This window comes from Dermacentor andersoni, chromosome 2, assembly GCF_023375885.2.
Source record: "Dermacentor andersoni chromosome 2, qqDerAnde1_hic_scaffold, whole genome shotgun sequence".
NCBI lineage: Eukaryota > Metazoa > Arthropoda > Arachnida > Ixodida > Ixodidae > Dermacentor > Dermacentor andersoni.
The window spans coordinates 79,799,884-79,918,605 of NC_092815.1; the positions used below are offsets into that span (position 1 = coordinate 79,799,884).

At 45.1% G+C, this 118,722-nt stretch overlaps 2 protein-coding genes across 4 annotated transcripts; both read left to right on the forward strand.

Moving 5' to 3' along the window:
• Positions 1–38,891: 38,891 nt before the first annotated feature.
• Positions 38,892–114,278, forward strand: LOC126541780 (oxytocin receptor-like). Its single transcript, XM_050188709.2, has 3 exons — positions 38,892–39,268; positions 111,696–112,583; positions 113,370–114,278. The coding sequence occupies exons 2-3, from the start codon at positions 111,765–111,767 to the stop codon at positions 113,838–113,840; spliced, it is 1,290 nt and encodes a 429-aa protein (XP_050044666.1). The 5' UTR covers positions 38,892–39,268; positions 111,696–111,764; the 3' UTR covers positions 113,841–114,278.
• On the forward strand, positions 80,629–96,606 carry LOC126541991 (uncharacterized). 3 transcript variants are annotated; one of them, XM_055076918.2, is made up of 10 exons: positions 80,629–81,440; positions 83,929–84,039; positions 85,103–85,197; positions 85,304–85,483; positions 88,647–88,740; positions 92,505–92,663; positions 92,829–93,035; positions 93,097–93,232; positions 94,083–94,156; positions 94,687–96,606. In XM_055076918.2, exons 1-10 carry the CDS (start codon positions 81,312–81,314, stop codon positions 94,954–94,956), a joined length of 1,455 nt encoding a protein of 484 aa, XP_054932893.1. In that variant the 5' UTR covers positions 80,629–81,311; the 3' UTR covers positions 94,957–96,606. The 3 variants fall into 3 exon arrangements, with proteins under 3 accessions (XP_054932893.1, XP_054932894.1, XP_054932895.1); XM_055076919.2 differs by having other exon boundaries at positions 85,124–85,197; XM_055076920.2 differs by lacking the exon at positions 92,505–92,663.
• Positions 114,279–118,722: the final 4,444 nt, after the last annotated feature.

Genomic DNA, 118,722 nt, shown 5'->3' on the forward strand with positions numbered 1-118,722 from the left:
CTCGCGTCACCCCTTTACCTGTCTATCTACGATGCGAACCTCTTCGAGTATTCCTGCGACTGCTGTGCGGTCATGGACGCCACCCCTTATCGATACTTCCCGACATACGGTAGGGCTCCACTTCTTCAAGAGCCATTAAATGCCAAGAATCTGCCATACCATCATACTTTGCCCCCTGTTGACCTTCCACGTATGTCCCCATGGGTAATGTCCAAAATACGGGTATGTCGTTCCCCGGAGTTTCTAAAAAAATCGCGAATACCTACCGTCGGCCTCAGACATTTAACACTTGAATATATGTAGAAAGAATATGACTCCTCGGTGAATGTGCATGCAAACGGATCGGTCGCGTCGTATGCGTCTGGTGCGGCCTTAGTCGTGCCTGCGCATCAAGTCATTCGACGGTTTCGTCTGTATAACAAGACGACTACAACATCTACGGAACTAGTGGCAATCAGAGAGGCTGTTCAATATATTTTGCGACAGCCTTCTCAAGTATGGACAATCTTCAGTGACGCAAAATCGGCTCTGCAACTACTTAGAGTCATGTTGAAAGCGCTTACAGAGTGTTCGCTGTTGAAACTTCCGAGCTCTACACTTTAGCGCATATAAAACGGCCACCACATCACCTTTCAGTGGATTCCCAGTCACTGGGGTATAACACGGCAACGAACTGGCCTATGCCGAAGCGAATAAGGCACTCGAAGAGCCGGAGTCACTGCTTGCAATTCCTTTATCAAGAGCGGACGCCAACTGCCTCCTCTCCATGACATCCGAAAATCGACAGGAAAACACTCGGACAATCCGGATAATCGCCACAGATGACTCCAGAGATTGGACCCTACCATAAAATTTAGGCTACTACCGAAATTTCAACGCAGCTGTGCCAGTTTCCTGCACAGACGAAGACTCGGGGTAGCGTTTACGCGCGGATACGTGCACCTCATGCGACGCACTGAATCTCCAGACTGTGAGTTCTGAAATGTGAATGAGACTATAGGTCATGTGCTTTGTGACTGCCCTAAGTACGTGGAAGAGCGTCAAAAGTTGAACAATGACCTTACGCATCTCGACAGCCCACCGTTGCCGGAGGACGTTATTTTAGGCCCTTGGCCAGACGCTCAATCGAGTTTCAAGGCCATCCAGGCGTTACTGAACTTTTTAAAAAGTACAGGCCTGGACTGTAGGCTTTGAGCATGCCAAATTGCTTGCCATTGTTTTACATCATCCTTCTCTCGTCATCGTCACCCATCATGCGCCTCTTTCTTTCCCTTTTCCACTTCCCCTAACGCAGAGTAGCTGGCTAGAGAGATATACCTCAGGCCGACCTCTCTGCATTTCGTACCATTAAACCTCTCTCTCTCTCTCTCTCTCTCTCTCACGTAACCATATTCAGGAATTTCATAGAATATTTGCATATTTTATTTGGCGTTCATCATGGGAAGCCATGAGAAGGGGCAACCTTTTCCTTCCGCTTGAGAAGGGAGGCCTGAGCCTTGAGCATTTGTTTGTGCGACAATTGCTCATGCGATTATTTTACCTTAAGAACGTCTGTCATCCATTCCTTCTCGCAGTTAATCGAACACGTCTTGCTTCACGCTTCCCTTTTCTTTTTGTCAGGACAAACTTTGCTCAAGAACTGCCGTTATGGTGCTTCCTAAAGGAACTTGTCGACACTATCTTGTTTTTAAAAGCCAGATTCACTCTAGAATACTGGTTTACGGTTGATCAAAAGTCCCTAAATGTAGCACTTATAGATAACCTTTTCCCTGAACCTTTGTACCGAAAGCCGCATCTATCTCTATTTGGTCAAGATGTTGTTTGCCGTGTCCGTAGAATGTGCATTACGCCAGCAGCGAAAACATTTTTCTTTAAGCTGCACACCTCCACCCTGCCAGTTAAAAAGTGGCTTCGGGAAAAAGGACTTTGTGTACCTGGAATACGAATTGTAGATTTTGTAATCAACCCGGAACAATAGAACATTGCTTTATACTTTGTCATGACACATTTCATTTTGGGACATTTTACAAAGAACTATCAAAAAAGACCTTGCTCTCACATGTTATGGTATCCGGTTCCTTCCTTTCAAAAAGTTGGCCAGTAATACACCAAATGATTTGCTTATGTTATTAGGACCCCATTCATTATGGAGAAGCCGAAGGATCAACAGACAAGCCGATCCACCTCGCTCGACAAGGTCTACCTTTCGAGAAGAAACTGCTCAAGTGCGTAGTGTGGTTCCTACCTGTCATCCCGTACTTGAATTGATTTCGCGTCTGGACGCTTGTACTTGTTTGTCTGAATTTTGAACTTTCATTGCACTGCGTACAATGTGTGCATTTGTTTCTCATCTATGTTCAAATGTAATGTAACAATATTGGTTTGACACTAGTCATAATTCCATGCAATGAAGAAAAGAAAACCGACAGTGGCTGAATCGTAAGAACGTCATGTACGATGCAGACATGCAGACGTACGATGCAGACATGCCGAAATTAGAGGAAGTCGTTCAAAAGCGTCCGGAGTGGCCTCTGAGCATCACCGAAGTGGAAGGAGCCATAGATGATTTAGTTGTAGGCAAGTCCGCTGTACCTGATGGACTCGAATCGGCCTTTTATAAAGCCTTCAAAAGTGATGTCAGCGAGATCCTGTTACGGTTGTTTAAGGAGACCTACGCGTAAAAGCAGGTTCCTCCATCTTTTCGGACATCGCACGTAGTGTTGGTACCGAAATCAGAGAACCCAGAAAAATTGTTAGCTGTCGACGCTTACCGCCCGATATCACTAATGAATGAAGACTATAAGGTGTTTACAAGAGTGCTCGGAAAGCGATTACAGGGAGTGGTGAGCAGCATAGTAGGGTCGCATCAAACATTCGGCATTAAAGGAAGGTCTATCTACACAAACATTCATATTGCCCGAAGCATTTTAGAATACTGTAACTTACTAGGTGAACACTGTGCCATGTTACAGTTACATATGCAGAAAGCTTTCGACCGTGTGGCCCATAAAATTCTTTTCAGTATTCTAGAACATAAAAATGTAGGGGATTTGATCTTAGATGGGGTAAAGATGTGCTATCAAGACTGTACCGCCAGCCTCATTATAAACACGGAGGTTACCAAAAGCTTCAGCGTCTGGTCATCTGTGCGCCAGGGATGTGGTTTGCCCCCTCTTTTATTCGCAATATACCTAGAGCCGCTTTGTAGGAAAATCAAGAATGACAATAGAATGTCCGGTTTCAGAGTGCAGTCCGCGGAAGTGAAAGTGCTCTCATACGCGGACGACATCGCGTTGTTTTGTCGGGATAAAGAAAGCATCGATTTCGCGGACGCAGAAGCGTTATCATACTGCAGAATGACAGGCAGTGCCATCAACTTTGATAAATCCCTAGGGGTATGGATCGGCAACTGGGAAGACCACCCGAGTACGTTTGCAAATATCCGCTGGACAGTCAGGCCGGCAAAGTACCTAGGGGTGCCGCTTGAGCACTACCGTGACGCGGTTGATTACTGGAATGCCGAAGCTGAAAGGGTTCGAGAGTGTACACTTAAATGGGGAGGCCGCAATTTCTCAATGTTTGCTCGTGCGACGGTGTGCAACCTGTTTGCGTTGCCGAAATGTCTTACGTGCTTCAAGCATTGTGTATGTCAAGGGCTAACATACAACGTCTACACAGAGTACCCGCAGTGTTTGTATGGGGTTCAAGCTGGGAGCGCACCAGTCGCACTAATCTCTTTCGTTCCGTTAAAAGTGTAGGATTAGGTCTGGCACATTAGTTCATTAGGCAGATTGTGTCGAGGTTTGTTTACTTATGTGATCAAAATGACCCATTTTTGTTAACTATGTTTGCAACAAGTCTGAGCGAAACTATACCTGAATTCATTGTATCGTCACGTCGGTGCAGTCAAGGTAGAGTGCCTGGTTACCTAAAAGAAGTAGTCTGGGCTTTTCAGCTATTAGAGGTTCGGTTTGCCATGGAAGACTTAAGTAGGGTACCAAGAAAGCGCTTATATAAGGACCTGATACACAATGTTGCCGGTGCCATTGTATCGCTCGATGTTCTGCATTGGACCTGAAAAAGCACGTTCTAAAAAAGAGTAAAACGAATGCCAGTACGCCCATCGGTAAAGTCCTTTTGTTTTCCAGCTCCACACCAATAACTTACCTGTGAATCTGTGGCTAGAGTAAAAAAGAACTTTCTGTGCCTTGGAGCGTCAACTGTTTACTATGCCGGAAACTCGAAACAGCTGAACACATATTTCTTGACTGCTGGGATGCTGTGTTCCATTGGGACATCTTACAGAGAACGCTAAAGAAGGACTTGCCGATTACACCATATGGGATTCGTTTCTTGCCTACATTAAATGAAGACAATGTACCGTATGACATGTTCATGCTGGTGTCCTTACATAGTTTATGGAAAACTGGAATGGCCGTGAGACATGCCAAAGTAAGCGCGCGGCCTATTATAGAATACTTCATTGAAAGCATTTGTTATATTAAGGAAATGTATAATTTGCAGAAAAGAAAAACCAACATGGCTCAGTGTGATGACTGAGCTTGCGAATTTCAAGCGTTTTTAGCCCCGTGACTGCCACGCAATGGCAGAGATTCTTGGCGTGACTGTTGTGTATTGTTAACATGTCTTGTTTCGTGAGTTGCCATGCCGGTAATAAAGAAAAAAGAAGGCAGTGGCTGAATCGGTTAGCGTGGTGGTCTCGCAACCCGGAGTTCGGTGGTTCGAATCCGCAGATCGACGAGCAATTTTTATTTTTCGCGCGGCTTCAGGTTTTCCGTACGGCAGCACCGACGCCGACACGAGTGAGGCCATGCAAGCTTCGCTTGAGAAATATGTTGACGTCCATTGCCTATAATTCTTCCTCAAATGACAATGTGAATTTGTTTATATGTCTAGGTTTTCCATCATGTATAACTGTTCCCTCAAACGGTTCTGGTGAGACATTTTTGGAACCCCGATTTCAAACAGGAATATATTGCTCTCCTTGTCCTGCGGAAAACATTGTGTTTTATAGTACCCTACTGCAATACAAGATTTGGTAAAGCTAGTAGGTATGCTTATGTCCCAAGAATATTCAACGACCTACCTGATAATATTTTTTACGACAACCATGAAACAAAGCTTGAAAAAATTACTGAAGGCACTATAAGCCATGCATAGTACTAAATACTGTTCTCTTTTTCTCGTTTCTTGTATTTATGTTGTCGCTGATTTCAGCTGAGTTTCTGTTTCATTTTGTTATTGTGGTGAGCTTCACCAGCTCTTCATTACTATGCATGTTGCCATTTTGTTTTTGTTTGCCTACGTAACGGGCCAAGTCACGCAAACCGCTTTCTTGGCTTTGACGCGCCTGCCTTGTGACGCACGAAGATTGTAAGATGGAAACAACAACGACAACGACGACGACGACAACAACAATAAAAATAATAAGATTGTTGTTGTTGTTGTTGTTGTAACGTGGGCTATACAAAGGGCACTGCTCAACTTTATAATAGGACTAGGATTATAAAATATTAGCATACTTACAGCGCGTGCAACGAAACGTTGTTGCTGTCTATGCGGTTCTTTGATATTATGTAGCCGCCGCCAAGGACGGCACCATGACAGCTAAGGGACCAGTAACTCGCTATCCTTGCAACCCTGGAAGGTCAGCACGTGGCGCTGCCACAAATACCAACGAACTGCGCTCGCTGTGGCCTCTGGGCGGCCCTCGCAAACACATCGACCAGAGAGCAAAGGTAAATAAGCCTGATAATGTCCTTACGGACGCCTCTGTGGGTCCACAGGATGGCGCGTCGTGGATTGTTTAACGTGAAGCATTCGGAAAGCAATTAATGAAAGTGCATCCTGGACGTAAACAGGTATGCTGTTCTCCATCAATGACTATACGGTAACTTGGTGGCCAAGCAGTTGTGATACGGAGACAACGCCCGTTCTTGTCATCGTAGACATATCTACCCTTTCTGACACGTTTCAACCAGTTTGCTCATTGCAGGAAATGCACTGGGTGGCGTTCCCTACGATATGCGGGACGTACAAGCACATCAATGTTGTCATTTAGCGTACTTAAAGGGACACTAAAGTGAAAAAAGATTTCTTCTGCATCAGTAAATTACCGTTCTACAACATCAAAAACACCACTCTTATAACGATGAGACGTTTGGTAAGCCAGAAAAAGCGCAAGAACGAGATACGGTGACGACGCCTACTCAAGTTCCCGCACCTGGGGGCTGTCACGTCTTGAATTTTGATGGCACGTTCTAGGGCCTACTAACTATATATAGCGGTACAGATTGACTACATTGTGTTCTAAAGGAACCAGCTATTAAACATGGCAAGTTTCGGGAACCTTTATTCAGCCAACGCGGCCCAAATGCGAAAACCTACTTTGGAATCCCTGACGTCAGGCTGACGTACCAGCGCTGGGGTTTCGGCGCGAAATTCAAATACTGATACTTGGACCTTCATTTTCTAATGTAATACTCAAGCTATTTTTTTCTTTTTTTAGATGACTGCCTGCAGGGTTCTCAAACAATGCTTCATTATTCCAAACTGATTTATTGTTTCGCTTTAGTGTCCCTTTAAGTCCACTACGAGACGAAGGCTTCTCCGAGGCACATGACCCGTTGTCGCGAAGGTTCGCACTCGTCAGTTTGGGCTCTTTGCCATTGGCTCGCGCTTTAATTAATATGTTGAGCATCCGCATTGACCGGGGTTTAACCTGGCGAACAATCAAAACGTCATCAGGTATATAAATGTTTCCAACTTCTTTGACACGTAGTGAATAATGCATTCTTATTGCGTGCTCTTCGCTCACTCGCACAATTCTCTTACTCGCATTTTTAAAGGTCATTTTACTCTGACACAGCTGCACATCATGCAAGTCATAGGGATACCTAGAGACAGTAAGCCTTCCGCAATATTGCGGGCAGAAACTTCAGCGCTGCTGCGAGAAATCGAGATTTAATAAGAAACAAGAGACCAAAATGTGAAAGCTTGAACAAAAATATGTATACCTTAGAAATAGCAAAATAAATGGTTACATGTGTACCACGAAAAAAATTACGAGTTCTCATAAAGCCACAAATGCGCCCACGGTGCGCCAAAAATACTCAGACGCGTAACTTAATCTGACAAGGCGACATATATAACGTATATAGCCTTAGCTTACGGCACTTTTCTTAGCCACAGTCATTGCGACAGAGTACCGAGTGCTATTTTCTCGACGGAAAATTACTTACCGTATGACCCTTCGAACAAGCGCAAGAACGGAAACTATATAAGATGTGAAAAAACAAGTAAATATATCGCACTTTTGACATTTCAAACATCACTCTCTGCCGCTGTAGAGAGCGAACACGATTTTCGTTTGCTGACGTGATAACACCGACGAAGCGGCTGGTCCGTGATAATCATGCCCCGATTTCCGCAGGCGTCGAACTTCTGCGATTTTGTTCTACCTTTTTTTCTGCGAACAGGGAAAGTGCCGCGGGTCACGCCCACAGCGGCCAGGAACAAGTAGTCGCGAAAAGAAAATTGAGATGTCCATCTGCGGATGCCCATCTGCGCAAGAACGCCGAAGGTGCGCCGTTTTCTCGTAGGGTAAAAAAAGCTACATGAAGTGAGGGTCGCAGAATTCGTTTTCGGTTATTCGGTTCTGTAGAAGTTGATGGAGCATGATGCATTTTTGTCGGCGACTGTATTTTATGAGTCAAAGCATGCTGGTTTCTTTTTCTATTGCGAAAGTAACTATATTGGGACGCGCTAGTTACGCTAGAAGCCGAGGAAGAAGAAGTGGGCGTGGTAGCTGCTTCGCGGCGAGCTCGGCGTTCGATCTCCGCTCCGACGTGCCCAAGTTGGAACTTACTTGGTGGTTTGGCTGAGTTTTGGGTGGATTTGACCTAGTTATCTTACTTATCTTATTTTTGTAGGACTTATCTGTGATTGAAACAACGCTGATGTCTCAAAACTCTCCTGGGCAAGGGCCCAGCCCTTGCTCAGCCTCCGTTTCTCCTGATGATTTGCCTTTGCAATCTTTCTTCCGCAGCGGTGTTAGCAGCATCCCTGTCGCGCTGGTGCCCTCGAACGGTGGGTTCATCCGGCTGAACAACCCACAAGCTGTTCAGGCCAAGCCCCAGGCCATGACTCGTCATTTCCAAATGATAAGCGCCGTCCGCCAATTTGGAAGAGGTCGGATAGTCTGTAGGTCATCAGATTCGACCTGTGTCGCAGACCTCCTAAAGTGTAAGACTTTCGCATCTGTCCTGGTGAGTGCGTTTATTCCTCCTCATCTAGCATGCACTAAAGGCATTGTCCGAAGCGTAGACTCTCGATTGAGCCCAACTGAGACTCTGGAGAAACTGTCTGATGCTGGCGTCATAGCTGTATACCGCTGTAACCGACGGGTAAACGGAGAAAAAGTTGCACAGAATCAGTTATTACTACGTTTGCTGGCATGTCCTGCCCTTCTGAACTGAAAGTGTGGCCACTTATTTTTAGAGTAGAACCTCTCGCTTCCCGTCCACTTCAGTGTCGGAACTGTTGGCGTTTTGGCCGTAGTGCAGGAGGCTGCAAATCAAATGGACGCTGTCGCGCCTGTGGTGACGATCATTCTCCCAATGAGTGCACAGCTGAAGCCGAAACTTGCTGCCTATGTGGAGGAAACCATGCGGCTGACTATGGAAACAGCTCGGCTAGAGCTAACGAAATACAGGTACTCGAGGTAATTGACAGGCGACGATGTTCGCGGCGAGAAGCTATTGCAGTCGTCAAGGGAAGAGACATTGGATACGCTGGCGTCACTGCGAGGCAATCTACTTTACAGGACGACAACTTGTCGAAACTCATTGAATCGGCCATAGAAAAAGCAATGACAAAGGCTATGCAACATATTGTCACAAGTGTTACCGACTGTCTTTCCCAAGTGTTTACTGCGCAGATGACACAGCTATTGCAAACAGCTGCAACCCCAATCACCAAATCGATTGCTTGTGCTGCAGAAGAGGTAGCCAGTTCAGTCCGAGCGCCGAGTACCGCATCGTACCCAGCATTTGTTGGATCCGATCCTTCTTCTTCGCATCAGTCAGACTCGCAGGTCGACATTCTGTCATAAGGCGAAAATAGCTTTCAAGTTAATGTCTCTGGAATGTGAAATTTTGGCAGTGCACATTCGCAACCCAGGCTACCATTCATTTTCGATTATAAATGCTCATTTCCCTACGGGCGTACACAGTCCATACCAATTGGATAGTGCGCTTCCCAGCTGCAAAAATGAAGTCATCCTTATTGGTAACTTCAACTCGCATCACGAGTCATGGGGTTACAGAACAGATGCATGTGGGGCACGTCTATGGGAGTGGACCATAGATAAAAATCTTCCATGCCTTAATGTCAGACGACCTACATTTCTCCGTGGGCAATCTCTCTCAGTGTTGGATTTGACGTTTTCTAGCACAAGTGTCGCCGTGACATCTTGGACTACGATTGATTTCGGTACAAACAGTGATCATCAACCATTACACATGAGATACAGACGCTTTTGTTGAGCGTGCCGAAGCAGCACGGCACCTTGCACGGAAACGAATATTATCCCGACATAGTCAAGATGCTCGTCGATACAACATACGCCATCGAGACGTCACATACAACCCGGGAGATCTCGTATGGGTTTGGACCCCTATACGTTAACGAGGCCGCTCAGAAAAATGATTGCGCCGATACTTTGGACCCTACATAGTTTTGCATCGTCTAAGTCCTGTCAACTACGAAGTTATTCCAGACGAAACTTCGTACCACTCCCGTCGACCACGTTTCTCTGACATTGTTCACGTTACCAGGATTAAGTCCTACCACTCGCGCTGACTCCCATCCACAAACTTTGTGGTGCGGTCCCTGTCGTCGCGTCCGTTGTCTTTCTCACTTCTTTTATTTTCTCCTTGCGGCATTTAACATCTCCCCAACTTCTTTTGGAGGGGGCAGTGTGGGGCTAACTTTTGTCTAGCTGCATGGAGTAGTAGTCTTCTTTTTGTTCTTTTTTTGAAGGGAGGCTTAATGGCACGCGCTAGTTAATCTAGAAATTGAGGATGAAGAAGTATGCATGGTAGCTGCTGCACAAACGAACAGTAAACGGCCGTTCGCTTGGAACTGACTGCTTGCCTTTTCCTCTCGCAAAAATATGGAACCTGCAAGCGCATTTCAGGGTCGGCGTCGGCGTGAGGTTCCGCATAATGTTTAAGGGCGATAAAATTGGCGCCGTGTTACCGCATGCTGTATGTGCGAGTACAAGCGTGCGAGTGTGTGCCGGCAATCGCCACCCAATCTCGCGCGCGAAAGGCAGGAAAGCGGGGAGGAAGCTCGCCGTCTTCCGTCGCACGTAAGGCTCTGGAGGAGCGGAGGGAGGGGGGGGGGGGTGTTCTATTTCGGGCGGCGCGGGCGGCCGCTCGCGCCCGGGCCGCTGTGTCTTGAAAGTCATCTGCAACGGGGACACAAGCCGCCGACTTAGTTGCCGTCGATGCGAGACACAGAACGATCGCTGCTGCTGCCGCGCTTCCTCACTTCAACGTTCTGACAGCAAGTTTCCGCGATCATCGAATGAGATATGTTCATGTTAGCTTGTGCGCGCGTAACACCATGCTTGTCAATTTAGTTAGTATGCCAGCGTTTCCAAGTGTATACGGCCGATGAAACTGCTATCCTTAATTCGTATAGCTATCCAGCAATTTACAATCGCAATCGCTGCTTAGCCTTACGGGCAAAACTGCGACATCTACAGCGAAGTTGTATATGGCTAGCCGTCCGTCCATCCGTCCGTCTGTCTGTCACCTGTACATAGAGAACTCCTCCGGTGCAACCCCATGCACATGCGCAAAAAAAGAAGAAAAAGAGAAAGAGAGGCGCGTGATTGGCTGCGTCATTGCTCTTCCTCGCAGCCGAGCATGGCCGCAGCAGTTTCTCTGCGGCTCCGAAAGGGGTAGGCCGCACGTGATACGTGCTCCTTAGGAGCATGCAGCTTTCGATCAGCAACGCTGCGACAAGAAGCGGCAACGAGCTCGTCTATGCCATGCTGATGCTGCAGCCCGGGCACAACAACAGGCTCTTGAAGCCGAATACAAACAGCAACAGAATACGCAGCCTACCAAGCTGTCGTTTAACGAACCATCGGGATTAGCCCAGTGATTAAAACCGGGGCCGCACGTTTCAGCTTCGCTGGTTAACCATCGATACGGAGTGCTTGGGCTGCGATTTTTTATAATTTATTTCGGGACTTTTTCTTCGGCACTAATTTAAATTATAACCTGTACTTCTTCCGCCCACAACTTGTGGAGTATATAAATTAAAGTGATATGCTATAGAGGGAGGAAGCGGGGCGTTTACATTTTTTGTCGTTGTAAAATCGCAGCAATGGTCAAGGACGCAAGTATGGTGCACTTGAAGGGATGAGATACAGTCATGACCCATATCGTCGTGGATACCTTCGTAAGTACCATCCACGCAACTCAATGGATGGTCAAAAGACGTGCCGTCTGGCTTAGCACTACAAGTTTTAGCCAACAAAAAGTTATTTTTTTCGCCAAAATTCTTTTATTTTTTGAGCTAGAGACAAACGTCGGTCTAACACGTAGGCTTCACTTACAATGCAAGACAGGATCTTCCAGCGTCCTTGGTAGAGCCTGATAATATTTACCGTATATATCTCTACGCCGTGGACGCGAAAACAAATATACTTAGCTATGATGAGGCGCGGGTTCGCTTACTCCGTTCAATGAGAAATGCGATGAAGTGTTTGCAACGATCATGCGACCATTTTTACAGTGGTTGTACCAAAGCAACCAGTTAGCACTGGTCACCCGCCAAGTTGACACGCCAGTCACAGAGCTTTCTACTCGAAAAACGAAAGTGTATAGGCGAGTGCTAGGCGTCTCGAGGACAGGCAGCTGCTGCCCCTCTTTCTCAGAGCAGATAATTTTCTTCGGTCAGACCGCTATAGAAGCGGCTAATGGGCAGATAGGGCTTTGTCTCGGCAGCGGTAAGAAAACTAATAAAAAAAACTTGTCGGTAAGGCTGCATTAGCTAGGCTGTATAAGAAGACAGAGAGAGACAGCTGTACAATTTATATCGATCTGTCTCCGCCCTTTTAGCCTTTGTTGCACCACTGTCTTCTTTATTTCTACCTTATTAGTAGGTAGCAACCTCAAAGCACTTCCTTTGAGGATAGCATTGCAAGAGGCATTTCCACTGAACATCGCCATTAAAGTGCTTCGGCACAACTTCGCCTATCAGGAACCGGTACGAAAAAAAAAAGACAATCAAATCTAAGTGCCTTCATGAGGCGGCGCTGAAATCTGACTCTTACATTATTTTGTACTTACTAGCGAATGTTCATACAGTGCAAGACGGGGAAGAAAAGAGCTGACAGTTGCTTTAGTATGCGGTGTGACTTCCTATTACTTGTTTTCTCCCATCAAAGTTCGTGGGTTCGACTCCCACTAACGGTCGTGGGTTCGAGTGTCATAATTAAATATATCTTAATCAACCGTCCCTTAAATAACCACGCCTCCAATAACACCACAGGTCGTGGGTTTGACTCTCGATCTTCACATGTCCATTGCATGGAATCCAGCTTGGAGATATCAGCGGTTCGCCCATATCTCCAAGTTCGACTCCCGCCAAAGGTGGTGGGTTCGTGTGCCCTTATTAACTATATCCTAATTACAGTAACTGAGCCTTAATTAACTTCGTCATAATTAATACAAAATGCTGTGGGTCCGGCTCCCACCAATATAACTAAATGCACGAATAAATCAAGTACATAAGTAAATCATCTTAAAGAGTAAGATATTCTGTAAGGTAATAAGTATTGTTCATAATTCGCATACGACGAACTATACCGATTAGATCTACACGGCTGCGATTACGCGGTTGTTTAACCTCATAGCCTCGTAACATTTTAAAGTCTGATTTTAATAAAATATGCCGGTACTCGAAAACACGAGAATCGTCCTTTCTGGCAACTTTTAACATGTAAACGTTGTCAAGGATAACATCAAGCAACATACAGGAGAGACAGCAGGACAAAACAACAAGAGCGCTCTATGTCCCGTGTATTGTACTACCTTCTTGACAATGCCACACCAACTGGCCTAAGCTTCTAGACTGTCGAAGCGCAAACGTTATGCACAGAAGTAAACACGGATTCGTATAACTACAGGAGTTACAATAACGACACACCAACAAAACGAAGAGCCTTTTGCAAAGAATAGCGACGCCTCTAGACCACCTCAGCGTCGTGGAGATATCTGTTCGGCGGAGATAGAATGACTGTGACCAAGCAAAAAAATTGCCTTGATACCCGGAAATGTGAACAAGTTCGTTTGTCAACAGGAATGTTCAATATTATTTCAAATCCATATACCCTCGGTGAATTGACGCTAAATTCTAATCCTAAAATAGTTATTTCGCTTCTTTGCACATTATGCGAGGAGGTCAATGCAAGTAAATAAAGTATGAAATCATATTAAAAGAACGCACATCGAGTATTTGTAATAAAACTTTTAGGGCCTACGCCCAGCACGGTTATTACGTTTACGAACTTATTTTTCCCAATATTTATTTATGTTTTTACTCGTTGCGCCTTAACACCGCCGCTACTCCTCCATGCGGCCCTCTGAACAAAATGTTTGGAGCAACCAGGGATAAATACTTAGCAATCTTAGAGAGGTAACCATGTGTTGGTAGTCTTCCAAAATATTTAGAACTTGTTTCTGTTATGGTGGTTTCCATGTTTCGGCTTACAGAAGCAGTGAACTGTTTTACTTTTCTGTAAGCGTTATATATTGCACCTAAGTTGGCACTTCAGTGCATCGTGTTTTCTTTAGTGATTATCTGCGTCGTGCTGTGATTTTGCATCTAATGTTTCTCAAGGAGGAAGCCTAGCCCCTGCCACTCCCCCAGCTCACTTATAGTACGGAATGTTGCGATATGTGACCGTTAGCGCAACTCGGCAACGCTGAGTTGAGTGGATGGCTTAGGAGCTGCGAAGTAGAGTTGAAAAAAAAAAATATGGCGGGCACCGAACCGTCAGGTCGTCAGGTCAGGTCCATCTTGTTCCTGCTGGCATGATTGTTTTCCCTATTGAGACGCAACGAAGAAACACTTTCAAGACACCTTGGTATACCGAGCAACAGAACTGTTAAAAGGGTGTAGTGAGGCGAACCCTTTATTTCAGCCGAGTGCAAAAACACTCACCATTTCTTGTGCTATTCCGTTTTCTTTTGTAGATACGTTGCAGTAGACAGATTAGCGTAGAGAGTACCTTGGCCATTACAGCATCAGTACCTTTCTTCTTTCTTCTTTCGCTTAGTAATGCTTATTTAAATTAAGTGTTGTATTTCATTGCTGTACACTTCACATTATCGTGCATGCATTTTATCGCCAAGCTGCACCTGAGCCTCACTTTTAATAGAAACACGCTTTCCTTTCGCGTCACTCTTTGGGTCTTGATAGTGTCGTCCCTTAACAGCCCCTTCATATAATTCGTCAAGTGCAGGTTCGTGTCGTAACCAATACAAAATATATATAAATAGGTATGATGGGCCCGTTTAAATTCTTTTTCTATTCTTACTTTACCGCGCTCTCTGTATTTCTACGTGCATCAAGCGTAGAAGAGATTTCTCTCTGTGTATCTTAATTGAGCTCTTTCTCTACGTGGACACAAATTCGACTGAAAGACTAGGTTTGTGGCCCTTCAATAATATATCTGTCGTCATTTTATTCGACTATATATAGTCTCACAAAATGTGAACGACAGGAAACCGAAAAAAAGAAGGGAACCGAACCACTCTTTCTTATGAATTTTTTTTTTTTTTTACTGTTCCATTTTACCATCATGGAGAAGATCTCTGCTCATATTTCGATCGCATTTAGCCGTATGTTACAGATGTGTTATATTCTGCTAACTTGTTCTTACGAATATGAATACCGTGCATCCGTCATGCCATCCCTCGCGGGACTCTTTCTTCTGCCAGTGTTCAACGAACAAATTAGAAAGAGCGCCGTCTTTTGAGACATCTTTCGCAAGGGCAAGGTTGTTTTGCAACGACGATGAGCAGATTTCGTCATCCGTCCTGGACGTTTCCAGAGATTGCATCAAGCAGTCTCTTCAATTTCCTGCGAGAAAGTCTGTGTCACACGTGCTCCAGCACAATGTTGGCAAATGGTTAAAAGGCGTTTTCCGTCTGGTGGCTGAACTTTGATCGTTTATTCTTTAGTCGGCTCCTATGGCATTTCCTTCTCTCCTCCCCCTCCCCCCTCCCTGCATATAAGAGCACCACCATCACTATCCGGTAACGCGGCTTCCCGTTTCTCATCTCGTATGCACTGGCGAAAAATAACAGTTCTGTTTGTTTTATAGTAAAAAGTTCTTCATTGCGTTTTCTTTTTTTTTTCTTTCCAACTACAATTTATGAATGTGAATGAAAAAAAAATTACCGACGATTACGTTACTTCCTAATGCGAAATTTGAGCGCAGCAAATAAGCTGTTTCACCTTTTCGATAGATTGAGGCAAAGAAATCGAGCAACACATGTATGCGCTATCACAGAATTTTTTTTTTATTTTTCACACGTATTCCTTTAACAAAGACTCCACTAACAGTTCTTGACAGTCATGAAGGAAGCTTTGTGGTCGGAGAAATAGACTGATATATGTTCGACTTGGTACACCAATGCTTGATTCTCAAAGACTAGATCTATACAAGTGCCTCGCGAGGTTGTCACAGCCGTGGGACGCGTTACGAGCGAGAGGAACGGGATGTTCTCCCGCATAAGTGTTAGGAAATTGCTGTTTGTCTTTATGTCAAGCCGCCACCGATCTGGCTCTCTGATTGCCACCGCACAGGGCGAACGGCAGCGGCAATTTCGGCTCGGGCGGTGCACATATACACATCCGCCGCCACCGATCTGGCTCTCTGATTGCCACCGCACAGGGGTTGCATTGGAGGAAAAGCGAAGAAAGGAATTAAGTTCGAGCCGGCGCTTTGACAACCGGAGACTCGCAGGAAGAGGGGGGAGGGGGGCGGCGTGTACACCCAGCGGCAAACGATGGGGGCAGAAGCGCGCGCAGCAAGCGGACAACACGATAAAGGGAGGAGGGAAGAGATAGCAGCGACTGACTGATGCCGCTGACGCCGATAGTGAGTCAACCCCAGCTGCGGAGTTGGTTTCAGGGACAACGCCGCCGATGCCGACACAAACAATATGATACCCTCGCTTCCGCAGCGCTAAGAACCAGGTCTAGCCGTGGGAAGGTGGTCACGTATTCGTCGACGTGCCGGGGCCTACGTGAAATAACCGGCGCGTCGGCAACTGAAAAGCACCCTATCCGCCACACAAGAACAGGGGGGGGGGGGACCCTTTCCTCCTCTTTCTGCATGGCGGCGACGGTGTTCTATGCAGTCACGTTATCTTGACTCTCTAGCGGCGTCAGCGGCATCCAGCGGTATCAGTCGGTCGCTGCTAGCGCTGGGGGGATGAAAGGGGGGCGGAGCTGGTTACGAGGCCGACGACAACGCCGACGACGACGCGAAACCCAGGAACGGACGCCAAAGAGCTGCGCTCTAAAACGTTGAGCGTATGCGAAGCTACCGGAGACAGGATGGTGAAATAATAGTGTGGTCGTATACCACAGAAGTGTGGAATGGCGCGAGTCTTACCGTCCTTGTATTGTCCACTTGATTCTTTTATCGAGAGCAGGAGCACATTGCTTTTTTACTTCAGTATCGCAATCACCGTGGCACAGTTTCTGAACATGATTATAACTTTCAGCCATTCGGCAGGCTCCTGACTATATTCTTCTCGTTTAACTTTCCAAAGGTAGTACATGTTCTTGATATTAGTTACGTTAGTCTGCCTTGAATTAGGTAAACGCGGGAATCAAGATTACTTGTGGTTTATGCTTCTCTAAAAAGAACGACTGCAAATTGAGAGTTATAAGAGCATGCTCTTGTAGGAACGAAATTATCGACTTTTCTATATTAATTCGCCATCATTAGGAGCAGCTACAGGACAGGGACAGGATTTTTTGACAGAAGTAATTTTGGTATCACCCATACCCAGGCCCTCCATGTGGCGCAAGGAAGTCACTGAAATAATTGCATTTCTCAAACTAATATACGTAGAAAAAGCGTAAAGTACAACTTATACACAACCTACAGATCACGATAGCCTCGGATTGTATTTTAACTATACGAGAAAACATCATTCTGTTACGCGAGAACACAAAAAATGCCATTTTCCAACGTTTCTACCATACATAGAACGGCCATGGCGTGCTCCATTTGCGCGCACCGGCACGCGAGTATCTCGGGGGCCTCGGAGCGGCGCGTCCGATTCTTTGCAGATGGCGCTCACCTCCACCGCATCGCGGCCCACGCAAGAGGCCGCGAGTTAATTTCCTTTCCCTTCATCCTCTGGTAGCTTCAACACTAGTTAAGGAGGGAAGGTGTTTAAGGTCCAAAGTCGGCGCCCCTCGATGATTCGATTGCACGGTGGCAGCGCAAAGAAAGAGCCGTCGTCCGATAAAGTGACGCTTTATTCAAACGCCGAGGCGTCTGTCCGAGTCCAAGCCCGAAACTCCGTCACTTTAATGCGCTTTTTTCTCTTTTTTTCTGAGAAGTGACCAACGCAAGGGCTGTCGTGCGCTAACTCCAACACTTCGGCTCGACGCGACTTTGGTACTGCTAACTGGAGACACTGTTTCCCATCTAATTGTTCCCTACGATGAAGCAAAGGACCATCGATTACCATGCCATGCGAGCCCGCTTTCGCCTGGAGCCAAGCATCAGCCTGTGGCTCATCTTCTTTCTGCTTTTCCGCGAAAGAACTTTCTGTGACTGGCCGAAGTTGCTTTCTGTCGCCTATATTATCCGCCCCTACAACATCCCGACTTTCCGATTGCTGCTGCTCCTCAATTGACGTGGATTGGTAGGTCGCGGCTCCAATGCTTGTGTGCCCGCTTCCCTCTCTCCATCTTTTAATGAGGTGTTTGCCTCACTCTCACTGTTAGTCGCCTGGCACTCATTGCTCGATGGTTCCTCAAAGGCGCGCTGCACGGCGTCAGCGTTACGGATAGAGCATACAGTCACCTGTTCTTGCTCTCGCATCGGAGAATACTGTTCCGATCCTAATCCTTTTGCTTTAAAGTCTATACCCCAATCACATTCCTTCAGATAATTCAGTAGCTCTTGCCGGCAGTGACGAAGGCATTCGTAATCCCCCGGAGTGAGTAAAACTGCCGCGATGGTAGTTAACTGATCAGTTACTGCGCAAAGCAATGGCACACGCTGAGTAATGCTCCCCGACGAATACGGAAGGTCGAGTGGCACATACATTAGGTGTGCGGTGACACCCTATCCAAAAGCACCACTTAGCTTTATTTTGCCGCTGCTCTGACCCAAAATCTCAGCCGATACCTCAGTCTCTCGTATCACCGTGATATCTGCACCTGAACAAATGTGCGCGACACAGGGTTTGTCTCCCACTAAAATATCGATTCTCCAGTCACCTGTCAGTGGGTTGTTCCCATAGGCAGTGTGTCGCGGTGGTGTGGCAGCGCTCGCAACTGACCTCTCATTCTGGGAAGTTACGCGCAAGACTTCTGCTTTCTTGACAGTAGTGTTTTGTGAAGAGTCACAATTCCTTTTGATGTGACCCCGTTGTCCACGTCCAAAACACACCCCAGAATGAATGGCATATTCACATTGAAACGCGATGGAAGGTGACAGGGTGAACGAATCGGATCGCACCCGCGAATTGATGCTTGAGATAGAGGCGTTTGAATAAAGCGTCAATTTATCGAACAACGGCTCTTCCTTCGCGCTGCCACCGTGCACTCCAATCATCGAGGGGCGCCGACTTCGGACTTTAAACACCTTCCCTCCTTAACTAGTGTTGAAGCTACCAGAGGATAAAGGGAAGGAAAATTCACTCCGCGTTTCTACCAGAAAGCCCACCTTCGTGCATAGCGTTCACTGCGAACGTTTCCCGGCAAACATTGCAGTTACGTACGCTCCAGTTGCCGGGAAGCGCGAGAAGCAGTCGGGGATCTTTTAATGCTATAGCGTTCCACTCTTAATTACGAAGCTGAAGCGTCTTCCATCTTCCTTTTTCTCATTAGCGCTCCGCCAAAGTTTCGACGTTGGGGGCAGCTTTGGCTACGTACTTCTGGAACGTATCATCACAACAGTATAGCCAGCGGTTGAAGTTTAAAATCTGAACTGTCGGCTTTAACTAAGCCTAGTTGTGAGTGGCGCTCCTTCGTGTCCTCTTGTTTCTTCACATAGCTGCCCGTCTTTTACACCATTACAATGTTGCAGTTCTGGAAGACATCAATGCGCTTTTGATGTTCGGGGCCTCCAAAATCAACTTAAGCAAGGAGATCAGTTATGAGCTAAGACATTCAAACCAGCCCACAGCAGCATACTTGCTGGTTTGAGGTAACAGCCGAGATTCAGTGGTATGAAACCCAAGGTTAATTTCCCCGCTGACCACCGTACGTCGTGCTGACTATTGACGCCTAGCAGTTACTGTGCAATGCATGGTATATCATATGTGCGCAGACAAGAGAACACGTATAGCTCATAACCTGTGTGCGCGCTCCGTATAATGAACGGTAGGTGAATAAATGCTTGTTAAGCGCTAGGGGTAAGTCTAGATTTCACTACTTTTCAGCATTGGGATTCCCCAGCAAGGGTTTTCCAACGATGGGATTCTCTAATGATGGGATTACCCGCTCACATACAGGAACGTGCTCTTTTCTTCTCAAACCGCGGAAAAATGATTTTGCGCTTACCGCTGCTCTGTCGTTAATGACACTTTGCACAAAGATTGAATATTATAGTGTGTATTGTTCAATGGACTCTTGGCACATTAGTTTCCTTGTTTTCTAGAAATAAAACGAAAAGATGGCTTTATTTATGGGGCAGCTAGCTGGCTGCCAAGGCGGCGCTAATGAAGACTACTCTGAACCTGCCTTCGCTATTAACCCGCAGGAAACAATCACGCCTATGCTTATTTCATAAGATTTACTACCAGAACGCTGCGCTTCGGTCGGCATGGATTAACCCAGCACCATTCATCTCCTCACGTAGAGATCATACGCATAAGGTACATGTTCCTCGCTCCAACACACTAACACATTCGCAATCATCTTTATCTAAAACATGCAACGAATGGAACGGTCTGCCAGCATCTATTGTTAATATAAGTAATCCTGTGCAATTTAGAAATGCTTTAGTTAACTACATGTAAATCATTAACCTTGCGTTCGATACATCATGTGACTATGTATGTATGACTATGTATGTATTTACCTATCATTTCCAACCTGTATATTGAAGTGTATGATGAAATTGGTATGGTGAACTGCGACTACTACTTTTGTGTAAATTAGTGAGCTAGTGTAATTTTCTATTTTTACCTATACTGTGCCTTTCCTGTATATCATTTTTTACTTCCTTTATGTAGCCTCTCCCCTCTATAATGTATATTTACTCTGAGGGTACTGTAAATAAATAAATAAATAAATAAATAAATAAATAAATAGCGTGCACTTGTGTCAACGCCTGCTGGAAGCTGCGGAAAGGAGTCGTTCCGGGAGAGCCCGTGCGTTTTCTAGAGGCAGTCCTTGTGGGAAATTTCAGTTAGAACAGAGCAGTGGGAAAAGCGAAGTAAATTTTCTTTCTCCGATTTCAAGAGAAAAACGCACGCCCCTATATAGCCCACGCGGGCATTTTCCCCAACCATGCTTCCAGTCACAGAAAAGAAAAGGAACAAATAAGAGGTAATGTCACATAAAGAGCCATTCTCAGCAATAGAAGTCGGCAGCTGACGGCCTTTAGCGGCTATGGCTCGGATAACATGTCAAAATTGCAGACATGGGCTGCCGCGTCGCACGTCTTAAAAACCATTGCCACCTCCCCCAGAGCAACTTTGTTGCTTCGAAGAGAAACCAGAAAAAAACGTTGCCGCAGTGAATTTTTTATTCAATTACCCGAGTTACTGCGAACGACAGTTGTGTTCCCCCAACTCGAAAATACATCACCTTAAAGCAGAACCCTCAGTGCTCCTTCAAAGCGTTTTGAGCAATCCAATGCTGCCTGGATAACTTCTGGAAATTCTTGGAAAGCACGCTCAGCCCCCACCGGGATCTGACGGAGCGTGCAGCTGGAGCGACAAGCAGCACGCGTAGGACACACCTCGGTTAACGAGCAATCCAACAGGTGGCCTCTGTTGACATCGCTTTCACTTCCAAGTGGAATTTTGTGCATTCGCGACGCTACACGACACGTCTGCGAATATTGTAGAAAGCACGCGCAGCGCAATGGTGGAAGAGCGAAGGAACAGCGCGCCGCTGCGCACGCGCACCAACGTCGCAGACACGTGTGTACACGTGGTGTGACGCACAACATGAGCGCGAAGAAAAACAGTCGCAAAAGAAGAGCAGGAAGCTGCTAGCTGCAGGCGGATCAAGCCTTGCAAAGATATCGCGACAGTTGCTCCACCCGAGCAACTGGGTGGCCCAACGGAGCGCAGGTCAGACGTGTCCACTCCACGAAGAGTACAGACTTACTTCATCGAGCGAATGGCGACTATTAAAAATGTTCTGCTAAGTGTCACCACTCGCTAGACGAATCAATCTTGCTAAGAAACTTCGAGAGGAAAATGTCCTGTCCCTGTGGGATGACAAAGTTATCTGCAGCCATGTACGGACCGCTCAGCGTTTCAACCCTTGAAGGAGAGTATTTGGCTCTTCGACGAACTTAGGGCAATCTAACACAAGTAATGTTTCCAATTCCCATGATTTTGACAAAAAGAGCGCGCTGGTGACACAAAAAGAAGGGCAGGCCTCGTCGGCCCTCAGTGGAAGTACCGGCAAAATGCTCGTGGCGTAGTCGTTAGAATGCTCGGCGTGAAAACGCATGAGCATTCACATGAAATCAGGCCTGATCGATCTTCTTACGTCATATTGCGCAATGCATTACCAAAAGCGGAACGAAGGATTGAAAAAACTTGGTCGTACCATTTCTTAGCTCAGAACTGCTGTTCACGTAAAATCACTGATTTGCCTAGGTAAACGTGAAAGTCAGCGTGAAATCCTAATTTTCCGGTGCTTGATCAACCTGAATGCAATATTCCGCCTTGGCTTTTGCATAATGGTTCCTTCATCGATACGTGTGAAGACGTCAGCGCAGAATTGCGGTTGCGCGGAAAACTGACGAGAGTTAGCTGTGTGCGCACTACATTTGGATGGTCATTACAGGCCGCAGGCTTCGCAACTTATATGCCATCAAAGGACGTCGTTTCTCTATAGTGGAGTCATTATGACGCTAAAAGTATTCGGACGTCTCGTCTGCGAGAACCCGTATCTCGACCGTTGATTTTCCGTTCCCGCCTAGATTATACTTCGTCATTACGCCACTTCAGGCTACTTCGGTTCGATCAGTTTTGTCTTTTTTTTCTCAATATTCTTTATTTCCAGCTGCCATTTGACGAAACTTGGACCTGCTAAAGCACACTATTTGTTTTTTAACCAGAGAACTATGCACACGTTTCAGTTCATCCAGCCGATGCAGCGTATAGCGCCGCCCTACGCGTTGTGAGGATGCGGGTAATCATTCTAAGCTTGGCCGTTTCGCGATGGTAAACCGTATCAGAAACCAGTCGAACAGGCGACCGTGTAATAGAGTAATAATAAGCTATAGGTGATCACGGAACTGATGTTATCAAAAGTGAAGCGAGGTTTCAACCAAAGATGAGGCCTTGCAAGGGTTTTAATTTAGTTTATAACGTAAGCCTAAGCTGCAGGCAGTGCAATCTTGGCAATCCTGTAGTGCTATCGCAATACATTCGTCCAGCCACTTGTATACATCTCTTCATGGCCATTGCACACTGTACGCGGATGCAGCAGCTATTCCGCGAGGAAGACAGGCCTATTCTGTTGCACATCGGAAAGCTGTAGCATCACCGTGTCGCGGTGTATGCTGCGGCTGTCCAATTCGCGTGCTGACGCATGCGCTAGGCCTAAAGCCATTTTCGGCAGCCATTCGCCAATTCCGTTTGATCGCCTTCAACGCGTTGTGGCCTGCGGGTCTCGTCGCATCAGAGGGAGCTATTCAACGCACTGTTCGTTTAGAGAAACCAAAGATATGCCTGAATTCGCTTTCTACGCTCTCTTCAAACGCACTTCGCACCTCCAACCGCTCTGCAACATTGCTACCGACGGCCAACTGTAGGGGCCCGCTGTAAAAAATGAGACTCGCAGCCAGCCTGCCATGCTGTTTTCAATCAGATTCGTAAGCCCTAGTCAACCCAGAATTAAGTATACACGCACACACGCCACCGAAATACCGGATTCTTGTTATTAGAACTACAAGCGATACATCATGTTTTGGAGTGTGTTAGCACGTTACAAAGCGTTACAGAACTCAATACACATGGTCTCTCTACAAGGACTCTTCACAGACTCGCTCGTTGCATTGAGTGAACTAAAAGTGAGAAAGGGATTCCAAATCTACCCAACAAATGGATCAGCTAAACAAGTTGTCTCATTTTATCTGTTACCATGCACTGGATTCAACCACAGAGTGGAAGTTCGTTCAACGAACTGGCCGACCGAATGGCTCACTCACCATCTGTTTCTAACAAACCATCAGCTGGGCTTCCTTCTTACCTTTGAGCTCTCCTCCAGGCCCAGATGCCTGTTCTCGAAGGGGCCACAGGGGCACTTTTACCCCCGGGTGTCTGCTTCTTTCTCGGCGACCATTCCTGGGAGGACGAAGTTTGTCTCCCGAGGCTTCTTCGGGCTGGGGTCGCCCTGACACCTCCTGTCACCTGCGCCTGGGCATCTCCCAGCGATAACCTGGCAGATGCCCAGGTTTCCGTCACATATACATTTAAGTCATCAGTGCCTAAATGTCGCACAGCATGAGGATGCAAACTTGCTTGCGCTTGTATTTAGGCAATAGGTGTAGATAATTAAACAAGTTTTAGATAAAGTAGAATATTGCCCGCATTATGTCGCTGTTCTCCTATAGTAGTTAGTTGAAACGATTAAAAAAAAAGCTTTGAGAAAAGTACATTCCAACAAGTGTGTGCTTTCTGCCGCAATATTAAGAGATAAGCCGAGTTCTCTGTAACATCACGCTTCCTTGTAGCATCATCGCGAACGAAAATAACTCAAGAAAAACATATGCACAGGACTGTTGAAATTGTTGGATATGTTGAAATTTGTGTGAAGCGAAGCTTCAAAGAAGCGCTTCGTTAAACGCTATTGGACTGACGGTAACGCATATAATTTTTAATTTTATCCTATGCAACGTGCAATGTTATGCATGCAATGTTTGTCCGCCATACAGGTCCCAACTTCAATCACGTGCGCCTTCTTATGCAATGCATTGCCCATAAGTTTGTGGGCAATGCATTTGCCCATAAGAATGGACCATTTGTTCAGTTGTTCAAGTGGGGTTACAAATTGCTAGGTCGTGTTACGGAAAAACCTGCAGTGTCGTTGGTTACCGAAGTGTTTAACTTGGGGCTGCTGAATCTGTGTGCTTTTTATTGCTATAGTAATTGCTCTGACGCTCGCGGCGCATTTCCGCCGTTGGCGCCGCTATCGCCTCCGTCGTGCTGTCTCGCTACCGGCGTCCGTCTTAATAGACGCGCAGTGGGCTTGGCTCCAAGAAACTACGAAGCGAAGTGGACACACCGTCAAAGCTCCACTCAATCGGCACGGTGGTGGAGCCAGAACAGCGTTCTGCCTCCCGCTGCACTCATGAGTATTGCACGTAAACACGCAATAAACAGCAGACTAGCGTTCCTACTAAGCTGTTCCGTGCTTGCTCTGGTCTACTACGCACTAAACGTCAAGCTAACGTTATCGAACACTTCACTGGTGGCTGACTAAGGCCGACGGGTAATGGTCAGTCGTTGAAGTGCAGCGCACACGAAAGACGAAAGGCAGAGCTATCAAGCAAGCGCTGAAAGTGCTCCTGCGGCTGGAGAGGAGGGTGGCAGTCACGTTACGCCGGAGCTTGCACAACGCGCACGTTATGACGAATCGGCTGACGTGTCCGTCTTTACTGCAGGCCGCCACATACTGTGCTGGCTAACGGCGCTGTTCTCCACGGTACTACGCAATGAAATAACAAACGCTGCTTAATTATCCTCGCAGCAACAATTATACGCCCTCAAGGGCATCGTTTGTTTAATAAAGCGAATAACTTTCTATAAGCGTTCGGCTATTCGCTTACATTTAATCTTCGTCGGTGGCATTTGCACAATATTTTTCGCTTGCGCTCGGAAGGATAGCGTGCATGCCATGCTATTATCGCTACATAAGCGAAGTTTTGTTAAAGGCTTTGCCATTGCGTTTCTTTTCCTTTTTATTTATCGCAGTCCCGCTTTCAACACTGCGAGTGACAGTGCGAGCGACAACTTTGGCGAGGCCACGTTCGTGCTCGCGCTCTAAAACACGCCATTGTTGTTGACGTATACATGGTGTATGCGGAAGAAGACGTGAGTTTGATCCAGGCGGTTTGATGGAGATAGGTGGCAATATGTTTCCCCTCCCCACATGCAGTGCATGCCGCTCGAATATACTGCGACAGAGGACTCTCCCAACGCAGCTGCGAAGCGGTTTGCTTCATACCTCTTCAGTCTTTCTTCCTCTTGTCGACGTAATTACCAGCTGTCAATATTGCCATTATAGAAGAAAATCACGGAGCAACGCTGCGCCCGTAAGGCGGAATCGCTTCTCGCGCTGTCGGCCGACAATCTTTTCCAGCCATCTCGTCTCAGTTTTGGGGCGACGTCCCAGGGTATTAGAGTTTGGCGGTCGTAGTTGTAGGGAGGACCTTGACTCTTCGTCGGGAATTAGGCGAACAGGGTTTATTTACATTATTTACATTTGAACATGGGATACATTTACACAGTCTAGCGTGACTCCCAAATGGGGCCCGCAAGACGAAGCATACAGCAAACGAGCACACAGCTCACGAGTACATTGACGAGCTCAGAGCACAACGACGAGCACACCCTAGCCGCCGACAACGGCTGGTTTTATCCACTTCGTGTTTCCTAGATCCCTAGGTGAGGCAAAACATTCGACGGCATCGTAAACCAGCCGCCTCTCTGCGGGACGTTTTACCTCTCTGCGGGACGTTTTACAAACGCACATACGCACACACAGGTTTCAGTGCCCCGTCCGCGGGCAGACGACCTTTGCAGCACTCGGAGCTGACCTTGGCAGCGCGGTCGTCGCGGTGTCCATTGTCTTGCGTCCCCATAGCCAGACGGTCACGCCCGACCCCAGCCGGCGCCTCTAAATTCCAGAGCTGCCTTTCTCCTGTTCTCCCAACGAGGCACTTGGTGGATGAACGCCGCCGTAGTCAAGTTCTCCAAAGGAAGTTCACACGGTTGTTTAGCGCTGTCCTCGCTGGTTCTCTGAAGGGCGCCCCCACCGCGTGTGGATCGAAACACGTGCAGCGGGCTGAAATACCTTCCACGTTGCCACCTTCGCAGGCCATTCCTAACAAGGGGTGAATCTCCGCTTGTCTGCCATTGGCTGTTTTAATGCAGACGCTCTTTCACACTAGCGCCAAGGTCCCCTTCAGTTACGGCCCCAGTAGGAGGGCGATACTTTGGAGAAATGGCGGCGCACACGATTGTTTACGTTGTCATGGCAACAGGACCGCACGGCGCCTCCTCACCCTAGCGCAGTTAGTTGTTTTTATTTTTGTTTTTATCATGACGACCCGCTTCGCTATCTTTCCACCCTTTCCTAACCCCGCGCACCTTTACTTTTGCTTTCTTTTTACCTGTCCGCGGCGAGCATTTTTTCTCTTTTTTTTTTCTTATCGCGCGCGCGCGCTACGCCAGGCATTGGCGCGTGGTGCACCGTGGCTTCTTTATGTGTTTGCACGCACGCAGACTTGTCCATACTTTAAATATGGCAGCATATGCCAGAACATATATAAACTCCAGTTCAAACACAACAGATCTTTGGAATCGTTTTACTGACGTCCGATTCCGGAAACAAATATTTTCGTATAACTCAGTATGAGACACGCTCAGAAAATGAACAAAAGTGAAAAATGCATGACATGTACATGACTACTAAACAGCACAAAAGTTCACAGACAATGAAATAACAAAAATATAAAACTCAAGAAAACACGAAGGCCGTTTCATGTATACACACATAAAAAAAGATTTTATATAATGTCCTAAAGACCAAAGTGTAGAAGAGCTTCTGATATACTCACTAAGATATTGCACAAAACTGCACGACGTGTATGAGATAGTCATGGCAACTAAAGGAAGGTAATATTCTTTGGTAATGGCAAAAGCAATTACCCGCAAAATACCTCAAAAATATAATAAAATGCTAAGATTGTTTCATTGAGAGCCATACGAGAAAAAAAAAGAACTTATATACCTGCACAAAAGTATATGAAATGCGGGACATGTTCATTGCTACTAAAAAAATCAAAAAGCAATGGCAGAACAAAAATAACATTGTACTAAAAACGGAGATACACATTATCACATTATTTTGCACTTGGCCCCAACTTGAGTAACGCTGACAAGGGAGAGCAGAAGGTAGTCAGCTTTTGCAGCAGTACATAGAAAACATTCTCAGGAAGGCCTATTCCTAAATCAACGACCAGGTGAAATAAACCAACAACACTACTTTTCTTTCACAACGAATACAATGCTTAGCAGTAACATTACGTTACTTAAGGCACTAATTCATACCTTCTGATCACTCCTTTGTGTCACAAATACGATCTGTAAAAATCCGCATATAGGACACTTGCAATGCCCATGCTTTCTAGAAAAAAAGCGTATCATGTCTACACATGAAGGTTGTTCGCGCCGTTTTCCCATCGGCAATTACTGAGATAATACATAAACACGAACAGTTTATTTTCAGCTGTTACTACATTTGCAGAACGGTGACACCCAGAAAAGGCCCTGAGGGCGGAATGGAAAGCTGGGTGAGTTACTGAAGTTGCAGAATAAGAATTGGCACAGAAAAAGTCATAGACCAGGTGACAACGAGGAGAAACATCTGTCAGCTTTCTTTACTGGTAAGAGGGAAGCGTAGCACAATCAAGGCGCAACGACGTCCGGAGAGTCATGGCGCACACACATGCAAAGGGCCTTGTTTGTGTACATGCACCTTCTGACGTCCTTGGGTCTCACCTGTTGTCGTTAGGTACCCGGAAGAACCTTGCAGGGCTTGTTTTTGAGGTATTCGTGCAGCACTGCACGATGCACGAGCGGTGCGAGTCGTGTAACGGGTGAACCATCGCGAAGCACAGGCGCACAGCTATTGAGGACCACGAAACTGGCGAAACTTCCCACGCTGGTCAACGCACAGCAGGGCAGGCTTCCCGATAACAGAAGATAACGAAACATGAAACTTAATGCAGCGGGCTAAGCTGGCGCCGGGCCGGTCAGCGCGCGCGGAGACAGTCGTAGGTGCGGGAATTGCGAAGGAGAGCAAGCGGAGCGTAATTGGGAGGAGGGGCGAAAGGGCACATCCTCCTGGATCCGCGCGTGCCCGCGCGCGCCGATCTAGGAGGCCGCGCAAGGGAAGCAGATTCGTTTTCCCGCCTTCCTGATGGATGGCGCCAAATAACTCCGCCACCGAAGCGGCGGAGATTCCGAAGCCGGGTGACGTGTCGTACACGAAGCCCCCTGCTGCTCTGACATGTTGCAGGCATCGTTATACAGCGCTATTTCCTCTACGGGTTCTATTTCACGAGTTGTTAATAATGTCGTTTCTTTTTCTTACACTCTTGTACTCTTGGCGTGTGGAATATTTAAACAGAAAAATACCGTCCCACAGCTCCGTCTTCTTAACGATATTGCGTTCCGACTGCAACGATATTACTTTGCTACAATAAAGGATTTTTTTTAGCTGCAGCATTTTTTTAGATTGTCTATGGCAGATAGCGCAACTCTAACCCTTGATCTAAATTACTCGATGAGGCGACCATTAATTCTACGAGAAATCAACAATTTCAATTGAATTATTACCGTAATTACGCTAATTAACCTTCTTATTCATTACTTTGTGGCACGTATTTTAATGTACCAATTATAGCCGCTGAGTTCGCACGGCGTACCCATTTGGAAAGTATTGTCTAGAAGGCACCAGTTCCGATATATTAATTTTCAAAGTGTTAGTCGAGATGCATTGGCGTCCTATTTACTTTTGTGCATCAATGCGCAAAACTGGCTTCTTATCACAGTGTATATATATATCCAACTGTCAGATTTGCACAGGCGGCCTTTAGTAGAACTACCCGATGTTATAACCATTAGGCCACGGGCGCATTCCTCAGTAGGCGAAATGGCATGTCCTTAAACATTTCGTTCGTGGCAAGCCGGCTCATTTTATTGTTATTTCAATGATATGTACACTCTGGGCGAATATTCACCGTCGTCGATGACCGCACATAAAAATACTGATTTGTTTAGTTTTAATACGTTTTCTGAAGAAAACGGTCCCTCACACAAGCTGTACGATTTCCCTTTGTCTCAGAATTTAGACACAGGTAAAGAAGTTTGTCCAGGTGCATTCCAATTACGGCAGACTGGTACAGAGACGGCGCTGTCTTCTAAGACCGCAGGTTAGGTGGCTTTGTTTGCTGAAACTAATTAAAACACAGCCTATGCAGGCCCCCAATTGTGTCATCGCTTTCTCGCGTGTATAGTAGCCATAGTAGTACCTATCGGTGCTGTCTTCCTGCAGCAAAGCAGCGCGTTTCTCACGTGCTGCGTCGCAAATACATGCCCCAGCGTGTCGTCAGAACGCCGGCCGAGGAGCTCCATGCAGCGAAACGCTAACCACGCTGAAGCAAGTCGCGCCCGCATACATGCCACAACGCACGAACATCATCTGTGCAGGTATGCGGGCCGTTCAAGCCTAGACGGGCGTAAGGGTATAATTTATAATCATTTTCACTCTTAAGGATGCTTGAGGGTGTAGATTGGCTTACAGTGCATGAATTCAATTTGATTAGATTCCAGGGTTAGATCTAGTACTCGTACACAAATATATCCCAGTAGGCGGACGGGAGGACAGGCTCCGCTGTAGCTCAATGGCTAAAGGGACACTGAAGAGGAACACTAGACCAGTTTAGTCTAGTAAAGTAATTATTTATTTTATCGTCTTAATTTTTTTTGGTGAGACGCTCATTCTTATAAGAGAAAACGAAAGACAAACGTTTCATTTCTCGAATTTCGCGCCGGAAGCCCAGCGCCGGTATACGTTAGTATGACGCCGCTGATTGCAAATTATCTTCTCGTGTTTAGGTCATTGTGACCGAGTTCAAGTAATTGAAAGTTGCTAAATTCAGTATTTGGCTCTTTTAGAATGCAATGTATTTCAAGTACTCCAAGTCGGCGCCAAGGAGTTTCTTGGAACAGCGGTACATATCCAGTCCCGCGTCTACAGTGACCCATGTCGCCGTCATAGAAGTTTGTTGAAGAGCGGCACGTATGTACGCATTGCCACCTACTCAGTGATCTATGTTGGTCCGATGCTTTGTTTCGAATCCTGTTATCTCGGCACAGCAGGCTGATAGGCTACCCATTCGACTACTGACCGCCCAGGTAGGCGGGAGAACGGTTAGATACTAACAAGCGAACATACAAAATACATACAGCGCTGAGCAGTATCGAAGATACATGTATTTTAGATACTACCTTAACTACTCTTAGGGTATCTCGTATCTGTATCATGATACGTCTGGCAAGATGTGAATCAGTATATATATATATATATATATATATATATATATATATATATATATATATATATATATATATATATAATGGGAGCCAGAAGTGGCGGTAGTGTGAACAGCGGCGGTATTCTGCGACAATTTGCGCCACTACAATACGTATTAAACTATTTTGGGCTGCACAAGTTCTCTCTTGGAAGAAAAATCGTAGAAGGATTGCACGTTAATGAATATGTCGCTAACGAACGCTTTACGCAGGTAAATAAGTGGAATATGAAAGGTCATTGACATTTTATGTACTTTCTGCATACAAGAAGCATCAAAAACAAACAAACAAAAAAGTAGCTACCAGCGTTCTCGCTCCTGTACACCTGTCCGTTGATCCGGTATTGCGTAAAAGGTAATACGTGTACGGACAAGGTAAAACACCGCACCGCTATTTGCGCCATAGTGCCGAGGCTTCATATTGAAGTTCTTGTAGTTAGATGGTGACCTCCTAGCTGTTCTGCATGCACAGTAGCGACTCCCATCAATTACAAACGCGCATGCAACAACCGCTGACAGCCCAGCGAATAAAGAGCTTTCATGTTAAGCAGCTAAACAACCAGAATAAATTGTCTTTCTTGCTCAAAGTATAGTATTTTCATCCGGAAACAAAGATTTTGAGATACTTGCAGGTATTTCATTCAACTAAAACAAGGTTGGTCTGGGTTAAGAAATTTCCAAGGAAACATTTTTGTGCATACGCGTTTGCTGCTACATTATAAGATCTACAATAAGACAATTGTGAATGTATCGAAGGATGTTAAGATACAGATGGAAAGTATCGTATCGGATACAATAATGGCGGTAGTACCTTGTATCTGTATCTCAAACACTTGCTGCCATAGTATCTCGTATCGTATCATGATACAATTGCAAGGTATCTTTGCCCAGTCCCGGATACATAGATTAAAACATAAATAGAACGACAGATAGCACACAGAAAGTGCGTGAAGTGCCCAAGGAATGCGAACGCATTAAAATTACCTCAGCATGTGGCCGAAAGCGTGATATGAACGTTATCCGCTATGTTTCCTATATACAGTGTCCTAAGAGAACTGTTGAAAAATAAATTATTAAATTTTACGTGCCACAACCACGATATGATATGATTATGAGCCGTAGTAGGTGATTCCGGAAATTCCGACCCCCTGGGGATCTTTAAGCAACTGTAAGCAACCGTATCCCGTGCCGCCAGTGCACGGGACACAGTTTATATATATATATGTGTGTGTAATTTCGCCTCCAACGAAATGCGGTCGCCGCGGCCGCGATTGGATCGCGTGGTCTCGTGCTTAGTAGCGTGATGCCACAGCCACTAAGCCACCAAGGTAGGCCTTATATGAGAACTGTACGTACGTGACACCGAGTTCGCATATGTTGGATATGGGAGCATTGTTAAAGGTGATGTGACCGCGAAAGTTTACCACTTCGGGTAGAATCGCGATCGTTCCAAATGCTTACTATACACCCTCCATATATGTTTCTATAGCCCGACTTGGTAAGCCAGTGGCTCTGGCGTTACGCTGCTCAGCTCTAGGTTACGGTTTCGATCCCGGCGTCGGTGGCCGCTATTCAATGGGGACGAAATGTGAAAGGCTCCTGTAATTGGATTAAAGTGCACGTCAAGGTAGCCCAGACGGTCAATATAATTGTAAGTCCTCAACTACGGCGTGCCTCATGATCAGATCATGGTTTTGGCACATGAAACGCCAGTATTTCTTTAGGAAAAATTCCTATATTCACGTCCTTGGTCAACTAAACGACTGATTTTGTTATTTTTAGGTGATACAGAGGGCAGGGTATGGGTGATGTATAAGCGAAGTTCTAAGTGCGGCGTTTAATTACGACGCAGACTGAAATCCCTCTCCAGGAAGCCACCGAGGTTAAATTTGTTCAGATGGGGGACAGTGTATGGCTGTCGTGCATGCGAAGTTATAAGCCTGCGGTTGAAGTACCGTCTTGGTTGACAATTCCTGAAGCAAGTGCTTTCTTGAAAGCGTTATATGCGGGCAACGTTGCTAACGGCTGGGCGAGTCATACGGGAGTAACGTTTTAAAGTGTTGCTTATTTGCAGGCAATGTAACTGCTCGAAAGAAACAGCTTCGCTGGGCATTAGGCTGTGATTCAGCGAGGTCGCTCAAATCAGCTGTCTTTTTCTTGCGCGAGGTCGTTTAAGCCACGCGAGGGAAAAAAAAAATTCGATCCCATGCATTCCTATTAACCCATTTGTCTCGCCTGTATTACTCAACGAACTTCTTGTTTTTTTTTTGTTTGCTTTTTCTTGCTTTCTTTTTTTTTATAAGTTCGACACCTTCGTTGCCCTTGGTCAGAGCAAAAGCACAGACACAACCGAACAGCCAGCGGCTCTACACAAAGTGACAAGCCGAAAAACGCGTTCCTCGAGACGGCACCGACGGCACCAAGGCAGCGTAGTCTTTCCACCGCGTGGCTCCATTGTGAGCGCCCACGCTTATCGGCGCGTCTCTGGCGCGCGCTTGCCGAACACCGCGTGAAAAGTGAAGAGCATAAATCTTCAGCCGTGCCGTCCTCACCTCGATGCTTCACGTCATAGCGAGCGCGAGCTGTCTCTTCATTCCCTGATGCATTCGCTCTTTCTGCGACGCCTCAGAGCTCTTGAATAAAATTTTCTACGTCGATAAGAAAGACGTGTTGTAAACATTGCGGATTCGGTTATTTATTGTTTCTTTCGTTTAAAGGAGAACGATACACTTAAATCGCCCGTTGGAAGCGCGCCGAGTTTGTATTTTAACTTGGGGCAGCGGTGCCATAAGAACGGTTCCTTCGCAAGCGAGAAGTCCGTGCGTCATTTCTCTAACGCTGCTTTCAGAAGTTGCGTATTATCACACGTCTTTTGGACAACCCTCAGACACTGGCGACTAACCTTGCTCGCGTTCTCTTGTGATAATATTTGAGCACTGGTTTGCTTGCTTGTTGTTGTCTTTTTTTTCTTTTTTCGCGGTACTGACGGTGCCATTTTTGTTGATCGAGGGATCCCAACATCCGTAGAGTTCCAACATAGGTCAAGAATAAAGTGTGATCGCTGGCTCATGACTCAAGCTGAAAAGTGTGCACAGCTGATTGTCTTTTATATACGAGACAGCTGCGCTTAAGATACAGAGGCACACCGCGTAGCCTTCGCAGTTTGAAATACTGCATGGCGCCTATGCTGATTCCACTTTTCATTTGATTGGCACTCTTCGGGAACTTTACCCACTTTGCGGCATGTATCTAAGCTATTCCGCCATGGCCAGTGACCCAAGTTGTCTAGAAGCATGTGCCACGATGTATGTGCTATACTGCTGTCTTGAGAAGCAGGCAAAGTGGGCCGCCACGTAGGTGGCAGAATAGACGAATTGCTGCTGGCTGTCCTGTAGCAGAGGACTTCACCGGGCATGTGCCCCAACAGACAGGCCAATCCCTCGGGATGGATTTGTCAAGGTGACACAAGTGGCATGTAGCCTTAAATGTCGTTATACGATAGCACCCTATTAACAACAGACACCTCGGCGTCGAGCGCGGCCTCTTGATGTATATAGTCATTGCAACAAATGTGCGGCCAGTATACTAAAGGGTACTATACGCAAATTCAACTGGGCTACAAAAGGCCACTAAAGCGCTGCTGCGATATTTGAAAGCTACCGGATTGGGTCAGCGTCTGTGATCCGGACTGAGTGACCGAACGATATCCCCAGTGGACTTTCTGTTCTCCTTTTAATGTTTCCGTGCCCCTTTCCCGTTCCCCAGTGTAGGGTAGCCAACCGGGCTCAGTCCTGGTTAACCTCCCTACCTTTCCTTTATCATTTGCTCTCTCTCTCTCTCTTTCAACTGGGCTGCAGTGAATACAACAAAATATACGATGTCATGGTATCATTCGGCATTTTGGCCGGCAGCGAGATTCACACTTTCTGTGTCTGCTAATATGGGCCCATAATGTTTGGCGTTTCATGTATGACATGGGGATACAATGATTATCGTATGACTTATCATAACATGTAATACACATCATCACCAATTACCCTACCTATATAATAAGAAAGATTGCTAGTAGCATTAACCTCGCCAATAATTTCCAAAGGATCGATGCCATTTTATTCTGTAATCAATATTTTGCCTCTGCGCTCATTTATGGAATCCACAGCATTCAAAGGAACGCCTGTCTTCACTGGTGAATACAGAGAAGGGCCTTAGGCACCTGTTTCCTAAAGCTCTCGCGAAAATGAGAAAGTATCGAACAACGTAAACTCTAGCAAATGCTCACTCGTCGTTCCCTTCAATCGGTGCATCATTAGACGCTTTCCTTTCGTATTCTATTTCTGTTGTTCGTAGTTTATTTCTGCTATGAAGAATGTTATACAGGGTGTTTATGCTAACTTTAGCCAGAGTTTAAAAATCTGCCGATGCACTCTAAGACGACGCGACCAAGTGCATGTTGCTAACTTTTGTATGTAGTGCGTCACGCTATATTTTGTATTTTGCTTAACTGGATAATTAGATAAGATTAATTAACCAACTTTTGAAGCAACGAAGCTGGGCTAAAAAATCTAATTAGGAAGTTGTAGAGTGCTTTGTAAAACGTCCGATTAGACAGTTTCGAACTTTCTATCTATTAAGTATTAGTGTTTTCAGTTTACCACGGATGCCAACAAAATAAAAAATAAAAATATCACGTGACATACCCGCTTGCGCGCCGGGATTGCAGCGCTCCCAAACTGTCCGCGTACAAAGGGACATAGCATGTAGCAGGGCGCTCTGCCGCTTAATAGGCGACATGGCAGTGACGAAGACGTTGGCTGTGCGATTTACGCCAGCGATGTGCTTCCCTCGCGTCGGTTCATGATAGCGATAAGAAGACGCAGCGGCAGCACACCCGGCTAAATGCTATGTTATTTTGTGTGCAGAACGCTTGGGAGCAGTGCAATCACGACGCGCAAGCGGGCATGTCACTTGCTATCACTTCTTTTTTTTTTTCGCGGACATCCGCACTAAGCTGAAAAACACTAACACCTAATAGATAGAAAGACAGAAGCTGTTCATCCCGACGTTTTGCAAACCGCTCTGCAACTTGCTTATTGGAATTTTTTGCCTAGCTGCGTTGCTTTAGAAGTTTCTTAATTAATTTCGCCTAATTATCTAATTAAAAAAATAAAGAAAGTAGCGTGACACACTACATACAAAAGTCAGCAACACGCATTTGGTCGCGTCGCCTTAGAATGCATCCGCATATTTTTAAACTATGGCTAAAATTAGCTCAGACATTTTGTATATTTTTAACGCGTCTTGGTCACAAGTAGGTGGAATTAATTAATAATTTAATTAAACCTACTTCTCCTACGTTGTTTATAGCAATCGTTCTTCAATAAAACGTGGTAACGGAGTTAGTTCTATTGCCTCGTTCCTTTATCTGGCGCACACAAATTTTGATTTGCTGCCCAGGTATAAGTGCTTTTTTTTATTATTTTGGAACCCGCCGCGGTGGCTTTGCGGCTATGGTGTTGCGCTGCTGATCACGGGATCAAATCCCGACCACGGCCACCGCATTTCGATGGAGGCGAAATGAAAAAACGCCCATGGGGTCCCGTGCACTGGGGGCATGTTCAAGATCCCGTGGTGGTGAAAATTAAGCCGGAGTACCCCACTACGGCGTGCCTCCACCACGATGAAATCGTGGTTTTGGCACCTGAAACCCCAGAATTCATTCATTGTTTTGGAAACTGCGAATGCTTACAAAATTTTCAGATCCAACACACATGCCGTAGTTTATTGAATTGGGTGTTTGATGTTTAATGGCGCAAGGACCAGGTATGGCCAAAGAGCGCCATGCCCGTGGTAATGAGTTCGCAGTGTAGTTATGAGTTCTGTGAAGTTCATGTGACGTGGCTTTAAAGGGGCTTTAAGAATGGTCGCTCTAAGGTGTGTAAAACTTATGTGTAGTAAGATTATGGTGATGAGAAATGACGTGTACAATGAGCATTAAGATGCACTGCGAAAGAATGATACGATATGCAAAAAAATTTCAGATGCCAAAGTTGACTAGAGCACCACTGCCTCGTTAGAGCCCTTGAGACACAAGGGCATGGAGGCATGTGCTATATAATACTGCTATCACAGCGGCATCCTCTGAAGAGAGGAAGCGCTTCGAATGGATGGGACTAATAACTTATAAGACAACATCATTCAAGAAACTGAGGGCTGCATTGCTGGTAAAAAGCGGTTCTTTACCAAACATTGCCGGATGAAGTGGGACACAATAGCGGTATGCCAGAGGAAAATGTTTGTTTCTCTCAGCTACGGCTTCCCGATACCCCAGTAGGACGTGGAGGACAGTGAGCCTCTTTCCGCGTCTACGACAACTTGGAGGTTCATTTCCAGTGAGTAGAAAACTATGGGTCTTAAATGTGTGTCCTATTCTGAGACGACAGAATAGGACATGTGTTCGCCGTGATTTTGTCGCGGAGGGCCAAAAACCTAACTGTGGCTTTATAACGTGCAGTTTATCATTCATTTATGCGTCCCACATGCGTTACCAGTGGTTTCGCAGTTTATTTCGCAAGAAAGGCTTCAGATATGTGACACTCTAGGCAAATAAAGGCTTTACAACTAAAGACGATGCGTACAATTTTGTTTACTTACAACCTACCTGACTGAAATTATATAAATGCCTATCAGTCGACATAATATGTTCAGGTTTTATGTAGGACATATTTATTCGGCTACGCAGGACGGAGGTGCGCATACTTGGTCAGCATACAGGGGTTATATAAGCCATTGTTGGGCTACTTTCATTTAGTATTTGTGCATATACTCAAAAAGATACTCGCCGAGATAGCGACTGACTCTCTCTTTTCCCGTCTCTTGAGATGTGACTGTGGCGAATAGCTGACCACTGTTGATTTGACATGTTCTGAAAAGTCTGTTAAACTTCTCCTTCCGAACCCGCATCCAGGCAGCCACGCAAAACCCTAGAAAGTGGGCAAAGAAACCTTTCCTTTAAAAACGAGAAACTGAAGTGATATAATATAGAGCGCGGTCAGCAACAGCACATCCATCTAGCTAATCGCAAAGATGTTGAGGTTAATGGTGTCGCTGTTATTCGTGACTGAGAAGGCTAAAGTACACTTAAGGGCTACGAACAACCTTATGATAGGCTTAAATGTTAAAGCACGCAAAAAAATAATATATAATAATTGCAGTAGTAAAGATGAATTTCTTACCCGGTCGCATTTCTACACCCATTACCGAGACCAAATTTCCCGATCATGAGTTCGCAGGAACTGACGCCGTGCTCATTAAAGGCCGAACTTTTCGACACGGCGTGCCGGCCGTCAAAGTCGAACTGGAGACCAAAATACGAGTCACGGATTCCAAGCCAAAGAGCACAGCGTGAAGAAAGTAAGTATACGTAGAGCGCTTGCGCAATTTCACTCAGCGGTCCCATGAAATGAAGCACTAAGTTTAAGCTGACCAGAAGGAAAAAGTCCTAGAAGAATAAGGAAAGTTTGGGGGTACCCGACGACGTGCGTCAAATATTTATATACTCCCTCCAATGGCGAAGGGAAACAAACAGTGAGGAAAGACAACCCACGGCACAGCCACAGTGGGCAGCCCTGCGCAGGGGAAAAAAGAAAGAAAGGAGGAGAGCGAGATGTTTGACACAAACAAAAGAGAAGGGGTGAAAAATTGCGCGCCCGCCACTTTCCTCGAGTCATCCGCGTGACTTCCTTCCTCCCCCGTGCGGTCACTTGACAGGCATCCTTTCTCAGGGCACCCGGGTGCGGAACGTCTGGCAGAACCCGGCGTCTTTGTAAGCGTTTTAAGCTTGCGAACAGTTGGCGCCCAACCGCGAAGTGATTTGGGCGTCACGTGGACAGCCCACGTGGCATTGCCCTCCGCGCGAGGAAAGGAGAGAAAGAAAAATAGCAAGAGGAGGAGGAGGATCGGCGCGCGACAGTGGCGACGTCGTCCGCAGGAGCCGGCGGGCCAACTTCGAGCTCGAGCGCTCGCTCTCGAGGTTACAACCAGCGCTTTCGAAGCGCCGACAGTCGCTTTGCGTCCGCGTCGCTCTCGCCGGGTCGGGTGGCGCGCGCGAGCTCTTTTGTCCCGCAGAAATCTCCCGTGCGCCGGCGAGGCGGAAGCAGAACCGTGCGAACCGCCGTCGGACACAGACGAGTTCCGGTGACCTGGTTCCGCGCTTACCCTTGCACAGCGCTGTCCTCATCCTGGTGGCACTGTGCCGGCGTGTACTACATAATTACTGGGCGCCATAGTTTACCGGACCCTTAGTTGTGCAGTGATTTATGCCGAGTGACCTTCCTTTGTTTGTTTGTTTTTTCTCTCTCGGAGGAACTAACGGGCCGGCCGTCCAGTGAACTCGTGAGTACGTTAAGTATTTGAAATGTGCTATACACGACGGTATTTTTGTTTATTGTTTCTGGTATCATTGGCGTGGCGGTTTTCATTTTAGTAAGCGTGCCGCAGTTACCGTGGTCCCGTGTTATCTATTCCCTTCTGCCTTCTTTCTATCCACTCTTTTCTAAAGGGCAAGTAGGCTGGCCCTCCCTCGTTTCCTATGGGCCAGTTCTTATGCTTCAAATAATAATAATAATAATAATACGAAGAAGAATACGGGGAAACTGAAATTCACACCGAAGTATTTCTTATTCCAATTTCTAAATTATATTCCTTTAACCCACACTCTGCCATTGAAATTTAGATTTTGTTTTAATTCTGGTAAACATACTTGAAACCGCGTGCTTCCTGGCCAATTCTCCGTAGTGGGTTCGAGCCAGTATTTGGAGACGAGACAATGTGCGTACATGTCCGCACGACAGCGCGCTGTATCAATTACTCTTCTACGATGCCGAATTACGCGCTTAAAGCTTCACATAAGAGCTCAGGTGCGGTTTCCTGTCGTCAACCATTTCTGCTCCGTGTGGGAGACATAAAATTCTTGAACCAGAACCATTATCTGCTTTTAAACTGAAGGTGTGCTTCTTCTGTCTTGGAAAAAGCTACGCTTACTTTCTGTGTGCGAGAACCCTTACACGTATTGGCCTTAGCCTGACGGCTATTGTTAATTTACCTTTGGTGCGAGCAGCCTGGATTGTGCCCTGAAGAAAGTCTCCTAGATTGTGCGCAATAACTTTGTTGCATCAGGAATGCTGACGGAATAAACCATTTTTTTTTTCTTTTTCTTCCATATTATAACCACATTTCTTCTTTGCCCCTTTCTCCTACGACTCCATTATAAATCGACCTGTTTATTTTTCAGTGTCTATATAATGTTGTTTAATTGTGTTATTTACTACGAGGTTGGTCGGGAACCACCGTGGTCTCTCAGTGGCTGCTACGACGCTGCATTGCTGAGCTCAAGGTCGCGGGTTCGATCCCGGTCATGGCTGCCGCATTTCGATGATGATGAAATCCAATAACGTCTTTGTACTTAGATTTAAGTGGACCTTACAGAACGCAAGGTGGCCAAAATTAATCCGCAGTCCCATATTGAAGCCTACCTGCAACTTGCAGTTGACTTTTACATAGTTATGTTCATGGACGTATAGGACTGTGCTGTGGATTTCTTGCCGTATGAAGTTATTTCTTTTCATTTTCCTACACATTCTTCATATTGTTGTTTCCGCTAAGAGAAAAGGCGTAGCCGTCACCATAATAGGGTGACTACGTATCTTTCTTTTATTGTCATTTCAATTAAAAAAGAAGCGTGCCTGATAATAATATTACGATATGATTCCGCGAGAGACGAGCCGCCGCGAGAACGACGAAGAAGTTGGTCGGTGCCCTCGGCACGAGCGAGTGTCAGCCTGGCTGCCTGGCTCCAGTGTAAATAGCCTGTAAATAGCATCTCTCGTCTGTGTCTTTCCACACGTAACATTTCTGGTGGAGGTCAGCGATCCCCGTCCTCACCACGGAACTCTGAAGTGGTCGGCACACCGAGCTTGTCACCATGCCTCCCGGTGACGAACCCGCCTCCGCAACGGCTTCGGCTTGTCCGACCGCTCCAGTCGTCACGGTTGCCCCACATCGTGACCCAGGTGTGTTCTCTGGCCTGGAGGGACAGGATGTCGACGATTGGATCAAGCTCTACGAACATGCCAGCGCTAATAACAGGTGGGACCCAACGATTATGCTCGCCAATGTTATCTTTTATCTCGGCGGCACCCCACGCGTGTGGTACCAGACGCATGACGAAGAGATCAGCAGTTGGGACTCCTTCACAGAAAAGCTACGGGAACTGTTCGGCGACCCCATTGGCCGCAAGGCTGCCGCGAGAAAGGCTCTTGCGTCTCGTGTTCAGTCACCTACAGAGCCATACGTTTCCTACATCCTCGACGTCTTGGCTCTATGCCGTAAAGCTGACGATCATATGTCCGAAGGAGATAAAGTGGCACATGTGCTAAAAGGCATCGCCGACGACGCTTTCAATTTGCTTGTTTTCGGCAACGTGTCGACTATCGACGCCATTATAAAAGAGTGCCGTCGCCTTGAACAGGCTAAGAGCCGCCGTATCTCAAACCACATTGCGCGCCTACCCAACACTGCTGCTACGTCGACATGTGAGGGTCGACCTCGTCAGACCACCACCTGTGACGACGTCACCCGCATTGTTCGCCGCGAACTCGAGGCCGCCTCTTTGCCAGCCTTCTCCTCGCCGCATCCCGATCCGCCAGCAACCACCATTGCGATGATTCAGGCTGTCGTCAGACAGGAATTTGAAAACATGGGTCTGAACACCGTGTGTTCCACGTCTCGACCCAACGTTCCCCAGTTATCTAGCGGCCCTCCTCGTCCCCGGCAGTCCTTTTCTGCCACATCTCGCCGCAACCCATCCGAATGGCGTACACCTGATGACAGGCCGATCTGCTTCCACTGCTGTCGCATCGGCCACGTCGCCCGTCACTGCCGCAACCGATGGCCACCACCTCCTCGGACTTACGCCCCCACTTATTCCCGCACCTTTGGACCTTCTGTACCCTATGCCACCCGCCATGAACCTACTACTGCTGATGTCCCTGCTCCGAACCTTCGCTACAGCCGCTCGCCCTCACCTCGACGCCACCAGTCTCGTTCGCCCCAACCCCGCCGCTTTTCTTCGCCGCCTATCGCCTCCCGCACCCAGCCGGAAAACTAGGCACTGCAGCTTCTGGAGGTGAAGCTGCGTTGTCGACCCTGCCCTCAAATCCTCTGCTCACGTTACCTACTAACCGAAACCTTCTTGACGTTGACGTTGACGGCTATCCTGTCACGGCACTCATCGATACAGGAGCGCATCTTTCTATTATGAGTGCTGCCTTCCGACGACGACTGAACAAGCTCCTCACCCCAGCGTCGGCACGCGTCGTCCGCGTTGCGGATGGCGGTACTGTGCCTATCATCGGCATGTGTACGGCACGTGTCAGCATCGCCGGCCGCCACATTCCTGTACTCTTCACCGTAATTGCTCATTGCCCCCACGACCTTATTCTCGGCCTCGATTTTCTCTCCGCCCATTCTGCCCTAATTGACTGCTCTTCCAGTACCCTTCGCCTCGAGTTGCCGATGCTCGCAGAACCTTCTGACTCACCCCCTTGCCGCTTACGCTCCACCGGCTTTCTTCGCCTGCCGCCAAAGTCCATAGCCTACATTGAACTGTTGTCTTTCCCACCAGTTTCTGATGGCGAGTACCTCGTCACTCCTCTGCCCGACATCCCAATCCAGTATGACGTCACCGTGCCTCACAGTATAGTTACTATTACTGCGAACCACACTCGCATGCCTGTCAGTAACTTTGGATTGGCAAAGCAAATTCTACCGCAAGGTATTTGCCTTGCCACCATTGATTGTCTCGGCGACCAATACGTGGCAGCGTTATCGACCGATGGTTCTCGCGACCTTAGCATGCCCATCGCGCCAGCTTCGGGCGTCGATCCCAACATAAAGAAAATGGTTGCGACGGACCTGTCCTCTACGCAGGCTGAAGACCTTTGCGAAGTATTATCGTCCTACCGCGATATTTTCGACTTTGACGATCGCCCTTTAGGCCAGACGCTCGCGGTCAAGCATCGCATTCTTACTGGCGATGCTGTGCCTATTCACCGACGACCGTATCGAGTTTCTGTGTCGGAACGCCGAGTAATTCAAGATGAAGTGAACAAAATGCTCGATAAAAACATCATTGAGCCTTCATCGAGTCCCTGGGCGTCACCTGTGGTGTTGGTTAAGAAGAAGGACGGCACGTGGCGCTTCTGTGTTGATTACCGTCACCTGAACAGAATTACAAAAAAGGACGTCTACCCGCTCCCACGCATAGACGACGCCCTTGATTGCCTGCACGGTTCCAGATATTTCTCGTCTATTGATCTTCGTTCGGGATATTGGCAGATTGCTGTTGACGATATGGACAAAGAAAAAACCGCGTTCATCACACCTGATGGCCTATACCAATTTAAAGTAATGCCGTTTGGATTATGCAACGCCCCTGCCACCTTTGAGCGTATGATGGACTCCTTGCTCCAAGGTTTCAAATGGTCCACATGCCTCTGCTACCTCGACGACGTCATCGTCTTCTCGCCAACGTTCGACACTCACCTTGAGCGTCTCACAACTATACTTGATGTATTTCGAAAGGCGAAGCTGCAACTTAACTCATCCAAATGTCGTTTTGGCCACAGACAAATTACTCTTCTGGGCCATCTAGTTGACGCTTCTGGAGTACAGCCTGACCCCGACAAAACTCGCGCTGTCCGAGAGTTTCCGGTTCCGAAGACAGCCGCAGATGTTCGAAGTTTTGTAGGGCTGTGCTCATACTTTCGTCGTTTTGTTCAAGATTTTGCGACAATTGCTAGGCCCCTAACTAATCTTTTGAAGAAAGGCGTACAATTCTCGTGGGGTACTGCAGAAGCCGCCGCCTTCTCTCGTCTCGTCAATCTTCTAACCTCACCACCCATTCTCGCCCACTTCGACCCTGATGCCCCTGCAGAATTACGTACAGATGCCAGCGGTCATGGCGTAGGTGCCGTCTTAGCCCAGCGTCAGCGTGGCAAGGATCGCGTTATTGCTTATGCGAGCCGCCTGCTAGCACCATCGGAGCGCAACTACTCCATTACGGAACGAGAATGCCTTGCTGTAGTCTGGGCGGTAGCGAAGTTCCGTCCTTACCTTTATGGTCGCCCTTTTTCCGTAGTCACTGACCATCATGCTCTCTGCTGGCTCTCGTCGCTAAGAGATCCTACAGGCCGGCTTGGTCGATGGGCTTTGAGGCTACAAGAATTTTCATATTCTGTGGTGTACAAGTCTGGCCGCCTGCACCAAGACGCTGACAGCTTGTCGCGTTACCCTGTTGACGACCCTGACTCCTCCAATATTACCAGTGCTGCTTGCATATTCTCTGTGTCGCAGCTGCTTCATTTCGCCGACGAGCAACGTCGTGACGCCTACATCAGAGCACTCATCGACCGTTTTGAACACACTCCGGCCGACGCCACACTACGCCTCTTCGTCCTCCGCGATGGTACTCTGTACCGTCGTAACCTTCATCCGGACGGCTGTGAGTTCCTACTTGTCGTGCCTAAACACCTCCGCTCAACCGTTTTAGAAGAGCTTCACGACGCACCAACGGCAGGACACCTCGGCGTATCTCGAACCTATGACCGTGTACGTCGCCGTTTTTTCTGGCCGGGCCTTGCCCGTTCCGTGCGACGTTACGTCGCCGCCTGTGAACTTTGCCAACGACGCAAGAAGCCTTCCCAGCTCCCCGCTGGTTACCTGCAGCCGCTCGACATCCCTGCCGAGCCCTTCCATCGTGTCGGCTTGGACCTTCTAGGCCCATTTCCGGAATCTACATCAGGAAACAAGTGGGTTGCAGTCGCGGTGGACTACGCGACCCGCTACGCCGTAACCCGTGCTCTTCCGACCAGTTGTGCAACTGATGTTGCGGACTTCCTGCTACATGATATCATATTGATGCATGGTGCTCCGCGTCAATTGCTTACAGACCGCGGCCGCACCTTTTTGGCCAAAGTCATTGACGACATCATGCGTGCCTGCTCAATACAGCATAAATTTACCACCTCCTACCACCCCCAAACGAACGGCCTCACTGAGCGTTTGAACCGCACCCTTACAGACATGCTATCCAAATACGTTTCCGACGACCACCGTGACTGGGACCTGGCTCTACCTTACATTACCTTTGCATATAACTCTTCCCGTCTCGAAACTGCTGGCTTTTCCCCGTTTTACCTCTTGTATGGCCGCGAACCGACGCTACCACTGGACACTGTGCTTCCGTCCGCCACAGCTTCAACTAGCGATTATGCCCGTGATGCAATCGCCCATGCTGACCATGCTCGCCAACTTGCACGCGCTCGTCTACAAGTGTCTCAAGACAAGCAGAAACAACGCTACGACCTCCGTCACCGTGATGTCCATTTTGTGCCCGGAGCCCTCGTGTTGCTTTGGTCACCATCGCGTAAAGTCGGCCTTTGTGAAAAACTGCTTTTCTGTTACACAGGCCCATATCGCGTGATACGCAAAGTGACCGATGTCACCTATGAAATCGTGCTAGCCACGCCCACGACGTCCTCCGCTGTGACCACCAGTGACATTGTCCACGTTGCCCGACTCAAGCCCTACAACTCTCCATGCCCCTTGGATATCTAACAGCACCGTGACGGTGCTTTTGCCGCCGGGGGGTAATATTACGATATGATTCCGCGAGAGACGAGCCGCCGCGAGAACGACGAAGAAGTTGGTCGGTGCCCTCGGCACGAGCGAGTGTCAGCCTGGCTGCCTGGCTCCAGTGTAAATAGCCTGTAAATAGCATCTCTCGTCTGTGTCTTTCCACACGTAACAATAAGATCGTGGTTATTGCACGTTAGACCCTGGAATTTAATTTTTAAAGTAGTTTGAAAATAAATTTTATTCCGTGTTGCTGTCACAGCCAACGTGCCAATTTAACCGGCAACAAGAGCAGCAACAGAAAGAACGACGGCCACAACAACAGTTCCATAATGTATTAGTTAATTCTAACTTGAAAATTTCCAGCTATCTATTTTCTTTTAAAGTTTCCTCAAAATTATATTTTTCTTGAACCATTATACTACCTAATTTATTGCCGATTCCATGGGGTTGGTTGCGGGACATCATTAAGGAACAAACAACAGACCTTGCGAATTGCATGTAATGTGTTGTTGAAACAAATTTTATTTCCTTGTTCCTTAGGCTCGCAATTTCTTATATATATATATATATATATATATATAGTTCAATGAAAGGTTCTGTAGGTCCGGTGCATAGGTAGTTGAAGGAAAGAAGCTGCACACGACACTTATGACAATTGCATCTACCTTCGTTTCTTGAACTATATATATATAATCTTCTTCAGAGAATAATTGTTCGTTCTTTGTGATTGTTTTACAGTGCGCGGAGGCATGTTTACACGCGTCGGTGCCTCGATTACATCGTGAGAGACTCGAAGCTGTGACATTTAACCAAAATGACATTCCATTTATGAGAGCAGCCTGCAGTGTGCAAGCAAAGAAAAAAAACATAGGACCTTGCCCACGTAAAAGCAGGGAAGTCTAATATCCGCATAACGTAATGATTTCTTCTCGCTATTCGTCAGTGGTTCGAGCAATGCTCCTCCTAAGTTATCACTAGCATCGCCCGGTCATGAGTGCTGGATGGTAAGGAAGGAACACATTTGAGCCAGAACAATGGTTCCACTACACCGGCCTAGGTTTGCGCAGGGCTAAATTAAATTGTGAGATTTAACGTCCCAAAAATGCCCGATGGTTCATGAGGGGCGCCATAGTGGAGAGCTTCGGATTAACTTTAGTGACGTTAGATATGCGGCTGGCGTGGCCTGGTATCGAACACAAGACGACGCACTCGGCAGCGCAAGGCCATAACGACTCCGCTACCCGAGCGGTTTGCGAAGGCTTAGCTTCTTTATATGGAGCGAGGGCACTATGGTATGCGGATTCAAGCTGGTATATTCCGATGCAGCAAATATTGCGTGTCGACTTATAATAGCCATGAAGTATACTTCCTTAAAACTAATGAATTACCCGAGGGTTCACAGACCGTATGCACAAAAGCGTTCCTACGTCCGAACTGTTCGTAGGAGCAGAGTGCAGCCGATTGTGATGCTGACATATTATTGAAAGCGGCAGACCAGTAACATACAGCACTTACGAAGGACAGCCGTTGTTAATATGGCCCCGTAAGAATGTTAAATGACGTTAGGCACTGAAATGAAAAAAGTGAACCGCAGTTAGCTCGATTAAAACTCTGCCAAGAAGAGCGAATCGATTACAGTATTCCCAATAATTATGCGTTGACCATATTTGTATTCCACTTTTATGTTTTTATTTCATTTAGAGCAGTTCGTTGCCTTACTGGCACGAGTTTCGAAAAGAAATGTGCCTTTCTCGAAAATTTTCCTCAGTATTTTTTTTCTTGTTTTTGTTTGTTTGTTTGTGTATATTGCTTTATTTCAATGCAGTAATGCCTGCCTTCTTTATTTAATGCAGGAACATGAATAAAATAAAGAGAGCGTTGCTTACGAGATTCATTTACGCTGCCGGAGGACGCTTGACGAATCTCTCTATACCACGCGAATTCACTGAGCATGTTTGGCTCGGATGCAGGACTATTTTTCACGTCGTTGGGTGGGACATCTGAGAACAGCATCTGCATTTCACAGAAACTCGTCGTCGATGCGACCGTAAGATATATTCAGCTCGTTTGTCCCTCTCCATTGAACGGTTCAAGCGACGTGGCTCATCTGTGCTGGCGAAATCCTCCTGCTTACCAAATAGTCGCACACACATGGGCGCACAACGCAAGCTCGTTGCTACGCAACTGACTCTTCAGATGACGAAGTCAAATATCTTGCAACGGCTGCTCTTTCGATTCGCAGCTACTTCGTGAAACCGTAGCTTGCTTGCTCAGTGAGCGATCATAATTACATCATGTGCCAGATCTGATCAACAGGCGCTTACAACGAAGCTCAAAAGCATTTCATGGAATTGGGCTTTGTTAGTTTCGCGCATGTAAGAACTACAGCCCCCAGCTCACTTGCATGAAACGCGGGAGTTGCGCAGTGTGACATGCGTCTATGCTATGTTTCCAAAGCGCAACGCATTGGGCCAGACAGCTTTGGTTACTACCATGCGCTATCATATTAAGGCTCCTTTGTAGTTGACTGGCCTCCCTTGCATAGTAAGTGTCAAGAGAAAAACACCTGCGCAACGCAATGAAGGACTCGCGATTTCTGAAGTCCCCGCTTGGAGACGCCTACGCTGGGAGACAAACAAATATCAAACTTGCGACGCCTCGCGAACATCTAGTGCGCTGTGCGGAGCGAGAGTGAGTGGGTGCACCATGAATGCACTATGCTCGAGCTCAAGACGAGACAGTTATGCAGAATTAGACTTGAATGAGGCTTGTCCTGGATGCGAGGCCATTTTTTCAAATCAAAATGTGACTTCTAAATGTACTTCAGAATGTCGCTACTGTCACGGCTCGTCCGTCGTGTAATAGGATACATTCACATTACGAGGCTCCTTACCCAGCTGTATGTTTTTATCGCTTTCTCCGCTGGAACGATAGTAGCGTATGATCGTCTGTTCTAAAGTTGACGTTTGTTGTACAAATGAAGATTGGCTCTAATGTATGTTACAGCGACTGCGCTAATGTCTGTGGCGATGGTAACCACGTAAAATATAATCTTGAAACGATGATTAAGGAAAACCACTACGAATGTTTGTTCACGCATGTTGACTGCCTGATCTGTTCAGAATCGTTTTTTGTTTGTTTTTGTTTGTTTGTTTGTTTGTTTGTTTGTTTGTTTGTTTGTTTGTTTGTTTGTTTGTTTGTTTGTTTGTTTGTTTGTTTGTTTGTTTGTTTGTTTGTTTGTTTGTTTGTTTGTTTGTTCAGAGTGAAAGGTTTACACTGTATCCTCCCAACCACCGTTCTGCTTGCATTTCTTGTGAACTCCTGGTGATTAAGAATAGTGCGAGCGTGACGTTTACGGAAAGAGTCATCAGTTTCACTTTATTACGATTCCCAAAGCTCATTTGTACTACCAGCCTTCATCAATACACGAAAGAAGATAATGAACTGAACAGCTCGAGCTTTTCTAACGAATCGGTGCGTACACCTCCCGAAAAAAAATCAATCACAAAGAGTCTGTATGCTTCCAAGGAACCTCAATGACAGCAACACTTTCATGTCACATAGCATTGAGCGAGATCGTTCTGTTCCGTACGGGTATCCTTAAAGGTTTGACAATATAATATGTGACAGAACTCACACAAAAAGATAATTAGATAATTATAAGAACACAATCTGGATAGTGAAATCAGTAAACGGGCCCAAACATTTAACGCAAGCCACGGGCTATATTCACCAAAGTTCTTGTTCATAAGAATTCTCTTTTATTGGTCGGCTTGCCTTCCTAATAATATATTCGCTGTCTGTCTTCGACTGTGTTTGTTCTCGCAAACTTTATTAGCGTAAGAAAATATTTTGTAAAAACGCACCTAGTTGCCAGAATTTCTATCCTACATATGAGAGAGAATGTGCACATATCTGACAATGTATCAATAAATCAAGCAAGAGCACCGAAGCTGGGCTAATTTTTGTTTCCGATACGGTTTCCCGTCTTTTCACGAGGGAACTCGCAAAACAGAAATATATATTGTACCTCTCAAACGTATGTGTTGCAACGCCAGATTTAGCGATAATTTCTGCTGATTGAGCCCACATATGCACGCAGTGCGAAGAATCGCCATATAATCCGTGATGTTGTGCCCATTTACGTCTAGGGACAAAGAGTTCGAACCGGTGCACACAACAGCCTCACGCGTAAACGGTGCTCGTATAACACCGGCGTCGACAGGGCCGGGCCACTCTGCTACGCCATCTTTCTCTCCGTGATCACCGCTCTCTCGTGTCCGAGCGCCCGCTTAGCCAGCGTGAGATGCTCAGTGCTCTGTTGTGTGCGAGAACCTAATATCCTCGCGAGTCCTCGGGACTCCACTTTTCCCGCATAAATTGAACGTTCTTTCACCTAGAGCATTCTGGTGAGAGATAAGCACGTCAAGCCTCCCTTTCTGTGCTTTTCTCGTAAGGTTTGAGTGATACCGTCCTTGAAGAGCACGCTGTCGGGAGGCTTCTCTATTGCGGCAAGCTCTCAAACTAGAAACCCAAGCGAAAAAAAAAAATTGAGAGATGTGCTTTTTCTGCACTTTATGTAATGTTTGCCCTTTCTTTTCACGCGCTTTGCTTATACCGCAGTTAAAAAACTTTAGCTGCCCTAAAAGCGGTTGTCTGGCACTACAAAAAAGTGGAGGAATGTAAAGCATAGCGCTAACTCGAAAAGTAGGAGGAGGAGGAGGAGGAGGAAATGAGGAGAGAAGGCAGGGATGTTAACCAGAAATGCGTCTGGTTGGCTACCCTACTCTGGGGGACGGGAAAGATGGAATAGAAACATAAGAGAGAGAGAGAGAGAGAGGGTGGGGGGGAGGAAATCCGCTGTGAGCTCGCGCACGCACGCAGTGGGCCTGAGCGAGTCAAAGACGTTCACATAGGCCGGTCGCTCTGAAGAAAAGCACATCGGTTATACGCCAAAGCCACCGTTTGCATATTAGGCAGACCGTATAGTGAACGGCCCTCGAAAAAAGTTTGGCTACCTCGGCTACTTTTTGCCTTGCACTTCCATCAGAAAACGGCTGCCACCTGCAGCTGCGGAATGAGCCCGCGACCTCGTTCTCCATAGCAGGACAACACAACAAGATGTCGGAGACTGATTCGGACGGAGGAAAGAAGTACGTCTTCGCAGCTCGAGTACACAGTGTAGACTGCTTTTATTGTTAAGAGAAAGGTATGGCGGCAGCAGAGAAAAGAGATACTTGTCTTCGGAGAACCAGCGAAAAGCAAGGTGATGAGATAAAAAGACCCTGAAAGCGAAGGGGGCGGTAAACAAAGATCGGGGCCGACAGAAGAGCGAGGGGGGCTTGCACGACCACTGAATAACGAAAATAATAACGAATTTAAGAACGCTTTCTTGTGCGGACTAAGCGTTGTCTATGGAACATTTAAGAACGCGTTCCTAAATTCGTTATTATTTTTGTTATTAAATGTTTGTGCAAGCCACCTCGGGTCTCTGCCTAGCGCAACGGATGGCCGCCGGGATGATGGGACCTTACAAAGACGGGCGCAGATGGATGGTCGTTACAAAAAAAATATGTCCTTTATGATACGGGACCCGAGTTAACAAAGCTTTTACAGCGAAGCTGTCTATGGTTAGGATCTGGCGGATCTCGAAGATAGGGCAATGCCGGGCCGACCTGTGGCGGGGGTGCAGTTCGCCTTTAAGAGGCCCAGATACACAGCTTCGCTGGTCATCCTTGTTCACAGATTGGAAGGGCACTGAGTTTTTTGCTCGCAAGGGCTCTTTGCCATTGACCGGCCGCCTTCCCTAATAATATGTCTGACGTCATGATTGGCTCGCATCTGCTTTTACGAAATCTTCTAGCGTAAAAACGCATTTGTGAATACAGGCCCAGAACTGTGGTCAGCATTAAGAAAACCATTCTTATGCTAAAATTGTTCCTATAAGAACAGATTCCAGACAATCCCGAAGCTGTACACATTATTACCAAAAATGGCCAGCCATTGGCAATCAGCACTTACGAACGAAATTGTTTTGTCATTCAAAAAGCTCCTCGTTCTGAAGGGATATTTGCAATTGGCTCGCTGCCATCGCATGACAATATGCCCAGCTACGCGCTAGTGCATCCGTTCCACCGTGACCGTGGTTGAATTAAACACTATGAGTTATTAGATCGACTTATTAGTTGCGACAGAATGTCAAGTTTTCTCGACAAAGATATCAAACATTGATGCTCAGTGGAGTGTTACAATCACAACACCGGTGTCTTAATAGAAAGTTCAGCTTCCCCTTAAAATTTGTGTGTTACCGGCTGCGGAAAATTTATTCAGCGCAGCTATTAAAATTTCAACACAGCAGATTTTCAACGCAGCTATTATAGCACGGTGGGAAATATGAGACAGAAATTGGCAAATTGATGCTGATTTTTCGTTTTATCGATAATTGTGAAATAATCCGATTAAAATTTTCCTTGTGTCCTTGCCTTCTTTGTCACCAAGCATTATCGTGCTGCGATTAGCATAAGTATTCTATAAACATAATTTTTTAATATTTGGCGATGTCTCATTTTGCCCCTACCCCGGGGCGAAATGAGACAACCACAAAAATAAAACAAATAATTGCACGCAAATGAGGCACTTGTAGCGGTCCGGTGGGGCTCACACGCAGGTTTCACGGGGACACTCGAAGCAGCTTGTGCACTGAGTTTGTACAGAGCCTCCAGAACTTGCATACCACTGCCCTCTTCGCGAGTCGTGTGGCTGGCAGAACACTTTTAATGCGAAAGCGACAAATGGCCCCCTGAGCGAAAAAGCCGTCGTCTGTAGCAGCGAAGCGGCCCACAAATTCGTTCATAATGGTAACAGCGCGAACAAAACGACGACTGAGTGAAAAGGCACGGGACGAGCGCTGACTCACAAGTAAGTTTACTGAAACACGCATTAGACATGACTCGTCAGCGCTCGTCCTGTGTCCTTTGACTCCATCGTCATTTTGTTCGCGCTGTTGCCATTATGAATGTATACCAACTCGCCCAACTTTCCACTTTGTTTCCGTAAATTCACACTGGCTTCGACGCCACTTCCCGAGCGGGCTTTGACGGAGCAGAGCGAGCGAATCGTAACACCTGCTACCACCACATCACGATAGGTGTCGCGTGAGGTGAGAGGGCATCGCCGCGACGCCACGTCCCCAGTGCGCCTCGACGGAGTAGATACGGCGACGCGATGCGGCGGCTCGAGATGGGTTGTCGTCGGCGAGGCAGTCGCGTGACGTAAGCGTGCGCGTGCCGCGGTCCTCTCACGAGAGACAGTTACTGCGCTGCATTTCACCCCAATTTTTCCTCCTTTCAAAACAAGAATCTCTATCTCTCCCGCCCTCGAAAACCGACGTGCGGTCCATATGTCTCTCTCCCTCTCTCTCTCTCTCTCTCTCTCTGTCTCTCTCACTGCGCTTAGTTGCAGCCCGCGCCTGCCGGCCTTGGTCGCCGGTTCGGCTTCCTCGGTCTCTTGTTGCGCATGTCGTCGGTAGCATGCGGCGTGCGTTGTTTGTCAGCGATATCATCCAACGAGTCCTGTCTACAGCCAACATTCTCAGGCAGAAACTGTACAAGAAAATAGCCCGCGCCAACTTAATCGCAAAACTCGATAACATACCCCGCATCAAAACTCGAAAACATTACTTGGAGCGAAAAACTCGAAGGAGCGCTCAGCAGCGTTCGATTAGACATTAATCTCTCCGTATTCACGACTCATAAGAAGCGCTTAGGTTTCCTCGGATTTTCTCTTTACATGTTTGTATACTGAGTTGGTGCGTTTGCCCCCGTTTTTGTTAGCCTTCTTCAATTTCCGCTTTTCTGGGTGAGCGAAAGTCGAAAGCTCGGGACAGCTTTAGCCAACACAGTGCCCTTGTAGGGAGTGGAAGTGAGTGTCGTGCTCACCTCTGCATTCTTTGCTTTAGCTTACGCTATTTTTGGCACTACCGAAGTTTCGTGAAAACCTTTATCGCTTTCAGCGGGTTCAACGAGTTTTCCTGAACGTATCTGCGGCATACGAAGGAATTTTGTTGGTGCTTGAATAAAGTGTCTCCATTGATGAACGACTTCGCGTGCTCGTTACATGCTATTTTCAGTGAAAGGAGCACTGGATGTCTTTCTCGCGTACGTCCATACCATCCTAGACAAGAAGACAGAAATTGTACTCAACGGACCGTTGTGCGAGTTGGCAAATGTTGATTTTCTCAAAACGGCGGCACAGGAAGATACGAACACGAATAACACTAAGAACACAAGCGCCGGCGCTTGTGTTCTTAGTGTTATTTCTTGCTTCGTGTCCTTTCGTGTAGCCGTTTCGACGAAACAGGATAGATCAGTCCGAAGCACTGAGCTTCACGTAAATAATATTAGGGTTCGCGAAGGCCTCCATGGAATGTTTACAGTATTACTGTCTTCTAGTATACTTAAATAATTTTGGTGCAGTGAATATTAGGACGCATCCAGTGAAAACTTCGTGAAGCTGTAGCTACATTGAAGCGAAACATCAAAACAAAAAACTTTCGCTTACAGAAAATAGTACAGACACTACGGTGTACTCGCTCGCAAACTTAAATGAACATATTTTTTTACCCCTTTTGGGGACCTCCGACTCTACTGGCCTCAGCCTTTCTCTTTATTTCTTTTTCTCTTTTTTTTTTTTTTTTTTTTTGCTGTAGGACTATCGCTCATTCATGACAGTTTTCTACTCAAGCAAAGTGGATATGCTGGGGAACCTGTGGACGAAATACCACACCACTTAGATGGCGCATTCGAGAGGGCGCAGTAAGTTCTAAATGAAGCGTTTTGCTTCATGTATCATTTTGCGACGCCCTACCCTACTTCGTTCCGAAAGTTCGTGGGCATCTATCACCCTTCTTGTTCAACCATTTCCTCAGTTCTATTTCTTTACATTGTCTTTTTAGATAGGTTATCTCACTACAAAAAATCAGTGCAGTACATAGAGACTAATATTCTGTATAACATTCTGTATGTCATACCTCACGATATTCTAGGCGTATCATGACTTATTTGACAAGGCGCGCTCTTTTCCTCCGTGAATAAGTTCCTGGTGTTGCGGTGGCTAGGTAGGTAGATATGCATAACGGCGCAGTTCCTGGCTTTTCCGCATGGTGACAACGCGAATGCCGCTGTGGTCAGACGCCTGTCATCAGTGGCTGCGGAAAGAGGCCTCAGCAGATCCTAACGGAATGCGAAGGCATTCGCCCAGTGAGACCCGTAGTTAACGTACACCTTCCAGAAGCGCTGGAATTTTAAGTGGATGGGAGTACCGACCGGCTCAGCAATCGAGATAAGCAAGAGACGTTTAGAGCATTGGTGGAAAAAATCAGAGAAGTGATTAAAACGGCCGGATCCGTTACAAGCATAGGTAGCGGCACAAGGTAGATAGAGAAGTTTTGGGGAAGAAAAAAAAATAGGATAAGGCGATGTATAAAAATTTACGGTATGAAAAACATGTATAGCATCAAGAATACTTTTGTTTGCGCCGGTCGGTAGCTGAAAACCTTGACGAGCAGTGCAAAAAAACACGGACAAAGAAGACACAAATACACAGGGCGGGCACAACTTGCGTACTTGTGCCTTCTTTGCCCGTGTTTTTTTTTTTTTTTTTTTGCGCTGCTCGTCAAGGTTGTCATGTTTAGCATACCCGATTAGATCAAGCAGGCAATGTGACTATACGTCACCACCCCGTTTCGAAGGAGGTTCACATAAATCATCAACATCATAATCATGTCGCAAATCGCGCATCGTCTGCGCTCACTTTGATGTTACTATACGTTTGTAATATTCCAAATAGATTGTTCTCCGCGTAACATTTAACATAAAATGGTCGGCCTCTAGTCAGACCATATACAGAAGTTCGATCTTCATTGTTCCATTGAGTCAACCTCAAAACAGTTTTTTTATCGTCTATAAACACGCAGACTAGAAGGTGATCTGCGCTCGGTTCCACAATAGTTCTTGTACCAGTATTTTACCACGAGGTTTAGGAACTGGGCTTTGTAGGGGATATTCGTCGCTCCTCAGTGTATGGAAGGCAATTAAAGTATGCCCACACAGAAGAAAGCCAGCATGAGGGACATCACTTCCTTTGCGCCCACTTTAGGCCAGGCTTCAAACGCTAGCCAAGCATGAATATATCTCTCTTTACTAAGCCGGGAGACCCAGAACTGTTCGAGAAATCGGAGTGTGCTGACAAAACGCTTAAACCGGTGAAGTTGTGTGTGAGTGTCAATTCTCGAGGAGCATTTTAATGGGCACCTCTTCACTCGTGTTATATAGGCGAAAAGATTGTGCGGAACCCGATTGTATATCTGCAGCTAACGCGGTTCTGGCAATAGTGCCTGGCGTTCAAGGTTAAGGCTAACAAAGAAGCCATTTGCAAATAGAGCAAGCAAGCCTCCCGTGGGATGGCAGCCGCATAAACACTCCAGGAAAGACAGCCAGCCATAACTCTTACATGCGTCAAGAGAATAGGTTGCCAATAAAAATGGGCCAGGTTATACAAAGGAACTACTCGCTCGTGCTTTGGATAACACCCGCATGACCCAACAGTCTGTGGTCCATACTTTAAAGAAATGATTGTTGGAAAACTCTGGTATATATTTTTTTTTTTCGTTTTTATTTCATTATAGAGGGGTGGCCATATCGACACTCAGAGAACCTTGTCATTGTAAAGGAGGAGAATGCGTACACAACTGAGCATGTGTGTCGAATCTTGACAGAGGTCGACACAATGATTCCGGTTGAGAAGTCTGACGATGGTTTTGGCAAGGCCGACCACATATATCATCAATCATGGCAGCAAAAAAAAAAAAAAAAAAGAATGTTATAGCAACCTGGCAGTGGCAGCGCTTCACCAGAAAACGATTTCTGCCGTTCAATGCCACTGTCGGCTTTTGTATTGATCACAGCATTTATTCGATGACGTTTTACGTTCCCTCAAATTCAAAACAATTATTTTGCACGTTCAGGGGACAAATAATAGTCCCTGCGCGTTTTACGCTGGTATACACTACCTACATATGCAGTCTCGCAAACAAATCTTCACCTCTCTCGCTTTTGAACTGGTGCAAATCTGTTTATTCAATGCAGAATTGGTACATGATCCTTATATTTCGTACGCTCTTGTTCGACGTCTTTGCCATCCCGGACACAGTTAAGAGCTCTAGACGTTTGTTTCCGGAACCTGAAAAAAAGCGGGCGCAAGTAGCATAACTGAGCTAACTTCATGAACTTGTGAGCGTCATTCATGTCACTATCAAGACAGTTTCCAATCTAAATACAATAATAATTGCGGGCGAATTACACTTTAAAATTGCCGAAGCAGCACAAGATGCTCGCCGCTTGCGACAGGCCTCTGACCAACAGCGCCACGCTTGTCTTCATGAAGCAGAGAAGCACTGAACTATGTTTTACACTGTAAACAAAAGTTAGCCGGCATTGGGGTTTTTGCGGCTCATGAGCTTTGAAGACTACCTGGCACCAGAAAGTTACTCTGGCATGAGGCAGTAAAATGCGTTACATTACATCGTTTTACTACCATCTCTGAGAAACGTAGTAAAAGGATGTCATCAGCCGGCTTTACGACGTACGGAGTTTTAGATCACGTGACCAAAAACCATCTATTGAGAGTTTAAAACCACGTGATCTGGAACCAACCTGAAGGTCACGTGATTAAATACTACCACTGTACTCCGCAATCATGCAAGCTCCGCCCGATCCAGTTAAGCCTATATGCTCGGCGACAGGCACGGCCGCGGCAGAAATGGCAAAGGTCGATGCCGTGGCGGTGCATCCGCCAACGGAACCGCCGAACGTTGGAAACTTGGAACGTATGTACGTCGCGTAAGAGGTGTCTCAAGTGGACGCGGCTTCCTGCCGGCGCGCCGCCCGTTGCACGACCGACGAGCCGACCGACTGCATTGCGTCAGTGCGAACTCACCGAAAAATAATGTTCCGCTTCCGCTCTGCACGGCGATGCGGCGTGGCCATGCTCGCATTCAGCGACAAAAATCGCCTCAAGAATCGTTCCTGGTCCGATGCTCTCTACGGCAGGGAAATATCTTGCCGTTCGCGAGGGATACCGCCATCGGCCGGCAGCCTACAAACGGCGAGTTGTCGCGTCTGCTGCTCCAGCCGGAAGCAAACGTGTCGGTCAGAGTTCATTGCCAAGCACAAGCCCACCTTTTCATGCTTCTACGAGCGAGAAAACGTCTGTCTATTGTCCACTTTGAAGCTATGAACGGAATCGTCACGGCCCACTGTAGCGCAAAAGAAGCAAAACGTTGGTTAGTTGTAGCGACATTCAATGGAAAGCCTCACGCACTAGAAATAGATGCGATCATGTCGAGCGCTAGTTCGTATTCCGAGTAGTGCAATGCAGTTGTCACACCGCGCACTCTCCATGGCGATCAAACTCGATCAGGATCCAATTTCTCGGTCGCGTGTGCCCTCCTTGAGCAAGCCGTGAGAGGAAGCCAATCACAGTCGAGAATTTCGAACGGGATCGGGCTCGATCGCGATCGAAAGTGGCCATGTGACAATGCTATAATAAAGAAAAAAAAAAAACCTTGGAACGCTCATTCTTATACTCCGACAGGGGTTCAAATTGTGGATGAGCAGATTTGTCCTTGTCTTTTTTATTATTATTATTGCTGCCACAGCAGATTTCACAAGGCTGTACCCATTATGTAAACAGCCATGCACACCAATGTTTTCAACATACTGCTTCACGGCCGCTATACACATTGTATAATTGCTCCTCACCAAACAAATGTAACTCTATACATGCAGCTGAGGAGCTATAGAATTTGATTAGCATCAATGTTGGTTTACAGAACCTTTTCCTCAGTACAAACGCCTTCTCAGACCCAAACGCATTCTACCAAGCAAAACGGTGGCCAATCGTCATATTGAATAAAAGCAAACATCACTGATTTTAGTGGGAGCCACAATGGCAAGGGCTCACTACTCAAACCATGGTGCTCTGAAATTACGTAGCACTTTGACTTCCCAGTGTAAACATAGGGTACAGGTTAACATCCACATCTACTGATCAAGGAAGCACCGTTGATTGCTGTTGGCTGCTATCTATCGTCTGCAGTGGCAAAGGCTGTGTATTCGTGCGTTTTACGTGTTACTTTTACCATGATGTCGGGCATACAAAAGTTGACTTGATGTCACTAGTGGCTACAGCTGAATCTCCAAATATGCATGCATGTAATTCAAACAGCTCAATCTCAACTCAGAACTCCTCCTGTTAAACTGCGAGTGTAACCGCGGCTCACCAACAGCAGAATTTCCTTGAATCCTGCCAGTTGTGCCAAATACCTTGAAATTCATGGCCTTGGCAATAGGGAGCTTTAAGTTTTGACTGTGCAAAGAGAGGACACAAACCGCAGGGCTTACAAAAGAGTGCCAGAAATGTATACAAGACAATCCCAAAGCTGCACAAAATAACACAAGTGGGGTATGACGCTTTCCATATGCAAAGGTCTCTTTGAGAACCCAAACCACTTAGGTTATACAAATTATAAAACTTCATATTAAGTTGTACATTAGGTGCTCTGTATGCTTCAAAGCATGCCCAGGAATTCTTTACTACAGGGCGATGGACACGTCTGCAGTAGAGTGATTCTTAAATTTAAGACGTGGCTGCCCAGTTATAAATAAATACCTGGCCACCAATAGGCAGTTTCGATAGACAAAATTCATGTTCATGACCTCGAATAGCTCGCCCAAACCAAATATGTTTTGCCAAGCTCATTGCTTGCAATGGAATCTGTGCGGCGCTCACTGCAGGGGATAACTGGCCCCCTCTAATGTACAAAATATTAAGCCTTAACTGGGCTCAGAATAAGAAAGAGATAAGTTTGTGTAGGCGTAACGAGTCTGGCTCTTGCCGCCACATTTCAAATACACTTCCAGAGCCCCTAGCTCTAGCTAATATCACTCACGCTATTCTCAGCAAGGTCAGTTAAGTCAACTGGTGTCTCCTGGTCAAGTACGTTGAACTAGTGTAGTATAAAATAGCACTCAACACTTTCACCTCAGAAGGCAACAGCAACACCAGTAGCAAGAATCTACAAGAAAGTAACATTTGCCATCACAGGCCTTCTTCGCATCTGCCTTATCTCTCTATTGCAAGAAAGTACACAAGTGAATACACACACACAAATATGTGACAGTATTCAATGGCGGCATAGTTTATTTTGAGCTTTATGGACTACACATATTTCACAATAAATGCCTTTTTTTTTTAACCTACGAAGCAGTGCATCCCATCATCATATAGAAACCAAACTGTGCAAGCAATTGGCTAGTAACTGAGAAAAGTACGAAAGCACCCACTTAGCCTGGGAGTGAGGAAAGAAGCAGCTGTCAATCACAAGATGACAGTTACCTGGGTGCATGCACATTATCTTCCAAGAAATATATTTGTCTTCTCGTCACACAGTACATGGAACAACAGAACAGTACCTGAAGCTCATCAAGAAAACCCCGGACTTAAATCTTGCTTCTAACATACATACCGTGGGTCGCGTGATAAACACAAGGAAGAGAAGTCAAAGCATGGATTATGCCTGTGTCATCCACGCTTTCATTTCTCGTTCGTGTGTTTATCATGACAGCCCACAGTGTGAATCAATTCCGAGTCGCTCAGCTTTCAGTTTTTGCTTCCAACAAATAACGACTTCTTGCTAAAAAGCATGAGGCTCATTTCCTTTTTGCCTTGTTGCACAGCTTCACTATGTGAGAGGAAGTAATACTGCATTGGCTCTGGTCGTGGGTAGCACTGACACTTGAAATCATACAAAGGTGGCAGGCAGCGCATGAAGCAAGGCACATGAGGTATCTCCGAGAGCTAGAAAAACTTGCTGGTACGTCCTACTACAATGACTGTTCATTTACATTGTGCTCACATCACTGTCCTGAACATGCAGCTTTCTGCATGTTCAGGACTGTGATGTGAGCACTATATGAGCCAGAATACCACCACAAGTCAGTCTGCTGACTGGGATACAAATGACAATGCACAAAGCAGGTACCCAAAGCTGTCCTACAAGAGTGAATTGCTGAAAGACAAGTTATGACAAACACCTTCTTAACTGATACCTTAACACAAAGGCCTTTAGGTGAGCTCGCCAAATAGACATGAAGCACTGACATACGCTACCTGTTATAACCATAGTCTAAGCTAAGCCACTAAGCATATGGCTTTAAAACACTGCAATCATGTATGATTCAATGCAGGGGAAAATCGATGCTGGTTGAGCGATGTGTTGCTTGGTCAGTCACTCAAGCCACCTCGTTGAGCGTGCTCTGAATGTTACTCTGCATACCCTTGAGTAGCTGTGCAGCAGCACTGCACCAAGGAGTGAGTTATGTCTGGCATGCACATTCCTGCGCTTGAAAATGACTGTCAATCAGTGAATCAGTGCGCAATCATCCTTGAGTTCAATCTGAATCAACCTTAGCAAAATTGAACGTGTTGTACTGAAACAGGTCTACAGGCATGACAACACACACAGTCCTACTTGTTTAAAACAGTCAACAGTAGCCGAATGTCACTTCATTCTAAATGCTTTTCTGTTGTAACTGTAAATAAAAAATGCATTAAAGCCGATATGAATGTGTTTACTATGGCTGCATTGCTTTGCTCTTAATGGTTTTGCTATGCCCTTACATTTACTGTGTAAGCCCAGCCAATTCAACTTAACGTAATCTCACCTGCTTCATCTAGGAAAACCCCAGGATAAGTTCATTTGATTATATCAACCGGAGATTGCATTACTATGTGTTGGCTAAGATAAAATAAAACGGTGTTAACAAAGCTGAGTTGGTGCAATCTTGCAAAGCTCAGGCTACATTGGCTAACAACAAAATCCAGAGATACAAGCTTCCAAACTTAAACTCACGCCACTTAGTATATAACCAAAGGCCAGATTCGGGGCTGTTACTGAGGGACATAAGTGTCATTATCCTATCATCAACATTGGTGTGATGCATGGTGATGACAGCCATCTTAATTTCACCATATTGTGCTGTATTAAAATTTGAAAATGTATTTGGAATTTGTGGCATTCCCTTTCGGTATAAAGATTTGACAAAGGCTAAGCTAACATTATCAAATCCATTCAGAAATGTGCAGGAGGTTCTAATCTAAGTTGGCAGGAGCTATTGCAATGCTAGCCAAAGAGCCCTAACCCAGTGGTGTACAACAGGGGTGCTGCAAGACTGCTGTGAAATGCCAAAAAATAACATGCATCCCACAGGACCTGTGAGCGAGCATTGCAGCGAAGCAGTGATGGGCTCCCAAATCTCTGTTCGGATGTCTGTCGACCCTCCCTCAAAAGTTCCAATGCTCCTTCAGTGCTGCTTAGCAGGTGCATGTTTTCATCATAATTCCATCGTGATCATTGCATGTTTTATCTGTCATTGATTCAGCTAGGTCATTAAAACAAGATTGAGAGTCATATTAGGAATTCATGTATCAACCCGTCCACAGAATTGAAGCACGAATGGGACTGCCCTAATATTTGCCTCTCAAATGTCATATACTTAAAGACAATTCAGAAAAGGCCTCATGGCAGTGGCCTAGTTAGGTTCATGTATACATGCATCTACATTGGTGCTGAGTCTCTCTCTATATTCAGTTTTGACACCTTGTATGTGTATCTAGGCATGTACAACATAGGTTTACCGTGTGTGTATACAAGATAGATTAACTCGAGAAATAGATGAAGCTTTCTATAACACAAAAATGGCTCGAGTATTAGCCACCCTTTGATAACAGTTAACTGTAATTCCCCAAAAGTTGTGTCTAGTATCAATTTGATACTACCTGTCTGCCTTTTGTGCAGGCATACGAGCTCTGGCATGGTTTTCACTTTCATGTTCAGCTTTTTTTTGTTTGTTTTTTCTGAGGATGCAGCAGTGTGATAAGCCATGATTTGATGTTTTGGTGTTTTGAGGGCACATGAGCCATGATTTATTTGTGTTTATTGCTCTTATGTTATTGTGATGGTGGTCAAATAGGTGCTTTTCATCACGAATTAGCTTTAGTTTGAAGTTAGTGCTTCATTGTCTTGTAGTTTTCTCTTGTGTGGTTGTCTGAATTCCTTGCACTATTAAGGCAAACATGCATTCATACTATTCTCGCATATTTGTGATCTCTGTCAAACTTTTCATATGTATACAAAAGCAGCAACCAACGAAGCTCTATTCTTCACAGCTGTTTTTAGAAGGTGTGCTCATAAGTGGGGTTTCAGCTTTTCAGTATCTTCTGCCAAAAGTACCTTCTGATATAATTTTTATTTCGCTTGGCTAAAACCAAAACATTCAAAATTTTCATGTTTAGTTTTTCCTTAGTCTTACCGAACAATCAGAAAGTGCATTCTCAAAAGCCTTGCCAGCGCATCTGTCTTATTAGGTATCTAGAAACAATAAAAAAAATGTTATGATTGGAAACATGAGATCTTTGTTTACTAAAGCTAATCATATACTGCTAGTGTCAAGTACAAACTCATCTGAGGTAAGGTGGGCTTTCTGAAGTTGCTTTTTAAAGCAGCCTCCATTGTTTGAGTTGAGCCTACTCTTTTCATGCTGTTTTGGTGTGATCTAACTGAAAGCAAAGACACAATTGCTGCCCTTCCTTATGAAAGCCCTACACATCACCGAATTCATTCAACAAGCATTTTGTCAGCCATGACTAGTAAGAGTAGTTCTCTTCGTTTTGCAACACCAAAAAACTCTTAAACAAGACCACTTCAGAGAAAGGTTTTTTTATTGTACAAGAGATCTACTAGCTTCTGCATTTCCTTTCTTCTCTAACACACATAAAAGAAAGCTTGTTACCTGGTGACTACTATATAGAATCTGTTACCTAGAGCTATATATATATATATATATATATATATATATATATATATATATATATATATATATATATATATATATATATATATATATATATACAATGTTTTTTTTTTCCAGATGTAACCTATAGCAGCATACCGGTATTTAACATTGGCTTGGAGAGCAGTTATTACATTACTGGCCACTCTCGAGTGCTGGCTCCTATTGGGAGATGACAGCAGAATGTATGCAGTTGAATTGTTAGAAGTTAGTACATATTACAGTATATGGGGGAGTTTGCTCATGTTGTATTGCAGCTAGAAATTATTATTCTGAATCCCTTCGTTTAAGCAAGACACAAGGGCTGAAATACACGGCAACAAATTCTTATTGGAAAATGGAATGGGCCATAATATAGGTAAAAATTTGTCCCATTAGGAATAATTGCCAATAAATGTGGAATTCAAGGAGGAATGACTAATATGGGCTACACAGATGACAAAAAGTAAATGGATTATTCTGACTCCTATTTGTAGTTCCCATAGCCATAACGCCATGCAAGCATCTCTATGCATAAAGGAAACTGTGATCAGGTGCCCATTATACAGCCTTATATTAATCAAACGGTATTGTAAACAAAACAGCTTTATGAAAATTGCCTATATAGGCCCTAGTTCGCATGCTAGTTTTTTTTAAATCAAGCATTCCAGTTTTCTTCAGTACCCGAGAAGACTAACAATGAATAACATACAGTTGTAAATTTAGATAAAATGTTGCATTTTTGCTGTATGTTTGTCCTCAAGGGAGTGTTGTGTGCGGGACTAATATGACATGGCACTACGCACACATGTCCATAGGCATGGGTGGAGGGTGAGGGGATGCTGGGGGAACTACAAAATTGGTTCCAGAAACAAAGGAGTTTGGGTACAATCTGTTCACATTGACACAGTGCATCGAAATAGCAGAATAGGAATACATGCCCCTATGGCTGGCATTTCTGGATATAAAGGGAGCCTACAACAGTGTAATTCAAGACTTGTGGCACACACTGGGCACACTAGATGTGGAACATGGAGCAACTAATCTCTTAAAAGATATCTATAAAAGTCTCAAGGTGATTATAAAATGGAAAAAAAAAGGTATCTGAGCCTATAGAGATACAACGGGGCTTAGACAGGGGCTGTCACCTTTGTTGTTCACACTGTACCTACAAGGATTAGAGGCTAAATTAGAGAGGAGCAGACTTGGCTTCAACCTTTCTTTTGTCAAGCAGGGAGAATAGATTGAACAGTCATTACCAGGACTGATGTACGCAGATTATGTAGTACTAATGGCTGACAACAAGGAAGATTTGCAGGGATCGATGGACATCTGCAGTAAAGAAGGAGCTAGGTTAGGTTTAAACTTGAGTAATGAGAAATCAGCAATCATGATTTTTAATCAAAATAAAGGTGGCAAGCATAGGATACAGGAGCTAGGTTACACTGGAGGTAGTGGATAAGCACAAATATTTTGGCATGTGGATAAACAATGGAGCTGCGTACATAACAGAACACAAAAGGTAGGACTTAAAGTAACAGGAATGCAGCTGTGATGAAAAATAGGGCACTACAATAGGTGATAACTAATAGGTACAAGTAAATAATTACAATAGGTACAAAGTGGTCGAGAGGGATTTGGAAAGGAGTGATGATTCCTAGTCTGACTTTTGGCAATGCGGTCCTGTGCGTAAGATCAGAGGTTTGAGAAAGGTTGGAAATTAAGCCACGTGGGGTAGGTAGGCTTGCTTTGGGAGCACATGGAAATGCACCAAATAGAGGGTACAGGGAGACAGTGTGGTCACCATTTGAGAGCAGAGAAGCTAGCAGCAAGACATAGGAGCGATCGAGAGAAATGGGGGAAAAGCAGTGGGCTAGGAAAGTTTTCTGCTACTTGTACATGAGGAATGTTGACACAAAGTGGAGGAAGTGAACCAGAAAATTGTCGAGCAAATATCTGGACAGCAACAGGAGGCCAAACCAAGAATCATCGGTTAAGGGCAAGGTCTAACAAACAGAGAGGGGTCTGTGGGAAATAGGGATGCAGACGAAATCAGCACTGGGAACATACAGAATTTTCAAGCAGTAAATTGCCAAAGAAAATATCTACAATAATTCTAGGGAAAGATCTTTGTTGTTTGAAGTCAGGACGGGACGGGAGTATTGCGGACTAAGATGTACCGAACCAACTATCAAGGGATAGACACGTTATGCGGTGTGTGTGAAGAGGAAGAAACGGCTGAACACCTGATATTTTTCTATAAAGGGTTTCGTCCTACAGTTTAAAGCAACAGGGTGGATTTTTTCAAAGCGTTGGGGTTTGGGGGAGTGCAGACAACGTAGAAATAACCAAACAGAGATTATCTGTTTGGTGGCTAAAATTAAGACGAGTGGAATGTAACCCTCCACTAAGTACAATTACATACATACTACTTCTCTGCAGTCACACATATTACTATATAGTCACGGCTAGGTGGTGTGAGCCGCCGCCCAATCTAAATGGTTCAGCCATCCATCCATCCATGGTGAAATCATATGGTGAGATGTGGAATGACGCGATGACGCCTCTAGCAGACCGCGGCCGCCGCCAGCCGAGACGGCATGTAGCGATGCGAGTGTGGCTTATTAAACAGTCGTCAATTAACACTTGCGTCTCGTCAATCTCGTCACATGCTCGGCAGACGACCACGACATGGAGGCAGCGGCAGGATGCTCGACAACGCCGTGAGAAACGCACCGTTGAAATAGAAGTCTGAAAACTCCCGCAGCGCAGGGGCGCAGTGCCCCGGACACAAAACTTCACTACACATGGCTTCGCCTTCAATGCCTACAGCTCCGCTCCGGGTAAATTCCTTGTTGGCGTAACCATCTCCTCGCACGGGCGCGGTACGTCGGATGGACTTTTTCGCGCCTGTGGCGCTCGTGCTGTATCAGTCATGCCAGATTATACCTTTCTTGCGCCTTGCGGCGCTCTACCTTCAAAATAGCATAACTGATTTTTCCAGAGGAGCAGTAGGGGCCGTAGTAGAGACCGGGCCTGCTCTCTTGTAGTAGTATCTTCGCTTGTGCCAGGCTTTTCGTATGCTGCTCTCCGTGACTTTCCAAAACATTTCAACTCAAAGTGAAGTTATTTTGAAATTAGAGCGCCGCAAGGCGCAAGAAAGGTATAATCCGGCATGCAGCAGGAGCACCGCAGGCGCGAGAAAGTCTATCCGACGAACCGCGCCCGTCCGCTCAACCCGTTCGTAGTTGAACAGCCCAAAAAACCAGTTTCGGCGATCCGAAGAGTGGAAACGGTGGTTCACGAGATGAGAGCGCTATCTCAGGACTTAGGAAGCAAGCTGACGAGAAGCAGGTAAACGCCCTCGTCTATGCCATGGGTCGTGAAGCCGAAGATTACCTAGCTCCGCGACGCCGAGAAACTCGGCTACGACACAGAAACCCGAGCGTTAGCGAAATATTTTGTGCCGCGGACGAACGTCATACACGAGCGTGCGAAGTTCAACAGCCGGAAGCACGAAGCGCACGAGACAGTCGATACGTTCGCCGCGACGAGCCGAAACCTGCGAGTACGGCGATCAGAGGAACTGACTGATCCGAGATAGGCTCGTGGTCGGTCTCAAAGACACGCAGTTAAGGGAGAAGCTGCAACTTAACGCCGAGAAGCCGCCGCCACCCCTGCTCGCAACTCCAAGAGTAAAGGAAAGTCAAATCAGTAGGCTCAGAAAAACCAGCGCGAGCAGACTGCGCCGACGTGCAAGGGGTGCGGCTCAACGACGCTTCCACCATCACACTTTGTGTGCCCAGCGAACGGCAAAACGTGCAGTGCTTGTGTCAAAAAGGGACGTGTACACTTCGCCGCCGTGTGCTTATCCGCTTACAAAAGGCGTAACAGAGGTGCGACAGTCAACGGCTTGCCCATGAAGTTCGAGGTAAACACTGGCGCGGATATAACCGCTATACCAACGAAGAAGTTATGGGCAACTTAAAGCAAGCAAAAAAACAGCTGCTTGGACTTAGCAGGACCAAAATAGTAACGATTGGACTGTTCAGTGCAAGCCTGTGCTGGAGTGGCCGGTTGTGTCAAGAATAAATTTATGTGATCGACAGAGTCACGCACTTCTTGGACGTCTCGCGATCAATTACTTTAGATGTCCTACCAAGCGTTCTGGAGGTAACAGAGTCAACCTGCTAGGTCAGCGACCCATCCAACATTCTATGCCACTTTCTATACCTGATACCTGTACAACATTCTATACCTGACTTCATGCCTGGGTCTAGTCAAGACAAAATACAAGATGATGATATTCCTATGTGCTATTACGTACCTGAGGTGAGTACCTCTGCCCATGTTGCTCTATGCCAAACGTGAGTTAAGAGACTAGAGTGCTTGGGTGGCATCAGAAAAGTTGAAGAGGCCACAAAGTGCTGCGCAGCTATGGCAGTTGCAAAAAAAAAAAAAAAGGAGGCAAGCTTCAAATCTGCATCGACTTTGAGGGGTTGAAGAACATTCTGCGTGAACAAGTCTTAATGCCCACCATCGATGAATGCTTTGCCAAATTCTCTGGAGCTACATGTTTAGCAAGCTCGATACAAGTTCCGGTTATTGGCAAGCTCCACTGGCAGCCGAGTCCCAGAGGTACACCACTTTCGTGATGCCATTTGGCCGTTTTCAGTTCCTCCGATTTCCACAGCACCTGAATTTTTCCAGAGGGAAATGCTAAGAGTGCTAGAAGGCTTGCACAGCCAAGCATGTCTGCTAGACGACATGATAGTGTTTGGCTGCATGAAGGAAGAACATGATGCATGACTCCACAGAGTACTTCTTAGCATCACCTTAAATGCAGCAAAGTGTGTACTACACCAGCAGTCAGCGAGATTCCTCAGGTACTTTGTATCGGCAAACAGTATCAGTGCTGATGCTGAAAAGGTCAACGCGGTCTGTCATCTAGCAGAGCCAGCAGATGCAACAGAAGCGAGATCCTTCTTGCGATTGGCTAATCACCTGACCAAATTTCTCCCAGGGCTCTCACAGCTCACAAAACTGTTACGTGACCTACTTCACAGTGATGCTTAATGGTGCTGGGATACACCACTAGTAGAGAGCTTCAATGCTATTAAAAAAATAACACTGACGACGACACTGGTGCTCACCAACTACTACCCTTGCAGTCATCTCACTGTGTCTGCAGATGCATCACCATACAGTCTTGGGGCAGTCCTCTTACAAGAGACAGCAGGTCATAGGCTTCCAGTTGCCTATTCCTCAAGATCCCTCTCTGACATGGAAACACAATATGCACTAATAGCCTTAGACCTGAAAATGGAAAAATGACAGCAAGCAATGGATGGATAATGGACCAATATGAATAATCAGTTAGGATTATCCAGAATGTGAACTTTGCTCAGGCACCTTTTGAATTCTGAGGAAAGTAAAGCCACGTACAGACAAAACATAAATAAAATCTTACATGCATATGACAAAACTGAAAAAGCTTTTATCGATGAGATAGCCACAAGGTATTTATCTTGGGCGAAGCCAACTCCTCATGTAGATTACACAGGCACCAAAAACAGACAATTAGATGAAGAGATTAGCAAAGCGGAATTGAGAGCAGTTCTACAAAAGCTTAATACTACATCCGCGCCGGGACTAGACGGAATAACAAACAAGACGATCCGAAATCTCGATGATGCCTCTGTAGACCAACTTACCAAGTATATAAACAAATGCTGGCAATCCGGTGCAATACCACAACAATGGAAAATGGCCCAGATTATTCTAGTACCTAAACCAGGCAAGCGGTTACAGTTGGAGAACCTGAGACCGATTTCACTCACGTCCTGTGTGGGCAAACTCATGGAGCATGTTGTCCTTATGAGACTGACCAACTATCTCGAGGACAACGACATTCTCCCCCTTACAATGTTGGGCTTCCGGAGAAATTTGTCTACACAGGATGCAATGCTCCAACTTAAGCATCGAATTATACATAACACAAGCCGGAAGACCAAAGCTAGCCTAGGATTGGACCTAAAGAAAGCTTTTGACAGTGTTACCCACGGAACAATATTAAACAGAATAAATGAGCTAGGCCTAGACCAACGAGTATACACTTACATACAAAACTTCCTTACTAACAGAAAAGCACACATTAAGATAGAAGCCTTAACTCCGAAGAACTACAAATCGTAAGCGCAGGTATGCCCAAAAGTTCCGTAATATCACCGATGCTGTTTAATCTGGCTCTGATCGGATTACCGTCAAAGCTACAGGAAATCGATGGCAGCAATCATACCATCTACGCTGATGATATCACCCTCTGGGTGAGCGATGGCAACGATAGACACATTGAAAACACATTACAACGTGCAATAGAAGCAGTTGAACAATACCCAGCAGGAACCGGACTCACGTGTTCAGCAGAGAAATCTGAGCTCCTCATTTACATATATACCATCGCGACGTGGCCGAAAACCACGCAACTACGAGGAACGAAACAATCCGGAAATTTACCTAACTACAGCGGATGGTACGCCCACACCCAAGGTTGACAAGATCAGAGTATTGTGGCTCATCATTGAAAGTAGCGGCGACAATGGAGAGACCATACGTAAATTAGACAATATAACATCTCAAATCATGCAGCTACTCAAACGAATAGCCAACAAACATAGTGGAATGAAAGAAGACAATCTGCTTAGACTATTCCAAGCATTTGTACTAAGCAGAATAGTATATGTGGCATCGTACCTACAATGGTACTCGTCAGAATGATACAATTTAGGCTGCTTAATCAGAAAAATTTACAAGCAAGCAATCGGTCTCTCCATCACCACCAACAACGATAGACTACTGCAGCTAGGTCTACACAATACACTGGGTGAGCTAATCAAGGCACAGCACATAGCACAGTATGAATGCCTGTCCAAACTAAAACAGGTAGGCAAATATTGAATCGCCTGGGTATAGGGTATCATACCCAATATGGCATCAAAGCAGATATACCCAGACACATCAGAGGCACGATAACTGTCCTTCCAATATCCAAGAATATGCATCCCACTCACTATCAGGGTAGGTGGCAAAACGGAGCCTGCGATATACAGAAATTGGTAACAGCAAGGACACCACATTTGTAGATGCAGCTAGATACAGACACAAGCGTGCCTATACAGCAGTGGTGATAAATTGCGAGGGAAAATGCGCGACAAGCGCTACAGTGAACACGCCACACGTATAAACCGCAGAGGAAATAGCTATCGCGTTAGCCATAGCACAAACGCAAGGAGATGTAATCATCAGTGATTCCCAGACGGTGATACAAAACTTCGCCAACGGTCGAATCTCCCCCGAGGCACTACAACTTCTAAAATCAGGTAATAACCCCGACAAAAGTGTGCATCTCGACCCCTGCTCACACACTACCAGATGGTAGCAATGAGGCAGCGCCCCGCATGGCTCAAGAGCTTACGGACCAAGCCTCGGTTAGCCCCGCTTCACCAACTACCAACGAGTGGGAGTGGCAAGATCGAATGACCAGATTTCACGAAATTGCACAACACCATAGATTGCAGAGGCGCACATTCCCGCCGCTTCACCCAAAATTAAGCAAAGAACAGTCTGTCAAATGGTGGCAGTTACAAACCAGATCCTATCCGAGTCGAGCTATCATGTACCTAATACACCCAGATTTGTACATGACTGACAAGTGCAGACATTGCGACTCTAGAGCCACCCTAGAGCATATCCGATAGGAATGTAAGGGTATAATACACAGTAAGATTGGTGCAGCCTCAAACAGCGACAACCTCCGCGCACGCTGGAAGTCTGCGTTGCTCAGCTCGGACCTGCGGCACCAACTCTGGGCCGTCCAGCGAGCCGAGGAAGCCGCCAAGGGCCAACAACACTTGGCCGACACCTAGGCGGGGTCCAGACCCACCCCAACGAATCGCAGGGCATTTAATAAAGTTATTTGAATGAATGAACATGCTTACAGAAAAACCAAGGATGAGCACAAAATGTAGAAGTTTAGAGCTTTTGTGCTGCATGTTACTCATCTGAATCTGTGAGGAAAGCATAACGAGGGCTAACATAGTTATTGCCTCCCTGTTTGTACATGTACAGCAGGTCATAAAATTCCCTATGGTGCTGAACATTTTCAATTATGACATTATGAGCTGTGCTCTCTACAACAAAGGCATAAAAATGCTCATCAAAATATCTTGTGTCAAGAATGGTGGCAAAAACAAACAACTTTAGGTTACAAACTGCAATCAGTGTCACTTTAGCAAACTCTGGAAGGTCATCATCTGGTACAAGCAAAGGTACGACAGCACCCACACTTAGCGTCCTTCCAGAGACAGTAACAGAATCCGCACAGTGCACGTCTGCTGTATTCGGCCAGAGTTCTCGAAGTCTGTCTTTCAAGAGGTCAGGTAATGAGTCTGGCTCTAGCCTCTTGCTCCCTATGACGGTCAGTGATTCTTGAGGTTGTGTCAAAGCATACATAAGTTGCATTTGATGTCGACGACTCAGTGTTGAAGAAATGTTCTTGAAGTTGCGTACTTTCCTAGTGAGAGACTTAAAAAATTGGTGCTTTGCTTCAAAACGCATGCAGGACAATTTAGAAAGAGGGCCATACAAAAGTAGAAAGCTGGGGTAATGAGTCAGATAGTGCATCTTTGGGATAATGCTGACATCTGCAAAAGTTTCCTTAAATGCACTGTAGAAGTCCTCAATAAGCACCTTCAAATAGGCAACAGAACCACGAGACACCTGTGGTGCAAGAACAATGTCCACTATAGCACGGAGTTCGAGGTATACTTGATACGCAGGATTTCCTTCTGGGACACTGTCTCCGACAAGCAGAGAGAAAAAACGAAAAAAGCAGAGCTTTTCAGCAGCTGACCCCTTGATGGTTGTTCTTCCGAACACTGCTGCACGTGACAGGGGTGGCAATCGAGACTTTTTGTCCCCTCCTCGAAGAGGAAATTTGGCAAGCCGCTCATTCAGCTGGTCTAGAGTTAGAAGCTGACTTGATACAATGTGCTGGATGACATGCTTCATGACAAATGGGATGACCCCTTCATAAAGGTCATGCATAACGTCTGGTGGCAACCCTTGAGTCACATCAAAAGAATTAAGAGCACTTAGACAGCTTTCACCTGTAACACCATAGGTATTAGAGAGAGTTGGATCTTGCTTTATGAGTTGAATATGACGAGCATGCATTTCCTTTGTTCTAATAACAAAGTCATCCTCATGCCATTTGTCATTAATTTCATTTCTGGTTGCCATGCAATACCGGCAGATAGGGCCAGATGAAAAACATTCGCGGAAACCACCAAGTTGGTGGCTTGATAAGTTGTCACCACTCACAAACAAAAGTGAGCCTTTCACAACTTCTCCGTTAAGCTCAATGCCATTTGCTTCTAGTTGCTGCAGATCTTTAAGAAGTGGTTCAAGAATTTTATGAAGAGTGAATTTGGTCACAAGGGATGTCCTTGCAAGCATTACAAGGTATTTATCATTCAGCTTTGACTGCAATTGTGGTGGAAGATTTAAGATTGTTAAGTACCCGGCCAGAAGTTTATGCTTTCCACGTTTGCTTCCCAGGGGGTTACAGATTTCAAAGTCATCAAAATAGAGCTGAATGGCCAATAATCTTTTTGTGCTGGCGTTTCTAAATATGCTGTGCTCTTTATAATAGCTGCCATCAGATATGTCTTGCAAGAGGGTTGAACATGATTCTTTGAATTCTCCAAAAAGCTTGTGCACCCCAGCAACCGCTTTTATAGTTTCTAGGATCGGAACATATTCAAAGCACTCATCTTGGGAATCTGAAAGATACATGGCTTTAGGAGACACAAAAGGAAATACACTTTTCCAATAGTTCTCCCGCCCGGATTTCGTCGCAAGATGCTCAAGCCTTGTAATTTCCACTGAATTAAATGTTGCTTTGAACTCTGTAATGAAGTGGAGCAAATCATTGGCAATTTCATTAGTCGTGCTTTCCGGTAATTGTCTCCCCTCTTGCCACTTCAACAGCAGAGAGGACAAATGCATTGCACATTGATCACTGGTGTCAAGCACCGCAGTATTGCTGCTACATCCCTGTTCAGGCTCTTCATCACTGGACATACTGAAGGAGTCCTCGATTGCACCATGTTCACTGTTGAAGTGTACTGGCTCCACAGGGGTCTCACTGGTACTTGTTAGGAACAAATGGTTGTGGTGTTGCCTGACATGCTTCCGGAAGGTGCTATACAGTCTGTAAGTCTTTACACACCCTTCCAGATTGCAATGCCAGTTACTCTCTGTGCCATGCCATGTGCAGAAGTGCCGGAAAAGGGTAGCTAAGGAACACATTCTTTGGTGGCATCGGGGACAAGCATATGCATTCGTCGAGTCCATCTGGAATAGCAAAGTACATTATTGAGAAAGAATGTAGTAATACATAACTATAAGAACTAGACAGAACGCGAAAGCTCCAGTGGCACCTGAATATCACCATTTACACTGTTAAACATCTTGCAATCACAGGAAGTTATCATTTGTATTTAATAAATTTAATAATTTAATAAATAGACAAACAGCCCATGCATTGTGCGTTGTGAAATACAGTTATCTTAATACTTGTATGCTGGTTTCATCCATCAGTTGGGAAAGAACATAGCATGTGATAGAATGCCTGATGCAAACAGGACAATATGGTGTCAGCAAATTAAGTTTTTGAAGTACTTGTGTGCTTGATAGCAACCCACCCAGTCAAAAAAACACCATTGAGTTCAATGGAATCTTTCAATAGGAGGTAATAGGTTCCAATTGGACCCAATGAAGTCACTGTATGAGTAATACCATGACCCCCAAAAATATTTCATAATAGTAATAAGCATAATCATAATGTATAACTTAAGCGAAAGATCTTTATATTTTTGTGTGATCAATGGGTGAGAACCGTTTAGCTTTTTGTGAAGTTAAAAATCTCCTTTGGAACTACCGATTTATTTTGAACTACTAGCACGACTTCGTCAACCAATTTTTGCTTATATTGTATGTGTCTTGCCATTTACACCAGTCTATTCTGAGGACCCTTCTTTGTCTACCGCCCTGACAGCAGTCATCAGCTCTGACTTGACTCCTGCGCAGACGCAACAGCTGCTTGATTTGTTGAAAAAAAAAACACGCTACTTCTTTTGACGTCTATCCATTGATCTTGGGCCAAGCAACCGTTGCAGAGCATTGCATTCTGACAGACGACATATCTATCGTGTGGCGCCGCCCATACCGTGTGTCTCTAGCTGAGCGGAAAATCATTGACAACGTCGCCGACATGCTGGCGTGGCATATATAGACCTGACGAAGGTCTCCCACAATGAAGGGACGCACTATGGGCATACATGTCATTGAACAGAGCTGCCACTGAGTGTTCATGATTGAGTGGGCTTCCAAATCTGTGTCATATATCAAGGCTAAGATACATCTGTGGTTTTACTTTTCTTTTTCTTTCTTTTCTTTTCGTTTTCTGGGTCATTCCATGCTAAGTGTCCCAGGCTTGGCAGCTCGACCATTGCAGACGTTTCTGGTTAAGTGGAGCATATTTGACAAAAGAAGTCTTTCTCCCTCATGATCTGAAATTTTGTTCGCTTATGTAAAAGTGTTATCAACAAAAATTGTATGAATTATCTCTGTAGAGAGCTTGGAAAGCCCTGCCTGTGTATCCAGAGAGGCTTTGCTTAGACGCGTGTTTATTATGATGATTTAAAAATTTATTTCTTCCACTGCTTGTTACATATCCTCAAAAGCAAAAGAAATCTTTTGTGTAAATTTTTTTTTAGAAGACTTGGTCTCTCCCTGAACATCACAAAACCTTTTTATGATTGGCTGTAAGTCATACTTCTTTTAATTCGAATGCTCACAGGCACAAAGGGTATAAAGTTTTCACAAAAGAAAGGGCGTGTCCATCATTACCATAACTACAGTGAACTAGAATGCCGTACACTTTGCCATAACTATAACCATCACTACAGTGTTAGTCCAAGAGTGCCAATTATGCCAATAAGATAGCACTGTTGGCACCGACCGAGCGTTGCCTAATGCAGGTTTATCAGGAGGCCTGCATTAGGCAACATGCAGTCAAGGCCAATGCTGCCAGCTTAATTATTGGTATAGCCTATGATAAACTCGTATGCAAGACCGAAATGCAGAAAGAATAGCTTTTTCAAGAGTACATTTCTCTCATATGATTATGCACCTAAAGGACATCTACGATCAAAATGAATGCCAGCTGAATTGACATACACTTTTGATTAGGTGGCGAACTTTCAAATTCTCGTGGAGATGGAAGGTTTTCCCCTGTATGGTGTTTTCTTTGTGTATACTGCTCGTTATCCTGTCATTGTTTATAACCATCTCTTGATCATAATTTTGTAAATGTAGTTCCTGTACATACACCATTACACTGATTATTATAAATACCATATGTAAAAAAAAGACTAGCGCTGTTTAATGGTTGCGCGATTACGTATTCCGTACTGTATTGTGATAATTGTATAAGTTTGATTCCACGTCCATATTTCTTCTTTCATTTTGATTTAACGATTGTTCTGTGTGTGGAACTTTTGTTATCTGCAAGTTGGTTTGCAATTCACTAAAAAAGTTGTTTGCGAATGCAAGGTGCAAGGATATTTCGAGATATTTCCCAAATTGTGGGATGAAATACATGAGCGTTCCAGTTGCTTTTGTGCTTCAATGTATAAAACAGCTTTATGGTAAAAAAGTAAGTGGAACAATGCATTTTTACAGCAAGTTTGATGGCGCATATCTCTAACCTTGTGGCATTCTGGAAATTAATTCCAAGTGGATACGCCTGACAAGCTCACCGGCTACAATTCGTAAATTACAATATGTGTCATAAAGTCATTAACTAAGAAGTTAATTAGCGATTTTTTGTTAATTAGTCAAATACGTGCTCCGATTTTTCGTGCTACTAATGTCTGCCGCATCGAATAACCCAGCTCAGTGATAAGAATTATGCTACCTGCCACAGACAATTTCTAAAAATTCCGTAAAACTTAAAGATTAACACCCTGTATACCGACCGGGTGATTCTACAAGGATCTTATTTCAGGGGACGCTCAGTAAAATGCTCGCAAAAGTTAAGCTAAACAACAACCGTTCAATTGAGTTTACTGGTTATTCAGATCATATAAGATAAAGAACACGGGGATACCCGCTGCATGCAACTTACCGTAGGAGCGTAACACAGTACGCAGCGCCGTGGCTACGTAACCTCCGGCTCACAAAAAGATAAATGTACTTATAAACGTCATCGCACTCTGGCAGGGAGTCCTGCGTGAAGTTGAACAGAATCTGAGCGCAGCACGCTGAAGGTGGTTCGCTCTTCGATGTTTCGCAGTTTCGCGCGCGAAAAGAATAGCGCCAATTGCACCTCTTCCTCCACGCGATCACTTTCTCTCTCTCTTTCCAGATAATGCAAGTGGGTGCTCACAGCGACAGCTCGCTCGCTTGTCGATCTTTCGCGCGTTGCAGATAGCGCCTGTTCCTCTCCACAATCACTGCATTTCTATCTAGATAGAACGAAACTCTCTATCTCGATGGAAGAAGTGAGTACTTGAGACTTCCGAGATCTGCAGTAGGAAGGAAGAAGGGATAGGTGCAAGAGTTTCCACCGCTGTTTTCGGAGGCTATGCTGCTTCTCCGAGTTTTACGTTAACAAATACCGTATTTTCAAAAATATAATGGGAGCTGTTTTACGGAATTTCCTCCCCTAATAACGCGCCTCGCGTTATAATTTGGTTTCGGGACACGAATATAACGTGTTCATCTTATTTAATTTTCTCCTATGCTTCAAATTGTAGCGAGCTAAACCACATCGATTGAAACGCTTGTTTTCCAGCACCGTTTTTTCTTCTTGTTCTGCCTCACGGTTGTTGTGAATAATATGCGGGAACTTCGCGTTTTGTTTAATTACACTATATATCCATAGTCAGAGACCCCGGTCTCCGCCGGCGCTCTGCCACGAAGATCCGGAACATCATGCTGTACATGTATTCCACATGTTTTGAAGAGACGCACTGATTGCCACTTGCAGGGTGTAGAAGGTGCAGATCCCTGACGCCTCCGAGAAAAATGTGAGCTGAAACATCGTGTTGGTGTGGAGCAAGACTTGGCAATCTGTGTTTCTTTTGCTGCATTTTGACTCGTGTAAATACCTTCTTAAATAGTCAATTAGTTTTGTTCTGGAAGCCAAAAGACGCACGTATTTTGTCGTTGCTTCGCCATAAAAAGTGCCTTTTATTCGACAGTTGCGCCATTCAACAGTCGGCATTACAGCTGAACCCGCACAGTAGAGGGCTGTGTGCAAGGATCGAGATTATAAGTGAACAGCAATATTTTGTTGTGCTAGTCTGTAGACGAAAGTATATATATTTTGACCGCAAAGTGCCTTCTTGGTGCGTTGGCAGAATATTTCCATACAGAGCGAGTTGTAGATGAAGCTATAATTTCAGGCCCCTGCAGGGCCGCCTCTCGCGATGGTAGAACTGTCGATCTCCTCACCCTATTTGATATTGAGTCCACGTGCACGTTGCAAATGGGGCTTGCGACAACATCTCATATACAGATTTATTTACAAATATATATGTCAATCATAGCTTGTGGAGCGACAGAGCTCCAAAAGCTGTGACCGCTCTCTCTGCTTTACAAGAAACAAACAACTTTTAAATGATACGATTCCCAAAGAATCACACTTGGCCGCTGCTCAGTACTGCAGGGCCGTACACGTCACAAGCGGATTTGCAAGCACGCAGCTGTTACATATGAACCAGTGGTTACAACAAAGTCCGCGAACGAGTTTCCTGTCGGCTGCCCGGCCTCTCGTTCTCACGCGCGAGCTCATATGTGCGACTTCCTCGAGCCTCGCCACTCGGCTTCTGTCACTATATAGCAGTGCCGGTGTGCGCGGTCGGGTGGTTTAAACTCCCCAACACTCGATCCACAAGCGAGCTACGAATAAATTTTACTTAGTTCCTCGGCTGTATGAATGTAAATAGTTCTCTTCCTTACGTAACGTATATCATCTGTTCCTGTACCTTTGCGCTTATATTGGGGGCGAGCTCCACCACTAAAAAAGCTGGCGCCTCCGTCAGCGTGACGGAGTATGAGGGATCATATGGACACAGCGGCCGCGTCGGCTGCTTCGGAAGCGCCGAAGCGAGCTGAAAACGAAAGACCCACATGCGCTGCGGTTCTGATTAAGTGGGAGGTTTTCTCTCTTCGGGTGTGCACTTGACAACACTTGCAAACCCTATAATAGGTAGTGGCTGCCTTTGAAGGCATCCAACATGGTAGGCTACTGCTCGATGCCGCAGTGCCGGACGTACACAACGGAGCCGGATGTCAGCCTTCATATGTCAGCCCGCAGGACAAGAAGCTGCGTGAAGTTTACGATACTTAGAACCGACAAGCAGCCGTCGGCTACAACTCGGGCATGCAGCAAGCACTTCCGCGAGTCATATTCCTGGTACAGCGTCGGGGTTGCGATGTTCGGTGAGTAGCAGAAAGCGCGCACTGAGACGCTCGCCCGCGCGCTCAGCCCTGTTAATGTCATGAAGCTTTGGTCAATGACCTTGTTGATTCTAGATAATGGCAAGTTCATTGCAACGAAAAGGCAACGGTAAAAAGCACATCAAAATAAAAGTCACGGCATATTCTCATGCTTGTGTAGCACCAACCAATGAGATGTACTGGATTAAGAAAAAGAAGCAGCGGGTAATTGCTCGTTGAGAGGACCGATAAATATACAGCGCGACGCAACTTGAGAAATAACTATACTGAAACGTCCGATGCTTCAGAAAAAAAAAAGAAGATTGAATCGTCGAGACGGGACATCACAATAAGTCGCCGTCGTAAGCGTCGAAGTCCCTGTTATAACGAAATTATTTTTTAACAGCTCTGAGAGTATCCACGCAACAATGGTTGCTTGTGTACTGTCAAATGCTCATATGCTGCGGCCTAAAGCTCACGGCACGGTGCGAAAGTGAAACATTGTGCGCGGACATGCATGCAGACGCGCAGTTGGTCACCGCGAACCCGTGCGATGGCTGCATGGAGGCTTCATTTTGTTAAGCTCCACTTGGTTATACAGACAGCCCACTTTAAGAAGATATTTCACATAGTTCGCTCTTTGCGATAGCCGACCTTTCACGCAAGAAACCGGTTCGGGTGACTCCATCGCGGCGGCCACCCGCACTGGGCGATCACTGTACCTATTCGGTAAAGAGATAGTGTCCGTAAGCCATTCTGTACTTTGTTTGTCCAAGATTATTATTTTGACAGTAAGTAAAAGACTTCATTCGTTTCGAGAGTAACAGTAATGTCCAGGATCGCTCCCGCGTGCTGTTTTTATTGAGCGCCGAAACCAAAACTATGAGGAACGCGCCGCGTTATCCCTCATACTATAGCGCAAGCCAAGCGCTTCCGACAGATAGCGACTCCGTAAGTCCTCGCCCCCAATAGCCATTGTATGATAGTGACTTATAAAGTGCCTTACATAGCCCTTGTATCCTGACCAAATAAATAAATAAACAAATAAATAAATAAATAAATAAATAAATAAATATATATATATATATATATATATATATATATATTTATATGTTTGAAAAGAACAGAGAGAGAGAAAGCTTGCTACATAAGACCTGAAAATATAATGTCGCCTCACAGGCACCTACAAAGCACGCCGATCTTTGAATGGAATGTTGGTGAATTTTATTTAACGAATTTCTTGATTTACTTTTAGTTTTATACAACACTGAGCATGTGCCACTGGGTGTGCGTCCGTTCTTGGCCAAACCGAAATGGGCATATCCCACTACGATTCTACCATACAACATATAATGTTGGTTGGGAGACCTCCCAGGGAGCTCCAGAGGCCATTGCGCACATGCCACTCGATGTAAAGGTCCAAACGAGTTTCTCGCGTCGGCTTATTTCCATATATATATATATATATATATATATATATATATATATATATATATATATATATATATATATATATATATATATATATAGATATATATATACACACACACACACACATATGCTCTGAGCCACTCCCCGACGAGCGCGCAAGGAAACAGAAGCAGCAGCGCAAAAGTCGAAACCTTGCTTGATAAATTACGGATAAAGATAGCTTTTTCATCCGTCTGACCGACCCGCAGGCACAGCAGTCAGTGACGGCGCGTCGAAGCAGCGGTAAATGTCGTAGAGCTAAACCTGGCAGAAACAAAAAAGGCTGCCGAAACAAAAACCAGAGTTCGCTTGTGAAAACAGCGTATCCCTAAAAAAAAAAAAAAAAAAAGAACCCTACATATCCTTGCTTTTCTTGGCTCGTCATCGTCGTGCTCAGGGCGAATTGAAACCCAGAAATCAGCGGCATGAATGGTACGGCATTGCTGGTCGACAAAGCGGACGGAAAGCTTCGCACGACCAACAGTTGAAACCGCGCAGAAAAAGACGCGCGCCGGGCATGCCGTTAATGCCGCCGCGTCGTCCATCCAATCAGAAGCTACTATAGCTGACGGCGCGCCCCACAATTCCCTGCGATTGCTCGTTTTGGCGCTCAGTTAGTTCCTATATGCTCCTTATGCTAGGGTCATACGTGTGCGGCCGTCCGTCGCGCTCCTACGAGTACGCGCACTTCTCGAGCTCCGCGGTTCCCGCTAGCTTACGAACTTTGACGTCCGGCAGTAGTACCTTTCGAGATGGCGGGGGTAGTGTGTTTAGCCATCTTGGAAACAGGCGAGCGTAAAAAGCTCGTGCTGCCGACAGGAACCCATGCAGAACTTCTGGCGGCTTTGGCGCCATTTGTGCCCGTCAACGAGAACACACTGGTAAGTACCTTGAATACCTTGATAGCTTTGCATTTGGGTTGGATGGTTAATAGTGTCACTTCCGTAAGTAGTCATGCATGGTTGGCAAATTACAAGCAACGCGGACAGCTACAGAGGGACTCATGACAAGAGAAGCGCTTTTTGTATCCCTTTCTCTATGCATGTGCGCGCGCTTTTTCTCGCTGCTTGTAACTTCCCAAGCATGAATGCATGCCAACTCGCAACTTTGGGTACTTTTGGTTCAACTATTATGTACTGAAAAAACGAAGGCTCCCGTCCTTTCGATTTGTGTTTCTTTGTCTTAGTCTCTTTTTCGCGCTACAAGATACTTGTGACAATCGCTGCACTGACCCACTAGTTGAAACAAAGAACATGCATATCCTTCGCGTTGTGAGATTTGTCCGCACGTTGTATATTTACATGCGTGAGAGTAATTAATTTTCGGAACGTGACAAAAATTTAATACTACCAAGAATCGGCACGTGCTTCAGCGCAATACAGGGTGTTTCACTTAAGAGGAAGCTTTAGCTCGGGTGCTCCTATCTAAATGCATGTAAAAGGAGAATTCGTTTTTCTCGGCAACCACTGCACCAAATTTGACGGGGTTTGCTGCATTTAAAAGAAAAGCTTAAAATCTAGTGACTGTTGGTTTCGAATTTTCGATTTAGGTCCTCAAATGTTTATAAAAATCTGGCAAAAATCGCAAATTTTCAGAAAACGAAACTATCAAGTTTACAACTCCGTAACTCAGCCAGGAAAAATTATATCGCAATTCTGTGAATTGTACCTGATAGCAAATCTAAAGCGGACAAAATTGATATGTTACACATGAACCTCAAAAAATGGAGTAATGTGTAATTACAACTTTTGCAGAACCTTCGTAAACAACGTAACGAATTCACGTAAGATGTAAACTGACGTATCAAATTTGTCCGCTTTGAATGGTCTAATGGATGCCGTTTACAGAATCGCGACATCTGTTCTTGATGCATAGCTATTAGCTTGTAAACTTAGTGCTTCTATTTTTTTCAAACGTCTGAATTTTTGAAAATCCTTTTAACAAAATTCAAGCCCCAAATCAAAATTCCGCTTCCAACAGTCACTAGAATTTAACTTTCTCTCTCAAATGCAACAAATTTCATTAAAATCGGTCCAGGGGTTATCGCAGAAAAACGTTTTTGCGTTTTTACATGTATTTGAATAGGCCGCGTCGGAGTTGGGCCCGAGCTAAAGCTTCCTCTTAATTTGAGCCATGCACATGCTACGTAGCTGGACAGAACCAAGGTAAAGTTGTTTGCCGTCGCTTGGAGATATTTTATGCATTCGGACTAATTAGATAATTGATCTTAATGAACTTCCCAATTATGATCATATAAATGGTTTGAGAAAATTGTAGAGCAACATGAATAACTCCCCATACAGCTTTCTGTTGCTCAGTACGCTGTACATAAATGTGCTTTTCCGAGTGTGAAAGATGCCCGCGAATACACGCAAAGTGCCTCGAGCGACCAGTCGCGCGGCAATTTTGCGTGCATTCGTGGGATTCTTTAACGCTCAGAAAAACACTTTTATGAGCAACAGAAAGCTGTATGGGGAGTTTTTCATGTTGCTCTACAATTTTTTTATTTAGACCTTTGATCTAGTTATAATAATTGATAAGTTTATAAAGACATCATCTGATTAGGCTGACGCAAGAAATAATCTCAGTATCTCTCAGCCATGTGGCATTTGCATATTCTAATTTGGCTCAGGCTACGTGAAACCCCCCCCACACACACATATATATATATATATGCCAGAAGAAAGGAAACCGAGGGGCCCAATTTTTAGTAGTCATATCATAAGAAGCCAACAAAGACAGCATAAGAGAAATTACTTGCGCTTATTGAGTCAAATAAATGATAAGTTAATAAAAATAAAAATGAATGAAAACACAACTATGTATAGTTGTTCCTATATATATCTTTGTTGGCTTCTTATGATATGGCTAATAAAAATTGGGCCCCTAGGTTTGCTTTCTTCCTGTTCACATATAATTGCCACTTCAATGCTCTGTATTTTCTGTGCCGCCTACTTTGCCAAGGTGCTCTCCTGAGGCCTCTGGTGCATGACACATCACCGCACTAAAGTAAATATTAATAGCATGCAACATGATGTGACACTATTTGCATGCCCTTATTCATTCCCGATCGATAAAGCACGTGCCACTCAGATGCATGTTGTAATTAGCCACACTGTTTGTAGTTCTTGGATAATTTGGGTGTAGCTATTACATGGATAAAAATATCAATAGGAAACTGCGTCATCAGCTCGGGAAAAAAGTCTTAAGAGGTTGGAATGTAACAACATGAGTCTATACCATGTGATATGTTTCTATTCTTGCTCCTTTGGGCTGTGAGCAGGCTGCACTGATAGGCATTGGAAGAGCTGTAATAGTATGTGTGCACCCAAGAAACGCTGATATTTATAATTAAAATGCCTTGTTCAGCTCCAGGTCCACGACGACGATCTGGATGACTTCATTGACCTGGAGGCAGATGCCATAATTCCCACCAAGGCGAAGATAAAGGTGGCAAGAAAAACAGTGCCTCATACAGATGTGAGTGTATTCTTCTGAAATAGAAGTCAAGCAGCCACCAGGAAATTGTCTTTAGAGCGTGCTTGTGTTTAATTGTTTGTCTCCTCAGTGTGGCAAAAATGGAAAAATTTGACACAGTTAAAAGTGCATGGCATTGCTTGTGGAAGAGTTCAGGCAGCACGTGTCGAAAAGCTGTCGATCCAATTCACCCATTTCCTATGACCCAGTAAGGAAAAAAGTTCAAGGGCCCTTCATCAGGTTAGGGCAATGCAAACACACAAGCCTGGTGTGTAGATCACACACTTATTGTGTTTGTGAAGTATCAAACCACTGCATGCTGCAAAAAACAGCTGAAATTTGAATTTAGGGCTTGCGCGCCCTTCCTTTCAAGGGAGCCCCACATTTTGCCAGAGAATGAAAATCAGAGGCACTGCCTGCAATGTTGCAGACTATGACACGTGAGTTTGGTAAATCATTTATTGCAGAACCTGCAAAAAATGTAATTGTAAGTGCGGCGCACTGCAAAAATGGAAGAGAAAAAATAATAAAGGACGCGATACTTGTAATGGAAACATGACATCTCCTTGACTTAGTTGTCAGAGGAGACGGAGAAGGAAGGCATTCAAATTCAAGGGAGTCAGGATGTGGAGCTGTTAATTTTCAATCTGCACGTGATGAATCTGCACCTGATGCAGGTGCAGATTCAGGCATAGGCATCAGGTTCAAGTAATCCATAGTTTGTTCCTCTTACCTATGCTACATAGAACTTGGCTGACTCTGCAGACTTGCTAGCTTGTCATGCTGCTTGGTATTGCCATTGTGCTGGAATTAGCTGGTGCATCTTACACTTAAAAGGGAAAATATTCTTTTAAGCCAAGTCAGGTTATCAAGCAATTTCAAATACCTTGCTGCTACAGCTCACGTTTAACTATAATTTCGAAGGGCTGTAATTGTTGCCAGCACCACAAATGGCCTTGTTGCAATATGCTTGAATTTATTAATTGAAAGCACAGCTTAGTGAAGTGACATTGATTCTTTCATTGAGGACCTCTGTTAATGTACAAATCGGAAACTGTTGCTGCAGGAAAGCATGATTGCTGTGCAGTGCACGAGCCCGGACACCAGCTTCTCAAATGCGTCCGACAATGCTGGCCCCACTAATGAGCTTCTTGGTCTCAGGTAAGAGCTGGTACTTCATAGAAAAGGCACTGAAAGGCCCTTTGTCATTCACTGCAGCTAAAAACAGTTACTATTTTGTGAACTTAACAATAACAATCCTTTTCAGTGATGGCTCCTCCATCGTGGAGGTGCATGTGCCACTTCAAAAGCAGTTTGACTATTTGGACTTTAAATTGCCATCATTCGGCCCATACGAAGAGGTCCTACAGCGGAAAGAGCCCGTGGGGGGACCAGTGAGGCGAGCAATCATTAACCGCCTTTTTCAAGCGTGTTTCGAGATAGTATGGTAAGCAGTGCTTTTGCATTAACCTAATATCTGGTCCCTTGTTATGTCGACATGCGTAGAAGTTGGCCTCCAGCCCCACCTGTTAAGGACCGCTGTGATAGCAATCACGCTGGTCCCCAATGTTGATGACTGGTGGACTTTCTTTATTGTAGAATTCTTAGTTCGAACCACCTGGTGCCAAATAATTTCTTTATAGGTCTTACTGGTATCCGTCTGGAGTGACTGAATTTGGCAATAAACCAGTTATACCACTAAATAAAAAAATAATTTCAGTAGGTTAATGCTGATATAAAGCACAGCTATTTCTGGTGGTAAACCTTTTGTGGTAAGCCTCTCACAGTGCTGCTAAGACTGCTGTCATGGTACTGCTGCCTTCTTTTTTTCATGAAACAATGAAACAAGAGAAAGCAGGCTCCCATCGTAACACTGTCGTTAGGGCATTCACCTTCGGTGTCAAGGCAGGCAGTTTGAATCACAGTACTAATGATTCACGTTTATTTTTCTTTCTTTCCCATTTCAACTTTTCTTGCTTTTGCACAAGCGGTATATTACAGCAAAAAACTTAATTTCTCGTGCAGTGTTTTAGTGTTGAATTGAGATATGAGAACTTATGTTTATAAACTGGAACAGCTGTTGATCTTAGTATTGTGTGATATTGCAGACACGTATACTCCCTATTAGGGAAAGTTCTGACAGCCATAGCTTCCACATTATTTAACCTCAGGATAGCTTGCACACATTTCTCCGCAAGCTTCTAGTGGTTTTGGTTGTACTAACACTTCCCACAGCTTCCTCGAGGTTCTTCTTGCCTTTCTTTAGTTTTAAGATATGTGGTAAATGAAGAATATAGGCTTTTTTTCATGGTCAAAAAGTAATAAACTTTGTATATGCTGTGCAATAGTAAAAAATATTCAGCTGGTTGTTACTAGATGCAGTGATTTATTAGCGGGTTCCCAGCTGCAACAACGAGTGAACCAGGTGGAACTGCTTACTTAGTGCAGGGAATTGGCTAAAAAACCAGTTGAACAGGTAAGCGATCTAAATCTGATTGCCCAACTCATATTGCAATACCAACCGTCTCAAGGCCCATTGCAAGGTGCAGTAATCGCGTAGCCGAACAAGCTCTAGGCAACTACAGTGAAAATATTCTTTGACATTGCAATGAACACACGGCAGTCCACAGCACTAGTGACTGAGAGGCTGTTGAACACAGTGCTATGCTTACAATTTTGTTGTGTACCAGACCATCAGGAAATCGATTGCAAATTTATGTAACCTGAAGAATGAACTGAAGCACACAGAACGCAACAGGCCAACTATTCAGGAGGGTACAACCGTTTTTAATACTAGGTGTTTCAGCGAACACTTTAAAAAAAATTTTAAAGGTTGCCTGGGGCACATAGCACAATTCTAGTTCATGAGCTGGTCTACTCAGAGGCGGATATTATTTGCAAAAAAAAATTGAAATGCATAATCGACTAATTAACAGTATTCACTAATTAACTACTTTCCTAAAAAACATTGTTTTATGTATTCAAGCACAAAAGTACTTGGAACGCCAATGCATTTCTCCACAAATTTCGGGAATCAATATCTCGAAACTGGTGTCATCCTGAGAATTCGTTCCAAGTGAATCCGCCTTGCAAACCCCATGGCTACAATTTGTAAATTGCAATATGGCCCGTAAGGTAACTAGTTAAAAAAACTTAATTAGTGCACTTCCATTACTTAGTCGATAAGGCATTTAAATTTTTTTTGCATGCCGCCTCTTCAGTAGGCCAGCTCATAAACTAGAATTGTGTTATCTGCCACAGGCAACCTTTAAATATGTTTGTAAGTGTTCACTGAAACACCCTTTATACTGCCTGAAGTAGCATTCCAATAGCAAGAAAAAAGTGCTGAGCCCAGATAAACAGAAGCACTTATTCTCAGGCTAGTTGGTTCATAACTGAAAAGGAAAATAACTTCACAAGAAAACCCACACAAGAAGGAACATATAAAGTGCCACTGATGTGATTACGGATGCCTTTCACTGTGTTAAGAAAACATGAAAGACATCCGGTGTAGTCATTACAAATGTACCAGCGTAGCTTCTTTGGCGCTTGCTAATGAAGAAATTTAGTTTCTAGATGTATATTTGGGTGGCTGTTGTGTGCAGCCTAGTCCAAGTGCTGCTATGTGGGTGTAGTTTTGGTAGGTATGTGTTAATGCTACTGCAGGCAGCTGCATATTAATGTGGCTATATTGTTGTGAATAAAATAAGCTGGAGGGTGGCACCTTCTTGGTTCCACGTATTCTTACACCACAATGCAATTTCACACACAACTTCTGCTTCTGCAAGGTGACTTGCAGGCAGAATAGTCTCACTACCTTAAAAGGTTATAATGTAAGTGCCAAAAAGTAGTAATTGACCAACAAGCCAGATAGCCCCTTCAGTCACGAATTAGACTAACATGGATTACTTGTGCAAGTTAATTATTGGTTGCAAGCATTACTAGAAAGAAAAAAAAAATCCGCAATTGCTACAAAAACGCCCCCTGTTACACCACCCGTCAAACACCAGTGCCTTCTCCAAAGCGATCTTCGGTAGCGATAGATTTTCCTCAGTACAACGGAGGTACTTGAGGTAAAAAGAACGTTCAATTTACCTTAAGCGTAATTTTATGATCTATTCCTTGCCACAACTGCACAGATATGGCAAAAATAGGTCGTGTCTACAAATGTGTACAGTGACTGAAGGGGATACGTTGCATGCCCTAAACAGAGGTGTAGTGCCACCTGCATCCTGCACTTTTATAAACAGCTTACTGCATTGCCTATGTATGTGTGCATGTGTGTATGTTTATATGCTTGCATTCATGGCTGTAGGAAACTGAAGTTGCGTAGTGTATTTCCCGAGTTCCTTTAAAATGTAACTTTTTGTCTGACATGAATCTTTTTTTTTTTTTTTTTGCTTGGACAGAGTGGTTTGCAGGTTGGCCTATGTTGAGTCAGGGGCTGATAACGAATTATCGTTTCTTTCAACCATTTATAATATACCTAAGAAATAATGATTGCATTAATTGGCTTTTTGAAGATTCTTTACAACTTTAGTGCTTTCCTGAGATGTTTTCATGCTGTACTGATAATACAAACATTATATTGATACATCTCTTCTGAATAGGTACCCTTCTAAGGAGCTTTACTGCACTGCAGTGGAGCAACTAATTCAAAAATATCCGCACTTGCGTGACAACGTGAAGATAGGCAGTGGCATGGTGAGTAAAACTTTTCCCATCTTTCCCTTCCCATTTTAGTACATAGGTGTCTCATTGAGGTCTTATGCAGTGGTTCTGACAGCTGGATTGATGTGGTGTGGCAGAGCTCATTGCAGGGTCTTATAATCAGGCAAGGACAACAAGAAGGAAGATGCGCAGTTTATTAAATGCAATGATGAAATGAGGATGGGCATTAATGATTGTGTTTATGAAACTAGGAAGCCTAATTCAGAAACCTTGAATATTGTGTAACTTCACTCAGGCACCTCAAATAACTGAGTCTTTTTATGTAATATGCAACGAGCTCAGATTATATCCAGGAAATGGATAGAATATATCCAAATCTGGGAAACTCGTGCTACAAAGTTGAGATCTCTAGTGGTGTGCTGATACCATACATCACTAAAAGCTTCATGGAGTTCTCAGTGTTATGTATCCTGGGTGCACTTACACAAAAGAAGGAAGATCCAACAGAATGAAATGGTAGAAATAGAACTAGTATAGAACGACAAAAAGCTGAGCTAGTTGGTAAGGATTCATTATGCAAAAAAAGTGAGGCATGTTGTCCAGTTCTCTTGTGTCCTGTCTGCACACCTCACTTTTTTTGCATAACAGAACTAGTACTTAAAATGCTTTTTTTTTCATGCACAGTAACATTATTTGTTTTGAAAACATACTGGGTGTTCTAGCGAACACTAAAAAAAATTTAATGGTTGCCTGTGGCATATAGCACAGTTGTAGTTCATGGGCCGGTCTGTTTAAAGAGGCGGATATTACCTGCACAAAAAATTGAAATGCATAATCTACTAATTAAATAATTAATAAGCTTTAACTAATTACCTCATGGTCCATATTGCAGTTTACAAATTCTAGCCGTGGAATTCGCAAAGCGTATTCCCTTGTAAAGAATTCTCAGGATAACACCACTTTTGAGATATTGATTTCCGAACTTTGCAGAGAAATGCATTGGTATTCAAGTTACTTTCGTGCTTTAATGCATATAACGACGTTTCGTGAGGAGAGTAACTGGAATGTCAATGCACTTAATGTTCGGGAATTAATATCTTGAAACTGGTGTCATACTGTGAATTCGTTCCGAATGGATCTGCCTTGCGAACTTTACTGCTAAATTTGTAAATTGCAATACAGGCCACAAGGTAATCAGTTCAAAAATGTAATTAGTGAATGTATGTTAATTAGTCGATTATGCATCTTGTGCACTAGGCGCAAACACACACAAGACACAAGGGAGGAGATGGGGCAGAGCGCCACTTACAACTGCTTTATTTGGAGGCACACCACACACTTATATAGCCGGCTCAGACGCAAGGAACACAATCAGATCAAGATTGATATGAAAGCGAACAGGTTAAACATTTCTTCTCGGCCATATATAAAAATATTGATGGGTTGCTGACACACACGCTTCCTTTCTTTCCGATAAAGAAAGCTTAAATTCCTGAGCTTTTTTATCCTTACTCTTTGCTAGAATACGCGCCCCTGCAAAACATGGCTCACAAGAGCGTGACGGGCAGGACTTAATGTGCTTGGATATGTTTGGCCCTTCTTTATCTTGCTCTACATTTCTTACATGTTCCCTAATTCGGTCGTTAACGCAGGGCTCAGTTAGCCCTATGTAGGAGCGGCTGCATAAGAGGGAGATTTCGTACACGACACCTTCGGCGCACTTCATGATCGGTCGCCCGTGCTTGGTGCTGCATCCATTTTTATCTTCACATATTCTTTTGATACGAGAACAAAGGCTTCCTAGCTTCTTGGGGGCTGAAAACACAAGCGGTACCCCATGTCTGCTAGCAACCTTCTTTAAATTGTGGGCCATCTTGTGTACATAGGGCACCACCACAGGCCTCAACACCTCATCTCGAGGGGGATCTTCCTCAGCTCTCACAGCCGCACTCATTTTTTGTACTAGGCTTTAAGCGACTGCCATCACAATTGAATCAGGGAATCCAGCTGGAGGCAGCCTAGCCAATTGGTTCTGCCAGCTAAACTGCATCTTGTGAGGGCACGATTTTCCGAGGGCGGATTTTAGGCAAAGTGAAGCAATTCCCCTTTTTATTAACTTCGAATGGGCGGAGTCGCATGGCAGGAGCCCTTTTTTTTGCACGAGGTGCATATGCCCAACAAATCTGATCCGCACAAAACTCAATGGTTATATCTAGAAACTGTAGGCAGTTACCCTCAGGCACTTCAACGGTGAATTGCAAGTCATTTCTTTATCGAAAAGAAAGGAAGTATGTGCATCAGCGATCCATCAACATCTTTATATATGGCTGAGAAATATTTAACAGTTCACTTCCATATCAATCTTGATCTGATTGCGTTCCTTGCGTCTAAGACGGCTATATAAGTGTGTGGTGCGCCTCCGAATAAAGCAGTTGTAAGTGGCGCTCTGTCCTGTCTCCTCCCTTGTGTCTTGTGTGTGTTCGCACCTAGTACTCAAGAAGAATTGTGACCAACTCGCCCAACAAGATGTCCTTTTAAGTTGATTATGCATTTCAATTTGTTTCGCAAGTAATGTCTGCCTCTTTGAATAGACCAGCTCATGAACCAGAATTGTGCTATCTGCCACAGGCAACCTTTGAAATCTTTTTTTAAAGTGCTTGCGGAAACAACCTGTATATATACTAGACAGGAAAGGGATGCGAAGAGCAGGCTGGCAACTGCCACCGGAAGGGGCACAACGCCTGCCTACCCTTCAGAAAGCAGGAGACAGCAACAGAAATAGAAGATAGGAAGAAGGGGATGGAAGACAAAAGAAAGATTGCTCATCTCAAAGAATTAGGTAGAACACACACAATACAGGTCACACGCAGTACGGCCGGTCACTGCAGGTCACGCCACTAAATATTGTTGAAATAGAAAAAATAGTGTCCGAGTTCCTGTCACTCGGAAACAGAAATAGGCTACAAATGTGAACCTAAGGTAGATTCCTTTAGAAAAGTAAGAGTGTGATGCACCTGATTGCGTCGAAACTCACAACCACTGGGGTACAAATATTTGTTGAGTGTCGTACACTGCAGGCCAAGAAGGTGACAGTCTCTCACAAGCGACGTGCGCTGTGCAGTGGAAGCAGGACACTACAGTATCAGTGGACATGATGGACCAGCCACATGTCCTTGTCATTATAAACGTTCGCACACGCTCACACAGCCAACCCTTAGCTTGAGTAGTAGTGCTCTAGTGCGACAAGGCAAGCCTTGATCGCGAACACGGGGTGGGAACATTCCATTTGCGATGCGCTAGTCTGGATGCTGCTTGAGTAGGTGTTGACAAATCACAAGACAAGCTTCATGAAGCTTGCACAATATTTCAGGGCAGGCACAGCTGTTATGAGCGCAAGTGAAGCCAGCCGAACAGCCTCGTTATTTCTGGCGACCTTTATGTGTGAAGGTATCCGTTGGGCAACGAGAGATATGTCATATGAGACAATTTTGTTGGCAGAGTCATTAATGCTGCGCACAACTGGACAGTCAATCTGACTGCGTTGTAAACTGCTAAGGGCAGCGCGAGTCTGTAAAGGTGGCAATCTTACACTTACACAAGTAAAACAACCAAGATCCAACAGAATGAAATGGTATAAATAGAACAAGTACCTTTAAAAAAATTTGTGATGCACCGTAACAGGTAAAAGGCTTTTGTTCTAGGTATGCATACACATTTCTTTAGCCAACTGGAATTCTTGTGTGCTTTTATGCACTAAAGTAACGTCTTTTATGCCTCTTTGTTCAAATAATCTACAGGAATCGTGGAAAGTTGCCCTCAAGAATAAGTTTAAGAACAACAGAAAGAAGGCAGTGAATGTGTCTACGGAAATGCAAGCGGTTCGGGCCCAGAGCTACCGCAAGAGTCCCAGGGAGCCAGTGGTGGAGGTGGCGAACAAGAAGCTATGCCGCCTCTCTGTTAGTGTTTGTTAATTATTTCTGTTTTGTTTTGCATGCCCTTCTGAAAAATGCAGGTAAAGTGTTGTCAGTGGTGCACATCTTTCGGCTGTTTTTTGTTTCACTGATATTTTTCTTTTAACTATCAAAGTTACGTCACTGAGGTGCTGGTTTTACATATTGCAGGACAACAATGACCTCATCATTTATGGGGAGACCATGGAGTCGAGACAAAAACATAACGAGTGGCTACAGCAACATTTTGCAACTGCTGATCCAGAAGATTTGCGGCCACGTCTTCTTGCAACAGCCAAGGAACGGCACGAGTGTCTTCGCCGAATCACGTTGTCGGAGGCGCTCCTGCAGTATCCTTTCCTAGCAACAGAACACTCGGTATGCTTATGTTCAACGTTTTCATGCCGTTCATGTTAATCATAATGGTCTCTATTTTCAGCTGCTGATGGAGTTCAATATATTGTTCAAAAGAACAATACTCGACAGTATTGAGCGTGGCTGCAGCCGTCTGTGCAGCATCATTCTCGACCACGCGGAGCAGGACGAGGTTGTTCAATTCTCTGCCATGGCTTCTGGTAATTTTATGTGTTGCTATTTTTTATAGATTTTCAGTGTTGACAAAACTGCTACTCCTTTCGGGGATCAACCATTTCTGTATATACATAAGTTACTTTATAATAAAATCTTTTGCATAATTACTTTTATTCACTTGAGCTAAATGTACCCAGAGCAAGTAACTTCTTTACTCTCACATGCAAGCTACAACAGGTTTTTTCAAGCTGTAGAGGATTAACCACTATGAGAGAGCATGCCGTGTTTGTAGGAGCCTGCTTAATGCGACTTCATATGATGATTATGATTGGTAACTGTCTTCTAAAGATGTAGTTCTGGCACCACACTGAATTTGCTCATTCAAAACTAGAAATCTGCACGAGGTTACTAACATCCGGGTTGGATTCTTGAACACTAGGAATGAGCTGTTTTCTTTGTAATATGCTGTGTAAGGTGTGCTTGAGATGGCCAGAAACGTTGACTACACCGCATGGGTACACTTTCCAGTGAATATGAAACAGCTTTGTAATAATGTAACAGCATTGCAAACAACTGTTGCATTAAAAGTTTATAGCAAAAACTACAACTTGGATAACATTCTTGCGTAAGCAGACCGAGATAAAATGAAGACTTAGATGTGGTGCTTGCATCTACCTTTTGTCCCTGTGCGCTTGCGCAAGAATATAGAAGTTCGCATGCCAACAAGCCCAGCATGCAGCAGCGCTACAGAAATGGCAAGATGTGTGCCCTGCCCCTTTATAGCCTTATGCATGAAGTAACTATGCCGATACATGCATAGCTCTAGCTAATTTTTTTCTTTACATAAAATAAGAGAGTAAAATAGTACTGAAGTGTATCCTTCACTGTTTGCAGAGGATGGTGTGCTTGGTGTCCTGAACTTCATTGCAGGCCGCTGCAATGAATCACTTGATGCTATCTTAACAGAAGTAAGTGCTTCAAGACAGAGGAGGTATTAACATATACAATAGCTGGACTGGAGCACAGTTGTGTTAATCTCCTTTTGGACTGCATGTGGGGCCTGTTTCTGCCTATCATAACTTTCTGGGGGCACTGCGCGTCTGCTCTTCCCTCGCTAGATGGGAGCTGCTGACCCTTTTGCTCAAGGGAGCCTAAACACACTGATTTCATCTGACATCTGTTGCTGAAAACTAATGCTTAGCGAAAATTTAATGACCATGTTTTGTGTAGTCCCAGTGTATTAGTTAGCTTTTATTTAAGGTCTTGGTTAGCTTATTTCTGAATTGTGTGCTTTGCGCACATATGCTGTGACTTTCAGTAAGACAAATTTATTTCCATATCTGAACATGCCCCCTTTTAGGAAAACTTAAATATAACACACTTTATGAATGAATAAAACAAGGCATTTGCTTTTTTGTAACCATCAAAATTAGGGGCTTGTTATGGAGTGACCTTAGGTTCATGTAATAAAATTGTTAATTTTTGTTTTGTTCCACAGACAGCTGCGGTCCCACTAACTCCATGCCTCCAGAGGGCATCTGATGGCTCCCTCGCGCTGCACATCGATGCGCAGCGATTGTTTGTGACGTCATCACTGCTAGCAGGCCTGGCCTGCCTTTTTGCTTCGTTCTGGGTATTCCACATTGTATACCCAAAAAAGGCCCACAGGATTTTAACATTCATTGAGCACTGCTTTCTGGATTTGTGTTACACAAAGCCACGGGTGAAAGCATTAGAGTTAGTAAATTTCTACAAGAACTATTGCTAGGCAAAAAATTTTTCAGATTCATATCCTCAGAAAAGTGTATAAAAATTATTTTGCCTAACAAAAGCACTGTTTGAAGGTCAGTACGCTATCACTGGGTCCAATGATAATCTCTAGTGCTCTCTCATTTGCTTGTTGCAATACTTTAGAGTTAGATTTTGTATTGTGTGTCACTTTGTTTTCACTGTACTTTACTTTCACTACATCTTGAATGTGTTGTGACAGTTTTCCTTTTGCAATGAAAGATATGGTGGGCAGTTGCCTACACTAATGTGATAGTATGAATGCTTGCTGTATTTATCACGATTGTTTCATTTCGCTGGGGCAGCAATGGTCATTAGCAGCAGATGCTATTTGCCCTTAAGTGCAATATTTTTATTTTGCATAGTATTGTTCATAATGATCCACTGAAGGCACTGCACACCCATGTTCTGGACAACTTCCTGTTTGAAGATATCTGCATATTCAGTGGGTCTAATGTGAACATCTCTACTACTGACTTATTCACTACTTCTTAAATGTGTTGCACTGTGATAGTACGAACGCTTGCTGTATTTACCACATGGTTGTTTCATTTCGTCTGGGGCAGTAGTGGCCGTTAGCAGATGTCATTTGGCCTTAAGTGCAATATTTTTATGTTGCATAGTTATGGTTCATACTGATCCATTGTATGCACTGCACACCCATGTTCTGGACAACTGCCTGTTTGGAGGAATGATCTGCATATTCAGTGGGTCTAATGTGAACATCTCTAGTACTGCCTGTGTATTTATGAGTTAGATGTTGTATTGTGTGTCACTTTGTTTTCACTGTGCTTTATTTTCACTACATCGTGAGTGCGTTGACAGTTTTCCTTTTGCAGTGAGAGATATGGTGGGCAGTTGCCGGCACTAATGTGTGATATTACGAATACTTGCTGTATTTACCACATCGTTGTTTCATTTCGTCTGGGGCAGTAATGGCCGTTAGCAGCAGATGCTATTTGCCCTTAAGTGCAATATTTTTATTTTGCATAGTATTGTTCATAATGATCCACTGAATGCACTGCACACCCATGTTCTGGACAACTGCCTGTTTGAAGAAATCTGCATATTCAGTGGGTCTAATGTGAACATCTCTACTACTGACTTAGCTTCACTACTTCTTAAATGTGTTGCACTGTGATAGTACGAACGCTTGCTGTATTTACCACATGGTTGTTTCATTTCGTCTGGGGCAGTAGTGGCCGTTAGCAGATGTCATTTGGCCTTAAGTGCAATATTTTTATGTTGCATAGTTATGGTTCATACTGATCCATTGAATGCACTGCATAACCATGTTCTGGACAACTGCCTGTTTGAAGGAATGATCTGCATATTCAGTGGGTCTAATGTGAACATCTCTAGTACTGCCTGTGTATTTATGAGTTAGATATTGTATTGTGTGTCACTTTATTTTCACTGTAGTTTAGTGGGATTGCACATTGAATGTGTTGTCATATTTTGCTTTGCTATGAGAGATCTAATGGGCAGCTACCAGCCCCAGTCTGTATTAGTACAAGTATTTATTATGCTTATCACAGTATTTTAAGGCCATGCCTCAGGCCATTAACTCATGCCTGACTTTTTTATGAGAAACATGTCAGAACTAATAAACAATCACTCATGCTTGGGATCTTTGAAATCATCCTTGTGGTCTTTCAATTGTCTTCGAAATACTTCCACATCAGCCCCAAGAAACACCAGGATGGGCTTGAAAAATTACTCTCGGAAAGAACCGAGAAAACGATGACTGAGGTGAAAAAAATACTCAGATCAGCTCCAACAAACTACAGAATGGGCTTAAAGATTACTCTCGAGTAGAGCTAAGAAACCTTGATAACGAGGTAAAAAAATACCCTCACATCAGTACCAAAAAACTCGAGAATAGGCCTGAAAATAACTCCCAGGAATAGCCTGGAAAACCTGATAAATGATGTAAAAAAGTAATCTCGCATCACCTCCAACAAGCTCCAGAATGGGCTTGAAAAATTAACTCTCAGATAAAGCTGAGAAAAGTTAATGAAAGAGGTAAAAAAATACTCCCGCATCAGAGCCAAGAAACTCGCGAATGGGCATGAAAAATTACTCTCGGAAAAAGCTGAGAAAAGTTCATGAAAGAGGTAAAAAAATACTCTCGCATCAGACCCAAGAAACTCTCGAGTGGGCTTGAAAAATAACTCTCAGGAATAGCCGCTAGAACTTTGTGATGGAAGTAAAAATATAGTCCCGCTATCGTCCCTAAAAACCTTCACACAGATTAAAAAATTACTCTCGTTTCTACATGCAAAAACTTGGTCAGCATGGTAGTAAATTTTTACCTCGGCTGGTACGTAGTAAAAAAAACCCAGAAAAGGGAATGCGATACAGGACGAGCGGTTTACTCCCATTTCGCGTTATTTTTGTTTAGTGTGTACGACCCATAGTCTCCAATATTTCGCACGCACCTCGGCGCGCCATTGCGATCTCGCAGGCCGCGCGTGATTAGCGCATGGCACATATACCCATCTAGCCACCGTAACACGGTGTGCGAGTGCTTTAATCGCGTCGTCATGATTTTCTTGTCTTGTTTTACATGGCAATAAGGGAAAGGCGGGTGGAGAAAATGCCGGAACGTTAACCAGAAAAAGTCAGGTTTGCTGCCCTGCACGGGAGAAACAGATTTAGAAAGACAGGAAGGGATAGAAATAAGCAGTGAACCGGAAACGAGAACAAATAAATTGCAAGGGAGTGGTCACAACGAACATATGCACTAAGGGCGGTTAGATGAAATTCTTGAAAGGCAATTGTTTGCAAAAAAAAAAGGAAGATAGAAGGGGCTGCAGAGGACGCACTGATTGTACCAGGCCAGCTCGCTCTGTTTACCAAATATTTGCAGTGTTTTAGATAGACGGAGAAAAGTAACGTAGAAGTAATCGATTACTTTTTAGCAATTCCTGAATCACTTTCGTGAGGCAGTAAATTATCACTGTAATCAATTACATTTTCAAATGAAGTAATTGTAATCGATTAAGTTTTTTGTAACGTCTATGAATCTGGCAATGAAGGATAGCCAACTGAGTCTAATCCATATGAGGAAGCACAGTAAAAGAGAGCTCAGCGTGATCTTTAAATGCATTGCCGACAGCGGAGACATCCACATGCATCTTGATGGGTTCGTATGAACTGTATTTCGAAAGATTCACGATGGCTCTGTTACACAACAGGGCACTCCGGTAATGACGTCCACTTATTCCCGTTATATAATGTTGCACTTGATGTCTTCCCCGTATGTCACCCTCTGGCCCTATAGGGCTTACCAGCGTCTACAGACAAGTCAGGAAAAAATCTCGTACGCATCATTAACCGATAACAAAATAATAAGCGGGATCGACCACGCAAATAAGAAGCGAATCAATGTGTCCTGCATGAGTGACAGTGAATCCTAAAGAAGTAATGGGATGAGCTCATGAGCCTGGGATGAATGATCCGCGTGCGAGAGACTTTAGCAGCTGCTGTTGGCGGATTCGCGGATGTTTCAAGGCCATGCACTATGTGACATCACACAGTATAAAGTTATCGTCTTTAGCCATACACATATACTTCAAGTCGGTCGTTGACTCTCTGGCAACTGTAATACCTCACTTATATTTTTTGTTCGCCGAAAAACGGCTGCTGGTCGAATGGCCGTTATTTTAGAAAAGACACATTTCTTCCCGTTGCGTCAAGGTCGCCAGTTGCGTCACTTCTCCCTCTCCGGCCGTAAAACTGTGGCGCCGTTTCTATGGGTATTTTCTTTTCAACGCTTTACTGTGCATTTACATGTCTCCTGAGTTCATTGGCCTACGGGTGCATTTGTTTCCCGCTCTTTTTTTTTATACCAAATTAACGGCTTATGAACAACCTCCAGTAGTTATTGCTTGAGGTGCAAATTATAATTACTGCAAGTGCTTGACATTTGTTGCAGGTGCACTGTAGTGACAATAACGGCAGGCACAAAAATTGTGCGGTATGGTCGAGCGTTAAAGGGAACGCCTAATTAGTACTGCAGCATCGATTAGTATTTACATTAGATAAGGAAACGTCCAAAGCAATCACATATTGATTGATGTCTACCTAGTGCACAATATCATACACTGATTTTCCTCAGTATGTGAAGACTTTTCAAAGTGATACAATATCCTATGCTAGAGAGAGATAAAAAAAAACGTGATAAATGAAAGGCAGGGGCGTTAACCAAGACTGAGCCCGGTTGGCTACCATGCGATGGGGAAAGGGAAAGTGAAGGTAAACGTTAAGAGAAGAAGAGAAAGTCCACTGTGGATATCACCGACGTAGTAAGTTTTCTGCTCTATATCACAAATAGTGCTAAATTCGTGTTCCCTTTAAGAGGAAGCTTTACTACACCCATATTTACTGACAGTGGATTAATTAAGCTGGTTACGTCCGCTCATAGGAGAGAGCAGGAAATGAGCAATGTAACACAGCTACATTAAAGAAAAAAGCTGAGCTACGTGTATTTCTCACTACACTCTCGGCACACCTTCTTAATACTTCCCCTTCGCAATACGAAAAACAAACGATCATAATGTTCAATGACAGCCTATTGGTCTGCGTGACATTCGCTATACTCTAGGGCTTATGCTTCGCCAGAACGTTCGCGGAAGACGTGCTTGAACTTCGCGTATATATACATATATATATATATATATATATATATATATATATATATATATATATATATATATATATATATATATATATATATATATATAGCAAGCCCCGGAAGAACCCGTGCTCGACATTTAGGAACACTTTAAAAAAAATGTTTAATTGGCTGTGGCAGATAGTACACAATTATAGTCTATGAGCTGCACTACTCGAAGAGGCGGACATTGCACAAAAAATTAAAATGCACAATCGACTAATACAATCGCGTATACCCATGGATCCTATTCAGTCAGGACTCCAAACCTTAGCCGTTTAGCAAAGGATGTAAAGGATGACTGGCCTGGAAATTTGAGTTAGACATGCCAAAAGGGGGTCCAGAAAGATTCACTGATAACTATCTAAGCCCCTAGGTGGGCAGAGATGCAGCCCACGCCACGCGTTGCCTCGCTTACAGCCGCGATCCGCGGCGCCGAGGCCAAAAACCCGAGAGACCCCTCTATGCGAGAGGCGCAAACGCCGTGTGATATGCGGGGTGTTCTCCTGAGTGCGGCCCGTTGTTGGCGCAGCTGTTCGATTCCCCAAGCTGATGCCCGAATTCCCAATTCGTCGTCAGGTGCGCGTGCGTCACGTTTCCCTGGAAAAGCGAATAGCGTTTCCAAGTGCACACACAGACAGGGGAAGAACGACAGAATTCGCGCTTTGCCATTTCCTTTGGGATGTATGTGATCATACCTGCTGCAGGTTTACTACTGGGGCTTTGTGATTGCCTCATATCCCGTGGTCTTGCTGCAGAACATAAGCGCAGGCTCAGCTGCGTTTCCGTAGCAACAGCGCTTCGTTGAGTGGCGCGATTCCGTGATCGGAGATAGAACAGAATGACAGAACTACGTCAGAGCGACTCGGCGCCCTGCATTCTTGTGGCTTCTTTTGCCCGGTTACTTCCACAGAAACAACAAATGATCACTGATATCTAGACGTAATAGTCAAGCTGCACTTACTTCCGTAATGCCCTTTTTGTATGCCGACACGAATAAATTACGCTAGTCTACAGACTCAAATAACCTCTGTTATTATTGTCGGTCATTTCGCCCCTCCAGCATTATCCGTGCCTCAAAGAGTATGATGATGCTAGAGTTCCGTGACTGGCACATGATAAGAATGTAGTGCACACACTGTGTACGAAACTTATTGACATTGATGAATGTGGCGAATTGGGCGTGCTGGTTTGAAAAGGCGGCAGCGCAAAAAAAAAAAAAGAAAGACAAGGACGGAGACCGGACGACAAGGACGAGCGCTGAACTTCCATCAGCATGATTGTGAATGGTTCAGGAAAATATATACATGCTGTCCGAGCCAAGGGTTAACACATGCGCATGTGTAGATATGCCAGCTCTTTATCTAAAAGCGTGATGGAGGCCATGCTGACACATATGCCTCCTCAAGTCTATAGATCCGTTCAGATTCTGCGATTTCCCGTGTCACACGCGTTTTACTCCTCTTTATAACGCCAGTGTTTTCAAGGTCGGGCGAACAGTCCTTGCAAGTCAGACCGCGACTTGCCAGTAAACCCTCAGAATCTTTCCCTTCACGCGCATTTCTTACGTTTTTTGCGTGCTCTTTTAACGTATCATTAACACATCTCCCAGTTTAGCCTACTTACACTTTGCCGCATTAAACAAAAGACGACCTGTGCTTTGTGTCGTAGTGCCACTGCATGGATTGGTGCCGTGTCGGTTAACCTGCAAAGCTTTAACAGCTTGCGGGTGGGAGAGAGAACACGACTTTCACGTCGTAACGCTGCGCCACCTTTTTCATATTGCTGCGCGATAATTTGTGAATGTATGGTATCACAGCTACCCTCTGCCTACGCTGTCCGCGAGCGTCGCATGTTTGCGGCTTTGTGCGCATCTTTTTGAGAAGGCCCTCTGCGACCGAAATGAAGAGGTGCTGACGATACCCGGCGCTCAGTAATCTTTCGGCTTGATTATTGAAGGCATCTGGGATACAGTGCGGGCAAGATTTACCAAGAGCGTTCTTTAGGCGCAACGTTACAGTAGGTGGTTTAATGAGCTTAGTCTGAGCAGACTCGAAAGGCACAAGTGGTTTGTTGGCTCGCCGTTCATAGGTCCAGCAGACACCAACACATTTAAACCGGCACCAGAGATTTAAAAATCTGATTTGGCCATTGACTGGGAGTTCGTGCGTTAGGTCAAGCGGGCTCATTGCATATTTGAACATAGCCAACTCCTTTCTGCTTTCACATTCAATTGCTTGCGCTTCACAATTTAAAACACCCCAAAAATCAGCGTCAAAGCTGTACACCTTTACCATCAGCTACAATTGTGCGTCAAAGGCACAGTGATATGCGTGCGTAACAACGATTCGCCATTGTCAATCACCAACGCATTGACAGAGGACAAAGGTTGAAGACGCTGTAGTCAAAACGCTGGCTTGTTTTGTCGATTTGGCCGCTGTTAGACTGATGAACATTGGGCTTTCAACAAACCTGTCCAGTTTTGTGAAGCGGATTGTTGCGAAAAGGTTGCTTCAACAACGAATCAAGAGCTATCAAGAGCCCGGACTAGGGAGAGAAAACTGGAGCCGAATTCGGAAAGCTTTTCGTTTGTAAGTGCTCTCTGCAAGTGGCTAGCCAACATCAAGGTTGTTTGCAATATTCTTTTACGAATAATACTAGTGTAAGGTGGTTGTTTGAATACCAACCCAGTTTCGCCATTGCTTGGTAGCGAACACAGCGATGTCAGAGAGAGTTGATAATATTACGCCTCACACAAAAACAACTGCGTACTGCGTCCAACCTCTCCAGTTAGTCCCCATTTAACCTTATCTACAAAAGCAAGTGCATAAACTGTTTCAGGATTGTTGGCGACACGTCGGTATTATTAGTAAACCTTGCAATTGTGACATTCGGAAACTGTACTTATGATCAGTCACTTTGAGGGACATCAGTAGTACTGTAAGTAGTAGGCGCAGTGTCACTATCGACGGTGAGAACGACACGAACGCGTTGAGAGAAACAGCTCGCCTGTCGATAGAAATTGATTGTCTACCACGTCATCAGTTTGCTGCTAAACACCACAAACGCGGTAGCTTTTTCCCCCTTCTTTCTTTCTTTCTTTCTTTCTTTCTTTCTTGCTTTGTCGAGACGTGATTTGACCATAGAAATGCGAGGTGTAATCAGTTCTCTCCGCTAGTGTCTCGAGAAGACGTCCTGCCTCGGCTGTTCACCTCAAAGGACCAGATGCAGATGTCGCCGCCGTTAGTGGAAAGGTTTACTGTTCGCTGTAGAAGAAATTATTAATCTTATGATACGCATAATTCTAGGACAACACTTGAGCGGAACGCCCATATATGATCTAATGTATTCACTTGCATATGGCTTGCTTTACCTTTTCTCTCGTTAGTGGGAATCCTACACACATACCGGCAACGATTACTTCAGAGTAAAGAAAATACACTGCGGCTTATGCATAGAATTAGAACAAGAAAAACGTAATCCGGGGATGACTGTGCGATTATGTGTAAACATTCAATTACAATTCATTTCTATGTCTCCGCATCGTAATCGATGCGAGAGGCGATGCGCCTACGTGTCACCAGCATTGGCCATTCATGACTGATGGTTGATAAGAAGGGAATAAAACCGAGCGAAAGGGATCGCTACATTAAACCGTCCCTGTATAAAATGAGCATTGATTTCAACGATGGCAGTTAGCTCGCGTGTTAAATGCACGGAGCTTAGCTGCAGATTCTTGTTCCATACTTCTCAACTTGCTCTGCGCGTTTCCTGAAGCTTCCTTCTAGATGCTTACTGTTTGCATGCCTTATGTCATACACCGAAGGCCTACGCAGATACCATTTTCTTTTTGGAGTTTCTTTATGTTTATCGGAACAAGTCTGAATGATTTGAAAGTTCTCCACACTGAATGGGATGTCTGAGGGTGATAAATGGTCGGCGCAGAGTACGTTTGCCGTTTGAAGCATAGTCCATTCTTCAGCTCATACGCCCTTTTACTGTAAATACATAAAATAGGGCAAGAAAGAACGCCCGGAGAATAAAGAAGCGGGCGACGATATGCAGTGCTTTCTCCTGCCATGCACCCTGATTTAAGTAAAACTCTTGCTTGGGCTAGTTGGTTCATGCTTGAATGAGTAAAGGCAAGGAGCAAAAGACCAGGACTGAAGAAGAACACAAACGACAGGACCGGCGGCGGTCCTGTCCTTTGTGTTCTTCTTCAGTCCTGGTCTTTCGCGCCTTGCCTTTACTCAATCAACCCTAATTTAATTTCTTTCTAGTAAGTGTTTTTCCTGCACAACCACATTGTTTGTTCAAGAACAATGCCAACGGGACAAGACTCGTTCAAGTATGCAACAATACGCCCTTCATGAGTATTTTATGGCGTTTCCATTAAGCTGTCACGTTGCATCGCATTCGCGATGCATCAGCATTCGCAGTGTGTTGAGAATGCCGCAGGGCACTGGAGCGCTTAAAGAATGCTTGCGGTCAGCTACGCATGCTGCATTAGCAGGAAGTCTGAATGTGTTTCGTGAAATGTGTCACGCCAGACCCATCAATTTTGTTCCTGTTTTTTTTTTTTTTTTTTTTGCATAATCTACGTTTTATCGCTTTGCACGTTGTGACAGCAATGCTGCCACTACATTTTTCCAGCATCGAACGTAGTATTGAAAGCTTACGTGTCGAAGCTTTTGTATGCTTATTCCATGGTTAAATGTTTTGAAGTGCACAAGTGCGGTTCGGCCTAAAGTATGCGCACTTCCCCGCGGCTCCATATCTCTGTTATGCGCAGCGAAAATTAAATCCGTATATATATTAGACGCTTACTTTACCGCTTTTTGCTGCACCCCGCAGCACAAACTCCCGATGCGCAGTGGGCCTGAAAACACAACGTCATTATTACAAAGATCGGCCTCTTACTTGAAACCATGCGAAAATTTATGCATGTCTGCAATGACAGCTTTTTTGCCACCTGCAGGAGAAGGCTCACTGTCTCGACGAGGCGTGCTGGGTTAAGTACTATATTCCTAAATGATGTCGACATGTCTCTGGAGCGCCATCAACCGTTGTTGATTATTACTCAGTGTTTCTGGGAAAAAAAAAATGATTTCAGTGCCAGGGTCCTGGATATTTTTACTCGTAAAGTGCTTAACAATGCGGTCTTGGCCTGAAGTCTACGTGTGAGTTGCCTAGAAAGCGTGAGTTACAATTTCTTGATTTGAAGCTGATGTTTATTAATGAACATGTTTGCTGGGTGTATTCGCCCTGTTCAAAACCAAGTACACTTCTATTATGCGTCTACAACCTTTACACGACAGACATCCTCTGTGCAAATAGGCAGGAATTCGCGTGACTTGTCATATTGCGCGCAGTAACGTCTGCATTAGTGAGCCCTTCCTCACACGTTCAGACCGAGAGCGGCAATATCTGTCCAAACTGCATGTCTAAGTACACGCATGCTCTGTTGAATTCAGTAAGGGTACTTCACTAGGCGCTAGATTTTAGTTGAGGGTGATGTATTGTGTGTTTATCTGCCGTGCGGTTGTTTTCACACGTATGTACGACATTACTTCCCTTAAGAACTTCCAATTGCGAGTGAGCGCTAGTCCAGTCTTCATGGGTCCTTGTCCTCTTTAGTGTCCTGTAAGTTCATCGTGAATGAAAACGAAGTCGCCCGACTTGCTGTACTACTTTGGTCTTGTTGTAAAGAACCAGAAACACTCTATAATTTTTTTCTTTCCTGCCGCCGCTTATGATTCTTTCGATTATTCTTCGTAGTTTTCACTAGTTATCTAGGTTTAATTTTATCGACGTCAAACATATTGTCCTCTGGTAGATGTGTGTTGGGTACCAGCCACAGGTCTCTTGTAGCAGCTCTGCCTAAGTTTACTGAAACGCCCGTCAGATTACACTGTACGGGGTACTTATCGCACTGTACCTAAATATTTCGGGGAAGCACGCCTAATCAAAATACTGTAAGCCTTATGTTACCCAGTGGTTTCTTTTTGATTGTTTGTGTGCCTTATTTATCCGTGTCATGTCTACTTTCCATCAGCTTCAGTGTTCCCAATCCCCTTGTGAGTATATAGGCCATGTGTTTCGATGCCAGAAAGAAATAAAACGCTCACGTGCCGATTAAGTGGTTCATCGAAGTAATGCTACAGACGATTATTACGCAGTACGCGAGTATGGGAGATGCGTATGCTGGCGTGGGAGAGCATAGCAATTTAAGCGCCCACACATTTCCGGACATGCCAGTAACGTCGCCTTTATTGTGTTGTTGTTTTAACCGGCACAGCCGCACAAGCACAATCCACTATACCCCTATACTTCTGAGTGTACACTCGCTCACTTGCCAAGCCATTCGTCATGCTAGACTCCGCGAAGCATCGCTTGCAGGGCGGATGGGTACAGTTGCAGGGTGTCCTGGATGCAGGCCACTGTGTAGGGAAGTGTATCTCCGTCTTGCGTGGCTTGTCACCTCCCATCCGTAATGAGAGCGTTCGTACAGTTGACAACTAGTGTCTAGTATTTCGATACTAACCCGAGCTTACTGTCAGCCGCAGCCTTGGCCGTAATTCTGAGAGAAGCTTACCATGCACCTAAAGCGGGCCACTTTTCTCACCAACATCAATTGCATGCTGTATGCAGGCTTGTGTGACAAACATTCCAGGAACTGACCTAAATGACTAAATGACCTAAAACATGGCGTGTACTCCTTCTTTGAAGGTGTCCCATCCACACGAGTTAAAGAGGCATGCATTCGCTCCGAACATTGTCTCGGCGTAAGCCTTAGCGATTGTACACGAGAGATGGCCCAGTGCGTGTGTCGCCTTCTAGGCAGCTCCCGCAAACCAGACCAACTCAAGTCACCTCTCTTTGGTCGTCTCTTTGCGTTGTCATTATAACGAGTTAGCGCAGACTTTGTTGAAAAACAAGTTGTTAATATCGCTGGCCTAGTGTTCATTATAAATATTTCCGTTTTAAATGATTGCGCGGTACAGGCTCCAAGCCTATGATGACTATTTCACTGAAAAACATGCCTAGCCTGGCCCAGTTGCTCCAGGCCTTCTGGTATAGAGTCTGAACCGAGTGCCCTTATGACAATGATGATAATTGTCATTACGAGGATGATTAGTACTGTTGTCCCCTACGAAATGGGACAGCGACAAACAGCCATAAGGCCTGCTTGCGCTATTTAGGTTTTACTATTGCTTTATTGGTAGGCTAGCATGTTGCTTATCTCTCGTTAACGTTTTCTGTCTTCATTAAATCTTCTATATATGTTATGTACAGCTACTTATGTTTCTACCGAACCCGGCTCTATCGATCGCTTCCTAGCTTTCTTATTTTTAGCATCAGTAATCTAAACGTCTACTTCTTATTTAGAATTCAGACCGTCCTAGCCCTTCTGGAAGGTGGACGTTCTCTACGGTTCTTGTTTGATTAATATCCCGGCATTCGACTACGCTGTGCTGAATCGTCTCCGGACTTTTTCTGCAGCAGGCACATTCCTCATAACGTTTAGAATATTTTCTCCGGTATGTTATTCTTCTTAGGCATCCCGCTCGGGCCTCAAATACCAAGGCACTGCCATTTCTGTTGTGCAGATTTTCTCTCCTGATTTCTTTCTTGCCGTGTATGTAACTCTTCGTGGACTTTTTGTTTTCATCATTTGTATTCAATATACCGTCTCTATTACTTTAACTTTTCTTTTTCATGACACCGCCAGTTGGCTATTGGACTTTTCAATTACCGTGTACTTGGCTGCCAACTTTCTTGATCTCTTCCTCCCTTCCTTCACACTGTGATTTATGATGAGTTTTTTGCGTCCTGACGGGTTCTCTTCAATAATCATCGAACCTATATTGTCTCTGCATTGGAAGATAGCAGTAAAATGTTGGAAGAAAGATTTTATGCGTTTGACACGTACCATACGCTGGCGCTGCAGACACAGATATTAAGGGGGGGGGGGGGGGGGAGTGTTCAGGACAATGGGACATGCCCCCTGGATCCATGCATTATCTCGTCGGATACATTTGTGGACATTGCATGCACATCGTATGTGAACCGGATACAAGCTTCAGCAAAGGGACTTATATTGTTACGGTGCATTTGAACAGGACCATGCACGCAATAGGGAGACGAAGAGGAAGTGGTAGACTGTCTACTGAGCTGTGACTTTTGTTCCAGCCTCAGAGCGGAGTTTCGCACGTTAAAAAACCCCAGGTGGTCGAAATTTCCGGAGTCCTCCACTCATAATCAGAAAGTAGTTTTGGCACGTAAAACCCCATAATTTAATTAGAGCGGAGTTTCGCAGTGCCCGCCGGTTCGGTTCTTCACCGATGTCGCAGGAGGTGCCTGGTTCGACAACGCCTGGGTCGACTGCGTCGACTCTCGTACTCACGCATCCACGTGATCCGGGAAGCTTCTGCGGCACCGATGGCGCCGACGTCGACGACTGGCTGGAGATGTATGAGCCGGTGAGCAGCCACAACAAATGGTATCTCACAGTGTTGCTGGCGAACATAATTTTTTTTACGTCGGCTACATACAAGACGTGCTGGCACTCTGCCGCAAGGCCAACGCTGAAATGCCCGATTCTGAAAAATCTGGAATGTCTCAAATGGTACAGCTGATGATGCCTTCAATCTACTGATCTGTTAGCACTGTGCTTCGATTATTGACGTTATCACGGAGTGAAAGCGTCGCATTTACGAGTCATTTGCACACCTTCCCAATCAAGCTGCAACATCGTCTTGTGAAGACCGACGGGACCCTTCTGCACCGCAACAGCAGCAGCAGCAGCCTTCAGAGCAGCTGATGAAGATTGTGCGCCTTGAGCTGGAAGCCATTTGTACTGCGGCTCTGTAGTCACCTGTCAACCACACATGCGCTCCGTTAGCTCGCTTTCTTCAGGCTATTGTGCGCCCAGAACTCGCCACGCCAATGTCGGCTTTCAATCAGTTTATACCGTGGCCAGTTCCCCACCGACCGAACGTCCTTCGCTCTTGCATACCCTAAATCAATGGGTCCCTCGAGGTTCTCGCAACATGGCAGGGTGGCGAACACCGGATGACCGACCTATTTGCTTCAGTTGTTACAGCGTTGGTGATGTCGCCCGATACTGTCGCAACAGCTGCTCCTCGATGTTGTTCTCAAACAGCCCTTGTCCAGACAGCAGTTTTCGCCATTTCCAGCTGCAATCCGCGCCAAACCTGCACGCCACGGACGGTGCGGCCACATGGCACCGCCGTTGACCGTCGCCGAGAAGTCACCAGTCCCGTTCGCCGCAAAGTCGTCGCCGTCTTTCCGACCTGGGCGCGTACCTCCGGAAAACTAAAACATTCAGCACCTGGAGGTGACGCTGCATTGTTGACGTCACCGCCAGAGCCTCGAATCCTACCGACCAGACGCAATATAGCCCATGTAGAAGTTGACGGTGTACGTGTCCCAGCGCTTGTTGATACTGGAGCCCATATCTCAGTAATGAGCAACCATCTGCGTTGCCGGCTGAAGAAATTCCTTACACCTGCCGCATCACGCGTTATCAGAGTCGCCGATGGAGCAACGCCCATTATCCCTGGCATGTGTACTGCCCGAATAACTGTTGCTGGTTTCAACACTTCCGTTTCATTTGCTGTTCTTGAGCGGTGTTCCCGTGACTTGATCTTCGGCCTCGACTTCTTACTTCTGATCGGACCATTCAACACTGATTGACTGCAGTGCTGGGCTCCTCCAACTCGAGCTGCCTAATCACTGCTGTCCTCCAAAATCAGCTGAGCCTCGTTTATGTTCTGCAGACTTCGTACGGTTGCCGCCTCAAGCCGCCATGTATGTACCTTTGACGTGCTTCACATCTGTTCCTGACGGCGACTATCTGCGGACTCCTAATGTCAATGTTCTCCTGCTACGCACAGTTGCCGTTCCTCGTACCATTGGGACTATTGCCAACAACCGCGTATTCTTTCCTATTTATAACTTTGGTTCATCTACGCAAGTTATCCCAGAAGGCATGTCGCTCGGCAACGCTTTTCCGATCGACGATACCGCCATGTCTGCATTGTATGTTCCATCCTCGTCTGAAGCCACCTGCTGTCCGATCAGTTCCGCAGCGTCCGATCCCGGCATATTTTCAAAGATGATCGCTCATTACCTGCTTCCCGAACAGGCTGCGGATGTTTGTCGCGTCCTGGTGTCTTATAACGACGTCTTTGACTTAGAGGATTGCCCGCTGGGATAGACTTGCGTTGTGATTCACAAGATTGACACTGGTGATGCTAGTCCTATCCGCCGACGACCCTATGGCGTGTCTCACGCAGAACGCCACGTCATTTAAGCTGAAGTAAACATGCTAACCAAAAGTGTAATTTAGCCCTCTTCGAGTCCTTGGGCATCGCCTGCTGTCTTGGTCAAGAAAAAGGGTGGCAGCTGACGATTTTCTGTCGACTTCCGTCAACTGAACATGATTACGAAAAAGGATGTACACTCTCTCCCGCGGGTTGATGACACTTTCAACTTCCTATACGGATCAAGATACTTCTCTTCAATCGACCTCCTATCCGGTTATTAGCAGATTGCGGTTGATGAACTCGACCGTGAGAAGACTGCTTTTGTTACAACGGGCGGCCTTTACCATTTTGAGGTTATGCCTTTAGGATTTGTAATGCCCCAGCAACTTTCGAAAGAATGATGGACTCTCTCCTTCGGGACCACAAGTGGTCCACTTTCCTATGTTACCTGGACAATGTCATCGTATTTTCCCCTATGTTTGACAGCCACCTGAGTCGCTTGGCAGCTATTCTTGAAGTCTTCAGGAAGGCTTGCCTTCAACTTAACTCTTCTGAGGTTCATTTTGGACACCGTGAAGTCAAAGTTCTTGGCCACCCTGTCAGTGCTGCCGGTATACATCCTTAGCCTGCTAACATTCACGCAGTCAAGAGCTTTCCTGTACGCCGCACTTCCACCAAATATTACGAAGAGGAAGCCAGACGCAGAAACGTATGTATAACTATTTAATAGGAAAACGTTAGTGGTGAACGCGCAGGCTGGTACAACGGTCACAGCTCAGTAGACAGTCTACCACTTCCTCTTCGTCTCCCTCTTGCGCGCATGGTCCTGTCCAAATCCACCGTAACAATATTATCGCCCTGTATGGCTCATTCACAAAGTGCTGCCAGTGAGCACACCTCTGTCCACCGTAATCAAACAATATGTCACATTAGACCTGTTTTAGTGATGCCGACTCATAAATATTCCTAAATCATAGTCGTGTTTCTAGAATACCTACGATATTCAATCGCTTCACTTATAGGACCATTTCTTATGTGCCAATGAATATGTGCCCGTTCTTTGGTAATCCTCCAGAATGCGCTTGTGCCAGTGCTACACAAGATGCACACAATCCTTAAACACACCTGGATATGTGTCGTACTTCTCTATGCATACAGATGTAATCGCCATTCTTTCATACAACGCCTTCGTCCTCATGAGATCGCAGCGTAGACGTCTCAGACTGTGCAGTCGCCTGATTTGATGTTTGCATTGTGACATAGCTTGTGAATGGTGTAGTGTATACATGTAAATATTACATGAGATTGTACGTTGCATAGAAATAAACATAAACGCAATTGTTTTTAGTTGCATAGCGCTTAACTACTTGCTTTGCTTCAATTGAATGTCATCGTGTGCGTTGGATCTGTGTATTTTTTTGCTTTGGCACTACAGCAATTTCTGCGGTGCCAGATTTATCTTAACCTGTTACGCCGCAACGCTCTGAATATCACGGCTTCCAAGGTTCCTTTCGTACTTACGCAAATAAAATTACTGACAAAAACTGTGAGTGCGCCATTTCTTGATTTAAAAATAGGCATTTGCGCCATAATATTATCACTGTGCCCACGTGTACAGCTCTCAAGCCGTGTGTAGCGCTCTCATCGTGCAGCATTGCTCGAAAATGTGCGATTTAAACATCGATTCTTTTTCATGCGCCATACTAATTCTGAACCGCTGATGAATTTTCATTCCCTTTCTTTTTTCAGACCTTCCGTTTTATCTCGCAGTCAAGACGGGAACTTCGGCCAGCACCAAACTCTGGAATTATAGGCCCTATGGTGGGAAACGCGAAGCAACCTTGCGCGATGCCGGATATCTCCACAAGGACCTCCAGCCATGCCGCCTTGCAAGACAGCGCAAGGAATGCCACTTTTAACTTATCATCTCTGCAAACCACCGATATTGGAAACAGTAGTGAAGAGTCCGTGTTCGGTCCTCAGTACCACAGTCATGTGCGCATCACTGTTATTATAATCATGGTGGCTTTCTCAATCGCTGGCAACTGCGTCGTCTGCTGGCGGCTGCTACGAAACCATCGCCGCAGGCGCTACCAGAAAGCGCACATACTGTTCTTGAACCTCGCCGTGGCCGACCTTCTTGTAACAACCGTGACGATGACATCGCAAATGGTGTGGGAGATCATGGGCCGCGCTTGGATCGCCGGTGACGCATTCTGCAGAGTCTTTAAGGTTCTCCAAACTTTCGCACTAGCGTCTTCCACCTACATGATCGTGAGCATAGCTCTAGACAGGCACTTCGCCATCGTGTACCCTCTCGCCGCCTGCTTGGTGCCCTCACACCTGGCAGCCGGGTCCTGGTTAGCCTCACTGATCCCTTCTCTGCCCAATCTGTACATGTTCCGGCTCGTTGAAGCGAGCGAAAATCTCCAATACTGCGCGTCGGTTTTCTACGCCCGCAAGGCAGACTCGCCACTTCCTCGCCAACTGTACATGACCTTCGTTTTCCTCAGCGTTTTCGTACTTCCCCTCATTCTGCTGGTTGTGCTTTACGGCCGCATCCTGATCGAGATTTGGAAGCAGAGCTCGGCACTCAAGAATCGACACCAGACTGCCTCGCCTTTCCCGAAGGCCAAGGTACTCTTCAAGTTTTGTTAAATATGTCCGATCTGCATGGGCACTGGCCTTCATGGGATTGAGTGCAGATACCTTTTTAATACATTCTTGAAATGGTTAGGCAGAAAAGTTCGTGACGAATCATTGCTAAAGGGGTGCTAACGACGAAATAAATGTTTATAGGAATGAAAGTGCAATTTACATAACGTGGCACGATTACGTGAATACGTAATACAGCGTGAAACAAAAAAAGACGGCGAAAATTCCTCATTATGTGTGAACTGCAGGCTTAATTGTTACTTTCGGCGTGAGAAAAGTTACCTCTTTTTCACGTAAAATAGGTACCTTTATTCAGAGGTACACAAACACTTGAGATATGAGCAGTTGTTCAATTGTGCGGTAGGGTATAATATGGCTCGTCTTGGGCGACCCTTTAAGGTTGTCATCTCTATCCAACGCCCAGGTAAATGCCTACGAAGGTTAGCTGCAGTGGCATGGTGTTTCATTTTAATTTGGCAAATGTATTACGTATTTACACTTTTAGGGCATTGTTCACCACGCGAGTAGTCGAGCGTGTTAATTTTGTGCAGGGGCAAGTTACATTACCCCCGCCGAACGCACAAATTAAAGCCTTTAGTTCACAGCAATTCTCTCCCGGCTGAAGACCTTTGACCAGCCATTTGTCACTAAATGATAAAGTATACAAGTTTCTACTCTTACGAATGGTTACACCCTACAAGTCTACAAGTTCCGTTGCGAATATTGGTCCCAATTCTCAATTCACCTTCTTTCCTTTCTGCTTCGCAGGTGAAAACCATCAAGCTCACTGCCGCCATTTTCATCGCATTCTTGGTGACGAACGTACCTTACATGGTACTGGAAATGGTCCTGGCCTTTGCCGGCACCGGCGCCTCTCTGGATCAAAACATGGTGGCGCTGTTCGGCGTCATCTCGGCCTCGAACAGCACGGTGAACCCGTACATATTCCTCTTCTTTCAAAAGAGCAGCGAGAGCTCTAAGCGGAAGCGCTTCGTGATGCCTTTCCGTAAAGACGCAGTAGCCGAGCTTCCCGATGGCCACTCCAGTTGCGGTAACGGAGGCCTCGAGCTGTACCCGGTTCCGGGAAAATACAACTCGCCGCCCGTGTTCGCCCTCGCCCCGAGGGAGAGCAGCGTCGCCTGCTCCTCGTGTCTACCCACCGAAGTCAGCAGCTTATCACGGTTCGGACAGTCCCGCCGCTTCCGGGAACCTTCTATACACGCTGGTGGCGAACAGTGACATTTTATGGTGCTCCTGCAGCGGTGATCGCTGGCAGCGTGTACCTTCTGGGCTGCTATGCAGCTCATCTGCACGTTCCGGACTCTGACGACTTTAGCTACATCTGGTACCTTATGAGCGGACTGCGTAAAAGTCGAAGAACATTCCTGTCGGCTTGACTCCGCAGTTATATCTCTAAGCGAGTGTATTTATATGATCTTTTGTGGGCGCACGCATTCTGTAAACGGCATCGGGAGTTACTGTGCTTCCGTGCATCCTTTCGAGTATTACGCATCTTGCGCGCGTTCTGTGCATGCGCATTTTCTTTATTTATCACTTTGTTATCGTCTTTTTTGTTGTATTTAACTTCTAGTATACTTATGTGAAAAGGCCGGACTGTCGCTACAATATTGGGATTATGCCATCTTCGTTTTATTTTCCAATAAAAGAAAATGCCGATATTGCATCAAAATAGCTATAGCTCCAGGTAACCTTGGAGCATCGGTGATTAGGTAAGTACGTGTTAATGTATAAGTACAAATACTGTGGTGGTGTTGATTATGATGATGATGATGGTGGTGGTGCTGGTGGTAGTGGTTACCACAACCACTACCACCAGCACCACCACCATCATCATCATCATAATCAACACCACCACAGTATTTGTACTTATACATTAAAACACCACGTTTTATTGTATTCCGCGAGGCACTTCGTGCTGGCTTCTGTGACAAGAATGCGGCATTTGCTCGGTGAAATATTGCGGGCAAAATATCTTTTCGTGCAGCCGTTTTCTTCTGCACGTCTCACTGTCAATGAACACAGGAAGGGGGGGGGGGGTGCAGGGTCTTTCTTTATCTTGCCATTGCACACCAACACAGATAATGGGTGGTCCTGGCCAAGCAGGGAATAAAACGAGAGCCAAGGTGTGTAACAACACAAACTCGGAATAGAGCATTTCGTGTGTCTCAATATTACGACAAGAAGGACGTGCTGGAAATGACACTAGAACACGGTTCACTGTAGCGTAAACAGCCATAGCCCTCGCAGTGCAGTACCGGTAGATGACGCGAGTTGCCTTGACAGGTAAACTAACGGAAACTCTCTTGCTTACCAGAGGAGTCCATAAAGATATAGAACTGGAGAAAAAAAGGAAACAAGCTTCCTTCGCTATTATTTGATAATGCAGGAGGCAGGATCAGCCTTCATCATGGCAGATGAGTAAGTACAGTCGGCATTCTAAAAGCGAAGCTGCTATTGCCTCTAAACGCGGGTCAGACATTCCACTCGAAACGCCCCTTCCAAACGTAGGCTAAACTAATTTGAAAGAAATCTCAGGAGTGTGGAGAGTAATAATTTACGGGCAATGCTAAAAGAGGGTGACAGGATTAGTTGTGACGCATCATGGAGAAATTTTCAAGATATAAATGCTTCGGGTGCGCCTTAGGAAAACACCGAAGTTTTTCTAATTTGAGTTGTCGGCGCTTGTCGTGAGATAAAAAGCTTGCTTTGTAAGAGCACCTGGGCACGTCGAGGTGAAACTTCGAAACATTAGATAAAACATTTTAGAATTTTGTTCAGATATGCGGGCACGTTGGAGGCATAACCAAACAGTGACAGTGCCATCATAGTCACGAAACCTTTCTGCGAACAGACATTTAAACTTGGAGTGGTTGCTGCGAGCCAGATGCTGATACGGGGAACTTTGCACGTACATACGGGAGATCATCTACACTTGCAATCGAAAGTTGTAACTACGTTCATAAGTACATCTTCCGGAGCATAACCGTTATGTGGCAGTGCATTCAATGCCATCGGGGCAGCAGCTGTGGCACGGCACAGCACGTAGTGCAGAGGCGTGAGGAGGATGCACAGGTGCTGCGAGAAAGAGGAACTTCAGACGGGACGTAACGAAGGAGTGGACAGGACGAGCGGACGAGCTCCTTCATCACGTCCCGTCTCAAGTCGCGGTTCTTTTCCTCTTTAAACATGTCGGGCCAACTGGCCCTAAGTTGCCCCCCTTGATGCTGCGAAAAAATTTCATATGAACCGGCAATAGCTGCTCGCAGGAGAAGGAAATGCTCGGGAGAAATAAGACTTACCGCCGCGGGCGCTGCAACCTTTTTCTATAAAACTCCCTTTTCGCTAGAATTTCGGCTGTGATTCGGCAAAGACACACGAACATGCCGGATTTTGAAAACAGGATGACTTTCGAGTTGAATTCTTTTTTTTTATTATTTACGCATCCTCTACGATGCTGTTTCGTAAAACCAAACTTCACTGAGCCTCAAGGTTTGTGTAAGCCAAATCCTCATTATACGCCTTTTCTGAAAACGCAGGCAATGAGAACACCGTAGAAAACGTCAACGGTGTCTTGCTGTTTTGTCGCTCTATAATGTTAAGGTTTGTGCTGAAGTGTTTTACGGATGGGAGAAGAAAGCGGAGGTGGGGTGGGGGGACGTTAGTTTACAGACTTGCGACCTATTCGACGAACAGTAATTGCTAGAATTAAACCTTTCCATATGACAGCACTGCCGTAATCTTCAATTGCAATAATTCCTGAAGTCAATGCGTGCCCGGTGTTAGAATGCCGAGCCCACGGGCAGCATACATCCTCAACAGGTCACAGTCGATCACAGTTTTGACGTCAATCTAGACATCTACGCAAAAAATGACTGCAGCAGGTACGATCTGACAATAACACTTCACATTAGTTGTGGCTACTTGGAAAGTAGAGGGCGCTAAGACAGGCGTCAGGAATATTGCTTTGGTAGGACAGTGAGAGCGTGGACTCGTCTTTGAACACATACAAACTCGTATCATACCTTAAATCTGTGCGGCATTTATTGCTTTTAAAACATTGGCGATAATTAATATCCGGCATTTTAAGGATTTAGGTTCTATGCGTATTGGCGTTTGCTTGTAGGTACATGCTCTTAGAGCTTCGGTGTTAGCATTAGCAAAAGCTGAGTGCAGCACATGGCAAGAAAGACAAAAAAGCGTGCAGTGTGCGGGGGTACCTCAATGTACACGAGGAGAAGGGCGAGAATGGAGAGTAAATCGAGTCAATCGGCAGACGCTGTGATGTCTATGATGGACTAACGAAAACAGGATTTCCGTGATGAGCTTGTGAGACAGGTCAAAGAGCTAAAAAAAATGACCTAAATATAGAGCCCGCTGCACGAAAGGCATTGGAAAAAAGACTTCAAGCAGGTGAGGAAAAGCTGAACGTGCAGGGCCGCCATCATGAGCGAGAATGGTCGTGACGATGGAACGCCGTCTCCGACGTGACAGGATGGAGTGTCAACAAAGCACGAGGAATGCATGCAACGTGGGGTGGGGGTAGTTGGAAAGAGCTTCAACTGCCTTGAAAAGCAGGAATGCAGGGGTCAATTCCCCTTGTAAAACCCGAATCATGTGGAAAAGGGTGGGTACAACAGAACTAAATCGGAAAGAAAGGGAGGGGGAGTCGGAATGCTGATAAATCAGAGAGCCAAATGAGAAAGAATCAATTCAATATGTCAAGCGCATCTTTGGTTATTATGTACATTGTGTGGAAAGAAAACTTGGCTGTGCCTAACGTAGGTGCGGCCCGGAAATAATTGCGAAGAGAAGAATCAAGAGCTAGTGAAATGCCTAAGTGCTGATATTTCGGGTTTCGGCAATTACGCCGAAATTATCCTATTATATGACGTGATTGCCCACATACACGATCTAGATGATTATACCAAAAACAACGGGAAGTCAATGCTAGATCTTTGCGAGCAACATAACCTCTTATTCTGAATAGAGGGCTTAAGTGTGATAGGCAAACCAAATGGGAAGTTGAAAACCGGCAATCGACCACTGATTACTGTCTGATGACAGAAGGAATTTGTGATAAGTTGAGAGAAACGGTCACTGACGAGAGAGAGAGAGAGAGAAACAAAGAGGGAAAGATAGCGAGATTAACCAAGGTTAACCAAGCATAAAGAGTGAACATAAAGGCATCATTTTGAAAATGGGATGTGTAGGTGTGGAAGAGAGCAAGGTGCATGGGATGGGCAGTCCAAATTCGAACGCTGAACAAACAACAAATATAGTCACAAGAGTCGAGGAAGAACTTAGCAAATGACCAAGCAAACAGTGGGAATATAGTGAGCTGCTAAGTGTAATTACGACAGAAATGCGGAAAGAGAAGCAACACGTTCTTTGGAAAGGAAAAAAGAAACCAAAAATGTGGTGGAACAGGAAGATACGAGAAGCGATCGTCGAATGACAAGAAGCATCGCGAGAGTATTGGCAGGCAAAAAAAAAGCAGTTGCCGCAGGATGAAGTATCCAGAGAATGGGAAATATACTGGGGGAGAAATCTATCCTTCAAATATTGGTATATAGATGAAAGGCGAAAGTAAACGTTGGTTCTCAGAAATACGTGAGAAAAAGAAGGCCGCAGCTAGCATATTTTGGAACCACGTGCACTTATTACGCAGGAAGTCTGGAACAAAACCACAACATATCCTAGACGAAGATGCGAACAAATTGTACGGGGACGCGGCACTAAATACCATCTCAAAAATAACAGCTGACTCTTTCCAAGGCAATGACGATGATGTATTTGAGGAAAAAAAGAGCATGAAAGAGAATCAAATGGAAAAGGAACTCATGCTGACAAATTTCAACTGGAAGAAAGCCGAGGAGTAATTTCCTAAGCGCACAGCCACAGGGCTAGACGAGGTTCCCGTTAGGCTTGTTAATGATCTAAGACCAAAAAGTAAGGAAGCTTTGTTGAAAGCAGTATGAAAAACCGTAAAAGATAAACAAATATCAGCCAGTTGGCGACATAATAGGAGGAATTTAATTTAGGAAGGTAAGGAGAAAAAGACTGAATTCACTCATATAGACCGTTGACTATTACATTCGTA

Bases quoted from the DNA above. Each gene is read 5' to 3' on its own strand.
- LOC126541991 (XM_055076918.2), top strand. From the start codon at position 81,312: ATGGCGGGGGTAGTGTGTTTAGCCATCTTGGAAACAGGCGAGCGTAAA. The intron at 92,664-92,828 runs GTTAGTGTTTGT...TACATATTGCAG, and splicing joins AGAAGCTATGCCGCCTCTCT to GACAACAATGACCTCATCAT. The intron at 94,157-94,686 runs GTAAGTGCTTCA...TTTGTTCCACAG, and splicing joins TTGATGCTATCTTAACAGAA to ACAGCTGCGGTCCCACTAAC.
- LOC126541780 (XM_050188709.2), top strand. From the start codon at position 111,765: ATGGTGGGAAACGCGAAGCAACCTTGCGCGATGCCGGATATCTCCACA. The intron at 112,584-113,369 runs GTACTCTTCAAG...TCTGCTTCGCAG, and splicing joins CGCCTTTCCCGAAGGCCAAG to GTGAAAACCATCAAGCTCAC.